The 137,495-nt window shown below is 37.7% G+C and overlaps 18 protein-coding genes and 1 long non-coding RNA gene across 31 annotated transcripts in view; 11 read left to right on the forward strand and 8 right to left on the reverse strand.

Moving 5' to 3' along the window:
* Window positions 1-1,137: 1,137 nt before the first annotated feature.
* Window positions 1,138-2,196, reverse strand: LOC116179119 (farnesol dehydrogenase-like). Its single transcript, XM_031498833.1, has 4 exons — window positions 2,040-2,196; window positions 1,528-1,989; window positions 1,339-1,479; window positions 1,138-1,282 (listed from the first exon to the last, which is right to left on the reverse strand). Exons 1-4 carry the CDS (start codon window positions 2,133-2,135, stop codon window positions 1,241-1,243), a joined length of 741 nt encoding a protein of 246 aa, XP_031354693.1. The 5' UTR covers window positions 2,136-2,196; the 3' UTR covers window positions 1,138-1,240.
* Window positions 2,197-6,283: 4,087 nt separating this feature from the next.
* LOC116179127 (SET domain-containing protein SmydA-8-like) lies at window positions 6,284-20,137 on the forward strand. Of its 2 annotated transcripts, none has more exons than XM_031498842.1 (8): window positions 6,284-6,435; window positions 13,494-13,612; window positions 13,663-13,803; window positions 16,912-17,281; window positions 17,325-17,519; window positions 17,565-17,821; window positions 19,506-19,765; window positions 19,813-20,137. In XM_031498842.1, exons 1-8 carry the CDS (start codon window positions 6,412-6,414, stop codon window positions 20,052-20,054), a joined length of 1,608 nt encoding a protein of 535 aa, XP_031354702.1. In that variant the 5' UTR covers window positions 6,284-6,411; the 3' UTR covers window positions 20,055-20,137. The 2 variants fall into 2 exon arrangements, with proteins under 2 accessions (XP_031354702.1, XP_031354703.1); XM_031498843.1 differs by having other exon boundaries at window positions 6,286-6,435; window positions 13,497-13,612.
* Window positions 20,138-23,150: 3,013 nt separating this feature from the next.
* LOC116179689 lies at window positions 23,151-32,743 on the forward strand. 2 transcript variants are annotated; one of them, XM_031499506.1, is made up of 5 exons: window positions 23,151-23,370; window positions 27,520-27,701; window positions 31,312-31,771; window positions 31,932-32,203; window positions 32,254-32,743. In XM_031499506.1, the coding sequence occupies exons 2-5, from the start codon at window positions 27,524-27,526 to the stop codon at window positions 32,622-32,624; spliced, it is 1,281 nt and encodes a 426-aa protein (XP_031355366.1). In that variant the 5' UTR covers window positions 23,151-23,370; window positions 27,520-27,523; the 3' UTR covers window positions 32,625-32,743. The 2 variants fall into 2 exon arrangements, with proteins under 2 accessions (XP_031355366.1, XP_031355367.1); XM_031499507.1 differs by lacking the exon at window positions 27,520-27,701 and having other exon boundaries at window positions 23,162-23,370.
* Window positions 32,689-33,214, reverse strand: LOC116179691 (protein aveugle). The gene is made up of 2 exons (XM_031499508.1): window positions 33,111-33,214; window positions 32,689-33,060 (listed from the first exon to the last, which is right to left on the reverse strand). Exons 1-2 carry the CDS (start codon window positions 33,147-33,149, stop codon window positions 32,755-32,757), a joined length of 345 nt encoding a protein of 114 aa, XP_031355368.1. The 5' UTR covers window positions 33,150-33,214; the 3' UTR covers window positions 32,689-32,754.
* Window positions 33,215-35,595: 2,381 nt separating this feature from the next.
* On the forward strand, window positions 35,596-45,315 carry LOC116177976 (protein transport protein Sec31A). 3 transcript variants are annotated; one of them, XM_031497177.1, is made up of 16 exons: window positions 35,596-35,734; window positions 35,794-36,290; window positions 38,104-38,316; window positions 38,768-39,246; window positions 39,293-39,452; window positions 39,503-39,714; window positions 39,772-39,828; window positions 39,917-40,007; window positions 40,056-40,166; window positions 40,584-40,778; window positions 40,831-41,403; window positions 41,453-41,769; window positions 41,820-41,891; window positions 44,077-44,505; window positions 44,553-44,624; window positions 44,676-45,315. In XM_031497177.1, exons 2-16 carry the CDS (start codon window positions 35,819-35,821, stop codon window positions 44,862-44,864), a joined length of 3,642 nt encoding a protein of 1,213 aa, XP_031353037.1. In that variant the 5' UTR covers window positions 35,596-35,734; window positions 35,794-35,818; the 3' UTR covers window positions 44,865-45,315. The 3 variants fall into 3 exon arrangements, with proteins under 3 accessions (XP_031353037.1, XP_031353040.1, XP_031353039.1); XM_031497180.1 differs by lacking the exon at window positions 41,820-41,891; XM_031497179.1 differs by lacking the exon at window positions 39,772-39,828.
* Window positions 45,316-47,633: 2,318 nt separating this feature from the next.
* Window positions 47,634-49,452, reverse strand: LOC116179144 (meiotic nuclear division protein 1 homolog). 3 transcript variants are annotated; one of them, XM_031498862.1, is made up of 5 exons: window positions 49,203-49,452; window positions 48,215-48,455; window positions 48,061-48,166; window positions 47,861-48,007; window positions 47,634-47,812 (listed from the first exon to the last, which is right to left on the reverse strand). In XM_031498862.1, the coding sequence occupies exons 2-5, from the start codon at window positions 48,436-48,438 to the stop codon at window positions 47,675-47,677; spliced, it is 615 nt and encodes a 204-aa protein (XP_031354722.1). In that variant the 5' UTR covers window positions 48,439-48,455; window positions 49,203-49,452; the 3' UTR covers window positions 47,634-47,674. The 3 variants fall into 3 exon arrangements, with proteins under 3 accessions (XP_031354722.1, XP_031354721.1, XP_031354720.1); XM_031498861.1 differs by having other exon boundaries at window positions 48,215-48,458; XM_031498860.1 differs by lacking the exon at window positions 49,203-49,452 and having other exon boundaries at window positions 48,215-48,602.
* LOC116179145 (zinc finger HIT domain-containing protein 1) lies at window positions 48,605-49,206 on the forward strand. The gene has a single exon (XM_031498863.1). The coding sequence runs from the start codon at window positions 48,637-48,639 to the stop codon at window positions 49,120-49,122; it is 486 nt and encodes a 161-aa protein (XP_031354723.1). The 5' UTR covers window positions 48,605-48,636; the 3' UTR covers window positions 49,123-49,206.
* Window positions 49,453-54,218: 4,766 nt separating the features above from the next.
* LOC116179189 lies at window positions 54,219-54,560 on the reverse strand. The gene is made up of 2 exons (XR_004146971.1): window positions 54,362-54,560; window positions 54,219-54,314 (listed from the first exon to the last, which is right to left on the reverse strand). It is a non-coding gene; the product is annotated as an uncharacterized LOC116179189 (long non-coding RNA).
* Window positions 54,561-54,585: 25 nt separating this feature from the next.
* Window positions 54,586-55,930, forward strand: LOC116179187 (farnesol dehydrogenase-like). 2 transcript variants are annotated; one of them, XM_031498904.1, is made up of 4 exons: window positions 54,586-54,781; window positions 54,829-55,124; window positions 55,171-55,632; window positions 55,678-55,930. In XM_031498904.1, the coding sequence occupies exons 2-4, from the start codon at window positions 55,029-55,031 to the stop codon at window positions 55,861-55,863; spliced, it is 744 nt and encodes a 247-aa protein (XP_031354764.1). In that variant the 5' UTR covers window positions 54,586-54,781; window positions 54,829-55,028; the 3' UTR covers window positions 55,864-55,930. The 2 variants fall into 2 exon arrangements, with proteins under 2 accessions (XP_031354764.1, XP_031354763.1); XM_031498903.1 differs by having other exon boundaries at window positions 54,586-55,124.
* A 2,194-nt stretch (window positions 55,931-58,124) lies between these two features.
* LOC116178651 (farnesol dehydrogenase-like) lies at window positions 58,125-59,170 on the reverse strand. The gene is made up of 4 exons (XM_031498216.1): window positions 59,004-59,170; window positions 58,494-58,952; window positions 58,301-58,444; window positions 58,125-58,248 (listed from the first exon to the last, which is right to left on the reverse strand). Exons 1-4 carry the CDS (start codon window positions 59,100-59,102, stop codon window positions 58,207-58,209), a joined length of 744 nt encoding a protein of 247 aa, XP_031354076.1. The 5' UTR covers window positions 59,103-59,170; the 3' UTR covers window positions 58,125-58,206.
* A 4,201-nt stretch (window positions 59,171-63,371) lies between these two features.
* On the forward strand, window positions 63,372-64,460 carry LOC116179311 (farnesol dehydrogenase-like). Its single transcript, XM_031499072.1, has 4 exons — window positions 63,372-63,652; window positions 63,699-64,160; window positions 64,210-64,359; window positions 64,408-64,460. Exons 1-4 carry the CDS (start codon window positions 63,557-63,559, stop codon window positions 64,438-64,440), a joined length of 741 nt encoding a protein of 246 aa, XP_031354932.1. The 5' UTR covers window positions 63,372-63,556; the 3' UTR covers window positions 64,441-64,460.
* Window positions 64,461-68,341: 3,881 nt separating this feature from the next.
* LOC116179717 (farnesol dehydrogenase-like) lies at window positions 68,342-69,351 on the reverse strand. Of its 2 annotated transcripts, none has more exons than XM_031499540.1 (3): window positions 69,169-69,351; window positions 68,670-69,125; window positions 68,342-68,617 (listed from the first exon to the last, which is right to left on the reverse strand). In XM_031499540.1, exons 1-3 carry the CDS (start codon window positions 69,274-69,276, stop codon window positions 68,432-68,434), a joined length of 750 nt encoding a protein of 249 aa, XP_031355400.1. In that variant the 5' UTR covers window positions 69,277-69,351; the 3' UTR covers window positions 68,342-68,431. The 2 variants fall into 2 exon arrangements, with proteins under 2 accessions (XP_031355400.1, XP_031355399.1); XM_031499539.1 differs by having other exon boundaries at window positions 68,664-69,125.
* A 3,098-nt stretch (window positions 69,352-72,449) lies between these two features.
* Window positions 72,450-74,156, forward strand: LOC116179248. Of its 2 annotated transcripts, none has more exons than XM_031498989.1 (5): window positions 72,450-72,537; window positions 72,588-72,680; window positions 72,724-72,859; window positions 72,908-73,047; window positions 73,095-74,156. In XM_031498989.1, the coding sequence occupies exons 1-5, from the start codon at window positions 72,477-72,479 to the stop codon at window positions 73,388-73,390; spliced, it is 726 nt and encodes a 241-aa protein (XP_031354849.1). In that variant the 5' UTR covers window positions 72,450-72,476; the 3' UTR covers window positions 73,391-74,156. The 2 variants fall into 2 exon arrangements, with proteins under 2 accessions (XP_031354849.1, XP_031354850.1); XM_031498990.1 differs by having other exon boundaries at window positions 72,463-72,532.
* A 2,907-nt stretch (window positions 74,157-77,063) lies between these two features.
* Window positions 77,064-78,262, reverse strand: LOC116178845 (farnesol dehydrogenase-like). Its single transcript, XM_031498474.1, has 4 exons — window positions 78,005-78,262; window positions 77,497-77,958; window positions 77,313-77,447; window positions 77,064-77,260 (listed from the first exon to the last, which is right to left on the reverse strand). The coding sequence occupies exons 1-4, from the start codon at window positions 78,098-78,100 to the stop codon at window positions 77,228-77,230; spliced, it is 726 nt and encodes a 241-aa protein (XP_031354334.1). The 5' UTR covers window positions 78,101-78,262; the 3' UTR covers window positions 77,064-77,227.
* Window positions 78,263-82,581: 4,319 nt separating this feature from the next.
* On the forward strand, window positions 82,582-83,665 carry LOC116179362 (farnesol dehydrogenase-like). The gene is made up of 3 exons (XM_031499146.1): window positions 82,582-82,879; window positions 82,931-83,386; window positions 83,440-83,665. Exons 1-3 carry the CDS (start codon window positions 82,772-82,774, stop codon window positions 83,617-83,619), a joined length of 744 nt encoding a protein of 247 aa, XP_031355006.1. The 5' UTR covers window positions 82,582-82,771; the 3' UTR covers window positions 83,620-83,665.
* A 10,766-nt stretch (window positions 83,666-94,431) lies between these two features.
* On the reverse strand, window positions 94,432-95,765 carry LOC116179050 (farnesol dehydrogenase-like). Of its 4 annotated transcripts, XM_031498757.1 has the most exons (6): window positions 95,706-95,765; window positions 95,586-95,647; window positions 95,429-95,542; window positions 94,918-95,382; window positions 94,724-94,873; window positions 94,432-94,670 (listed from the first exon to the last, which is right to left on the reverse strand). In XM_031498757.1, exons 3-6 carry the CDS (start codon window positions 95,522-95,524, stop codon window positions 94,629-94,631), a joined length of 753 nt encoding a protein of 250 aa, XP_031354617.1. In that variant the 5' UTR covers window positions 95,525-95,542; window positions 95,586-95,647; window positions 95,706-95,765; the 3' UTR covers window positions 94,432-94,628. The 4 variants fall into 4 exon arrangements, with proteins under 4 accessions (XP_031354617.1, XP_031354616.1, XP_031354618.1 ...); XM_031498756.1 differs by having other exon boundaries at window positions 95,429-95,647; XM_031498758.1 differs by having other exon boundaries at window positions 95,429-95,532; window positions 95,586-95,761.
* A 9,060-nt stretch (window positions 95,766-104,825) lies between these two features.
* Window positions 104,826-118,176, forward strand: LOC116178690. The gene is made up of 2 exons (XM_031498264.1): window positions 104,826-105,274; window positions 116,824-118,176. Exons 1-2 carry the CDS (start codon window positions 104,941-104,943, stop codon window positions 118,044-118,046), a joined length of 1,557 nt encoding a protein of 518 aa, XP_031354124.1. The 5' UTR covers window positions 104,826-104,940; the 3' UTR covers window positions 118,047-118,176.
* Window positions 118,177-121,354: 3,178 nt separating this feature from the next.
* On the forward strand, window positions 121,355-132,311 carry LOC116177817 (BUB3-interacting and GLEBS motif-containing protein ZNF207). Its single transcript, XM_031496938.1, has 7 exons — window positions 121,355-121,542; window positions 121,688-121,896; window positions 121,945-122,194; window positions 122,245-122,381; window positions 125,752-125,984; window positions 126,039-126,273; window positions 132,191-132,311. The coding sequence occupies exons 1-7, from the start codon at window positions 121,502-121,504 to the stop codon at window positions 132,283-132,285; spliced, it is 1,200 nt and encodes a 399-aa protein (XP_031352798.1). The 5' UTR covers window positions 121,355-121,501; the 3' UTR covers window positions 132,286-132,311.
* A 4,691-nt stretch (window positions 132,312-137,002) lies between these two features.
* LOC116178729 overlaps window positions 137,003-137,495 on the forward strand; it is a 2,718-nt gene continuing 2,225 nt past the window's right edge. Inside the window, exon 1 of the mRNA XM_031498310.1 lies at window positions 137,003-137,495. This exon is cut by the window's right edge and continues 1,492 nt beyond it. The gene's annotated coding sequence lies outside the window, so the exon portion shown is untranslated.

Raw genomic sequence — 137,495 nt, forward strand, 5'->3', positions numbered from 1 at the left:
TATCGGAGTAGTATGAACTACTTAAAACCTTCTGCAGAGGCACCTCTAAAAAGCATTATGCGGGTCACTCTGTAATTGGGCGCAAGCCTGTTGAGGGCCCAGAACAAGAGAGGGATAATAAATAAAATAAAATAAAAAATAAATAAAAGTAGCAACACAACGAAATTTTTCGCCATTGCGGTCTAAATATGAAAAATCCCGGTTTTCCACTCCCGGTCATATTTCTGACTCATCCATTGTGTTTCTTGGCCCCACTACGCCAACATAAAAGAAACTTGAATGTAAGTGTATTCTGGAACAAGTTAGAACAATTCAAATATTTGGCGCCGTTTCGCCCGAAATTTGAGAAATCACGTTTCTACCACATCCGATCTCATTTTTGTCCATTCCATTGTGTTCTTTGATCCCAAAAACGTGTGTCCAGGTCCTTGAACTGTAAAAATCAAGTATTTTAAGGAGAAAACGCCAGGGTGGTCCAAAAACCGCCATATTGGACGTCATCTTGGATATCTCCTTTCCATTTTCAGACTTGGGAACAGGCAGCGAGGTTGAAATAGGGGAAAACCACTTGTAACTCAATTGTTGGTGGTGTCCTTGGCGGGCACGGCTACGATTAGAGTCGCATCCCTTACTCCTTAAGTTCCCCTCATATGTGCGTTGGCTTGAGTGACGTTGAGGGCCGTGGGAGGACTCAAGTCAGGGAGGCAGTATAAAGGGCCCGAATTTGAGGCCGAGGTACGCGCGAACCCTGTCGACCCTCCTATCGTACTCCAGAATAGTATCCAGAATCGAATCGGCAAAGAAATTTATGTAGGTAGGTGTTACGACAGTATAAACACGCTCATTAGGTACCATAAAGTTGGGGGAGAGATTCGAAAATTTTATATCTTTCAAAGAATCCATGCCAAAATTACAAAAAAACGTAAAATTTTATTTAACGATGTTGATGTTGCCGTTTTGTTAATTTTTAATGGTGATATTAATAGTAACACTCTGCGAACTAAAAATCAAACAAATTTGCAATAATTATGCGAATCGCGTAATTTTTTACGCCCGCTCTCGTTGATAATAAAATTTGTTTGCCAAAAAATCGGTTAAATTTAACTTTCTAGCGACTATGTATATAATTACGAGACGTATATTGTTACTTTGTATATTTGAAAGCGGAAATAGTAAATACCTTAAACAACGCAAGCAAAACAACAGGCTAAAGTTAGGTGCGTGTGGCAACTTAAGGGTCTTAAGAAAGTTGTCCTTGGGGTCTCACCAGAATGTCATGGATCTGAAAAGGCAGGTTATTAATTAACCATAAATGGTAATATGTTGCTATATCACTACTTGCACATGGAGTGGTGTGGACAGGACATAGACGATAATATTAGCGACGTCTTCTGGTTGAAGCTGTGGAAGGGATTTTATATAGCCATCCATTTTGCTAACCTCAAATATTTCTGTAGCGACAAGCCCTGGGCTTACAGCCTGTATAACGAATAGTAGCAACTAGTGGAAGTATTAATTAGAACATACCGTAACCTTAATCTTGCTACCCATAGCATTTAAATCCTGTCGAAGAGTCTCGGCAATTCCGGTTACCGCGAATTTGGAAGCGGGATAAATGTTGTTATCCAGCAGGGGAGGTACGCGATGACCAGCCATGCTGTTGACAATAACAACGTGTCCATCTATACCGTTTGCGCGCATACTCCTTACAGCCTCCCTAGTGACCAGGCACAGCCCAACCACGTTAACGTCCAAGGTTTCCCTCCACATCTTCGCATCACCGTCCACCAAGCTGGTGGATCTCCTCGTGCCCGCGTTGTTAACCAAAATGCTGACACCGCCCAAATTTTCGCGAATCCATCGAAACGCGCTGGCCACATCCTCCTCTTTGCCTACGTCCGTTGTGAGGTGATGAAACGCGCCCTTTCTTCCCCGAAGACGTGACACGAGCTCGACACCCCTGTCCGTTCTACGTGACAATCCGACCACCTGAAACGTTTACGTTGGCAAACACCTAGCAACTGCAGAAACCGATTTACCACAACGCCCAAATCTACAAGCTGGGTGGCTAACGCCAAACCAATTCCAGAGGTCGTCCCCGTTACAACCGCGACCTTCCCTTGCCATTTGTCCATAACGAATGACAACGCGCCCCAAAAGAATTTGCATTATATACGTTGGGTATTTATAATTAAAATGCGCGTTCCCATTAGCTCTAATCAGAATTTTTAATAATCGCCAAATTAATGAACGCACTATCTTAATTAAAAGGTCATCGTAAATCAGATCCAGGACAATATCGAATTTTTCATACATCATGCTCTTTAATAGTTTCTTGTAAAAGAAATGACCAAATGAGTACGTGCCGATACACTAGAAATTCCCACAAGCTTTTAAAGACCTCAGATGTCTAGGGTTTATAAAAATACAAAAAGATGTTATGTTCTAGCAAATTTGAAAGAAATTTTTTTCTATGCATCTAAATTTCAAAACATTCACATACAGTGTGTCTCCCCGATTGTTTGGTCGTCTCTTGTACAAGACAAAAAATGTTCTTGGGGATCAGCCCTGCTTGGGTGGAAACTAATTTGTGACAATTTCAGTTTTGAAAAATCAAGGGTGCCTTTGAAATTTTCAAAAAAACGTTTTTTGCATACCAGTAAAGTGCTTTGGGGATGAGATACGCACAAATGTTACTAACAAAAGTTGTTCAGAATTCCAAAATTGAGTAAACGTGCAAAATCCTCGGATTTTTTGTTTTTATGTTTTAACTAAATTTTTTGGCACCCGAAAAAATGTTACCAGAAAATACTGTTCAAAATAGAATGTAATTACCGTAACATTTGAAGCAATTGCAATTTGAAATCTTTAATTTATCTACATTAAATATTGAAAAAAAATTAAAAATAAAAACATAAAAAAATCAAAGTAGGCCTAGGATTTTTGCACGTTCACTCAGTTTTGCATTCTGAACAACTTTTCTGAATAACATGTGTAATTTTTCGAAACTTATGCCACAAATTAGTTACAAACCAAGCAGGGTTGATCCCCAGAAATTCTAAATTAAATTCGATAATTTTTCGTCTTTTACAAGAAACACGCTGTATATTAAAGAAATCAAATTTTGCCTTCATTTACAAACCATTGTAACAATAGCAAACAATTATGTTCATTTTATGTCAAATTCTACAAGCGATTTACAATCGTAATAGGAAACTGGACCAAGCTGAAGAATTCTCTAGTAATAAATTCATTGGAAAAATTACACCCTTAAAATAAATGTTTCCTACTGTTTCAATAACAATAAAATCAAAAATGATTACCGTAATTATACAGAGATATTAATGTAGATATTTGTTGCTCATTCAAACTAGAAATACTGATTGATCCAACACCTGAAAAGGGAAATTAATACAAATTCCAAGGTCTCGTATAAAGCCGACGGAAAATGTAGATGTCGTATACAGGGTGATGCACGGTAAGCAGGAACACAATTAACATGGGAAATTAGTTTTATGCAAAATCCTGCTCTCCTGTACATTTTACAGAAAAAATTGTAGAGTTTAAAGTTATTCAGAATTTAAAGATGCATACAAAACTGTTTTTACATGTTTTATTAAACTTTTGGTATACCCGCAAATTTAAAAATAAGTTTCAACATTTCTATTATTAGTAGCAATAGCCATGACCTTTGTTGTTTTATGAATTGCCATTAATAACAGAAATGTTGAAATTTATTTTTAAATTTTCGGGTATACCAAAAGTTTAATAAAACATGTAAAACAGTTTTGTATGCACCTTTTAATTCTGAACAACTTTAAACTCTACAGTTTTTTCTGTAAAATGTACAGGAGGGCAGCATTTTGCATAAAACTAATTTCCCATGTTAAATCCCTATCTTCCTATTTACCGTGCACCACCCTGTATACAATATTATATGCGCTCAATCAATCGTTTCAGACCTGCGACGAATTTCGCTATTGCTCGTGTTTACCGTAATAGTTTCTAATTCGCAAATTAAGGGTCACCAAATTTAAACTTTACAAACTTGACTTACAAGTACCTACCGTCATTAACTTATTAGCATGCAATTTCTCCGAAAATAATTCACGCTTTCGACTAGTAGAATATAACACCAAAATGTAAAACCACCCTGCGCTAATTTACAGGTAGTTCAACGTAACTTCGCCCACGGCTCAACGCGAATGCCCTCACGGTTATCTCAATGCAACCAATTTCACTTTACTTTTTTAAGACTGACACAAATCTTTTCCACCAATCAACTAACTGCACACACCCAATCATTGATGGTTTCCCGTTTACTTTGCAAATCCCATATGAAGCAGCAACTCACATAACGACGACTGCAATATAAACCATTTTTTTCGGTAGCCTGAGACAATAACGCCGTACCCCACGACTCACAGTCGCCTTCAGTTTTCGAACGCATTTAAAAAATCTGGACCGTATTTAAGGACGACTCGCCCACGTAACACAACAAACAATGTAAGAAATCCTCAAAAAAAGTAACCATTGACAAAGATATCGTAATGGTCCTCCAAACCATGGGGTTCTTTCCTTTCCCTGCACAGGTAAATGTATGTTTGCGGCGGCCGGTTTAAAAATTACGATAAAGTCAACTTTGAGAGAGGAGGGGGGGGGGGCAAATTCATAACTGCCCCCCAATTTTCCAACAAATTATTTTTTCCCAGAACGATTGATTGCGCTTGAATTGCGCATGTTCACCCCAAATTGCTTTGTTTGCGCCTCCGCCGTCCGTTTTCCAGTTATTTCAAATACAAATCCCCCCTCAAAAAACGCCAATTTAAAAATGAGGGGGGGGGGGCAATAGAATTTGCATTCCGAATTACTGAAAAACAAGTGAAGCGCATACAAAGGTGTTTGGGGCGCAAACATTGACACACTAACCGCAATCGGTTGCTCAGTGAAAAAATAATTTTTTGGAAACTGGAGGGGGGACGTTTATGAATTATGCCCCTCTAAATTTGACTTTATATATGGGGTTGCGGCTCACCTGTTATTCTTTCCTCTTCTTGCACCGGTAAATGTATGTTTGCGGCGGGCGGTTTGAAAATTACGATCAAATGAACTTTGGGAGGGGGGGGGGGGCAAATCCCCGCTTGAATTGCGCATGTTCACCCCAAATTGCTTTGTTTGCGCCTCCGCTGTCTGTTTTCCAGTTATGCCAATTACAACGGACAACGGATTGTCGGAAGAGGGTACTCACAAAGGGCGATTGAAACGTCTGCAAGAAATATATCCATTGGTGATGTCAAAACAAAAGCTATTTCGGTTAAAAAATGAGCTTTATCTGCACAAGACGTGTGCACAATTTATACTTGTTCAAAATATCTTGGTTTTCGAGGTTTTTATATTCCAATCTGAAATAAGTTATATGTAATTTACATAATAGCGAGGTGGTTATGCAAAAAAAAAATGCAATTTTTATCTGCCACCAACCGTAATTTGTTCGAGCGACTGAGGAAGCAGCCTGACAGTTGCTTGGAATCGTGAGGTATCTATTATTATTTGGATATCGGATATCCGTAAGAACAGCACACTTTAGAAGTGTCTAGTCTATTGCATAAAGGAGCCAAAAACCATGCATAAATCGGTTAAAGTACGCAAATATTTACGGTAACTAAAATTCGAATGTCACTGATTTTTATTTTCAATTGAAATTCAAAGACACCATAGCACGTGTACAGAAAATTTAAAATTAGTTTTCCTTTGACGCCATTTAAGCATGATTTTCCCATGGTACAGTGGAGCACAAAACCTCAACGGAAAACAGACGAGTACTTCAATGAATTATCGAATGTTTATCGTTTAGATGGATTTTCAAATACGTTCCGAGTGCTATAGATGGCATTCCTCATGACTCCATTTCGGGACCACTATTTTTCGCGCGGTGACATTTATTGAGGAAATTTGTCACCTTCGCATCTTCCGCCCGATTATTTTTAACATTTCGTGGATGCGTAAACTTTTCTGGGAAATTCACTTTGAAGATACGTATAAAAGTAAATAAGTCACTCGCGCTGATTGAAAGACGCTTCTCATTGAATTGACAGGTCGATCAATTTGAAATGCATTAAAGTACGAACAGAATTTTAATCTATTTGCCAAAAATATATTCACGTAGTATATCAAGTAGAGGTTTTAAAATAGAATCCGTTTTTAACATATCTTATTCTTCTCCCACATTATAAATATATATATTTAGTGGAAGGGACAATATCATTAGTCTCTAAATCCGCAAATAAACATTTTAGAAACACGCGCGCGTTCTGCCAAGAGTGACACTTGTGAAAATGCACCCACACTAAAACCTCGTACCGATTTACGCTGCATCGAGTTTTTCGGTCATCGGTTGAAAAAGTAAAAAAAATGTTGAAAAGTCAAAAGAAGAAGGTAAGTGACTTTTGTGTTAAATTAAATAGCGGCGAGCTTGGCGGTTTCGTGTAAATAAATTCAAGTGTTTCAACGAGTTTATTTATTATGTCAATTAATCTTAGATTTTTCAAACTTTGGGGGTCATCGAAAGGTATATGCTTCCAACATTTTTCACTTTGCAAGCTTTGCCTGAACACTTATCTGATTATTGGAGATGGTGGAGTTGATGAGTTCGGTGGTGGACCACCCCCACATGCGCTGCTGAGAAAAAAAATTGATGTAGTGCCAACGACAACGACACAGTAACATCATTTTTTCTTCTAGAAACCCGGTTTTTCTGTGTTAGTCACCAGGAAATGGAAGAATACCAAGCATTTTTTTTCGGAACTTTTTTTGGAGTGCCTATTGGTCGAAGTTAATTAAATTAGGGGTAACAGTGTATGAGTGTAACACGTAGATATGTGGTAGAGGGTGTTAAAACAAACAATACATATACCAAAAGGGTACCTACTTGAGTTTCTAACACTTCCCCTCGAGGCGATTGTTACCTCGTCCGGATAAATCGATACAACATTGATGGTTGGGGCCTGGGCAAACCTTTAGTGAAGAAATCCGCAGCTCGCTCCTCCGTAGGGACATAGGCCAAGCTTAGCTCTCGCACAAAGTGATGGTGTATGTCAATGTGCTTACTTCTGGAATGATAGGTTTGATTCTTTGCTAAACTCAAAGAACCACGATCATCACCGTATAAAATCCTAGTTCGGCAAGGAATCTTCTCCAAAATATTGGTTCTGTGGCACCCTTAGTCATTTTCAACTTCAAGCGTCGACAGGGCAATGGTTCCGAGAATTCCAAGTCACCGGCCAGCCGTTCAGCGTGAATAAATAACCAATGTAGGACTTACTATCCTTAGAGCAATTCCCCCAGTCGGAGAGTTGACATTTTTTTAATTTTATTTCATTCTATTTTGCCTTTATTTTTGAGTGGGCGGGGTTTCAGCCAAGGCTGCTCTACCAACCCAACCCACTATACATGTACAAATATACATGCCCGAACCCGGATTCGAACCAGGGACCCTTAGCACCACAGTCCAGTTTCAACTGAACTGTGCCACACGGGCCGGCATGAACGATCCGGGATCAGGTCCGTAGTGTAGCAGCAGGTGATGCCATCAAACGAATGGAACTTCTCCGAGATACTGGTGCAATAAATGTTTGCGTAAAAAAGATGCCGGATGCTGTTCTAAATGGAGACATCAGAACGCAACTTGTTCCTTAGAACCATTCAGCAATCAATAACTCACCCAGGTTTCTTTTTGGAGAATTGGACCATCGACGATGGCATTTCGCCATTCTTTCGCCAATCCCGCTCAAAACTTCTTTCATGGAAATTTCCGAAACATATTCCATTGCATCATTGTCCTCTGGAATAACATGGTACTCCTATCGAGGTCCTCCCATTGAACCATTCTTCACTTCCTTTGGTCGGTCAGGACCTCTGCGTGGGTTCCTCGAGTCACGGGTCGTGCCACTGCATCCCCTCGAACATGTTATCGTTGGTTTCCTGGTACTCAGAGTTGTCCTCTTCGTCATCGTTTACAAAACCTCGGAATCCTTCAGTTAACGTCTGTGTAGCTCAGTGGTAGAGCGTTGGGCTATATAGCCGGAGGTCGGGTGTTCGAACCTGGGCTGAGGTAAGAATTTTTCATCTGTGACAGAGATGGGAATTGCCTTAGATCAGTTTCGAGCATTCTGCAGTTTTCCTAATTCGTAAGGTAAATACCGGGGCACCTCTAAAAAGCATTATGCGGGTCACTCTGCAATTGGGCACAAGCTTGTTGAGGGCCCAGAACAAGAGAGGAATAATAAATGAATAAATAAATAAATAAGTAAATAAATAAATATATAAATACATTTTCCGAATGCGTGTAGGCTCCTCTTCATCAGCTGTGGAATGAGATGGACATACGAATTTTCCATTCCTTCTGAAGCATGGTAGTCAGGAGGCAAGTTGTGGGATTCGAACTCACCACCTGTGAGGTGAGAGTCGGAGGCTTAAACCGTTACGTCAAACTGACTACTATTATCGGATTGCAAGAAATTTACAGTTCTTCCCTTCTGGTTTTCAAAGAGTCGATTGTCGCCTTGAATGCGCCAGCTATCGACTTCAAGAGTTTAACCTCACACCACCTCGAACAATCATCGACCAACTCGATAAAATGTTTTGCTCCTGCCAAGGATGCCGTCTTCATAGGACCGGAGACGTCCGTGTGCACAGAGGACACTGGCTTCAAACAAAACCACTTTTCCGTTTGCTCCATTTTTCTGAAAATGATCTTGGAGGCCTCGATCTGTAATCTTGTCCGCCACCGGTGGTGACAGTCGTGTCACTTGCGAGTTTAAGCATACCGCGTCGCGTGTTCAAAATTTCATCGAAATACTGCGGTACGTTGCATAAGTGAGTGGTTGCACCACTGTCCAGGCACCATTTTCTGCTTGTGTCGTTTATCTTTAGTGTTGAGACAGACATCATCCACGACCGTCGCGCTCTTCTTGTTTTCGGACACGCGTTTGCTGTGTGGCCTGGCTTTTTACATTTCAAACAACGACTTGTTACTTTTTCGTTCCCTTGTTTATCGTCGCAGCTTATCGTCTGCCACCCGTCGCATTGCTTTACAAACATGGCACCCAACGTTGTCATATTTTCAGCGCCATTTTTGGGCGCTTCGCTTTCCTTTTTGATTTTTATACGGGAGCATTTTCCGATTGATGGACAGGGTCGGTGCGGTCACAATCAGTTCATTCGCGTACAAACAAGTTCATACTTGTCCCGGGGGCACCTTCCACCCCCCCCCCTCGTTCCTGCTGTTGATTACCTTTTCACTTGTTGTTGTGTTTATTAAGTACCGAAAATTTTACAGTTCCCAAACTATGAGCAATTATTCTTGATGGAAATTTAAGATTAACTTCAATTGGACATGAAAGGAGCAACGTATTTTAGGGGAATTAGGTGCAAACTTGGAGAACCTGAGAAAAAAGTGATAGCTTAGGGAAACTTAAAGGACTTTGAGGGTAACTCCAGAACAATTTAAAAAGCAACATGAGGAGAATTTGATAGGGACTTAATGGGAAGCTGAAGAATATACATGAGGGGTACCTCGAGGAAAACCCTTAGCCCTGCAAATTAAAAGCTTAGGGGAGTATGGAGGAAATTTAAGGAGAAGGATTCGGTAGGGACTTAAAAGAAACCATTCACTTGAACGAAATTTGACGGAAACTTGAAAGGATTTGGACGATTAAGGGAATTTGAAGCGTTGCGACAAACTTGGTAAAACACCTTCAGAGGAACTAGGGAGTGCTGAGGGAGTAGCTGTCGATGTTGTGGATCGAACTCCCCCAAAGTAGGCAGGAGGAAACACACTGGCCTTCAGGGGTGACGAGAACATGAGAGCCATAGTAGCGAGGCCATTATGTATACCACGCGCGCCTATAATAAGTGGCAGAAAGGTCAGCCTCTTGCCTGGCCGCCTCTCCCCGCTGACTCCTGGAACCTCGGTTGGTCGTATACTGTCCTCGTCAGGTTCCACGATTCGGCAAGTGTACGTGGACCTTCCCAACAGACCTGGACATCTCATACGACCAGTTCGCCAGCGGCTCTATGGTTTCCGAAATCCGGCTTGAACAGCTCAGGGTCTTTGTGGTGGATACCGTAGCGCACGTTTGATGGAAGAGTGCGTTAAGGTGTTGAAGACTTTCCCAAGGTCGTGCGAAACGACGTTGAAGGACTTCCCTTCGCTCGCTCTACCCCACACATAGGCGTCCAACGCGAGTGTGTTGTCTAAGAGTCCCTCCGGGTGGAGAAAGCCGCTGGTGTTGGTTGAAGTCCACCTCCGCGCGATAATGCGGTGGAAGAGACACTGGACGGCGGACCCTATCGTGATGGGCAGCCAATTACCCGGGTCCATCCGGTCCCCGTCCTTCGGAATCATGACCCTGCGTGAGGCGGACCAAGAAGTTGGAGTAAATCGCCGATGAAGGATAGAATTGAATAGCACCTCGAGGGGCATCTGTGTACCTGCGCGATGGTTATGCCGTCCATGGGTGATTCTCTTCAGGCCGCTTCTAAGCCCACAAGATTAGTCCCTTCCGTATGTAGATATGTCATATTAAGGAACACCCTGTATATACAAAATCTAACAAATTTGAGACCATAGGGAAAGTACCGTTACAAGAGCCGACGGTTCCTACTTCTCCAATGATTTTGATCTGGTGGAGCCATGCTGCAACAGATTTTGTAAAAATATTTTTCAAATATCAACCCCCAAAAAAATTAAAGAAGAAACGCTCCTCACTGTATGTTAATTCTTTTATAGTAAATTAGTAGTACTTAGTATACGAGTACTAATACAGGGTGTCTCGCCCTTTCAAAGAGATCTCGGAATATTTTGAAAATGCTACGTACACATTTAATATATTTTGGCATACTTTAATTTTTATGTCAAAAATGACAGCCCAAATAATGACTTAAACCTCTCGTCAGGAAAGATTGCCGGTCACAGAACACTTGATCCCGATCTACAATCTATGTTTTTCTTAAGATGTGACCGACCTCCGGGGTAGTATCGTGTTAATGTTGAACAAAAAGACTTTTCGTTCAACATTAGTACGATCCTATTCCGGAAGTCGCTCGCATCTTAAGAAAAACATAGATTGTAGATCGGGATCAAGTGTTCTGTGACCGCCAATCTTTCCTGGCGAGAGTTATATAATTTTCTGTATATGAGAGCGGTTATGGTAGAGTTTCCGCTGTAGTGTACATTTTGATTAAAAATAAATACAGGGTGTTCAAAAAATGACATTAAAGATTTAATTGAAAAAATCGTTAAAACCAAGTTTTTATAACTGTCTTATTAAGTACCAAAAATGAGGGTTAATTTGTATAAAATAGTGTATTCTTCTTTGTATAAAGTTAGCCTTATGTTTTATGCTTAATAAGACACAAGTCGCTTTTAAGATAATCGAGATCTTGATAATTATACTTACAAATGAATTTTTTATAGGGTGCCCATTTTAGGCCACTTACCATGAGTGTTAAGAGATTAATGCTTGGGCTAATATGGCGCATCCTTTCTCTGAAATATGTTATGCTGATTCGAAGATTCTGTAGAACCTTTTTTTTGCTATGTAAGCACATTGAATTGTATTTCATTTCAGTTCCAATATCGATGACGGGAGTGATAAATACTGAAATCGGGCTCATGTTACAAATGAGTTATAAATTGAAGTACGAGTAAGCCATAAATAATAATAATAAAGTCGGCTTTAAGGAATAAAATTAATGTGGCTGTTGAAGACAAACAGGTCTATGAGTATAACGATCCTTACAACCTATCGTATCAATATCATTAATGTTTATTATTTTCCACTCGAAATGGAAGGTTTCGTCCACAACAGCCGCCTTTGTTTGGGCATAAAGTTGACTTTAGTTAAATGAGACTTGCGTGATAAATCAATCCATCTAAGTGCCGTTATAAATTAATTAATTATTAACTGTGCATAAATAAACACGTATTTAAATTTATTAGCAAGGGTCTTACATTTAGCGCCAACAGTGATTCATTTACTTTCAGCCGTTACGGTAGTAATTCGGTAGCGGAACGGTAGTCCAGGTGCAACAAGACCAGATGTGCTGCTCTCGCGTGCCATACCTGCCTGCACCTTTGGGGGTTACTTATACCTACAGTATAAACACAATAACTAAACCATCTTGGTCGGATTTTAATATACGACAAATCTTTTCAGGAGTTTTAAATGACAACACCTTGACGTGACATATTTCTGAATTTAGCATGTCGCCGTTGTATTAAAAATATATAACTATTAGGCTACGATAAAAAATGGAGAAGCAGAGAGACATTCTTTAATATCCAAATAAGGAGCTTTCGTAAATAAATAGTTTCGGACTAAAAAAGATCTTTGCTATGTATTTTGAAAACTCTAAGTTCTCAATAATTCATTTTCTCGCATTTTCTCTCTTCTTAATACACAAAGGAGGTACCTGTTACTCGTGCACAGCCAAATATTATGTTGATAAATTTTTAAAAAATTTTTTCGGCTCTCAAGGCAGTATATATAATTTCCTCCATGGTTAATCTTTCAACACTATCAATTTACGAAATCTAGCATGCCGTGTGCTGTCAGGATGCGGGGTCACTGATATGTTATACGGAGAGATCGTATCGCTCAAACGTAAATCGGAACATGGAATGAGTTAGGTTTTTCCGCGCATCCCGACAGCACACGGCATGCTAGTTTTCATAAGTTGTTTAAATAGTGAATCACGAATTCCTCCATTTTATTGTACATTACCCATATGCATGTTTTATATTGTCGTAGAGTGATTCTTTTATCTATATACAATTATATACTTACAACCATTTTCTCGAATCTCGCCAAATAAAAGATATATTGGAAGTGGCCCTCTTATCTCGAACACACTGTATAAGGGGACGAAATCAACGAACTTGCCTAAATTTTTGGGTAGGTATACCCTTCTGATTTTGAAAAAAATTCTCAAATTGATATTTATGTGTGTATCTTAAAACGAAACCAAAATTAGCTATAAATTATTAAAATGGCCATCAAAGCGAGTAACATTAAACATTGTTCGATATTCCGATGTATCGGTTAATTGTTTAGGAATCTCTGGTTGAGAAATCTGTTTTTTTAAATCAGACACTTTTAGCTACCATGCTGTTGATTGGTGCAATGTCAATTCGTATCCTCACAATAGAAACTTGCCAATACCGAAGTACAAAAACAAAATTCCTTGAAATATTTACTTCTACTGGGCCCGTGTGGGCAAACCAAAAATATGAGATTACACCAGCTTTAAATTTAGTTATAAAAAAATGCAACACGATCGCTTCTGTCACAGCGAAAAGCTTTAGAAATGAATGTTTATTATTTAATGTAAAAAAACCGGAAACTTTCACGTTTTTGAAACTTTTCCAAGTCGCTTCACTTAAAAAGTGATCGCAACGCGTTTACTTAAACTAAAATATTGTTCTTTTCCAGAAGACTCGATCGTCAAAAAGCAGGTCGCAGTCCATTGTTAGCATCTCGAGCGCCGAAATATGTCAGGAACCTCCATCGGCCAATAACTATCGGATTCGGACCTCGAAGACTATGGGAAGGTAATACGCCCCGACGTTTGGGAAGGTATTGAGTAATGGTGCGGTTGCAGGTACATGGTGGCGGCGAGAGAGTTTAAGCCCGGTGCCATAATTTTGAGCGAGGTCCCGTTGATTGTCGGACCTTTGGCTAATTGTGACGTTCAGTGTTTGGGCTGTTACAAGGTTTTATACGAAAACGGCAAATATTACAGGTGAGCAATAATGTATACGAAAACATTTGGCAACGGGATTGTTTCTAAAATAGAAGGTGCGATTTGAAGAATGTCGTTGGCCTTTACCTTACATTTCTGGCAATGGATTGTGACATGACAATGTATACATCTTTGTCATATGAAAAACTATTGAATGTGAGACTGTAAATTTAAAGGTTTAAGGAGAAATTTCCATTAAATTGTCTAAGCCGGAAGTTTACAGTCTATGGTCCTTTCAAACTGTTTCTTCTTGTCAAGACCTTTACAGGTTTTTGAACCTATATCAAAGGCTGTTAATTAAAACTGAAGAACAAAATACACGATGAGTCTTAGAACTCTGACTTGAAGCAGAGTAGAATAAAAGTGGTACCGTCACTGAAGAACAAAATACACGATGAGTCTTAGAACACTGACTTGAAGCAGAATAGAATAAAAGTGGTATCGTCGTTAATAATTACAGATTATTATTTCTGTAGTGTAACGGTTGAAGACCCTTGTTCGCACTAAATAAAATTGATCCTCTACGGCACTGGTAACATTTTTTTGTCACAATTAAGTTTACTCGCGGCTTGCTCTGTTACAAAATTTAAATACCCCTTACCTTGCGGAAGTTGGGCCTTTTATTTCCTTTTTAAATCTGAAAAACAAAATAACTGCAGACTGCAGGGAAGTTCAAATCATTTAAGTATCCCTCCAAGAAAAATTGAAAACTGGATCGGTTTTGGGGTGATACAGTTGAACCTTTTGTGACGGCCTCGTACAATTGTGTCTCGTTGTATGGAAAGGTATTTATCTCGACAGCATTTAAAAGCAGTGTTGTTAGCCTAATGGCTTCTTAATCCACGAAACTCACCACCTTAGACTAAATTCGTTAATTATTTTGCTTGATATTAGTCTATTTTACGAGGGAGAGTATTTTCATGCCGCCATTTTTTCACTAAACGTTCTTTAATTTGCCTTTTTAGTTTACCCTTATACGTTCGCAATTTAAAAATAGCTCTTTACTTGTAATGGCGAAGTTAGTATTAATTGTAACAGTTGAGTATGCGTATGCGAGGCACTTAAACGGGTCGTTTTCCTCGGAATTTTATTACCTGCGGTACATAATTGACTTCCGACTGTTTATCCGTGCGAGATTAAATACGGGTTTAAAATATGGCCCTACGCCAATTCAGATCCACAAACGCTTTATAATTGTTCCGCAGTTCACAAACATTGGACCGATCCTCCAGCACTCGTCGATTGCGCGATCAAAATTGGGTGATCGTAAACGGAGAACTGACACGCTATTGGGATCGAAGTTTAGATGGAACTCTCTCTAAGTTTCTAGGTGTAGTCGCCCAGTAACAAACCGAAACGGAACCAAAGTAAATGATACGATCGCGTGCCCTGTAATCCAATAATCTTCCCGTATTTCATTTCCCTACATTCGTCGCCAAACAGTTCTATGCAACCTCCCAACTAACCGCGACCGCCGGCAACAGCGCGCGCTTTTCTAAATACTCTCGTTTTATCCCTCACTTGTCGCTATGCCCAACTGGCGGTCACCTTCCGTATGAAGCGGTACATATGCAAATTTCCCTATACTACGCCTTCTGAATTTAAGGCGCGAGGAGACTTTTGAGCAGTCACCGAGACTCTTAAGGGTTGTTAAAGACTCTTAAACCTCTCAGACAATCTTAAATGCTCGTAAATGAATTAAGATTTCAAATAATTTAAAGAGACAGTTCTTAAGTAATCACTAAACCTGAGACCTTAAAGATCAGTAAAGACCTTCAAGGCTCTAAAAGAATCTTAGCACTTGCTATGTCTCAAAAACATTTGGAGACTCTTAAACACTACCAAGGGTGAATAAAGAGTCCATAACCGTTTGGAAACTCTTGAAAACCTTTGGAGACTCATAGTTTTTTAAAAGCAAAAGCCTTTAGGAAACTTTTGTAGAACTTGGGAGCCTTTGGAATCTCTTAAAAACCATTGGAGACTCTTAAAGGTCCTTAAGATCTCTTACAGACAGCGACTTTCGAAATAGGTAAAGATACCGATAGTATAAAAGCCGGTTCTGCCATATTTCATTTCCATGTAGTTTCATATTTCATTTTCAAGATCAACAAATACCAATGACCCCTGAGGTGTCATGTTAGATTTTCAACGTCATCAAAGGTCAATGCCCCCACTTTCTGCTGTGTCATATTTCACTTTCAAGGTCATCAAAGGTCAATGACCCCATTTTTTGTGGTTCTAAATTTAATTTTCAAAGTTTTCATAGGTTATTCCTTGGAAACTCATAGAGGTTTTTAAAGACAAAAGCCTAAACGCCTTTGGAACACTTTTGTAGACCCTTGGGAGCTATTGGAGTATCTTAAAGATCCTCAAGATCTCTTACAGACAGTTATAGGCTCCTAAATACGTAAATAATCTCAAAGACTCTTTAAGATACCGATAGTATAGGAACCTGTTCTGCGATATTTCATTTCCAAGGTCTCTTTTTGTGGTTTCATATTTCATTTTCAAGATCAACAAACGCCAATGACCCCTGAGGTGTCATATTTCATTTTCAAGATCATCAAAGGTCAATGCCCTCACTTTCTGCTGTGTCATATTTCATTTTCAAGGCTATCAAAGGTCAATGACCCCATTTTTTTGTGATATAGAAAACTTTCGTAGCCCCTTGGAAGCCTTTGGAACTATTGAAGACCCTTAACGGTCCTTAAGGTCTTTTACAAACAGTTAGAGGCTTTCTAAGTACGTAAATAAACTCGAAGGCTCTTCAAAATATGTTAAGTTCATTGTAAGAGTCTTAAAAGATTTTGGTGGTTTTTAAGGTCACTTCCAAATACTGGATCATTGAAGTACAACTACTCTACAGATCCTAGAAGAGTTTGCACATTTTGAACTGCCCTTTAAAGAAAATTGAGTGGGACGTAGCTATTAAGTGAATATTGAAATGTTCTTTAGAAGGTACCTCTGGAATTAAAGAAACCTTCAAAAAGATATCTTCTCTTTAAGATCTTGGAATTTAAATAGTAGTTTAAACCAAATTTCTGGAGTTGAAGTGTTGCATGAATGTAACAAAGTAACGTAACGGTTACCTAACTTTGTAACTTTCAGATGTAAGGGTTGCGGTTGGCCCCTATGCAGTCCGAACTGTCGAGGTCTTAAGCAAACCTTCGGCCATACAGAAAAGGAATGTCAAACTTTGTCGAGCACAAAATCCGGTCGATTACTGGACTACGCAAACTTCGCCTCAATGTCGCAGCACTTCAACGCGATCGCTCCACTCAGATGTCTTCTTCTGAAGCAGACGAGTCCGAGTCAGCACGCCATAATCCAGAGTATGGAGCCGCACAATGAGGTGAGGCAGGCGATTCCGGAGGTTTGGGACGTTAACCAGGCGACGGTGGTGGATCGGATAAGGAAGGATTGGGGATTGAGTGCGTACAGTGAAGATGAGATCCACACGATTTGTGGAGTTTTAGAGGTGCGAGTGGAGGTTTTTGGGTTGTTTCTATCGTGAGTTGTAGGTGAACGCTTTCGAAATCGGACAAGGGGGCGCGAGCTTGCGGGGTTTGTATCCGACCGCATTTCTCATGTCGCACGACTGCGTGCCAAACACAAATCACGTGGACGAAGACAAGGAGTACAGGTTAACGGTGAGGGCATCGACTGAAATACACACGGGGCACCCCGTCACGCTTAGCTACGCGCATACCTTGCACGTAAGTACGATTTTGCAACGCGCAGTGGAACATTTGTGACTTTAGGGCACGATGCGAAGAAGGGAGCATCTCATTGATAACAAGTTCTTCGAGTGCAACTGCTCCAAGTGTGTCGATCCCACCGAGCTCGGCACGTACATGTCGGCGCTTCGGTGTCCCAAATGTCAAAACGGGTGGGTCATTTCGAATGGCCCACTTGACCACGAAGCGAGTTGGTCTTGCAATAACACCTCGAAGGACCCATCGCGTAGGTGTCCCGGTTACAAAGTGACAGCGAACTCCATCAGGCTTCTAGTTGAAAGGTAGGTCAACAATACCAAAACAAAAGGTGCAACTATTTTTTGCCCCTTATTAAAAATGTTGTGTTCAATTTATCAAGATGTTTAAAAAAACAGGTGAGTAGAGCCAATTTGACTTTACCCAGTTTTTCAAAAAATCGTTCACTTGAGTAAGATTACAATTAAAAAGGGTTATTAATGTGATATATATTCAATGGGATGCTCCAGCTCAGTTCAGTTTCCACCGTTCAAAACGCCGAAAATTGCATGATGCGCATTTCATGTAAGTAAAGGTTTGCTATATAACATTCGTCCGTACCTATCCGCTGATCGCATTGAATAAGATCTTAACCTGTTCCTCGTAAGTCATAACTCCAAGTAGATCTTTTTTTGAGAAGGATGGTGTAAGGGGTGTGCAACTGGCGGGTTGAAGAAGAGCGACCACAGATATATCACGTGGCGGCGAGGAGGAGATCCAGGAAACGCGGAAATTCGGATACCCTGAGAGAGGAACGCAAGACCATGAAGGTAGTTATCGACTGGAAGAAGAGGGAATGTGGAGGGAAACTGTTTGATGAGCTGGACAAGTGGGGAGAGCGTACCAAATAACCGCACAGAAATTTGGAAGAAGAAAGGTCAATGTCGGAACAGACTTCGAGGTAGTTAACAAAGTCGAAGTTCCCACTGCAATCCCCTATAAAGCGTACCAAGTGGAGGAATGGGGTAACCCTCCAAAGATAACCGTACAAGAAATCGTGCAGGCTGCAAGGAGACCCAAAAAAAAAGCGCCAGGTCCCGATGGACCGCCAGAGTCTGTATAGCAGGTTATGGTATTGTAAAAAGGCGAGTATCCGGCGGCATGGATGAAGCCCAACGTGGTTTGATACCCAAAAAAGAGGTCGGGAAGCTGTACGAAAGAGTCGTAGCTAGAAGGCTGGAGGACCACGTGCAGATATCGGGTCGACAGTATGGGTTCCGGAAAATACGGGGGGCGAGGGAAGCGCTACAATGCATATTTCAAAGACCCACACTGTGAAATCTTGGTAGGGTAGGGTAGGTAGGACAATGCACCGCCATCAGTGCCAATATACAAATATGGCACGAAAGTAATCAATCTGATATGATTTGCTTCTGAAGAAAAGACACTACAGTGCCATTTCAAATTCTTAACCAAGGGAAAGGCCACATTCCCCTGGTGGCGCCCGAGTCTACCAACCCGTTCCGTCAGCTTCCATTTGAGTTGGAGAGTCTACCGCCCCGTTTAAAGCCCACCGTGTAAACTACACATTTTGACATCTGACCTAACAAAATGTGTAGTTTACCACCAGGGGAATGTGGCCTTTCCCCTGGACAAGAATTTGGAACGGCTGCGGAACGGTTGCCACAAATAACAGGTCAGAAGAGCAGTATACAGAGATCTAACGGTCAGCGGCGGTCGGGGAATGATCTAAAAACATAATTACGACGCACGACAACGACAACAAATTTTTTAATCAGAACGGAAGCACACATTTATTAACGGTATCTACTGGGAAACAAAATGCAGGAAAGAAAAACACAGCTTCCCTTATATAATTAGCGGAAGAGAATATCTCGTCTAAGCAATAAGTGGGTATACTTTTTTGTAAGACGCGCGCAACAAAAATAGCACAAAATTATAAATTGAATGCCATTGTTTGTAATAATTCCCTCTTATTCTGCTTGCTAGAATCACTAGAGAAGTGGACTCCATCGACTGTAACGATATTCAAGCTATGGAGACCTTTTTGCAAAAGTACAGGAACGTATTACATCCTAATCACTACCTATGCCTGGGCATAAAGCTGTCTCTCAGCCAGCTCTACGGCAAAGTGACCGGTTACATAATCAACGACCTCCCACCGGAAGCGCTGAACCGAAAGAAAGAAATCTGCAAGGAGATCATGCAAGTTTTCGACGTAATCGAGCCTGGATTCACGCGACTGAGAGGTAAGTCGCTTTCTGGTCGCTCTTACTGTACTGGCCCCAACTTCCAGGTGTCACCCTCTACGAGCTGCACGCGCCCACGATGATGCTCACCACGAAGAATTACGAGGAAGGCAAACTGACAAAGACTGAACTGCGCAAACGTTTGAGGGAAGTTTTGGATTACCTCGAGGAGGCCGCTTTGATTTTAGGCTACGAACCGGAGTCGACCTCCGAGCATATCATGGGGGTGGCGGCCAAGGACGCTTTGGGACGAATACGAAATTGGGAAACGCTGCTTGGAAAACTATAAGTACCTGTCACTTGCAATGTTTTGTTATTGCTTACGTGTAACGTTTTTTTAAGTAAACCAGTTTGAACAACCATTTCCAACGACGTTTTTAAAATTGTTTCGATTTTAAAATATGCCTTTCTATAACAAAAGGTTGCCCTGCCTTTTTTAACCACGACGAGTTCAATCTTTTAATTATTATTATTATCCCTCTCTTGTTTTGGGCCCTCAACAGGCATGCGCCCAATTACAGAGTGGCCTGCATAATGCTATTTAGAGGTGCCTCTGCAGAAGGTCTTAAGTTGGTCTATACTACTCCGGTATTTACCTTACGAATTAGGAAAACTGCAGGAAAACCTAATTCGGAGTAGCCAGTAGAATGCTCGTAGCTGGTCTAAGGTAATTTCCATCTCCGCCACAGATGAAAAATTCACCTCAACCCAGGTTCGAACACCCGACCTTCGGATTCATAACCCAATGCTCTACCACTGAGCCATGAATCCGATTAATACTCGCAGCACTCACCTAACTTTCTTGTAAACTTCACAATTAAACAAGACTGGCCGTCTCTTCAAAATATCAAACTGTCTGTTTTGCACAAAAATACGCTCAAATACGGCTACGTTTTAACGTAAAAAAAAACTCGGTTCTCGTCTTCCATCAAAAAAACCCACTAACAAACAAACGCTTCACCAACAAATGGCGGTTCGCTTATTTAAAACCTCTTTATTTTCCATTTACTTCCTTTTTCCTTCCTTTATAAAATAATACCCGTCTTCGAAAGATCCAGCTGCACTTGTATTAAATACGGCGATTAAATGTCCTTATCTCAGTGGACGGGGTTTTAGCCAAGGCTTCTCTACCAACTCAACCCACTATACATTTACAAATATCCATGCCCGAACCCGGATTCGAACCAGGGACCCTTTAGAACCATAATTCAGCTTTAACTGAACTGCGCCACACGGGCCGTCAAGACGTGGTCACTCGCGACCGACGAAACGCACACACTCAGATAGAATTCGGGGAGGAAGTGACTAATCGAAAAAATCTTTTGTCGTTGTGGTACCGAGGCTGTGCTACAACGTGTAAGCAAGAAACCACAACGAAAAAGCTTAAATTGGAGGACTAGTAGTGGTACAGACGGACAGACAGACAAAGTGCGGACAATAGCGTTCATTTTCATTTTGGAAAATGCGTTAAAAAAACTTCTTATCTACGACCGAAGAAAAACATGAGATAAATTTTTACAAATACTATGCAAATAATTTCCAAATATTTAAATTTTATAACACGTAATTTCTTTACAATTAAATAAACAAGGCAATAAATTATTTAAACAAAATTAACAGCTAATAATTCTTATACAATACAAGATCGGCCTCGAAATCAAACGACAAGAGCGACAATGCGTTCAGACCCAACCCATGACTATATTTGACGTTAACAAAAATTGAAATTAGACCTACCACCATTGCAGATGCCGAAGCCAAATAGGCGAATCATGCGAATTGTGTCCGCCATTTTTCAGATCGCGCGAAAACCAATAATAAAAGTTTTATTGCAACAAGGGAACCGTAAGGGAAACGTAAATTAATGGACGAGGGATTTATGTTCAACCGTAAAATAGAATACGAATACGTTACTTTCCCAATACGTACGCGAATAGTTGCCTGTTATCGCGTTATCGGATTTACGTGCTTGCATTTAAATAAATTTTTACCATGAAAGTGTTATGGTTCAAGGTGCAGAGCGTTCATTGCGGATAATTTGGAGCGGTTAGTTGACAATTAAAAATCAAGTTTATACTTTAAAACGTGTATTTCCGTCACAAAATGGGGGGTCATTCTTTACTCCAATGCAATACTCCTTTTGCTAACGTGCGGGTGGTAAAAATCCAATTTTGTGCTTACTTTGTGCCATTTTTGCCACCCGCACGATGGAAAAGGGAGCTGTATTGCATTGGGGTAAAAAATGACCCCCCCTTTTTTTTGAGAGAAATATACGTTTTGGAGCACCAGGAATACGGCTCAATCAAAATCTCGATGATGTCGTTCTGTCTGTCTGTCTGTACTCTCATTTCCGGCTAAGCGGTTAAACCCATTGGAACCAGATTTGGTAAACGTATTCTTAGACGTAAAAGGAGCTTTTGGGCAGAATCGCGCATGCGCAAGTGTGGCAAGAGAGACAGACAGACCGATAGATAGACCGACATCATCGAGATTCGGATTCCTGGTGCTTCAAACAGACAATCGGTTTTTTCAAAATACCTCCGCAGCGGTTAATGACCAAAAAAATTTAAAAAAATCTATATTTTCCGAGTTACAGCGGCGGAAATATAAACATTTTTCCTCAAAAAATTGTAAAACTCCCGATTTTTTCGAATATTTCTCGCTATTATAGTTATAACAATTTTGTAAATTAAAAAAAGTAAAAGATGTCCCCATTCCAATCAACATCGACGAGTTTTTGCGTTTTTTTCCCAAAAACTATTTTCCTGCGAGTTATTCAGCCTGTTTTGTTTTCGACCCCCCGTAGGTATTAGTCATGGTTTTTTTCATTAACCCAAACTTGATTTTGTGCGCCCTTAAAATGATGCGTCAATCGACTGGAGGAGCATATTATAATTTGAAAGTGGTGGTGGTTTTTCCAAAATTACAAACACGACTTAGCACACGCGATACTATTTGGGGTGATCAACCAATTGCCTTCGCAAATTACTTTCCTGACAACCCCGTTAATGATTTAATTAGATAGCGTTGTAACAAATAAATTAGCATTCATAAACCCCTACGTGCGGGTACAACAAACTCATGTGCAAGCGCGTGTTTTTTTCACGCAATTCACTTGCTGATAAATCTCGGGGTTGTTTTTTCCGCACGAGCTATCGGGATAAAGCACATGTAACGTATTGATCCCACGCGGAATTACTCACTCCTTTCGAAACAGATATTCTTTACGCATTTTCGTATGAAAATTTCAATCGATTTCCCCCGTCTTTTTTTCCGTTCCCGCCGGCTCCCTGTGCCTTTAATACGCAAAGGGGGAACGGGGCGAACACAACAAAACGTGATCAGCAATCATACCTTCGCGAACCTCATCCCTTATTTTCGACTTAAGTGTCTGGTAATGTACGCTTGCGTTTTTCCTATCGATCCCATTTCAGTAGGGTGGTTGAGAACCCCCTTTGAACGGCACACGAGGGCTCAGCTTTTCGCTCGATGCCGCTGCTTACGTCACTCGAGCTTAGCGTTTTATTCAGAGACAACACTTAAAAGAAAAATGCGTCAGTGAACGTTATTTGCGAAACGATTTCATTAGTGACAGTGCGAAGGGGGTGAGTAGCGCAATTTTCTATTTGACTTAAACGCGTAGCACATTAAAATGGCGCCTGTAATTAATTCAAAAGTTGCGAACCCTGTATAAGAGGACTTGGCTTCCCGTAGACGTGATTTTTTTGGCGTATTGATTTGTGCGAATTAAACGGGCGGGAAGTTTTTCCACATTTTTTTCCCTTTTAGTTGGTTAGACGATAGTGCATTTTACTAGGTACGAGCGAGTTGCACGCTCGTTTTGAATTTGTCTGCATCTAATTATCCGCGTAATGAAAATGCCTCGTACAGATGGATTGATCAAGCGTTGCGCGCCGCATTGCATTTACTTAACTGCCGTTTTAATTGGGTCGTCGTTTCCAAATTTGGTTGGAACAATGAGATAGGGTGTACAGCTGAAACTAGGATAAATGACACAACCCATTCAAATGACGCATACGTCAAAATGAGCGCGTTGACAATTTTCCCACGAATACAGAGTGTTCTAATATAGCTACCATTGGATGCTTAATAAAAGAAAAAGCTTTTTAAACGCATTTTGAAAATTTGGTTAGTGACGCCGTAAATCGAATAACGTGTTGTATTTTTAGTAACTTCGGATAAGTAGAAAGGGGTTGTTTTGTAGAAAATGAATTTTGATCGCCCCATACATAATTCTTTTACTCTCTAGCTTATCGCAAACAATTTTTAGCGAAAATTAAGCTTGAAAAAATGCGTGTTTGCATTTTGTCTGATCGTGCGCACCCCAATTGCAAATTAACCATAAAGCACACTAGGATATAGCGTAGGGGACAATTGGAAGGGCCAAGTTTTACCTAATATGATCGTTACAGTTAGACATTTTCGCAGCCCGTGAGTAGGATGTAAATTTTAACTTTCTCCAACGCTTCGGTGGATTTAGTTCCAGTCCTTCATGTTACCGTTAAATCTAACAGTTAATTTCCATGGAAACAAATGCACAAGAGGTTATCTATCAAACAAGTTTCACTGAAACATGAAATACCGGCCCTAAATCTCATTTAAGTAAGATATCTTGTTCTAAAACCATTTCTAAGGGGCCTATTCTCAAACGATTAACGATGTCGTTATACAGCGGTTATCGTTCGGTAACGACTTTCTCTATTCTATATCACATATAACAGACGGAATATAGCTGTCGTTCAAGATCAAATCGTTACCATTACAATATCGTTTGTTAACGGCAAATCGACAATATATATAATAGACCCCTAAATGTGCAGACAGACCAACGTATTGAGGCTTGGGGGGTGCTCGTGCCCCCCTCCTAAATCTAAATGCGTGAATTTTGATATATGAAGGTATGATAAGATTACGTTTAGCTATTAATTGTTAAATTTAAAGCAAATAAATGACAAATCTGAACTTAGTAATTTGACAGAATCTCATGGAAGTAATAATAATAATAATAATTCAGTATTATTAAATACAAAAAAGGAAAAAAAGTGAGTAAGAAGTAATGCTCAAAGAGCGATTACGAAGAAATTAAATTTCGGTACCTACGTAACAGCTTTATGGATTTTTTAAATTTTTACTCGAATTTTTATATTCAGTAAAAAAGAATTAGGGTTATGTAAAGTGTCATTGGATTTGTAAAAGGCGAAAAAGAGGCTTGATTCGGCCCAAAAAAGCACCAACATACCGCGAGTCTGTTCTTTAATCAATCTCATCGTATAGGTTGGTAAAAACTCCGCTAGAGTGCGTACATTTCGCAGTTCGCAAAAATACCTGTTTTTTTTACGTTTTCGTTGTCAGTGTTGGGGTGTAATCTATAGTGGACGCAATAGGATATTTTGTTTGCGTTAATTAGAGTAACCTACCATAAAAATTTCATTCAAATTGCTCCGCAAATAAGAAGGTTGGCCAATGTGCACGTGTGTGTAATCTCATTTCGTTTCATGCTATGGATTGCATACGACGATTATTGTCTCAATTTTACACAAACTCTTTAATCATTTATTATGTTTAAATTTGTTTGTTATTATATGGAGCGCATATAACTTATTAGTGTTGGTTGAATTTAGTAAGCTACTACTGCAGAGATTATAACAATTTTGAAAAGATTTTTTAATTTTTAGAACACTTTTTGATAAGACATACGCTCGGCTCCGGCGGCTGCGCCGCCTCACCTCACTCTGGTTTGTAACGGTCCATAGCTCGGCTTCGCCTCGCTCTATTCCTTATACTGCATTTTTAAAAGTAATAATCGAAAATGATTAATTGATTAATGTTTTCCTTTGTTGGACGCACTATAAGATCCGAATAAAGACAAATACTCAGTTTCAGTTTTATTGTGGTAAGAAAATGCTATTGAACCGACCGAATTGGCAATTTTTCTGAATTTGTGAGGTATAGTTTTGATTTTTGGAAATATCGCCTATACAATGTGACTTTTTTGAAAATTTCAATTCGAATCGTCGTCCCCAAAAAGTCACTTAGAGACCTAAATCACCAAACTGTTGCACTCACTTAATCTCGTCGATTTTTAGTACAAAACAGAATTATTACATTCTTCATGAAAATTTTTGAAAAATCAAGTGCCCATTTCGAATAGTTTTTAAATTGTCACTTTGGCATAGTAGTGCTTGGACGTTTTTGAATTTTTTTATGGCGTTCAAATGGGATACGATAGCTCCATCCTTCCTCTTTCTATCGCCGTGCCAACCGTTCGAATACCTTGAATATTAGGGAAATTATTAGTTTTTTTTGTAAAGGTATGCAAAATTCAAAAAATGAAAATTTGCCACCACGATCAAAACCGTTCATTTTGTACAAAGAGATTTTATTATTTTTGCAATCCGCATGGCCAAATGTATAAAGTTACATTGAATAAGCGACGATTTTTGAGATTTTTTTTTCATCTCTATATGGGAATTTTTTGTATATCTTTTTTAGTCGGCTTTGAATTTTGACGGAACGTGTTCTTCGTGATAAATTGCTATATAAAGAGACTTTTTTTGAAAATTTCCATTTAAATCGTCATTTGCGAATGTGCACATAATGGAGTTAGACATTTGACGATTGATTATTCCCATTGGACTACCTTCTATCATCGCGATTGTTAGACAATATTAACATCTAATCTAACCCAGAAAAAGTGCAGTGCATTTTGAAAAAATAATCGGAAAAATGCAAAAAACTCCATACAATACCCGGAAAATAATTCATCAAAGTCGGAAAAATCGCCAAACGTCTGTCCGTCAGTCCACACTTTGCCCAGTTTAGTCTGTGGACATTGTACAGATTTTCAAATTTCTCTATTGAGAGGGTCAGCTGTATGTACGATCTCACCAATATCTGTATACAGGGTGTTAATTATTAATGGCATGCAAATATTAGAGGGAGTGATAGTACTCGTCAAAATAAGAAAGACGTGCAAATGCATGGTCTAAAAGCTTCGTTTTCGTTATACAGGGTGGCAAAGTTTCCATTTTTTCTTGTATTTTGCGTCTTCTCACTTATGTTCTGTAATAACTGTTGTAAATTTGATACATCAATTATTCTATACAAATCTCTACAATAAAGTATCAAAATAGTTGGTCGCATTATACAGGGTGTTACATTTTTATTGTCACTCTGTATAACGAAAACGACGCCGTTTGCACACCATTTAGCATTTTTTCTTATTTTGACGAGTACTATAACCAAGACTATAACCCACTGAAAAATCTGCATGACATTAATTAACACCCTGTGTATAAAATTCTCCTGTATGTATGCTTGTGACTGAACTCTTTCTAAGCAGCTGGGCGGATTTTTATGAAATTTTTTTATGTGCCTCAATGTCCCCCGGATGGTTTAGGTTTGGGCCCGATCGGCTTATAGTATTTTTTTTAACTTCTTTTTTCGTTGATGTCGCACTCTGCCTATTTCGCGTACCGATCGATACATGCGACACTTGCGTCGTACGGTGCCGATGTGTTTACATTTTCACATTCTGTACGCTGGGTTTTCGTTACCATATACCTATACGTCAATATCGAAGGTCTTTTTCTTACAATTCTGCCATATGTAACTTTTGTATTGATACAGTGTTAAAGAAGAGATGGCTTATTGTTAAATCACTTAATTATAATATTTGCGATAATATTCAAATACAAGTTAAGTACTTATATTAATCTGTTGGATGGATGAAGAACAATGCCACGTCTTCGAAGACGAGGAGGAAATATTGGTCGACGTACAAGACATTCACAAATAGTTCGCACCCGTCGCTTAAACAGAACCGTAGAAGATGCAAATATAAGACACCAGCTTGGAAAAACACGTGGCAATGCAAGTGGACCCGTCAGATGTGGTCCAGCCAGAATAGTACAGCGTAAGTAATGAACGACGCACATATCGAGCCATACACTTCAATCCCCAACTTTTTGGGCGCCGTCCCATACTTCCAGAAAAAAACATTACAATTCCACGATTATTGTACTTAAATAACATCCATTGTTTTAGTCCAAAGAATTAATTAACATCTAATGTAGTTATGGGTACGAAATAGACAAATTTAACTTGAGAACTCATATCTGGGTAGTAATTTGGGCTCGATTAATCACAAAACCAACCATTTACAGATAAACAAAAATTAAATATGTAAGCTGAAAGAAAAACAAGACCAGAACAACATACACCACCCAACAAACGATCGATGGAATAATCTTAATCTTAATTACCTTAAAGTGTCAATAACCCCCGACCGTAACTGCAGTTTACAGTAAATGACAAACACAAAACACCGGGTGGTATTGCTACGAAACTACGTTTCTCGACTTCAATTATAACGCGAATTAAACCACGCCACTGACTTCGTTGAAATTACAATTATAGTACTTGCCCCTGTGATGGTGGAGAACGCGCTCTTTAATGGGTACTAGGAAACCTATTTGTAAACGTAAAACACACTTGTGCTTAACCCAACTTATAACGGCGTATTTAGATAAATCTCTTCTTCGAAAACTTCAAGACTGTCTCTTCAAAAAGACTCGATAATTATAACTACCACTAAAACATATACGTTTCAACGTCCAGAAAAACTCGATTCACGATTTAAAACCCTTTCTATTTACTTCCTTCCTCCTTTCTTTACAAAAATATAGCGCCGTCGTACGTAGAATAATCTGCACCACGTCCTTATCTTGAAACTAACGCAGATATAAGATAACTTCTTATCTACGACCGGAAAAAAACATGAGATAAATTTTTACAAATATTACGCAAATAATTCCTAGCTGAATAAATCTAGTCATTTAACATGAAATTTAAATTTACAATTACCAAAACAAGATAAATGTGAAGTATGGGTTTCTGACCGTTCCTCGCAATGTATCGAGTTACGAGGCGGCAAACCATATGTTTTAAATAGAATGTATCAAGTTACGTAAGGGCGGTAAACCTTCTGTAAGTTACCGAAAGGTCCTTAGAAAATTCGGCATTCTTATACAGCATCTTGTATCACAAGCATCACGATAATAAACTAAAATTCCATCTGAGTTTTATTCTTATTCGGTCCGGATCAAAGATTAATACATAACATTGGCGACGAGGATGGGATCCGAACCCACGCGGGCACTCGGTCACCGATTCGTCAGTTTTTTGAGTTGCAGAATAAAACCCTGCGCGTTCCCGAAAAACTGAAATCTTCGGACTAAACTTATTTAAGCAATAATTAAATAATTTTGATACAACAATAATATGGTCCTCAAATTCAAATAATATGATCGAGATTTGCGCTCAATCTCCAATAAACAACCACATTTTTAACTTAACTTAATTCGAAAACCTTTCGGGTTTCTATAGTTTTTCTTTTTTTTTTAATTGGATTTCATCTTTCGTACTTCCCATTTGGGAAAACTTTGACACAAAGATTCTCTAGAGAAATTTGATCTATTGGCGAGCTTGGTCTACTGAGTTAAATGCTCGGATACGGCCAAAAGGTCCCATATTCAAGTCTGATTTTGAGCATGAAAAGTTTCTATTGGCTTGGAAAGGCAGCCTCAACCAAATTTTGTCTACTTAAAAATGAAGGAAAAAAGAAGTGCTCTGCCCTGTGTTTAGTGTATTTTTCAGAGGTTCGTGATTAATTAAAAGGTTTCATATTTAGGTATCTCGCTCTTTTCGAGAATCTTATAGATCCTTCTAACATTTTTGAGATTATTTTTAAGTAGAAGCTTTTAATCATGCTTTTTTAAGGACATATGAGTAATTTTGTAGATATTTCCTACGAAGAATGTATCCGCAGTAAAGATTTTCTTCAGTCTGTAGAGGTTCTGAGATTTAAAGAAATTAAAGATTCTTATAGTAAAATGTTTCCGATCATTTAGGACCTTTTCTTCACCCTTTCGTTGAATGGGTGCTTTAGAGGCTCTTGGAAGGTTTATAAAGCTCTTCTGTGATTATTAAGAAAATCTTCAGTATCGATTCAGGGCTTTATATATTTTAGATATTCTGTGGGAAGAGAGTGCTAGACATTCTGAAGTGATTTTTTGAAATTACAATGTATAGTTTCAAAAAAGTTTAATCCATAAAGACTATTCTATTCTAAGAGTATTATTCGGGTATTTTTTGATCGTCTGAGGCACTGGCTGAAGATCTGTAAAGGCTCGCTTCAGAGAGTCTTTGTCAATTCAAAACAATTGATGTTTCACACCGAAAAAAAATCAAAAATACCTTTTATTTAAATCTTGCGATCTCTCCCCTGCGACTGAGAAACTCCATATCTATCTGTTAATTCTAAATCCAAATGATCCTTTACTGAGTAATTTTTCACACGCAACTTCTCTGGCGGTTCGACGCGAATTCTAACACAAACATAAAAAGAAGCACCCTGCGACGATTCACAGGTGAGTGACCTAACTTCGCCTACGGTTCAACGCGTATTTTGGCACATTAATACAAAACACCCGCGCTTCTGAATTGCCTGACGGCTCACTCCCAGCAACTAAACTCCCACTACCTTCCTTTTTGATTGACACCTATCCTGGGACGCACAACTTTGTCCACCAAATAAGACTACTTTTTCCGTCCAATGACTACCCAACTCCACATGAAGTTAAATCCCGTTGAATCGGCAATTCACATTCACATCTTGTCTGCGGTAGGGATATTGTTCCCCGCTCCTACAGGGGCAAATGTTAAAAACATACTACCAAATATCAATATATTGCAATCTCAAAAAATGTCTAAATAAAGTAAAAATCCGGCAACGGGTTCCCGTTACAATATTCTTCATGAATTTTCTTGACCTATAAAATGATGTATCACTGGATGTGAGTACATATCATAATTTTAAAGTGAGGGTAGCTGCGGGGGCGCGGGGGTAAATACTAAAAGTAAAGTAAACCTTCGTAAAAACCGTGTCCCTTATGTAAATCTAAGTATGGCTATGAAGAATAAGGTGTAAATTTCAAATTTTTTCGTGGTATTCACTCCATGTAGGAATCATTACTTGTAATAAATCATGCACGTACGTGTAATAGTGCCAACATTGGCAGCTTGATTTCGTTTGAAATCCTCAGACGTCTTGAGATCTTGGGTACCTACACCGAAATCTCCCACAATAAGGAAAAGCAGTTTTATCATAAAAAAACAATACTTGTCACTCGTCCCAGTTTTCACGGGTGGGACAATGAATTTGAACGCTCCTCTTCCAGAGGCAGGAAGGTATAAATGCCAAAATAATGCGCAAAAACGCTTGCAATCTTCAGATTTAATGATGGGATAGGGTTTATCTGCCAATTTTTGAATTCATTTAGCTCAAATCAATTTAAAATTCTGTGGCCTGCCGAGTGCCGATCCACGTACCTAAAACAAATTGCAAATGACCAACCAATCGGAAAAAAATGTGGGAAAATCAAATCTTGTTTCAATATTTTTAATTCAAAAAAAAAAAAGAAAATACTACTGAGCCAACATTTCAAAAGTGCCATTTTATTTAGAGATGGAATCGCAATCAATTCGAACGCTACAAAAGAAACGCACTTCAAATTTTCGCGAGGATGAAACAAAAATATTGATTCAACTTTGGGGCAGTCCTTATATACAGAACAAACTCTACCTAACTCATAGAAAAGCCCCAGTTATGCGTATTTTGGCAGCGAACATGCAGCAGCGTGGTTTTTACAGGACACCCGACGAGATTAAAACACGCATTCGCAATTTGAAGTGTTTGTACCATCGAATTAAGCGTTCGACATCTTGCGGAACGGGGGTGGGTACCGTCGACCCCGATTGGCCGCATTTTAAAGCGATGGACGCAATTTTGAGCAAAGAGGGCCAGAAGAGAGTCGAACACATCGCTGATGGAGTACTCGAAGGTCCCAGATGCGAAGATATCAAGCAAGAAGTCGAAATTGACATCAACGATGACATGGAGTCTTGGGCAAATGACAGCATGTGGTTAGTACCATTTTGAATATTTTGCTTTTTCGCGCGCTCACAAAACAATAGCGGCAACGGCCATTTTACTTTTTGGTTTGAAGATTTGCTCGCTTCTCCCGTCAAAATTAATTATTGAAAGGTTTCGCGTCAGCAAAACTGATCAAAATTCTACTTTCAGTTCAGAAAACAGCATGGAACCGCCGCCTCCACTACCCACACTGAAACCAGCCCCCGCATTAAAGCCCAAAATAAAAGAGGTGGAGAGTCTAGCTCAAAAACCGGTTCCGGCCGTCCTGCCCAGCTTCACTCTACCACAGCAAAACCAGAAACCAGGAAGTGTGCCTTCAATTCCATTACCATTGTTAATACTCAATAGTTTACAACCACAAGCAAACCAAGATAAAAATAAGGGAACCTCCTCCACTGGAACCGGAGATAGCTACTCCAACGGTAAGTAAGTCCCACCACAAATCTTACAAACTCATTCGTTGGGTTTCCAGAGTTGCACAGCGTGCTCAAAGAAATTTTGGAAGTACAAAAGGAAAACCTAAGCGTGGAAAAGGAGAAGTTAGAGTTGGAAAAGCAAAGATTGGAATTCGACCGACTGGTTGGTTCCCAGCTGCTCTCCCTAGTGCCGATGATCGGAACTATCCTACAACGGGTCACTGCTAACAGCCCATCCGAAGACTCCAAGAGTAAGAAGCGGAAAGCCGAGGATATCGACATTTTAAAGGACAGTAAAATATTGCGGTCCGTTCTCGAACAGGGTATCAGAAAGTATATGCTAGGAGAAGACAATGACGACATCGACGACGAAAAGGAGAGCGACAACGAAGAGGAGGAGACCAGCCGTTCGAGTTCCAAGAAATAATCTTTTATTTATGTTTAACGCAAAGTGATAGTCATTTTAATTTAGTACAAACGGAAGCATTCCATTTCAGTATTACTTTAATTTATTTCGTTGTTTGTAATTAAAACATTAAAAATCGACTAGTAGTTTATTAAGCTATGTAGAAGTCATATGACATATTGTAAACATCCCTAATTTGTAGGTCGCGAATCTCCATAATGTCCGTTTTCAGTCTTAATTTTAAAATTTCCCGCCAGATTGCCTCTCGGTGCTTAGCATCGATTATGCCAAGACGAAGCAGAGAATTGTCATTTAGGCGTAGCAGAGCCCTGCCTGAAATTTCGTGCCCTTGGAAGAGATTGCCGTACGTTTGATAGTAGTCGCTGCAGTGCCTCCTTAACCACTTTTGTACGTCGAATACTGTCCAGGAGTAGACCGACTTTGGACGTTCTTTTGCCTTAAGGGTTAATTTTCCTTGAACTTTCATTGGCGTAATGCAATACTTACTTTGGGTTTATTGCTGCTGTTTGAGGTATCTTCTACCATTTTTTAAATCAATTGACAACAAACATAACCCTACTGTTTGTTTATTGACATTTGAAGTGTGGAAGTGTCTACTAAACTACATGCAATGTTGTCCGCTTGCACACAGGGATGGGTACAATGTTGGGGCCGACTAATGTCAACAGAGTACAATTTATTGTCGAGGTGGCAACAACAATAGGTTTCAATTTCATTTTTCCAATATTTACACAGTTTATCTTCTTGTTAACACCGAATTCATTTCTACTCCAATGAGTAAAAATAAGAAGAGAGTGGGAGATAGCATATAGTACGCGACGGAAGTCGCCATCATTTTACCTCCTTTGCGCTGGTCAGTTATTATGTTGAACTGACTTATGATAAAACAGAAGAGAAGGTGTCTGTTTTGTTTTATTAGGCCACTGCCAATGATGACGCGTTTCTCCCCACTCTTATAACCTCATTTTTATTCATTTTCGTTGCGTGGCCTTTTAATGCAAGGTTTTATCGTCTTGTTTTTTACTCGTAGGGATACTCGGACATTATTGAAACGATCGAACTGGTCCTATAGTTAAGGACTAGGTGAATAAAAGAGGGAAGTGTACGTAAAGGAGTGTAGTGGAAAAGTGTTTGGAATTATTGCCATGCTACAAAGGAAAGTAAAAAGAGATATTTGGCTAAAAAGAGACCAACATGCGAATTACATAAACTTTTTTACAGGAGCTAGTAGTAAGAGTACAAAAAGGTAAGTTCCAAAAGTACTTCAACTTATCAAGAAGCGGAAATTACAAGATGAATTTACACACCGAACCTGAGAAAGTATTCAACCCTTTACAAGGTACCAATACAACTTGGCAACCCTTCTCCATGGAAAAATTACCGAACCACCTTTTAATTTGTAAGTGAGATTCAGGGAAAGCATTGGAAATTTTAGGTCACGTCTAATATTAATTTTAAGTAGTTAAGTATTAGCTCTATAGTCTTTCTCACTTTGACTTTACAGTGCAGGCTCTTATGCTTAATGATGCCAAATGATTTGTAAAAAATGTGCGGCCCGGGTTCGATTCCCGCCCGATGCAGATTTTTTTCATTTTGCATTTCTACATTTCGTCAGACTAAATGATGATCGTTGATGTAGGATGTCACACAGGCTCGCAGGACCTGCTATTTCTATATGGTTGGTAGTCTATATAAATAAAAATTAATGTTCGTCTGTCTGTATATCTCGTAGCTATTGGGAATGGTTGTACGTATGCTCGCGACGGTTTCTAATTTAGTAAATAACTTCTCGAAATTCCCACGGGAACGGAAAAAACGGGATTTTGCCTTTTACAGTCGAAACTGCGGTAGATAGACTTGACATTTAAAACGTAGTAGGTGTACTCCGAAAGCGCTTCTTGAAAACTTATGTCTTTTTCGTCGCATCTAGGTACGCCTATAACCGCTTTAAAAATTGCCGCTCTACTAACGTGCGGTTATGATCAGTTGTGGTCTACTGTATATCAGGTTCTAGCGCCTGAGCACTGAGACAATTACACTTAAAGCCGCTTTACATTAGGCAATTTTAGTGCAATGCAAGGCTTGTGCTATGCAATCTAAAATTGCCTTGCATTGCTTATTACGGTTTTACATTTATGCAATTGTGTTGCAACTTTTGTGCAAGTTCAGAAAAGTGTTGCAGTACTGACAACATATTTTTCAAAAATTGAAACTTTTCCACCATCAAATAGATATAAATACATATACCTGTTGTTATTAGCCATTGTAACAAAATTACAAGTTACATATTTGTTACTTAACGAATAAATAAAGTTTTTAGGTTATTAAAAATAACACACGCGAAACCAAATAAATTGTGGTATTGACAAAATTACTAGAAAAGTTACTAGAACTTGCGCCAAACTTGCAAGTGAAATAGAACTTTCTCTATTTATTTTTCTTGCACCTGAATTGCGTATGAACATGCGCAGTAACGTATCTCTAACTTGCATTGCTCTTGCATTGCACGAAAATTGCCTAATGTAAAGCGGCTTTTACACATTGCCGATAAGTCTATCCCTCTCTCTCTGTCAGGACCAACGCCCAATTAAAATTTGGTTGCTCACGTGTTATTATTGTGTTCGATGTTAATTATAATAATTTTTGAATTACCTACATAGAATATTGTTTTTTATTAATATGGGATCCGCATTAATAAATACACATAGAAGAGACAAATATAATGGAGTTTCAATTTCAATTTACTACCGCTCGTAAAACATGTTTGTTAAATTGATCATTACGCCACTATCTATTACCTATTTTTATCGTCTAAAAATAGAACTAAAAAAAACGAATAAATTGACAGCCTTGAATTCCCACATTGAATTACATGCGAATTGTAAATATATGTCAGTTTTTTGGTGTAAGCTAAAAATAACACATCAAACGAACTAAAAAATACGGTCCTTCGCTCCATAAAATTCTTATCTTACATTCGGTCCCGTTAGCCGGTACTTTAGTGACAGCCGGTTTTGACAAGAGCCACGTTGGAAGTGTTGAATGGTCCAAACCCGACTGATTATACAAATTTCCTGAGAACCAAATGAGTTAATTTTATAATTATCTAGGTAAGATTGTCCCTTAATTAAGACACCAATTATGTAATTTGAGCACCTTTCCGTTGCAGTGCATTTAAGCCAATTGTAGTCAAAATGAAGGTAAAAGACTTGGAGCGGACCGCCAACATAGCCTGGTCACCATCGAATGAGCATCCCATTTTTCTGGCGGCGGGAACGGCCGGACAACAGCTGGATGCATCGTTTAATACCAATGCTGTGATCGAGATTTACTCGCTGAACCTCTCGGAGCCGGGCCTTGATATGGAACCGAAAGTGTCTGTACCCGCGGAGCATCGCTTTCATAAGCTAATATGGGGATCGTATGATAAGTCGAGTGAGCACGGGACAATTGTGGGTGGCTGTGATCGCGGTCTTATTGAGATTTACAACGTCTCCAAGTTGCTAAACAAGGAAAGGGGGCTTGTGGCCTGTCCTTCCAAACACACTGGTCCGGTTAGCGCTTTGGATTTTAATCCTTTCCAATCGAATTTGTTGGCATCGGGTGCGGGCGAAAGCGAAATATACATTTGGGATCTAAACAACACTACCACACCGATGACGCCGGGTAAGGTTACTATGTGGTTTAATTTCGTGTAGTAATTACCAATTTAAAACTAACTTTGTACTGGGTTTGTGCGGAGTTGTGTGCCATAATGAATCTTATACTTTTCCAGAAAGTAACTGTTTATGGTAAAAAAAATTGAGTTTATGTTTCTTATAGAATTCGAGATAGAATTGTATAGGTACGCTTGTAGACTTTTTTGTTATTTATAGTAAAATGGTAGTATTGGAAAGTACGAGGGACACTAAAAAATAAATCTACCTCGGCATGAAACAGGACATACCTCGAGACATACGATTGTTTTTATTATTTTATTTTTATACTTAAAAACGTCAAATTATTCAACATCATTATAAAGAAACTTGAAATTAACAATTTTAACTATCTACCGTGTATATTATTTAATTTTGGCATTTTTAAATACATTTTAGGCATTTTATCTACAGGGTGTCTCCGTAATTTTTAGTGCTATCATGAAACAAATTCAAAAAAATTCAATATTGATTCAAAAAATATTAAAAACAAATTAAAGAAAATTTGATTCACATGAATCTTTTGGTGATATTTATTATAATAATTTATTTACAGTCTTCAAAATTAGTATATGGGGTCAGGTAAAAAGTTGGACCTAATTGCATTTTTTAAATGGAAAACTTTGTATAGTTTAATCTACACAGACAGTATATTCTCTCTTTTCAGAAATATAACACTAACAAAATTAAAAAAATTCAATATTGATTCAAAAAAATTTGAAATTTTGACGGGTTTTTAAATTTTTTTAAATCAGTTTTGTAACGTTTTTGAATTCTTTCGAATCACATGAATCTTTTTTGATGATATTTATTATGATAATTTGCCGTTTTCAAAATAAGTATATGGTATACAGGTGAAAAAGTTATGGACCTAACCTCATTTTTTTAATGGAATACCCTGTATAAACGGATTTATGGCTCAGTGGTAGAGCATTGGGTTATAAATCCGGAGGTCGGGTGTTCGAACCTGGGTTGAGGTGAATTTTTCATCTGTGGCAGAGATGGGAATTACCTTAGACCAGTTTCGAGCATTCTGCCGGCTACTCCGAATTAGGTTTTCCTGCAGTTTTCCTAATTCGTGAGGTAAATACTGGAGTAGTATAGACCAACTTAAGACCTTCTGCAGAGGCACCTCTAAATAGCATTATGCGGGTCACTCTGTAATTGGGCGCATGCCTGTTGAGGGCCCAAAACAAGAGAGGGATAATAATAATAATATTTTAATCTACACAGACGGTAACTTAAATTTTCTTCAGAAATATAACACTAACAAATTCAAAAAAATTCAATATGATTCAAAAAAATTTAAAAATCTGTTTTTCAATCTTTCTGATTTTTTTTGAATCGGATCGGATGAAATTTGATGGTATTGATTATTATAATTTGCCATTTTCAAAATAAGTACAGTCAGGGTCAGGTAAAAAGTTATGGACCGAACCTCATTTTTTTAAATGGAACGCCCTGTGCGTTTTAATCTACACAGACAGCATATTAAATTCTCTTTTCAAAAATATAACGCTAACAAATTCAATACTGGATTAAAAAAAGATTTAAAAAGCTGTTTTTTAATCTTTTTGAAATATCCCCGTTGTGTTAAATTTTTGAAAAGAGAAGTTAATATGATTTCTAGATTTTTTAGATTAAAATATACAGGGTGTTTCATTTAGAAGTGTTAAACGTTTTTTTTTTCAAAATATACTGTAGCGAGAGCGATATCATGGCGCCATCAAGTCATTAAAGAATGAAACAATGGTTGTCGGGGTACTAATTCGACACACTTGCAGGAGTCAAATCGCAACCGTTCGAGGACGTGCAGTGTGTGGCGTGGAATCGGCAAGTCCAACACATTTTGGCCTCGACCTTCCCATCGAAATGTGTGGTATGGGATTTGAGGAAGAATGAACCGATTATTAAATTGACCGATACGGTTTCAAGGATTCGTTGGAAGGTGATCGCGTGGCATCCGGAAGTGGCAACTCAACTGTGCTTGGCTTCAGGTTTGCTATTTTCATTTTTCGCTTTCTCTTCATTCCGTATAAATGTAGTATACAGGGTGTACATCATTATTAATTGTTAAAAAATGGCCAGAAACATCAATTTGTAACATTCAGAAAAAAATTAAGCAAAAAATGTAAATACGAAATGAAAATTCAGAGAGATTTGTTAAAGCGAAGTCTATAAAAATTCGACTCCATGTGCACAAAAATTCAAATTCAAAATTTTGGAGGAGGAAAATTCACAAAAATTGAAAAAAAAATTTGTAAATGCGAAATTAACATTTTTACCTACTTATTCAGAAAAATTCAAAAAATTTCAGCTGGTGTACACAAAATGTAAAGTGCAAATTTTTTTTAAAACGGCATATTAAAACGATATGGGTAGTTTTAAAAATGGGGGGGGGGGGGGGGTGAATATACTATTAATTGTGGCCTAACGTAAAATTGTTAGAGGAGGACCAAGCGCCAGTCATCCAACTTTGGGATCTTCGATTCGCGACTTCGCCCTTAAAAACGCTCGAAAATCATCAGCGCGGTATCCTCTCGATCGCCTGGTGCCAGCAGGACGTGAATCTGTTGGTGAGTTGCGGCAAAGACAACCGTATCCTATGCTGGAATCCGAACTCGAACACTCCCGGCGGCGAAGTATTATCCGAAGTCGCCAAGACCAACCAGTGGAACTTCGACGTGACCTGGTGCCCGAAGAATCCCGCGCTGATCGCGTGCCCGAGCTTCGACGGTCACGTTTCGGTCTACTCGGTGATGGGCGGCAAAATTCAGCAGGTGCAAACGACGAATAAGATCGCGGATAGTTTTCCCGGAATGGACGGGTACGCGCAGGCGCCGGAACCGCAGCAGAGCACACCGGCGAGCGTCGATCTTAGTAAACCGCCCAAGTGGTTAAAGCGACCGATTGGGGCAAGATTTGGGGTAAGACAAAAGAGATTGATTCCGACGCTTAACGCTTTTCAATTAGTTCGGAGGGAAACTAATCACGTTCGAAAACGAGGGTCAACCCACACAGAACCAAAGCCCGGTTGCACGAACAGTATTTGTAAGTCAAGTCATTACGGAATCGGAACTAGTCGAGCAATCAGCTCAGCTCGAACAGGCCTTGGAGTACGGAAATTTCACCGGTCTGCTACCATAACGCCCTAGAAATCCAAGCTGACCGATATACTTGTAGAGTACTGTCGGAATAAAGCCGATTCGCTGAGCGACCAACACAAACGCAACATCTGGTACTTCCTCAAAGCAAACTTTGAAGCCGATCCACGTGGAGAACTTCTGAATCTGTTAGGCTATAAGAAGGACGAAATTAACAACAAGCTGAACGAAATCGTCGGCGTGCAGGCCAATGTGGACGGACTGACGGATCAGTTTAGCAATTTAAATCAGGTAAGATCAGGTGAGAGTTGTCAGTTTATTAAATGCGCTTTTTCAACAATTTCTCAGTGCGATTATTCCGACGGGGAGAATAACTTCTCTTCGAAGGGAAGCCCCGATTATTCGGTAAGAGTTTATGTTGTGACAGTACGCACTGACTCTGTTCTACCTATGCTGTCTTTAGTCCGAGTCTAACTTTTCGTTAATCTTACAGCCTGGAAGTTACGAAAATTCGTTCGGATTAGATCAGTTCGGTAGTCAAGAGGCCCGAGAAAAAGTACCTTACCGGATTAAGACGGGGGACGGTAAGGTGACAAGTTGCGCGTGGTGAGAGATTAAGTGTTGTTGTTTAGATGTGGAGGGTTTGATAACGCAGGCGCTTCTTTTGGGGAATTTGGAGGCGGCCGTCGAGTTGTGTTTAAAGGCGCAACGTTTTGCTGATGCGATTATTATAGCTATGTCCGGTAGGTTGAGCTAAGCATGTTTGAACTCTCCCACTTTTTTTGTGTTTGAATAACATTCAAAAAATAGGAAAAAAATTCCGCAGGTGTAGATCCCCCAAGAGATCGTGACAACCAGACATACCTTTGTTCATGTTCTCTATGAAGCGGTGCATATATAAATTTCCCTATGTTTAATAAAATACAAATTCGAAAAAATACTTTGGTAATTCTAAAGCGACCTCCTGTTACATGCAGTGAGAAGAAGTGAAAATCCACTTACCTTACCGTTGTTCATCCCAGCATGGTCTTCCGTATACGTCGGCATTCTGAAACAAATTTTCAAATTAGATTTTTGGATTGGTAGTTTGATGTAGAACTTGAGTTTAGACATGCTTATATATTAACACCCAGTATATAGCTCATTTTTTTAATTATCAGGTGGTTCCGAATTACTGGCAAGAACTCAATATAAATATTTACAACAGAGCGAAGGGTACGTGTCTTCGCTTATCTCCGCTTTAGTATTAGAAGACTGGAGTTCTGTCATAAACAATTGTGATATTAGTAGTTGGAAGGAGGCTTTAGCAGCAACTTTAACTCATTCGTCGAGTGACGATTTACCAAAGTTATGTGGTATGCTCGAAACTCGATTTGAGTGGTGTCCAGTCTCAATTTTTCCTTGTAGAATTATTAGGTAATCGCCTTGAAGCCGAGGGAAAAGCTCAAGACGCACAATTATGTTATATTTGCGCTGGTAATTTCGAAAAACTGGTCAATTCGTGGAGTAAAACGATTAAGAAGTCTTCGAGTGAACTTCAGGAGCTCGTGGAGTTGGTGACCTTCCTCCAAAAGTCGATCGAACGACAAGGCAGAAGGGTGGAAATCACTGGCAGTTTGGCGGACCTCCTCGCGTACTACGCCTCAATCTTAGCATCCCAGGGCAATCTTACAGTAGCTCTATCATATCTGGGAAGTTCGCAGGATCAGAAAATCGCGGATTTGAGAGACAGACTGAGTGTCAGTTTGGGTTATAAGTCTGCATATCCGCAAGTTGCGCAACGAAGCAGGCACAGCTCGAGACAGTCATTTTCTAACTACCTAAATCCTGTCACTCCTCCCGTTCCAAGTTATAATTTTAATACGGCCTTACCTACCCAACCTTGGCAGACTCAAAACCAAGCACCGCTCCCCGCGCAACCTTTCTCCCCTCCACCTGTCTCACAACCCCCGCGGCCCACAAGCGTCGGCTCAGCTCACGGTAAGCTACCCACCGTCGCATGCAAATGACTCATTTTTGTAAACAACAGGCGGCATATCATCCAGGGCAAAGTATGTGGTGGACCCATCCGTCCATTCTAACAACCCGTACGGCGCGAGAAATCAGTTCAACACCAACCCCTACTCGGCACCGAACCCCGCTCCCGTCGCAAATACTCAGCAACTAATCCCCAACCTACCGCCGATGCCGCAGAGTCCGGCCAATTTCCACAACCCCCCTCCGCCGAATCCGGCCGCTTTCCACAATCAACCGCCCGAACCCGCACTGGCCGCGTTCGCGCCGCCGCCGCCCCAATCCGGCTGGAACGACCCGCCCGCCCTGCGGCGATCCACGCCGCGTCTACCGGTAAGTACTCGACGACTAACCAATTCGCAGCTCACGACTTCAATTCTAAGCCCGAAGGTTACAATATGTCAGCCGTACACGCCGGCACGCGACGGTGGAAAAATAAGTCGAACAAAGTCGAGGTATTTTCGTATTTCGTTGGTTTAGTGCTTGTTTTTACAAAAAAAAACGTTATGCGGAGAGCGAGCTAATGTGACTAATTTTGGGGTTATGTGTGGTAAAAAAAAGACGCAAAAGACCGTTGAATTAATGTGACTGGGAGTTCTTTTAAAATCGCATTGCGAAACTTAACTCGTTGCATTGCCACTAACAAGCAGTTCTGGTCAACTTGCATGTTTAAGAATTGTATGATTTATACATGGAAGGTGATAATTTTCAAAAATGTTACGACTTTTGTAAGCGTAGCTCTCTAGCGACATTTTGGCCCCATTTTAACACAAGATACGAAGAATCGCATATGATTTTCAGTAGGGGAATTTTTTGCAACTCGGCTCGTATTCGGAAGCCAGACTTTTGATCCGGCTCATATTCAATAGCACTGATCCTTGAACTCGTAAAATCGATTGGCGAAGGTGTAACATCGCTATCAATTTTCGTGCTAGAGTTAGAAGAGAAACAGAAGTCCATTATACCCATGCGAAATCATGAAATTTTGTACAGGGTGTTCCATATTCCACACTTACTGGGTGCCCCCGTTATTGTTAGTGCTATCACTAGTTATGTGGCGCACCATATACTCTTTTTGATCAAAGTTAAAAGGGTAAAATAACATTTGAAAATGGTCGCTCGTTTAAGAGATGCGGGGGGGGGGGGGGGGATAAAAATTGTCAATTTAAAAAGGACTATATATTTTCTTATACACACAAAAATTATTACAAAAGTACTAATTGATGAATAATCTGCAATTTTCAAAGTCAGTATACAACGTTAGGTACAAAAGTTTTGGACCTAATCTCATTTTCTTAAATGGAACACCCTGTATATTCTAATTAACTAAGATAGTATATTAAATTCTCTTTCCAAAAATACCCAAATACTCTCAAAAACCTTTTTGAGATTTGTTTAAATTATTTACATCGTTTTTTAATTTTTTTTAATATTTTTGAATTTTGTTGAATCATTTGAACCTTTTTTCATATTATCTCTGTTTTTCATTTTTAAAAAGAGATACAAGGGGAAATAAAAAAATTGTCAATTTCAAAACGCCTTATATTTTCTTCGTGACAAGAGATACACAAAAATATTTTATACAAAAGTTTGTTGAATAATCTACCTTTTTCAAAATAAATCAGGTAAACAAGCAATCGGACCTCATCTAATACTTTATTGGCACACCCAGTATATTTTAACCTAAATAGATAGCATATACAATTTATTCACAAAAATATAACACATCAGGGATGATATTCAAAAAAGATTCAAGAGATTAAAAAAAAATTCAGAAAAGATTCAAAAAAATTGAAACAAATTAAAAAAAAAAGGTTGAAATGGTTCAAGTTAAATTTAAAAAAATCTTTTGTGGATCTTTTTGAATCAATAGTGAATTTTTTGAAAGTTTAGTAGCATACTTTTCAGAAGAGAATGTATAATATCTAACTTTTTTGTTAAAATATACAGGGTGTTCCAGTCGCATAGTTTTTTGCCTGGCCCCCGTATTCTTATTTTGAAACGACAGATTATAACAATCATTATAAAGTAAATTTTGCAATTTTCTGTATCTCTTAACTAAGAAAATATAGGGTAATCTGAAATTGACAGTAAACATTTTCAACTTTTAATTTTATCATTTTAAGTTTGTACAAAAAGAACACGATGCCTATATTACTTTTTTGGTAGCACCAACAATTACAGAGATACACTATAACAGTATCGAAAATGGGGCAGCCTGTACATTCCTTCCCCGATCCATTTAATCTATGATAAAACTGAACGGTTTTTCAATTAAGTTTTTTAGAGTGCCGTTTCAAAAACAATTTCCATTTGAAATTTTCAATTATTTTTGGTAAAAATTATTTTTAAATGATTCGTAAATCGAAGATTCGGTTCGGAAATCGTCGGCCGTAAGTTTAGTCTTAGTCTATTATCCACTAGCGGAATCTTATGGTGGTTTATTACGAAAATTACGATCGCGCGCGCTGTTACCTGTATTTTAAAACGCAAACAGAAAAAAATTAATGAAGATAAACTGCAGAGGACAACATCTAAGCACCTGTTCTAACACGTCATATCGCAAGTGCACCAGAACTGGTTAATTAGTGCCCTTAATATGCACATGGACTGATACAAAATTACACTTAACATTTACAGGCGAAGCAGTCTGATTACGTGCAACAGGATCCCATAACTCACCCACTTTATGGCGTCGCACCATCACAAACCCTACCATCGAGCAATGGCTTTGTGGAACCCATTCAAAGTCAACCGTTTGTACCGAACGCGCAACCGTTCGCACCGAACGCGCAGCCTTTCGCACCAAACGCATTATATAATCCAAATTTCGAACCGCCACCGATGCAGCCACCTTTAGTGCCGACCGGATTTATGCCGCCGTCCCCAAATCCCGACGTTTACCACCAGAACGCGATTCCTAACGTTCAACCTCCCGTCGTCCCAGCGGCCGCCGTCGAGGCTCCGGCGCCTATCATACAAAAGGCCCCACTATCGGGCGAGCAGAAGTTAATGCAGATTGTTTTTGACGACCTGCGCGGTAGGTGCTCAGCAAACGCCAACAACCCCGTAAGTTAATTCATACTTTCTTCCCCATTTGCATGTTACTCTTCCAGCAAACCAAGCGGAAATTGGAGGACGTCGGTAAAAAATTGGAATTCCTCTACGACCTCCTACGAGAAGACAAGGTAAGTCAGTCTGAGACCGAACGCCACCTTCTCACGGCGCGTCATTTGCAGCTATCCCCGAACACGTTAAGCGGCCTCCACCAGTTAGTGCAACTAGTGCAATCGGGCGACTATTCGAACTCACTCAGTTTGCATACACAGCTAGTGTCCGGACCGGATTTCGCACAAATCGCCAGTTTTATGCCCGGATTGAAAGTTTTAATTCAGTGCGCTTTGCAGTTGCAAGTTTATTTGAGATAAAAAAAGGTTTTCATTCATCTTCCAGGACAATTGATTGAAAAGTATATTTTTTGAAATAGGCTTATAACATGGTGCTTTTTTAGCGGATGAGTTGTTTTAGGAGAAAGGTTATAATTGTAGCAGTTAAGTACGAAAATGTAAAGGGGCCATAGGACATTTTTTTCTAATTAAACCATCTATCTCGACTAATTTTCTGTCTGTCAATCGACCCACATTTACTTGCCATGTAGAATGAGCTGTAATACTAATTAGTAATTATCATACATTAATTGGACACTAGGGTTTGTCAAATATAATGCAAAATTTGTCTGTGGCTCTTCTACACTTTCGCAGTTTTAAGCATTTGTAATATATTAATAATTGATGAGCTGTTAAAAGTATTCGTATTTGTTTAATATCTACAGAAATATTGTCATTTTAAACTGCAAATAAACTATTGTATACATTGTAACTGTAACTTTGCCAAACAACACCGGTTTCGTGGGCGAAAAATGGTTCTATGAAGACACGAGAATGTATTTCGTTATCCATCACTTCAATATCTATGTATGGTGCCTTGACATAGCTCTAGAAAATTCACTACACTGCCCCCCTCTTAAAACTATGGTTTGGAACCCACGATACTATATAATCTAGTAAGATGTGCTAAGAGTATCAGATCATGCTTGGAACCCATATGAAATACAAGCTGAAGAGTAATTTGTTAGGAGAGTCACACTCTTGGAACTGAAAACTGGTTCCTCGTTCGGGGAATTGCAGATGAGATTCGAGATCAGCCACAATCTTAGATACGTACAACTTCGGGCCAAAACCATTTAATAGAAAGAAACATGAATTCATAAATTTATAAAAGCATTTACACCAAAAAGCCTAACCCCTAACGATTCAAATAAAAGTTAACGGCATTTTTCATACGCGCGATGCATAATTGAGGTTAGGTAAATAATATCTACTTCAAAAACATGAAAATTATAAAAACTGTACCTGTACCTAATACAAAACACAAATAAGTTATAAAGAAATGCAAAGATTAGTACTTGCCTGCATTTTATGACCCATAGAAAACCAACAAACTTAAATACCACGATTCAAATTAACAGTAAGACCTCTGACGGCAGCACATTGCATTTACTCTTGGCGGTATAATACCGCCATTTTGTTTATTTACAATCGCGAAAAGTAATATTGTACTTTTTACGGCTGTAAAAGGAAATCCACTTGCAAAAATTTCATTTGCAAACAATGTAATTACACTTTAAAGACCGCAGTATAGTTTAAAATGTCATATTTTATCACGTTACTTTCAAGAACTTTAAATGTGATCAGTGTAATTATGCAATCAACAATAATAGAGATAATTGAAGAAATCGTCACCCAACGCATAATATTTCTAGTCTTTAATTGTGAACAGTGCAATTACACAGCCAACAATAAATAAGGCTAAGTTTAAAGAATCATCGTCGAACGCGTAACATTTCCAAAGTCTTTAATATTGTGAACAGTGCAATTAATTACACAACAAAAAATGGGAGATATATACGTCATTCTTTGGGGCATTCCGCTTTGAATAACTTTCTATCACTGTTATACTGATAATTACACTGGTAATTTAATTACCCTACTACAATTAAGTGTTCGCTTAAAGTAACACACAACCTTATTCTCAACATTTAATTTGTGAACAGTGTAATTGCGTTATACCTACACACGATAAGCAGAGGGATGTTACGTACGTGCACTCTGCGCGATTAGGTATACGTATACCACAATCGAAAAATTTAAATTGTAATTGTGCCACGAATAGTAAGGCTGTTTTAAAGCATAATCAACGTAAGGGAATGTCGGCGAGTTGTACGAATGCACTATAAATTGAATGATAAATTTTGATCTTTATTTGTAATTAGAAAATTAAGTTAATTGCGTGTTCATAAGCTAGTTCAAGACACCCTCGAGTTTTTAAGAAAAAGGCCCTTCAGGTACCTATAGGTTAGAATTAATTAAGGCGAGTTATATTTTCAAGTCTCAAAAACGGCAGGATACATTCAATTTACTTTGAAATTAGTACATTTCCACTTAAAAACCCGCTACAATAATCCAATGTTTACAAACCGCTCCCACCAATATACGCCATTTCTAAATTACATCAGTGCGTCTATTTTAGTGTTAATCTGAATCGTGAATATGATCCAAACCATAAGATGTATGAAGCGTTTTTGGTCTCGAGATGGTAGTGCAGACAGCTTTCACCTTCTTCTAAAAAGTCACGTGGTTGCCAGCTCTCAAAAATGTGTGCATTAGGGGCTGCAACCGGAACCGAAAAGAACCGGTACTGGAACCGGAACCCATTATTAGTGCCATAGAACTGGTATTTTTCGGTTCTCTCTCTCTCTCTTGTAGGCATTATATTCGTACTATCGTGTTATTGCTGCATCGTCTAAATAATGCTAAAGCCATTTTGTTCTAGTTTCAAGAATAAATTTCAGTTTTTCTCTCTAGTGAAAAAACAAAAGACGGCAGCATATTGCTGCCAACGGTAATGGAATAAGCATGAAAAAAGAGCTCACGAGTACCTAAGCCATTTTCGTTTATCTGCGCTAATAAGAAAGTTACCCATTTAATTCTATCGAAATTGGACCACACTGTACATCAATCATGGTTTAAAAATTTAACACTGCATTGCCAACACAACAACGTAAAATTCCCTAGTAACTAGTAACAAATGTCAAAATCCGGAAAATGGTTAATGTTATGAAAGGAATTTTGGTGAAATGGTGAGTGTTTTCCTTTATTTTATTCTCATTAGTAAACATTTAATCCACATAATCAAAATCGGCTGGTATCCCGAACTGTTTGTCTAACTCCTGGTCTTCCATGTTGAATTTCCTTTTGCACCAGGACTTTACATTAAAGACATTATCAGTCCAGCGATTCGCCGCTTCTTTTAATTTCTGCAATTACAACTCATGTGTAAGTTGTACAAGGTGTAAATAGCCTACCGTTGTTTGCTCTTGCATTCTCCTTAAAGTAATTGGATTGCAGTCGGCATACTTCTCCATATCCTTATCGAGAACCTTTTTCTGTATTTCCAACTCCATAATTTCGTCGAGGTACCCATTTCTTTCGCGACTATTGTCACATCCTGACTAAAAGTACAACATGTCGTATACAGTTTTGTGTTGTGCTGCTTTTGTTTTACCTTTAATTCCGTGATGGAGTCTACCGTTAGCTTTAGTTTCTTATTAGCTTCCGCTAACTGATCCTCTAATTCGTTTGCTTTGCGTTTCTTGGAGTTGAGGGCCTTGCTGTAGGAGACACATTCAATTTCGCAAACATTACAAGCACTTATTCACCTCGGAAACGCCCAGAAATAAATGGACGTGCCTATTTTGTCAGTATCGACAGCCCCATCATCGACCAAACTCTGCAAGACGTCCTTGACCGAATTGACAATTATACCCTTCTCCTTCGGCGCGATCTTTTCCAAATCCTTCAGCTGAAAGAACTCCTTCCTCTCGTAAAACAGCTGCAGCATTCTCGCTTTCTTCTCCTCAGTCGAAATTCCCTTACGCGACATTTTTATTTCCAGTGATCCTGCTATGAAACAGTTTTTACTACACCTGGACGAAACGTTAAAATTGGGAAGGAAGTTTATAATACAAGATCTCGACGAGTTCCACCTGTTCATTTCGGCAGACATTTTGGACGTTCTCCAGGCGAAAATCGACGATCTCATGGATCAGATTAGTTTCCCAGTCACCGAGAAGGCCTAAACATGACGATATCGAAACTGACATTGCGCGGCTCTACCCGCCTGAAGGAGAATGAAAAGCGACGTATTGTGGACGAGACCTCGCGCAAACGTCGGCATAGAAAAATGATCGAAAGTCTCGACGCCGATAATTATCATGAAGATCCGCACGCCGACCTGGTTATGAGCAAGAAGATACCGAAGTTTGAAGACAACTTGGAGACGCGCACGCGCAGTAAGAAGAAGGAGAAAAGTCCCGAGTATTACCAGATGAAGTTTCGTAAGCATATCTTGCAGTTGCTCGAGGAGGATCGTGTCGAGGCGGAAAGTACGGGTAGGTTTTCGTATATGGATATGGCGAGTGAGGACACTAATATGCCCTACAGACATTTTTGTGCTGTGTGTGGCTTTTTCAGTCAGTATGTTTGTTTGACGTGCGGTATGAGGTATTGTACGATTAAGTGTATGGACACTCATATGGATACTCGGTGTCTTAAGTGGGCAGGTTAGTTTTTTTGTACATAAAGCTTTACTTGCAAATAAACTTCTATTTTGTGTGATTATTTGTAAAGAATTACACAATTTCTTACCTGATTTTGTAGTCACAATTTGAAATAGAAAGTGAGGTTATGATTAACAAACAACAGGTTGGTAGGACTATGTTAAAGAAATTCGTGCTTATGAAAACGCGATCCAGTTGCATAAAGTAGTGGGACAAATCCCAAACATTTGTGCATGGAATCAACAACGCCCAAACTGATAAAATAAAATTTAAAAATGTACTTCTGACCAACTTAATAAAGAGGACATTTAACTTAAGAAGTATCAGAGGAAGGTGAAATACATTTAAAAATGTTTTTAACAGGGAATAGAAAATGGACAGAAAACATTCTAAATAATGTGAAGCAACCACTTTGTTTAATTAGGTACCTAAAATGCAGTATTTTAAATAAATTTTCGAATATAAGTGATGCAATTTATTTATCTGCGTATGCGGTAAATTTGCCCCTAGAAAATTCGCGCGCGGAGGATTTGGTTCCAAAATTACCCGGCACCAAGAAACTTCGCCCTCGGAGTATTCGCTCCCAGAAGATTCGCCCTCTGAAAATGATTCACTATTCACTCGCCGAACCCAAATTACTAGGCCTAGACCAAAGTTACTGGGAAAGTAGGCAAACCTTGTCCAGTAAACAATTTAAAGAATTTTTTAAGAGACCATGCAATGATGTTTGCCCTTGCGCTTTGAACGACACGTAGTTTCATGAAGAATATTTTAAGGGTTTTTCACGAAATAATGCCAGGTAGTTTCAGTAATGAGTTGTCGCCTCAGGAGTTGTAGTGCAATTTGAGTTGCCTATCGTTACGTTAGCGTTTTGATTTTTTTCTGAAGATCGCGATACATATTTTTAAAAATATATGCATTATCATAATAGGTGGAAATAATATCTTTAAGTACCGCCGTGGGAAATACTGTCGGATTTCCAAATTGGTGCTGTACGTTTTTCTACTCCCATTACAACGGCTGTTATTTACGAAAAAGGATTTTTCTATTCATCGATCTTCCTAAAAAACTAAAACCGATATTTCAATTTTTTTTAAGTACTGCCGTTCTTTTCATCATTGCAAAGAATATCCACTATCGAGAATTTGTTAGTCTGCAACTACATTCATAAGAACGTTTAGCTATTTTTTCCAATATGGCGGATTGACTACAGAGGAGCCTTAAGGGATACCTATATATATACAGGGTGTTTTTCGGAAGCTTTAGTTAAATGTTCTGGGAAAGTGAAATAGGTATATGGGTGGCGTTAAGTGGACCATTAGAAGTATTTCAGGAACGGTTTGGAATTTCGAATCGGGACCCATTACCTTTATTGAATTATCGATCGAAAGGAATTATTGAAAAATATTTTCAAGATGGCCGCTTTTCCAGTTGTGTCAGACCGGTACCGGAACTTTCTTATTTCAAATAGCACTATCTTTTCTGATACCATGTTTGAATTCCTCATAAAAAATCAGTATGATTTTGTCAAATGATGCTATGTCTAACTGCCATGGTTTCAAAGTTATTTGACATTTTTTCACATTTTCAGAGGTACAGCCCTATCACTGTTGTCTGACAACTTAGCAGTTTTCAGCTTTCAGACTTAGCGATGCAGGAATAACGACAGTATGAAACTAATGCTGAAATCCCGAAGGCTCTTAGGTATTCCTTTTTTAGCGCATTTCCACAAAAATAAAAAAAGCGTCTGTGCGTCCGCCCGTCCGCTCGTGCGTTGAGACGCTACTAGTTCTTAAGAGCTATTGTTCTACTTTTTTCGCTATTTGGTGCGTGATGGTGTCGAGGCATTTTTTGTGCGTTTATTTCTAAAAAAGTTATTGTAAAAAAACCAAAAAAATAGTTTTTTACATGTTCCATAATTTTACACTTTTACCGTTTATTAACAATCCTAAAGATCGTTTATAATTTTGTTTTGCTGTCTGTTGTCTGTCTGTTGGTGTGTCCGTCTGTTCCTTTGTCTGTCTGTCCCTCTATCTGTCCGTGTGAACTGAATTGCATGAAATTCAATATGGGCATAGCTTTAGCCATATAATAATACGCAATGCCAAAAGTTGAGTCGAATGGATTCAAAATTCACAGTGTCCTTTTCGCATCTCGACCATTTATAAACCGAATTGCAAACTTTTTATTTTTAAAAGTATTTAAATGAAATTTCATACATAGGCACTTGGAAAATAGGGGGAAATCAAACGCCAGTTTCAAAATTTGGTTTTGCGATGCACAGTGCCAAATTTTTTAGTTATGGAAGCATTTAAACGAAATTTGATACATAGGCGCTTGGAACAAAGGAAAATCTAACGTTAGTTTCAAAATTTAGGTTTGCACATGCGCAGTTCCAACTTTCTTATTTAGAGAAGCATTGAAATGAAATTCTTCCTGTAAACTGAAATTGAAGTAGCACGTCAATAATGGATTGCCCATGTGCAACGCTATCTTTCATATTTGTGGCCGGATTTTTACGATTTTAACAGAAGTTGCATCTTACAAATGGGAAATGAATGCAAGTGGAAATGCGCTTTATGTAAATCGTTTACGATTACTTTTTAACTTGTTTAGATATCAGCCAATGTATAAAAGGCGCCCAAACGTACGAAGCGATGCAGGAATAACACGATAGTACGAATATAATGTCGAAAGTTCTACAATATTCCATTGCCAAGATCTCGACCGATTTATATAAACATTAAAGGGCGCCCGAACGGCCGTCAGTTAGTGAAACTATAATAAGCTCCTTTTTGGGAATCAAAAAATGCGCTAAAACGGTACTCTTATATTTATTACATAAATATGAAATGACCCATTCTTGCGATGCCTATGCTACTGACGCTACTGTGCATGTGCGGTGTTCTACTTTACAGTTCAAAATATATCTGTCTTAGGTATATGTTGGCACAGTTGCTTCTTATTGAAAGTAAATGGAAGCCTATATCTATTTATGTATATATAATTGTTTTAAGAATAAATCCAAGTTGGTTGCAATCATAAAGTCAAAAACAAGTGTAGGATACCTAAGCAGGTAGCAAAAATTCTAAGGATGAAAGGCACATGAAGTCTTTGGTGCAATAAAATCCTTCTGTTAAAAGAAAGATGGCTAATTACATGGCCTTGCAGGGCAAATACAATGTTACAACAAAAGTAAGGAAATCATGAATCTAAAATCATATATCTGATATCACACATAGATTCTAAACCGAAGAATTTTTATTAGCAGAATCCCGCCCCCGAGATAGATAACTTGCCCCTCGTTCCAAGCTTATACTGTTGAGACTTATTTTTGACGCCTTTTAGCTGCATCTAACTACCATTGTGCCCCTTTTTAGCGCATTTTTGCAAAATTTTTTTGTTGTAAAAAGTAGCTTTTAATCTCGCTGGCTGGCTGGCTGGCTGGCCGGCTGGCTGGCAGTAAATGCGCGCCCGTAGAAAAACGCTTGTAAAAAGACAAGGAGTGTACATGTAACTATCGGGGCCGTGTAATTAAGAACGTTAGGGATGGGGCTACAAGATTTGGAGTCGACGACATCTGGACGCCATCCCCGAGCGTATTATACTAACCTGGAGATATTTCAGTTTTTATCTATCTTCTTCTACAGTTTTTCTCCGATTGTTTTCAAATTGGTGTCGTACGGGAAGATCTTGCCAACGCGCACAACTCCTGCGTGGCGGAATTTTGTTTTTTTTCCTAGGGGCGAAATAAACCACCTTTTGCGCGGCGCGCTTCGAGGGGTAGTCGACTTTGGGCGCCCAAAAGTTTCTTACAGCGCGAATCGCGGTCTCTCTTTCTCGTGTCACTAATAGAAGGTCGAGCTATGTGAAGTACCCAAAAGTTGAATACGATTTTATGCCGGAATTTTAGCGAAATCTACCAAAATGTGAATTACGAATGAACGGGACGTCGGAACTGTGTATCGACAAAGGGAATGTGGTAACCCCCGACGAGATCTTACTGATGGTGGAGTCGAAACTTCAAATCCGAATTGTTGCGGGTGATCAGAAGTGGGTGTCGACAAAGGGAATATGGTAACCCCCAAAGGATTTTACTGATGGTGGAGTCAAAACTTCAAACGCGAATTGCGAGTGCACGGTAAGTGAGAAAATGGTACCGACAAAGTGAACGTGGTAGCTTTCGGCAAGATCTTATTGATGGTGGAGTCAATATTGGCTAATAAAACACTGATCTGCCACACAAAAATGCGCTGAAGTCCCTTCGATCTCACACGAGGACTTTGATCATTTTCTTTTTATAATATGCGACGAGGGGATCTCCCAAGATGAATTGGGTTTTGCGAATGGCTAATGTTAAGAGATCAGCGGAAGACGATAGTGTTTTGGGGAACATTATTTGGTCAGACGAGGCCAAATTGAGTAGAAACATCATGTTTAATCGCCATAACTCGATCATTACTGGTGCGATCAAAATCCTGTTTTTATCGATAAGTGTGTTCGAAAGAGTGCTTGAGTTTTAACGTGTTTTGTGCGTTGAAAATAGTTATTTACCTAACAAGTTCGGTAAGTTAATTTTTCCGCATGAGCACTTTGTTTGCAGCACGACCGTAGGGAGTGCTGCATTTTGTGCGAATGCGGGAAAATTCTTTCCGAAAGAGTTAGGTACAATATTTTTTGTAACGAATTGCGTAAAAAAGGTCAAAATTAATAAAATTTTGTAAATTAGTTTTTTTTTAATCATGAGTTGGTAACACAATAATATGTTTGGTTGGTAACATAGTTTTGTAACTACCCACTTTTCATCGCACTGGTCACATTTAAAACTTTCAGACCTTTGGTTAATACATATTTTGCCTTTGCAATGAGTGCTACACTGGTCACGGAATTGCATCGTTTGCACTGCATATCCTTGGAAGTCTTCAGTGTTAACAAATATGCTTTGAAAAGAGTGCTTTTATTGGTCGCGTAAGTGTACTGATCGTATTTAATATTCCCAGAAGACGTGTGAACAAATGTGATCTCAAATTTGATTTATCTTGAGTTGCGTAAATACACTCGTTACATTTATAATCCTTGGAAGCTTTGTGTGTGTTAATATGTGCTTTCTTAACCTGCATATGCCAATAGTTGCGGAATATCACTGGTCACATTTTAAGACGTTTTAACAATAAATTTTACTTTTTCTTGAGTTCCAATTCTGAAAAATAATTTGATTGCGTTATAAGTTCTTGTTTATATATTTACGTAAAACTTAGTGTACGTCTGTTTCCGATTAATCGCACTAAATACCCTCAACCAACGGTTTAATTGATTTTACAGCAGATGACAGTTATGACATGACGTTCGTTGACTTCAATAAGTACTACCAACTGAAGAATGCGCATAACCCCTTATCTCCAGCGGAAACTAAAAAACACCGCGATGCGGGAAAGTCGTTTTCCCGTGCATCGAGGATGCTTGGAAACATTATCTTTCCATTCAATGAGTACAAAAATAATATTTTGTGTTGCCATGTGTATCAAGAAAATTTGAATGCAAAACATTATTTTGGAAGTTTTACGTAATGTTGTTCCTGCAAACTCACTATACGGACTAGTTTTCGAAACTACAGAAATGGATAGCAACAGAGAACTATCAAACTTGACGTTATCTTCCAAGTTTAATGTACTAAAAGATAACAAACGAACACATCGTAACATTATGTTTTAAAGAAAATGGTGTCATGGTTCAATGTAATCAAATTAAATTCTGCCACCCTAAACGACTAGTCAGCCTTGGGAAATATTGACTACTCAAATCACACAGTCACGCTAAATAGGACACGCGCATTTGTGATAATTGTGGGATAACGCCGTTGTTTATCGCAAGTCTCGCACTGTGTACCTACAGTCAAGTTTCATTTCAGGTAAACATGGAAAAATGGGAAGGAAAGGTTGCAATTGTGACAGGTACAAGTTCCGGGATCGGTCGGGCGATTGCAACGCAATTGGTTGAGGCGGGGGTGGACGTAAGCGACTTGTATGAACTGACGTTATTCCCTTGTGAGTTTTTAGGTCGTTGGTATTGCCAGACGCGAGGATCGCGGAAGGGAACTTGAGTCGGTTTTGGCGGGGAAAAAAGGCAGATACTACCATATTACCGGCGATGTCTCTAAGGAGGAAGACGTGCTGAAATCGTTCGGGTGGGTTACAGAAAATTTGGGACCGGTTCACATTTTGGTTAATAACGCCGGTATTACGCGAGAGAGTAGCTTGTATGATGGAGAAACGAGCATGTGGAGGGAGGTTTTTGACACCAACGTTATGGGTCTCTGCATGATGACCAGGGAAGCTATAAAAGTGATGCGAGCCAATGATATAGCGGGTCAGATAGTTCACATAGGCAGTTTAGGGAGTCACATAGTACTTCCCATCAAAAATTCAAACGTGTACTTCGGCAGCAAATTTGCTGTAAAGGCTCTGGCAGAGACGCTACGGCAAGAGCTGAACACAATCGGAAGCCAAATTAAGATATCGGTGAGTATTATGATGACGTCTTCGTTGTGTAAAGTCAGTTTGCAGAGTATCAGTCCTGGCGTGGTCCATACAGAATTGTGTGACTACAATCAAGACTTCAAGAACATTACACAATCAATGGATCCATTAAAATCGGAAGACATTGCAGATATGGTCTTGTTTGTACTTTCGAGGCCGCCGCATGTTCAGATTCAAGACATTTTAGTTAGACCAATAACTCAACCAATCTAGGATATTCACGAACCGTTTCTCAAACTGATCGAAATATTCTTTATGTAAAATAAACGTTTTTAGAGTCTTTTACAAAATGATGTACATACCTAGTTAAAAAAAATGGCGGTTACCTACCACTTTACCTATCAGAATCGTCTACTTACACAAGACCGATTGTAATTTGTAATTGCAAGCAGAACTGGGCAGTATTCGGTTTTGTAAATACTTTTTAGTATTCAAATCCTTTAAAGTATTCAAATACATTGTCATTAAATATTTTTATGGAAGCAGAATTTGTATTTGTAACTCAAATACTTTCACAAATATTTAGTATTCGAATACTTCGCAAAGTATTTGGATACTTACTTCGGAAAGTATTCGAATACTTGGCAAGGTATTTGAATACTTTGAGAAGTATTCAAATACTTCGCATAGTATTTGAATACTTAACCTTCCTTTTTTACCAAAAATCGACTGCACCAAAATTTCTCGGGAAAACACTTTTTCTTATTAATTTTGGTGCGTAGAATCAAAAACAATTCGTACTTTTTCGATCAGACTTCTCAATCAAAAGTTATAGACTAGAAACCAATTTCGAAAGAAAATTCAAAGGGCTGTAACTTTTGAACTAGTAGCCCAATCTTGGAACTGTTTGAAATTATGGATTCTACAGGCCACATTCTATAAGAAAATTTTTTTTCCGGGTCGATCTGAGACAATTTTTTTTTCGGGGCTCAAAAAAAGGCAGTGTATAACCTTCCTTTTTTACCAAAAATCGACTACACCAAAATTTCTCGGGAAAACACTTTTTCTTATTAATTTTGGTGCGTAGAATCCAAAACAATTCGTACTTTTTCGATCAGACTTCTCAATCAAAAGTTATAGACTAGAAACCAATTTCGAAAGAAAATTCAAAGGGCTGTAACTTTTGAACTAGTAGCCCAATCTTGGAACTGTTTGAAATTATGGATTCTACAGGCCACATTCTATAAGAAAATTTTTTTCCGGGTCGATCCGAGACAATTTTTTTTTCGGGGCTCAAAAAAAGGCAGTGTATAACCTTCCTTTTTTACCAAAAATCGACTGCACCAAAATTTCTCAGGAAAACACTTTTTCTTATTAATTTTGGTGCGTAGAATCCAAAACAATTCGTACTTTTTCGATCAGACTTCTAAAAAAAAAGTTATAGACTAGAAACCAATTTCGAAAGAAAATTCAAAGGGCTGTAACTTTTGAACTAGTAGCCCAATCATGGAACTGTTTGAAATTATGGATTCTACAGGCCAGATTCTGTAAGAAAATTTTCTTTCCGGGTCCATCTGAGAATTTTTTTTTCGGGCCTCAAAAAAAGACAGTGTATAACCTTCCTTTTTTACCAAAAATCGACTGCACCAAAATTTCTCGGGAAAACACTTTTTCTTATTAATTTTGGTGCGTAGAATCCAATACAATTCGTACTATTTCGATTAGACTTCTCAATCAGAAGTTATGGACTAGAAACCAGTTTCGAAATAAAATTCAAAGGGCTGTAACTTTTGAACTAGAAGCCCAATCTTGGAACTGTTTGAAATTATGGATTCTACAGGCCACATTCTATAAGAAAATTTTTTTTCCGGGTCGATCTGGGACAATTTTTTTTCGGGGCTCAAAAAAGGGCAGTGTATAACCTTCCTCTTTTACCAAAAATTGACTGCACCAAAATTTCTCGGGAAAACACTTTTTCTTATTAATTTTGGTGCGTAGAAATTGCCAGTAGTGGGATAACAAAATCGTCACTATTGTTTCGAGATTTTTCTCATTGGGGACATTATTTAAAACTGTGTAGTGTATTGTATAAGACCCCATCTTGACTACATTCAAGAGCTAAGATAGAATAACACATGAATGCAGACACATGACTTTTGTTGATGTCCTTGCAGCAATTCAACGTAGTAGGTACTGGTGTTCAATCTCGGAAGGAGAGATTGAGGAGGTTTTGGATGTGAGGGATAGACCGTCACTCGTACCAATTGTAGACAGTTCTTCCTTTTACCAAAATTCTAGAAAAAAGGCGATCAATCGGTATAAAAGGGTGTTGAATTTCCTCTTTATCTTATACTTCAGTTTTTCTTCATGAACATCTTCTTCTTCCACACTCAACGCTGGCAATAGCATGAGAATACGTTTAATGAGGAACCCCAATTGGCCAATTTATACCTTACCGCACAGAAGTAGTAGTCCTGAAATTCTACGTGATATTTAAACATTTTTGTTATTGGTGTGGATCATACTGGACATTCTGGTGAGTTACTTTTGTTTAATTATGTGATTGTAACAACAGTTACAGACAGTAATTATTAATAATTTGTATGCGGGTGGCGGTTAGAAGGGCTGGTTTACTGGTCGGACGAAAATGTCGTGAATCTAAAAGTTTTCAGATGCAATCAACTTAGAAACAATTTCCATACGTAGGTACCTGCACGTGGGGAGGTCGAGACAGAATAAAAATTACCGTGTCGACGACGTCTTCAGCTTTTAACGTCGTCATTTTCTCGACCATACCCTTCAGTTCGACGGTGTTGTCATAGACCTCTGTATCGACCACTCCAGGGCTGACGCTCTGAAACGTTTTATTGAGCTTCGGGCGGTTAATTCTAGATTAAACTTACGGAGATTTTGATTTGGCTCCCCATGGCGTTCAGTTCCCGTCGCAGCGTTTCGGTCAATACCGTTACGGCATGTTTGCTTGCGGAGTAAACGTTTACATTGTTCAAAATTACGTGGCCCCCCACGCTATTTATATGGACTATATGGCCATCGTCAATGCCATGCGCTCTCATCATTTTTACGGCATCCTTGGTCATCATGCATACACTGAGAGTGTTAAGCTCGAACACCTCGCGAAGTACGCTCGAGTCTGTGTCGATCAACCCTCCCTCCTTTACATTGCCCGCATTGTTAACCAAAATATGGACCGGCCCTAAATTTGCTTCAATCCAGCGGTAGGCATTCAGCACATCTTCCTCTTTGGTGACGTCCGCAGTGATATGGTGAAATTCGCCCTTTTTCCCGTTCAAATACGCGGCAAGTTCCCGCCCTCGTTCTTCGCGTCTTGCAAGCCCAACGACCTTGTAAACCAAAACCACCATAACTAGAAAAACCTTAGCGCATCTACTTACTTTAACACCAGCCTCTACAAGCCGAACTGCAATTGCTCTCCCGATACCCGACGACGTTCCAGTTACAATCGCTATTTTTCCTTCCCACTTTTCCATCATGAAGCATTGGCAGAGTAACCGTGACTAGAATCATTTGCTACATCGAGGTCATAACATTGGTATTTGTTGTTTTACTATTGTTTTATGTATGTCCGATTCCGTTCGCATAGCTGTGAATGGATCCAGTGGCGTAACTTTATTTTAAGAGACCGGTTCACTAGAAATACACCCCAGAAGACTCGAATTTTTTTAACAATGATAGAACCCTCGATAGAACCCCATATAGAACTTCTGACCTTGTAAAAAAACTGGTCATTTTACCACAGGGTAACAATTCTCTCTTGAATTTGTTTGTTATTTGCTTTTTCACTTTAAATGTTGTCTTCATTTTGATTTGTTTAAGATTGGCAGGTTGTTAATGTTCCTTCAATCTTTTCGTTTCATTACAGCAACTTCAATTCTTTGTGCATGAACCTGCCTTTTTTGAATGTCTTTAACTGTTTCGTCCGTGTAGAGGTGCTGGGGTGTTAAAATTATTTAGTGGCATTCATCTCGAAATACAACTTCAGTCTTAAGGTACGGTTTCTTCTTTTTCTGGTTTTCTTGGCGACCGTCACCGGCGGCCGCCGACGGCTCCATCGAAATCGTACCTTAAAATTACCGTATCCAGGACCTTCAGATGCCTTCTAGACTGGAGAAGGTCCCGTTAATTAACAAAGTATTTCATGTACTTTATATAAGAGACTTCGGAATATTATTTTTCGCAAATGAAAAAGGAGCGGAGTTGCTTTTAAATTTATTTGAACTGGTTACTTTTGAGTGTATTAGATTAAAGTCAGATGAACAGTTAACTGTGGTTAAATCGAACGAAATGCGTGTTCATTATTCACTAATGGAGTATGTATACACAAAATAGACAATCTGTAAATGTCCAAATTTGGTCTGTATTAACGTCAGTAATAAGTGAATACAATAAAAATAACTTTTTAAAATACTAAATAATCGGAAAAAAATTGTGCACTGTGCAGTACGTATATACCTAGGTACATAGTAAGGTACACTGTAAAAGAAAGCATATGCCTTCCCCTTCGTAAATAAAACATTAGTCAGAGTTTGCATTACGCCTTTTCCCGAACGTTTTATCTCTTCCTTTAGTAACGCAAAATATGTAAATAATTCAATTTTTTAAAGAATTCTTTATATACCAATTAAATTTTTTGTACATTTTTGCCGGGACACTTTTAAGTCGGGTCCCTTTGAGGCATTGTAGTTACGCCACTGACTGGATGCTACCTACGTCGGTTTTGCAATGCATAATGTGGAATATTAAATGGGATTCATAGTGCGGTCTAAGTTTAAACTTATTGGTGACACAGATTTCTCTTTTAGAAAGTAGAATTTACACTCAATATCAAAAATTAAACAAAGGCCGAGTAACTTTGTCGCATTTTCCATGAATTAATCAGAACTTCCCGAAAGGTCATGTGTATAAAGAAAATAAGATATGGAATAAATATTCTTATACACAAGAAATTCACCATTGCCCAGTCTGATGTTTAAAATATGCGATATGTTAGTCTTTACTACACGAATCTTTGGTTAACATTTCAAAAACATATCTGTATAAATAAGATAGTCGACATTGCGCAGTACGCACGTCACATTTTTACAATATGCGATATACTTGTTTAGACTAGAAGGTTACAATATCAAAGAAATATCTCCATAAATAAGCAAGTTAATAGGTATTGCGTAGTTTGCGCATGCGCACATCTGATTTTTGCAATATACAATATGTTTGTTTTTACTACAAGCATATGTTTCGAAGAAATATCTCCATGAATTAGAAAATTAACATTGCGCAGACTGAGCATGCGCACATTAATCGTTAAGATTTGTTTGGTTGAGATGCCAGACCTATTATAGCTACCGAATGTAAATACTTAGAACGAACTAAACATCTTGAAAACTGTAGAAATAGTTACGGCCTCGGACGAACGGACGGAGAAACTGGCCATAGCGCCTTCCTGCATGAGTTGGAAAATGCGCTAAAAATGAGGCAAGAGTTTGGAACAGGAAGAGTTGAAAAAATTTACACAAAATGAATAGGATCGAACCCATGCTCTAACGTACTGAAATTCCGACGACCAACGTTTTAATGAAATTAAACTGTCTCTTCGTATTTCATTTTGAAAGAAGCACCCGATTTTTGAAGAATATGAAAATATTGAAAAATTAATTTCGGTTATAGTAAACAAAATGCGCAAAAAGGCAATGTGCACGTAACTACTCGTCCCCCACTAAAAAAAATTGATTAGAACATACACCCCCACCCCCCGGCCCCTGTACGAAACACCAATTAACCACCAACCCCCTCAAATCTCCAGGCACATAACAATCATCAACATTCATCCTGATTTTTTCAATTGCTTCACTGTAAATACAAAACCAAGTACCTATAGCTCAACCCTACTCGTACATACCATGGCTGTTCTGCGGAAGATGAAAATCCCCATGAAAAGAAAAAGCCCACCCCGAAGCTGATAGACAAAAGACTGCTTCTGAAACCCACCCCATAGTAAAGAAAGTAAGAAAAGAAAGAGGGCGAAGAGCTCGGATGGCGGAGAGCGAAACGTACGCCCGAAATGAAAATAAAGAAGTAGATTTAAGTTCCTAATACCCTATCAGTTTCAGTCAACCTCCTTAAAAAAATACTAACTAAAAAAATACCATAAACGATTATCGTCCTTAGGTGCCAAAACAGAATATGGTTTTCAATCTTTTTCACGCCAAGTAGCCTTCAAAACGGTACCATTGGGAACCTAGAAAATTTTCTAATGATAATAAAAGGTCTGATGAATTTGGGAGCAAGTTTGGCTGCGAAGTACCTGGCTGCATCAGATAAAACATAATTCTTCTTATATATGTGATCGTATTCGCGTTATTTTCATCAGACTTTCTTTGTAAGCTTTTTGAAGATTCAGTTTGAGCTGGTCGTAGACTTCGTATAATATAATCTTTGACCTTTTACCAGTGACTGACAGATAATAAAATTATGATAAAATTAATAATGTTGCATTTTTTTTGTAAATTGCCACACAATGTTACCAAGGCATATGTGATTAAAAAACAACCTAATGAAAAATTGCATCAGAATTCAAACCAGCCCAGTCCAGGAATATACAGGGTGCCCATTATCCATGGAATATAGTTAATATCTCTGTAAATATCGAATATATTCAAATTTTTTTATATAAAAGTTGTTTAACATTTTATTTCCCATAATAAGCCAACATTCAGTTGTTTTTATTTCAGAAAACAAATGAGTAACGAAAAACAATTGAAATTTTTTAAATTGCAGCGCACCCTAAAACCCAATATACCGCCCTTAGTACGTAGAAGATAGTTTGTACAGCAGAAAGTAATAATAATAACAATTTATTAATGAATAAAATCCCTAAAACACACCCCGAAGCTGATAGGCGATAGAGTTTTGAAAACTACTCCATAGTAAAGAAAGTAAAAAAAGAAGGAAAGTGAAGAGCTCAGATGGAGGAGCTAAACGTACGTCCGAACTGAAAATAAAGAAGTGGATTTAAGTTCCCAATGTAGACCTGTCCTATTAATTCCAACCAACCACCCTAAAAACAAGAAAGTCTGAACTCAAATCAGAATATGGTTTCAAATATTTTGCATGCTAAGTACCATTTAAAACGGTACCATTGCGATCCTTAAGTTCATAAACCCACCTAGAAAATTCCTCATTTATAATAAAAGGTCCGATAAATTTGGGTGCAAGTTTGGCTGTGAAGTACCTAGCTGCATCAGATAAAAAATAATTCCTCTTGCACACCGGATCGTTCGCTTTATATTCATCAGACCTTCTTCGTAAGTGGTGTAATCTTTTTGAAGTTTTAGTTTGAGCTGATTAATGAAATAAGGCGTCATCCCTCCGAATAGCACGTGACATTAGCTAGATATTGCGTTGGTTATCGTGTACGTAATATCTGAGCAAGTTCTTGAGTACTCGGTTGACTCGTTTCGTAGGATTAGCCTGTGGATAATAGAAGTATAGGATATAATCTGGAGGGGTGTTCCAAAAAATAAGAAAATGTCTCGCTCTACATGCTCCAGTATTTCCACCTGCAATCATAATTTGACAACCCTTTTAATCTTTAATGACTCAAGCATTTGATACTCAATATAGTAACTTAGGTATATTAATCATAGAGTATTGTTTTCTTAGTTTTACAAAAAGCAAGTGGCGCCCTATTTAAATTACATTATTCAGGTTTCACCTATTTTCCACAGCCGATTGTAATTTCCCACGCCCTGTGTAGCCGCAAATAAAAGCTACCAGTAGTCAAAGGTTAATCAGGTTTTAGTTGATTGACAACTAGGAAAGTACAACGTGTAGGCGTGTCAAAGAGGTCCTTGAGGCATATCTATCACCTGATAATATGTAATCGCCTCCAACATGCACATGAGTATTCATTACATATCGGCTTAGCAACATGAACAGGTGGGAAGGTAAGGTGGCCATCGTGACCGGTACCACTTCGGGAATCGGATCCGTAATTGCTGAACAATTGGTGGATGCTGGGCTGATAGTAGGTGCCTTCTTATGGTATACAATAAGCTCATTAAGCTTTTCAGGTTGTAGGGCTTGCCAGGCGTAAAGATAGAGGAGAGGAATTGGCCCGGGCTCTAGAAGGAAGAAAGGGAAGGTACTACCATTTAACAGCCGACGTTGCCAAGGAGGAGGATGTACTAAACGCTTATAAATGGATTGGGGAGAATTTGGGTCCCGTCCATGTTCTGGTGAATAATGCGGGAGTATTGAGGAATACAAGTCTGTGTGACGGAAACACGACCGATTGGAAGGCTATGCTCGATCTCAACGTTGTGGGACTATGCATGATGACCAGGGAAGCAGTGAGATGTATGAAGGCTAACAACGTCGATGGTCACATAGTGCATGTTAATAGCCTCGCCGGCCACATGGTTCCAGTACCGACAGCGGCCCACGTATACACAGCCAGCAAGCACGGCGTAACTGCGCTGACAGAGGCTTTAAGGCAGGAACTGATCGCATGTGGAAGCCGGATAAAAATTTCGGTAAAGTTTTCGAATAGTTTTGACTGAAATTTCGCTATTCTTACTGTAGAGCGTTAGCCCTGGGCTTGTCGAATCTGAGATATTTACACAAGGAGAAAATCCGGCGCCTTTAGAAGCCCTGGAAAACAGACCGATGTTAAAGGCGAAAGATGTTGCAGATGTGGTTTGTTACATCATTTCGACACCGCCACACGTTCAGGTAACCGATTTAAAGGTACTTTTATCCATGAAATCGTTCTAATTTTAGGTTCACGATATCCTGTTGAGAGCATGTTATTAAAGTTAACTGCAATACATAAACTGTACTTTTAATTAACTTACCTTGGCGAAGAATTATATTTCTTTTAAAAAGAGCAGCCCTCCTTTTTGCGAATACAAAATTTGGAAGCTTCAGTACACGACCAACTGTAGAAGTCATTTCCGGTTGTGATTTTATCGTTTCCGACTTTATGCATTTCATTATGGGTGAAAGATGCATCTGATACCCCACTAGAAATTTTACCGCGAGTTTTACCAATCCAATTGCACAAGGACTAGGGTTCATAAGTGATTGAGCGCCATTTTTTTCACTGGTAGCGAAAAAGAGAAAGCAGTGTCGAGTGCGGCAGAATAATTGTGGCAGGCAGTGCACGTATTCGCATATATAGGTAAATGTATCATTTATTTCCCTTTGTAATTACTGTAATTAGCTTAGGATGTAGGGCAATTGTTTTGTATTACTTGCTTGCCGATTTAGTAGTGTGTTTGTTTCCCTTCTAAATTTGAATTTGCAAGGCCTTAGAAAACATTGCGCAAAATTTATAAAATAAGTAAACGACCATACGTAATGCTTTCTCACGTACCGAGTTTATTGAGAGTATCGCTTCAAGTACGTTTATAAAAATCGTGAGGCAGGAAAATTTTTTTAGATTAATTAATTTGTATCCTGTGTTGCCGTCTGGCTTAGACTTATCATGTGTTAGCGGAAGGTTGAAGATCAGTACAATCAATGTAGGGCATATTCAGATAGTTTAAAGTGGAATGTTCAATAGGCGTGGGTGGCTTGCGTTCGAGATTAATATACAGGGTGTTTACATAATTTAAGGTATCTGGGAGAGTTTGTGCACGTAGTTAGAGCAGCTATGTAACTTTTCACACTTTTTAATTCAATTATTATTTTTGTGATCAGCTTGTGTGATGAGTATATTTTAACAATTCGCAGGAAGGTGACTTTTTAATTCAATTATGATTTTTGTTATCAGCTTGTGCGATGGGTCGGTGATTTTTGTTTGTTTTATGTCGGGGCGCAAAATATTTATTGAGTTTGTTCTTGTATTGCCATAAGCTTTTATAAATTAGTAATTACTGATGAATTTGTTGAAAGATAGCATAATTTTAGAGTTTTAGAACACAAAATAGAAGAGGTAAACCGCAGGCCTCCTGGATATGGATGCCCTAAAGCGATTTCAGAACTCACTGAGCAAGCGAATAAGAATTATTCCCCCAAATTAGGTAGGGAACTAAGTGCCTTCGCTTGGGACGAAATTTTAATGTTATATAACCTTCCCTCTCCTCCTTCCTCTACAGACTATGCTAATAAAGTGCGGTTAAACAAATTGAGCGTCATAGTTGGCGGTGATAAGGTGTTTATCGTTAACGAACCTCAATACACTTGTGTCACTTGTCAGACGAACTTGTCAATTTATTAACGAGCTCCTAGCGAATTTATAATTTTGCAGTGTCTGCCCGTCTGTCTGTCTGTCTGTCCGTCTGTCCGTCCGTTAGCACGATATCTCGATATCGAATGTACCGATTACGATAAAATTTTGCATGTGGATTCTTTATCAAATTTCTAGATCGGAGTTCGTGAATTGGCAATGTAGCCCAAAAAATAAGGAAGGCCCTTTTGACATCTCCGTGAATTATGAACCGAATTGCATGAAATTCAATATGCGTATAGCTTTCGCCATATAAAACGCAATTCCAAAAATTGAGCCTAATCAATCAACATTCACAGTGCCCTTTTCGCATTCGACCATTTATAAACCGAATTGCAAACTTTTTTATTTATGATGGTATTTAAGTGAAATTTGATACATAGCCACTTGGCATAAAAGCAAATTTAAAGCCAGTTTCAAAATTATGTTTTGCGCATGCGCAGTGCCAACGTTCTTATTTATGAAGGGATTTAAATGAAATTTCATACATATACACTTTAAATAAAAGCAAAACTAGCATCAGGTTTAAAATTTGGTTTTGCACATGCTATAGCCATACCCAGGAGCTCGTTTTCTGTATTTGTTTAGATTATTTATTTATCTCTAACTAAAGGTAAGTACACACCTACAGTAATACTGTAATACATATTATTTATAAAGCACTTAATGTGCATCCACAAATAAACGCTTACAAAATGTCTCAAATTTGTGTCGATTTCGCCCTCATTTGCTTTTCACGCACTTTTCTATTTCAGGTTACTACTTCGCCACTCCGTATAGTACCTATCGATTCTTTAACATTAAAATTTGTCCTTTTCATACCTTCGACTATCACATCGTTTTCTGTAGAGCTTTTATATTGCCACCCAAAGACACCTGTTTAACTAGCTCAATTAAATAGAGGCGCTCACAAAAAACAATTAACGTAACTTGGGTTTATCCAAATACAAAACTTTTTAACAAACACACAAATTTATTCAAAAACCACATTTTCCACGCGACTGCGTACGCTCGATATTGAAAGATATATGATAGCAGAGTGCGACATGAATGAAAAAAGAAGTTAAGAAAATCCTTTAATCCCATCGGACCCAGTTATGAATTTAAACAATCCGGAGACACACAGAGGCACGTACTAATAATTTCATCCAAATCCATTCAGCCGTTTAAGAGTTCAATCACAAACACACGTCAGAAGAATTGTATATAGGGAGATCGCTGTAAGAATAATTGGCAGTCATCAGGGCCAGAAACAAATACCACGCGATGAGCGCTCGATCCAAACAAGTTAAATAAAGTCTTAATTACCATACAAAAATTCAGTCTTTTACTGCAATTCCCAGGCCAAATGTGTACAAAAAACACAAACACTAAACTGAAACTTCACTTCGTTATTAGGTAACATACTTTTTCCCGAATAAGTGCCAAAAAACTTCTCAACTCGGACTCGATTATTCAATTCTACAGGACGTAGATAGGTACTTAAAATTCACTAATTAACTTTCTTCAATATCCGGAAACTAATTGACTTCATGGCACTTCAGACAAAACGTCCAAAACAAAGCGGCAACGGCGAAAGAGCGAAATGCCAAAGGCGACAGGCCACGTTACACCTCTTCCTCTTCCATTTTACATATTTCCCTCTATTTTCCACTTCTTTATTTTCTTGTTAAAGTACGCGACACTCGCGCACCTACGACAATATCTGTTTACAAAATTAATTAATTGCGGAAACGATTCTTACACCCCTTTCGCGTTTTTTTGCGAATCCCTCATACCTCTTCCACACTTTCCTTAAACCCTTTCTTTACGCTTTTGTCATTGCGCGTCTGCTTCATGTCTACGTCATGACTCTTCTACGCTTCTCTATTTTACGCTCTATTCTTTGAACCAATCTCCCTCCTCACTTTTTTAAAAATAAAAATAATTTTTTCTAATCAGTTATTGTCTCTTCTGACAAAACTTCTTCGACTAATTATGTTTAATGGGATCCATTAGCAACCCTGTATACATTAATACAAAGATTCAACTTCTGTATGTTTTGATACTACGTATTTTGGAATGAAAATTATTTTTTACTGAACGCTTACCACCTCCAAGAGGCGTCTTCTGTGGGCGCACAGAAATTTTCATTTCTTTAGTTTCAAGCGACCCATATAACAGGTGGTCGCTTAGCGGTGTTATTTTCAAAATTAATTTTGTTCAACATAGGAAAATATACACATATACCGCTTCATAGCGAACGTGAACATAAGTATGTCGGGAAATACTGTTAATTTACCTAAGATTTTACCTGCGTTATTTTATGTGAAAATTCTAGTAAGAAGCCTCGCGTCGTTAAGAAGCGGTAATTGAAATGAGATAGGTGACAAAGTGTGAGTTACCTGCATGCTATAATTTTATAAAACGAAAGTGGCATAACTCATTGTACAGCGCCTTGTGCGATAAATAAAATGTTGTAAGTATACAGCGGAAATTGGCATTTTATTTCTGTGCATAATCACGATCTCGAATTACTTTCGCGAAAGTTATTCAGTGAAATACCGTGTTTCGAACGTAGACGATGTACAACGTTTATTTAAATAGGGGATGAATTATAATATCGTGAACCTGCACATGAGGAGGGGTGGGCAGAATGTACATAACTGCGTCGGCTATATCCGTAGAGTCCAAGTACGGCATTTTGCTCAACACTTTCTCATCTTCGACCAAATTGGATGCTTTTCTAAACTCTGTTAGGACAGTCGATGGGCTTACGCTCTGAAACATGTTATTGTGCCAAGGGAAAGCCGCCGAAAGTACTCACAGAAACTTTTATTTTGCTTCCAATGGCGTTCAATTCCAATCTAAGGGTCTCGGTGAGCGCCGTAACAGCAAACTTTGAAGCGGGGTAGACGTTCGTCACGACCACGGTTGGAATTTGGTGCCCAGCAATGCTGTTCAGATGAACAATATGGCCGTCAATTTTGCATTCCCTCATATTCTTAATTGCCTCCCTCGTAGCGATGCACAACCCCATGACGTTTGTGTCGAAGGTTTCTCTCCAGAGCTTCGTGTTACCATCGGTCAGATTCGTATTCCTTTTGAAACCGGCGTTATTGATGAGTATGCTTATGGGACCGATTTTTTTCTTAATACACTCGAAACTGCTCAAAATATCCTCCTCCTTACTAACGTCTGCCTTCATCGCGTAAACGTTGCAGCCTTTTTTGCCTAGGCTCTTGGTGAGCTCGTCGATTTTCTCCTTACGCCGAGCCAAACCGACGACCTAATGATTAATATAAAGTGCTCGATTGTCAGAAACGTCATACTTTGACTCCCTTTCCGGCAAGTGCCTTGACAATCGCCGCGCCAATTCCGGCACTCGCCCCCGTTACAACGGCAACCTTTCCAATCCACCGGTCCATGGATAAGACCATCTTTCTACGTGGTTGCTTAAAGAGTGAGATGAACAACTAATTGTAAAGGGCAAGTCCGTACGTAACGTTATTGATTTTTTGATGACACTATTCAGATTATTAACTGTCATCATGGGAGATGAAGTGAAAAGCGAGTATTGCAGGCTATTTCCCCAAGAGGGTGGAGCATATCTTAGGATTTTTGGGGTTGTCCAAACTTCCATGTTCATATTCCGTTATTTTTACCCTGCGGTGCTACGCTCTCCACCATAAAGCGCGCATCCCTCAGAGGATTACCACATCCTCTTCTACTAAGAAGTACGACAACGAACGCAGTACCGAGGGGCCTGGGGAATATGGAATATCTACCCTCCACCTACACAGCAGTACCCTCAACAAAGAAGGACTCGATAATTTCTTCTCTATCTCCCTTAGCACCCTCATGGTAACCTTTGTAAAAAGGTAATGCTGCACTCCCCACCATAAAGCGTTCTTCTCTTAAAGCTCATAATAGTTTTTGGGGAGATTGCCAAATCTTCTACTGAGAAGTACGACAGGAACGAAGTACCGGGTATGGAATACCCCAGCCACACAGCAGCACCCTCAACAAAGAAATACTCGAACATTTCTTCTCCATTTTCTTCATGATGACATTTTGAAAAGGAAATCAAGTCTTAATGTGCCGAATAGCACATAAAAACGGAATGATTACCATATTGTTAGTTGAAATGCTCCACCCTGTATATATACCCTGTATATAATTTTTGAGATCTGGCAACCTGCGCGACTTTTAGAAGGGGAAAGTTACCTGCGCCGGTCGTCTCGAAATAACGAAAACTTCTTACGTTGCGGCCATCTTTGTTTAAGATGTCGTCGAGAGACCATCGTGTAGTTTTTTTTTTTGGGGTTATTTAATGTAGGTTTGCATTTCTGTATAATTTGTTTGTGTTTTGTATACAAAGATTTATGTTTTCTATTATTTTCAATCCTTGCTTTTGAAATTGACATGCTTTAACCTCAATACTGGATCGCGTGTATGAAAAACGTTAACTTCTACTGTTTGCCCAATTTATGGTTTGGGTCCGAATATTTAATTATGTTTTTGGCCCTTCGTCTAAATTCGTGTAAATTATCGAATTTCAGATTGTGTGTACTGACTTGTTGCTTGTAAACTAACACTTTTCGCCTTGAAGAGACAGTTCCAATGGAAAATACTGTACCAAACAAACGACATCTAAGTCTGTGATCCGGAATCTCTGAGAGACTTGAATATCCTACCAAGTTCTACAAAATCTCTTTGGTTAGCCTATATACGAATTATAGAGTAGAAGCAAGAGGTTAAGTACACGTACATGACGAAGTTCTTCCCATTAGATCTTTAAAGTTCATTTGATTCTTTTGTTTCTCAAATTCCTCAAGTAGGGACATCAAACTCTTTGTATCTGTCTGTTTTGTCAAATACTTGAGATACCTGAGATTGCTTAGACTTTTTAGCTTCTCTAGTTATCCGATTGTAAAGATTCTTCCATTTTATGGTTTTCTCCGTTTCCTCTGACCCAAACAATTTTTACACGAATCTGGAGAATTAAAGAAACTTAGGAATCCAAAAAATGATTTGGATTAAAGCGTTTTGAACAATTTGAAGAGTCGGAACAATTAGAAGAACCGGAAGACTGACAAAAATAAAATGTTGAATGGATTTGGAAAAATTAAAAGAATCTGTAGAATCCCACGAATGTGACAGATCTAATGGATCAGAGTAATTCTACCAATTCTACAATGAAGGTATATACCGAGAATAAGCTATACCTATAATAAATGTCGACGGTTGCGTTGGTTACCATTGTGTCAACCAATGGCATACATGTTGCTATGGCAGTTATTCCAGGAATATCTTATTCTCCGTAAAAGTGTAATTGTAAAGCCGGCCCTAGAGATCGCGTAAAACGAAGGCAAATCATATGACTTGTGTACACTTTTCAACCGGAAACGAACTCTCGTAGTGTTATCGGATTAGCGTGCTCTCATTAAACTAAATTTTTACCACGAAAGCGTTGAGTTCTAAGGTACAAAGCATTTCATTGCGCAATATTTTAAGTGGCTAGTTACGTTTAAAAAACAAGTTCATCAATTAAAACTGTGCACTTCTATTGTATATACGGGGTGTTATTAGATCTACATTAACCGACAACCGGTGAAAAGTACAAAGACAATTAGTTCGTGCTTTTGTTGGCTGTCAAAACCTTAAGTAATAAAGGGCACGTTTCCACACCGCGAAACATTGCCAACTATTCTAGTAAATAAATCAAATTTCAACTAATAAATTGTGACAAACTGAAGCACGGTTAGTTCTGGATAATAATGCCTGTAAACTCTTCTAAAAACATTGAAGACGAAAGTGACGAAGCATATGAAGGCGCTTCTGTCATCCCCTAAGATGTCACTTGCTGATAAAGGTTAGTTTGTGTAAAACATTGCATGCTCATGCTCCCAAAGTTTATGGTTGTGACAATTATGGATATTGGGGGAAGTTGCAGCTTGCAGATCAGAGGAATTGTTAAAAATTAACGTAGACTACATGGAAGATGGAGAATCGATGCTGGTAGTTAGAATTCCAGATACAAAAACTAAAAGTCAAGAGCTTTTACCATTGTTGAGGCGGAGAAGAACTCAGTTATTTGGCATTATATAGGAAGAGCTGGATGTACACCAAGGCCCTTTATAAATTGTACTTTTCATATTACCTGTTCTGAAAATAAAGAAAATGAATAGGTACTTTCTGAACGTTTTACAAGAAATCAAAAATGAGGGATTAAATTTTTTTTAATCCCTAGGGATTAAAATTACCTATTAATGCACAAAAATTAGGGATTAAATTCAATAAAAACGTGTCGGCATTGGAAAAAAATATTTCTGTTTAAAGTCACACGATCATGTGCTTTGTGCACCAGGACACCCTTGATAAGGGTTTTCTAAAAATTAAAACGTAGTACCTACTAGTGATTTTTGAAATAAATTTTTTAAAATTTACAATCTTTGATCCTTTGTGTGATGTGTTAGATGTTATATTTATCAAAATTTTCCCATGATTTTGAATTTTCAAGATCAACAATGTTAACAACAACATAATGAATAAAAATACCCATAGCCTTCCTCTACATAGAAATGGAGATTGAAATTATTCCACCATAGAATCGTACCCCACGCAAACCTGTTTTACGATGAAGATCCGCGTAGTGGTACTTTCCATTTTAATTTTTCTGACCTCATGTAAAAAGTTACGTGAGTACCTACCTTGTCCCTAACTCACCACTCAATTAATAATATTTTAGCATCCAATTTTAAGTTATGCGATCACTTTGGTCCCAATCTCAACGAATGCCTAACCGACGCCGTTACGAGTGCAGTGCATCAGATGAAGAACGGTTCGTGTGCAAACCGTTTCGATTTACTAAATCTTCGTTCTAGGGCTTCCTGAAATTGACGCGCCGCCTCTGGACCCTTTGCAAATTTCAAGTGCTGCCGTGGAGAAGGGGGGCCTCCACATCCACTTTTTCGACATTCACGTTTACAATATCACTGACTCACTTGTGCACCATGTCAAGTACTGAAACCCTTCATAGCACTTTGTTACATAATGGCCGTGTTTTAGCGCAACTATAACATCGAGTCGGATACACATGACGATGTTGGCGAGTGCAGAAGAAATACTCACGACTATGGACTACAATATTAAGGGAAGCTTGCTAGTATTCACTTTAAACGGTGGAGACAAGGCTGTTATCAGATTCAGTAAGTGCCCAAAATGAATCGCAATGCTAACCACGAGTTTTTGACAGAGAACGTTACGTTTGATCTAGAACTAGATGGAGACGTTGTCGAAAAAAATGGAGAGCAGCGTTTCAGGATCAATACGTTCACAGCAAAATTAGATCCAGCTCTGGTCACGTACGATATGCAAGACATCTTTCAAGGCCAAAAAGAACTGACCGACGTGTTCAATAGGGCTCTAAACGAAAATTGGCACGTGTTCTTTTACGAAACTCAGCCTGAATTTGAAGAAATTCTAAGTCAATTTCTTGTACAGTACGCGAATAACGTTTTTAAGTATGTGCCGATAGAAAAACCTAACTAATAATAGGCATCGTTCATTTTGTTATGCGGTCTCGAAAATCGAAAAGTGCATACCCAATATAGGTACCCTATTCAAAAACACGGTGCACTGTATGGTTCTCGAAAAGGATTCAATTTTAAGAACTTTTTAAGGGTAGCTTCCAAACGACACATGCGATTCCCTGTTTATTTAAGTAACATTATTGTTTTGGAACAACTCAAATGTAACACCTTGTGTGCTAGTATAAAGTATATATACTGTGAATGTAGGTAAAGTTTTATTTGAAAATAAAAATCGGTAGATTGAAAACCCTAAGCAATCTACTGTGAAAACAACGTCAGGTGGCCGTGATATAATACCGAAGATAATACCGGGTCACCCTGTATATGCGAATGCTTTAATATAATTTAAATATGCAGGATTTCATTACGAATAAGCACAGAATTGGTTTATTTCATTGGAATTTGTTACTTTATTGTCTATTTTACAATTGTTTTTAATTGCACAATTAAAATGTAAATTTTTTATTTAAATTGTAAATGTGTAAATTGGTGCATTTAATAGCTACCAGTTTGTGTACGATAAGGACGTTGTTATTACGAAAATTAATGGACGCATGTGTGTTTGGCACCTATAACAAAGGATGTGGTACGATTTCTTTTGAAGGTAATTTTGTTATGGAAGAGGGGACATAGCAAGCGTTCTGTATTGGTGTTACATTTGAAATTGGCGGAAGTAGGGGTATGATGGTATAGTGGAAGTGGCGTTTTTTTTAAATAGGAAAAATAAGGAAAAGACGGAGCTGTTCACCACAAAAGTTTAAAGTGTTATGCGTCTGTATAACCATAAGAAAGAGATTCAACACAACAGATCGGGTGATTGAATTCAGTGTAATAGCAAAGAAATGAAGTTTCCTGAAGCTGTCAACGAGTGTTTTTGTTAGTGCATACAGATCGCATTTTGACCAGATTATAGATTATTAAAAAAACTGTAAGTAATTTTAAGTTTTTTTTTATTTAGTTGTAATCGAACACTTGCGTGTGGGGTAAATGTAAATACGGGCTTGTGCCCCTCCTTATTTCAATTTTTTTCTTGATGATTTTCTGCGTAAGTGTTTTGGAATAATTTTTTTTGTCATGGCGTGTTTATTTGAATCCATTGTACGGCCCAGATAGAGTTTTCATGTTCATATTTTTCGATTTGTTCACAGTGTAAATCAAAGTTTCTTTCTAATTAATTCTTTGGGATTTACGGAAGTATTTCAAATTATCAATTCAGGTTAATATTAGGACTTGGCTTTGTAGCGAATGCTGGAGATGTAGGAGGAGAAATGAAAATAATTCCACGTTTCAGCTAGCGGGACGGGTGTTTTGTGCACCATAAACAAATAAAATAAATGAAAAGGAGAAAAGTGCAAAGTAGGGAATGCAATGCCGGGATCGCAGGCTTTAAATGTAACGGAACCCCGCAGCGTCCTTTGCTGATTTGATCTGGTAGGTAATTCAATCGGTATGGTACGGGCTTTCGGAAGCGGTATAAAAGCGGAACAAAATACAGTGTGGTAGTCGAAGGAATCATGAAGAAGGTATACGTTAGTTTGCTTTTTTTTCCGAAATTTTCTTAGGGTTTTGTTTGTATCAGTCGAAATGCATAAAAATAGGGGGTGTTCTATTAAAAAAACTCAAGTTTGATACACCACTGGAATACAGTACGCCCCTGGCGATAAAAAATATTTATATTTATATTAAATATTTTAGAAACACAGAAATACATATATTGTGTACAATTTTTCTCTAAGACTTTTTTCGGTATCTTTCATGGCAAAATTATTATGATCCAAGGGGTCTTAGATGGGCACGGTGGTATACTGGAAATGTTATTCCGGACAATGAGTAATCTCGATAGCTTTATTCGTCAACCGGAAATGATTTCTAAAGTTTCTAAAGTCTTCGGAAAAACAACGGAGGATATAGTAACCCGCTTTTAGACCATACTAGTAAACCCGGCGAATTTCGTACCTCCTATCACCAGTGCCGGCCCGTGTGGCGCAGTTCAATTAAAGCTGGACTGTGGTGCTAAGGGTCTCTGGTTCGAATCCGGGTTCGGGCATGGATATTTGTAAATGTATAGTGGGTTGGGCAGCCTTGACTGAAATCCCGCCGACTCAAAAATAAATGCAAAATAAAAATAATGTCCCACTCCAGGTTTTGGCCGATCTCGCGCAGGTTTATTAGATCAGAAACCTTCGCTCCTCCAGTCGACTGTATGGATTCTTCTAGAGCCGTAGTAGATCTCGCTTTAGCGCCAAAATATTTTATTTAGGTACATCTTTCCTACAATTTTTTGGAAATTATATTTTATACAAACGTCATGATGAAAATCCGATACAACTGAATACCGAACGATCCTCGAGATCTTCACACATACATCATTTTTACAATACCACCGACTGCGCATGCGCAAAACAAATTTTTTGATTCGGCAGACGAACAGCAATACAAAATTATAAACGACCTCAAGGATCTTTAATAATATATTATATAATACATACATAAATGTATAAAACTATCTATGTAGCTCAGTGATATAAGAGTGTTCGGCTACATAGCCGGAGGTCGGGTGTTCGAACCTGGGCTGAGGTAAGAATTTTTCGTATGTGGCAGAGATGGGAATTTTCCTCAGTGTCGAGCATTCTGCTATTAGCAATGCTCAATAAACCTTTGTTTCTATTGGATATTTTTTAATGACCTAATCATAGTGAACTAATGATAAACCCACCATATATGAATAATCTGAATTTAACGAAACTGAATAAGCTTAGAAAACTGTACAATCCAAAGAATTTGAAAAATTTTAAAAAACTAAAACATTGATAGATCTCTAAGCAACAAAATGATTTAAAAGCTGAAGGATTAGGAAATAAATAAATAGATTCTGGGGATGTCGATGAACCAACAATATAATTGAAGAATTTAAAAATCCCTTTCGGCTCGGCCGATCAGGTGAAGGTATATTTTTTAAATGTGCGCCATTTTGATCCAATATGGCGGAATTGGCCGATTTACGAGCTTGACCGAGATACGAGTATGTATGAGTTACACCAACCCTTAAAGTTTGGTCGAAATCGGTCATAACAAAATTAGAGTGTTTCTTGGAAATGACATACAGAGTGTCTTCAATTGAGTAGGATAACATGGCTATCTTTGTTATTATTATCTATACTTAAAGATTCGGTTAAATCGGCAAAGTTGTGTAGTTTTTTATGCTTATGGATATTCCGATGGCATATTTCGAAAAAATTAATCGTTTCGTAGATAATTAGAAAAAAGTGAAAATCGACATTTTTAAAAAGTTCAGTTATTTTAGTAACAAAGAGAGCTATTGAAAAAAGTTTCAAATAAAAGTTGCAAAATTCAACGGGATAAATTCAACAAGTGTAAGAAAAAATTTTTCAAAATGGCGATTTTCACCATCAACTTTCTTATTTTAAATGGGCGCTATACTGGATTTTTCCGTCACTCGATAGAGAACAATTTCAAAACCAGCGATACCAAACATTTAGTGTTTGGGAATAAACCTTGTATTTTTGCTTTGAAGTTAACAATGTATTTCTTATGGAAATAATTCCATGGCCGTGTCGATGGTGACTATGAGAGACAATAAACAAACGAATTTGGTTTCAATCATAATCAGCCATGGAATTATTACCATAAGAAATACCCTACCTACCAACAGGCACTTACAGACCACAACAATTGAAAAGAGATGCAACTAGGTTGGACCTTTTGAACCAATAAAACTACATCTTCTGCATTGCAGTTAACTTTAATTTCTATCTAAAAATCTTGGCGGCGACCGTTAAAAAATGGCCCTCAACACGATATCATGAACCTAAAATTCAAACGACTTTTACGCTTAAAAGTACTTAAAATCGGTTAAATACCTGGACGTGTGGCGGTGTCGAAATGATGTAAGAAATCGCATCTGCAACATCCTTCCCCTTCAACATCGGTATGTTTGCCAGTACTTCGCGAGGCAGCGGATTTCCCTCCGATTCGGTAAGCCCAGGGCTAACGCTCTACTGAAAAAATGGCGATTTTTCTGTGGAAACTATTCGAAAACCCTACCGAAATTTTTATCCGGCTTCCACCTGCCACCAGTTCCTGCCTTAAAGCCTCTGTTAGGGCAGTTACACCAAACTTGCTGGCTGCGTAAACGTGGGCTGCTACCGGTACTGGAACCGTGTGACCGCTGGTACTGTTGATATGCACTATGTGACCATCGACTTTGTTAGCCTTCATACATCTCACTGCTTCCCTGGTCATCATGCATAGTCCCACAACGTTGAGATCGAGCATACTCTTCCAATCGGTCGTGTTTCCGTCACACAGACTTGTAGGCCTCAACACTCCCGCATTATTCACCAGAACATGGACGGGACCCAAATTCTCCCCAATCCATTTATAAGCGTTTAGTACATCCTCCTCCTTGGCAACGTCGGCTGTTAAATGGTAGTACCTTCCCTTTCTTCCTTCGAGAGTCCGAGCCAATTCCTCTCCTAGTTCTTTACGCCTGGCAAGTCCTACAACCTGAAAATCCTAATGAAGTCATTGTTTGCCGTAAGAGAGTACCTACTGTCAACCCAACATCCACCAATTGTTCGGCAATTACGGATCCAATCCCCGAAGTGGTGCCGGTCACGATAGCCACCTTACCTTCCCATCTGTTCATGTTGTTAAACTGATATACGGGACCATGTGCACGTTGGAGGAGATTATATATCAGAGATTAGAACAAACACATATTTGATAACGGATATCAATGATCGTTGTACTTTGCGCTGAATTAAAGTTATTCACTTTATAGGTTGACCCATGAAAGCGTTTCTAGTAACTACATAGCTGTCGCTACTCTCAGACGTTGGGATACAATATAATTGTGCTATTACAATGTTTCTTATGACATTTTCTGCAACTCACAACTGTCACGTGACACGCGCAATATGCCTTGTGCATAAAAGTAACCACAGAGGTAAAGTTTCCCTCAAGGTTTTGATTGCGCAGTCCAATCCCTGAGATTTTCTTCACCGTATCTGCTGTAAACCTTGAGGCTGCCGATTGACTGTACTAGACTCCTAAAAAAACACCCTGTAGATTCTCATTATTATTAATATGACCAGTGATGTAAGCCTTTCAGCGTAATTTCAAAATTTAACGAAATATCTCAAAAACTGCACCCTGTAAATCGGTAACGAATCGTTTGCAGACCTATTCGTTTATATAACTGTCACATCATATTTAGGAATAGCCTGTATACGAGTCAGGAATTGACGTATGCCTAATATCAGTCCGTGTGTGGTGCACCCTTATTTAAAGGACATGCTGAAGATCTCGATTGAACAGCTTTGTCTTGACGAAAAACTGTACGTCTGTGGCTACCTTTAATGACAACACGCTGTACTCATGCTGTAGTATGTTGGTAGCTTCCGCTATCTCTCGGTAACTTTAGAGCATAATCCATGTAAGGGAATGTCGGCGAGTTGTTAGTGCGTTAGAAATTGAATTATAAATTGGTGATCTTTATTTGTAATTAGAAAATTAAGTTAATAATTGCGTAATTCAAGACCGCCTCGGGTTCTTACGAAAACCTCTTTTCAGTTAGGATAGGATAAAGGGGTTATATTTTCACGTCTCAAAAACGACATGATGAATTCAATTCACTGTCAATGTTTACAAACCGCTCACAACAATACACGCCATTTGCAAATTACATCAGCGGCTCTAGGGTTAATCTGAATCGCGAATATAAAATTTAAAAAATCTGCATCTGCGGGGAATTGAACCCAGGCTATCTAATGCTGACTCTAGAATTCTCTAGATGCTTTTCGTTTGCTACATATATTAGCAAATTGAATTAATAAGCGGAACGTGTCTACTCTACCTAAAAATACCGGTCCTTTGTCCTTTACCGGTACCGGTGTCGGTTCCGGTTATCATAACTTCTTAAATAACGGTTCTGGGTCCAAGTGAAGGGTCTATAAATGCAATCGGTTGCGGTACCGGTTCCAACCCCCGGTTGAAAGCACAACGGTTTGACCTGAAGTACGGTAATGAAAAATCGTAAAATATTATAAAACAATGAAATTGTGAATTATTTGTTTAATAATGACCGTTATTATTATTCAGATTGTGAAAGATCGAAATAAATTACATTGCAAGAATAAACTATGAAAATGGTAGTTCACAGAGTAAAAACAGGAATAGACTGAGGAAAAAAAGGCCTGCCAAGAAAAAAAACCAGTCGACAAATTAATATTCAATTGTGTAGTTTGTAATAACGCATAACATATAATTATAACGACAATATAAAGAATAGCATAAAAGCTTCGAGCGAGGTGAAAAAACCGACTTTGGAAAAGTTTGACACAAAGCCAATATTCAGTTATCACATGTCAAGGGTTACAAGAATCGATTAGCAATTGGGTTTGGGTATCAGCAAGGTGGCTCTTTTCTAAGGACTTTCTAAGAACATAAAAACAAAAATATACCTGCACTTTTACCTGCAACGCACATGTGATTTCAAAACGAGGAGGTATACTACATATTCAAGTCAAGTGCAAATATTCAACAATCTTGACATTTGATTAATAAATCCAAATTGGTCACAGTCAAAGTTAAACACAAGGATCTGTAAGACAAATTCAAATTTACGATAAAATATGTGGTAATCAGTGAATTGCAACTCATATATCACACATAGTTTCTAAGCCGAAGAGTTTTTTTATTACCAGAATCTCGTCCTCGAGATAGGTAGTAAATTATGGACCCTCGTTCGGGTTTTCCAAGTCTATAGTTGAGAATCGAGGGCAGTCCCAGCATTGAGTGCCGTAACTAATTCGGTTACAATTCTTATCACTTTTGTGATCCGTCTCTTCATGGCGAAAATGTTAGTTTAGAAACAACAAGTCAGTACACATACACACAAAGAATAATCAAAAATACATGTAACAAAAGGTTAACGGTATCAAACACATGAATTTGCATTGAGGTTAAATCAAGTCGTCCTCAAAATCAAGGATTAAAACTCACAAAAAATATGAAATTTTGCATACAACGGCAAAACACAAATACATTATAAATAAATTCAAAGATTACTACCTACCTCCATTAAATAACACATAAAAACAACAAACATTTACGGAACGATGCTTTCGTGATCGCCATTAAAAAAAAGATGCAACTTACCCCTCCTAATAATTGAGTGGTTGTCAGCTCTCAAAAATGTGATCCTCAACCATAAAAACCCTGTACTGTAAATTCAAGGTGACATGTACTATAGACAGTTGTGGCCTTAGAGAAGGAACTCGGGGAAGGAATCGTTCACTCAATGATTAACATTTGAACTTTTTTTAAGGGGAAGGGGCACCTAAGTAAATGACGCATGCTTTATGGCCAAGTGAACGTTCACTTGGGCATAAGACTCTGTAAGCGCTCGTGACACAAAGGCGGGAAAACCTAATTTTTAGGTTAAAATTAAAATGACTACGTGGTCACTCTCATGAGATGGAATGTTTGGATGGAGTCATGGAGTTAGCTCCTTTTCTCTCTTTTTTGTAATAAAAAAACTACGATGTCAATACTTTTTCTGGTCCACCAATAAAGATAAAAGAATGCTTTAGAGCAAAATGGGTGATCATAACCCATAAACGAACGCACCTCACAAAGTTGCTTGTGTGGGTGCGTGCTCGTAAGTGACACGATGGGCGCTGTCAGCGGACAACAGCGACAAATCAGAAGTAAGCGTATAAGAAACTCCCGCTGACTAAATAGTGCACAGCCAGCACAGCTGCTGATAAAAAGCTGATTCTTAGCGTAGCCGTTCAGCGAATTTACTGTGTGAACCCCCGCCTCATGTGGCGCAGTTGAGTTGAACCTCGGCTACGGTACTAAGGGTCCCTGGTTCGAATCCAGGTTCGGGCATGGGTATTTATAGTGGGTTGGTAGAGCAGCCTTGGCTGAAACTAGGATTGCCAACTGTCCCGCTTTTTATACGAAGAGTTCCGCGTCTTGCTTAAATGTTTGGCGGGACGTCGAACAAAAGCGTCGCGTCGCCGGCAACCGCCGCTTGAAAGATATTTTTATTGTTTTCCAATTTTTGGCATCAATGCCTCCTTCCAATGCTGCAACGGAAAGGATTTTTTCTCTATCTGAAAATGCTTGGACAGAAAATAGAAATAGACTCACAGTAGACAGTAGACTTCCATGTTCAGAATTTTTTGACTATTGCCTGAAGAACAAAGCTTTATTACATGCTGCTAAAACTAAAAACAAATACAGCTTTAAGTAAAAAAAATAACTACTTACCTAAAGTTCCTTCTTATGTGGAAAAATGAAGTGAATTGGGACTCAAGTTTTTATTATTTTAAGTGTAAAATTCAGCTAGTAGAGTTTTCCGAAGAGATCCGAGTTTGAAACTTTGTCGATGAAGGACTCCATAAATGTTTGAGTGATTGTTTTTGTTTTTTATTTATTTTTTTTATTTTTATTTTTTTTTGTTTTTTTATTTTATTTTATTATTTTATAAAAAATAATAAAAACTGTGAGTGTCAATTCACTTCATTGTTCCAATAAGCAATATTTATGGAGTCCTTCATCAATAAAGTTCCTTCTTATGTCTTTAATGCGTATAAGTAAGTACCTACACATTTTGTAATTTTCGAGTTGTTGTTAAAGTAAAGAAATAGAAAAAAGTTTTACTTTATGTTTTTTTACTTCAAATAGCATATTTATATTATTTTTACCAGATTTTTTTGTTTTGTATCGGAAGAAAATATATTGTTTATTTTTAAAATTTGTTTCACTTACGTTTTCTCCAAACGGAATTCAGCGTCCCGCTTTTTTGTCCAAAATCCCGCTCTTTTTAGTCTGCCAACCCGACAGTTCTCATACTTAAAACAGTTGGCGAACCTAGCTGAAACCCCGCCCCATTGATTATGTAATAATCAATGCCCGCCCGCTCAAAAATAATATTAAAAATTAGCCGCTGCTGTCCGCTGATTGCGCCCAATTTTCTCGCTTGCATATTATGTCAACTGATGTCAATCCTCCTAGATGGTACGTCAACCATACGTACAAGAAAGTAATGGTTGTAGTCGTCGAGTAGGAACACAATTAATATTTTATTATTATTTTGTTATAGCTGGTACACAGCTCACTTACTATCGTAAGCTGTGGCTGGTATTTGTGTAATAAGAATAGCATCACACAGATTACAATATGCACTATGGCCTTGGTGGTTGACGACACCTTATCAATTAGTAGGGTCATACTGTTATCGTCTCGAACGTATTTTTAGAACACTTCTAGTTGTTAGTTGTTACCCCACAAGGAACATTCCTCAAAAATGGTGCTCTCAATGGAACGTTGGGTTGGAAAAGTTGCCGTAGTAACGGGGGCGAGTGCCGGAATCGGCGCGGCGATTGTAAAAGAGCTGGCCGAAAAAGGAGTGAAGGTAAATGGCATAAATTAAGATACAATCACGAGCAACTTTTTCTGATTACAGGTGGTCGGCTTGGCGAGGCGCAAGGAAAAGATCGACGAAATTGCGAAGTCTGTAAAAACTGGCAAGATTTATGCGGTTAAAGCCGACATCAGTAAGGAAGAGGATATTTTAAGCAGCTTCGAATGGATCAAGAAAAACGTGGGCCCGATCAGCATACTCATTAATAATGCCGGGATTAAACGTAACACCAACCTCACCGATGGTAACACCGAGCAGTGGAGGGAAACCTTCGACACGAACGTCTTGGGATTGTGCATCGCCACACGGGAGGCTGTTAAGGATATGAGAGCTAACAAGATCGATGGCCATATTATTCATATAAACAGCTTGGCAGGTCACCGAGTATCCACCAGAGTTGTTACCAACGTCTACCCGGCCACCAAGTTCGCGGTAACAGCCCTCACTGAGACCCTAAGACAGGAATTAAATTCTATCGGAAGTAAAATTAAAATTTCTGTATGTGTACTAAATGTAACGGTCAAGTAACTAACCCAAAAACATTATTTTAGAGTATAAGTCCGGGAGCTGTTCGAACTGACTTCAGAACGGCATCTAATCTTGTTGAAGATGAGAAGGTATTAAGCAAGTCGCCTTATTTGGAACCAAAGGATGTAGCTGATGCAGTTGTTTATGTTCTATCTACTCCTCCACATGTTCAAATTCATGACCTACTAATGCACCCAGTGTAAATTGAGTTGTTTTGGTTACTTTCAAATTAAATTGTGGTTGCAGTGCTTTGTTATTTTTTTTTTGTTGATTTTGCGGTTTGCGTTTGGAACACAACACTATTATGAAGGCAATTATTCATAATTAAGATTAACAGTATAGGTACGACCTCTGGTGGCAGCACATTATAATTAGTATTGGTGGGATAAGGCTGCCATTTTGTTTATTTACAATGACCCGATGTACAATATTGTAGTTTTTACGTCTGTACGAGTACATATATCTTCATGTGCAATAATTGTAATTACACTTCAAAGAGCAAGGATAATTTGAAACGTCACAATTACACTACCTTAAAGAATTTTACATTTAAATGTGGTCAGTGTAATTACACAACCAACAATAATGATAAGTTTAAGTATCATCGTCTAAGTTAAGTTCGTACACCGGATCCGGATCAATAGGTCAAACCATTGCGTAACTAGTCATAGGCAATACATTTTGTGATATCTTGCACACCAAAAGCAATAAAAGGTCACTTGTCAAAATATGTCGACTGATAAAGACGATATAGGCGATGCTTGTGACCTTATTTATTGTTATACCTACAACATACCATCAAGCAGGAGTTGTGCGCGTTTACAAGATCTTTCCGACGACACCAGTTTGTAAATAGGTAATCGGGCCAAAAACCGTAGTAGTAGTAGATAGATAGGAAAAAAAGTGAAAAATCACCACTTTATTAAACTACGCTCGGTGATGGCACCCAGATGTCGCCGACCCGATATAATATAATTATGTAGTTTGTTAAATTAAATTTGCAGCTTTCATTATTTCCCCCACCTATCTTGTACTTCTATACCTAACTAGCGTTTTCCATTGGGAAACCTAGAGCACTCTGAAAGCGAATGATGCATTCCATTGGCAATCTATAGCAGTCAGAATCGCTCTGCGTACCATGCGCTTGTTCTGTTTTCGCTGCTACAGTCAACCTACAATGTACTAATAAAGTACTGCTCTTTTTGTTATCACGCTGCCTTTATTCACAACCCCAAATGTAACATAGTTGCGTCCCTAAAGTTGTTGATTATACACGAGTCCGATATATACCGTAAAACGGCGTGACTTGAAAAAATTTGGTAGATTTTTCTGTGTAGAAAAATTAACCAACGGCATTACAATCAAATAGGTGTGTGGTAAATGTGCGTGCCCATCTTTTTTTATCAAACCTGCTACTACACCTTTTCCACTTTTATTCGAGAAACTATCAAGTTAATTTGAGAAAGTATCAATTGTATTTGAGAATAGTAAAATGTATTTGAGAAAACAACAAATGTAGTTCAGAATAGTGATTTGTATTTGAGAAGGCATCAAATGAATTTGAGAGTAGTAAATTGTATTCAAGAAATGGTAAAATTAAGCATTTGAGAATCAATAACAAAATCACATGTACAACATAGCCTGATGCTGCTGCTGCTGCTGTTGCGGGACTACATACAGTAGCGGAATTATAAAATTTGATTCTTAATTATAATTCATTAGGAATAATATTACATTCTAAAATACAATAAAATTAAATGATACTTTCTCAAATACAATTGACTATTCTCAAATACATTTGATGTTTTCTCAAATCCAACTGACTATTCTCATCTACTTTGACGTTTTCTCAAATACAAGTAACGATTCTCAAATACAATTTACAACTTCTCGAATAAAAGTGGAAAAGGTGTAGATTCTATTTTCAGGATAAAAATAAAAAATATATTCTATTAACGAATTGGCAAAACAAAATAAATATAAATTCTTGTAAAATAAATAAGTACCTAACAAAAACTAGAATGAATTCTAATAAGTTACAAAATTTATGTGGTTCAGTTCATTTCTGGGAATTTATATTCCCCCCTCCTCAATGTCAAAACCTCACGGAAACATTGCTCAATCTTATCGCTGTTAACCAATGAGATGTCTTGAGCAATTGTAAAAATGAAACTGTTTTTTATTTTGCTGATTTCTATAAGGAACGTGCACATGCAGGATGTACCCCCTTCTTCCACTGACAGAACCTTGCCAACATATTTTTTTAAGGTTCCTTTTGCGGAATGTGTTTTACCACCCCTTCAGTAGGCCGCGACTGCAATCTGTAATTGCACCTTACTGTAGTTTTGATAGGGGCGTACACCCGGCTTTCGCTCATATTTTCGCGGCATTTTTCATTTAACATCACGGAAATTCAGTAAAAATAAATTCTACTGGTAAATGGAATTTTGTGAGGAATAATTTGAGGATATTTTATAATAATGAATAATTTGGACTTTACAAAAAAAATGTACGTAGCTCTCAGTTGTGTATAGTAATCTCGTGACAGATGAATGTATACGACTTATAAAAAACGTACGTTTTTTGCGTTTTTTACCTTGTTTTGATGATTTCTTTTAAATTGGAAGTTGGTGTTTCTGGAAACCGTGTATATTGGTAGGTATGCACAGAATCAGTAGGAACTCAATCAATATTTTTAGTTGCCACTAGATGGGGCGATTTTTTAACTAAAGCTCTGCAGAAATTTTCAAGTCACCCCTTCATTTCAAGTCACACTCACACCGTTTTACAAAATTTGCAAAAATGTGCATACACTCTAAATACCTATAAATATGTACCTACACTTTCTCAAAAAACTTAAATAACAGCTTACTCTGTTATGAGTGACATTATAATATGTGATTTGAATTTGTTTTATGGTAATTATTTCCAAAGCATAATATGGTTCTTTTTAGATAAAATAAAGTTAAACAATGTAGTCAAAATACTATTAACATTGCCAAAAGATACAGGTTGCCATTTAACACTTTTTCCGATGACATCATCATTCTGAAACTATGACGTTAGAAAAAAATTGAAATCCGCCCGTCCGTTCAGCTTTTATTAAGAACTTTTTTTGATATGACCAACAGTAACGGCTGCAGCATCAATGTTCCTTACTTTTTATTCACCCTGTATAACAATATGTGCAGGGTCACAATTAAAGATGGAAAATTCCGATTACTTCCGAAGGAGAAATTTTTCATTTTCCAGGAAATTTGTCCGATAGGTATTCTCGCACGATTAGGGCGTTATGCGCGGGTGCCCATTCTGTTGAAATCAACAGTTTTCCACTTTTGTTTTGTTTTATCTACCCTACATCATTGTATTCGTAATAAAAAAATGCTACTCAATACAGCATGGACTTTTTTACGGACCATACATATATAAACGAAACGAAACATTACGAAAATACCTCAACGGTGTCTTATAGAGCTCAAGTTGAGGCAATGAGAAAGTATTTTTCTGTATCTGTTCAAGTAAAATCAGAAAAAAAGAAAACCGACTTCGGAAAATTTCGGGTTTTCTGGAATATCTTCGGAAGTAATCGGAATTTTCAGGTTTTCTTTAAAGCATGAGATAATAACTTATTAACTGCGAAACTATTATCTAATTTATTTGACCATGGTTGTATCGATTTCGGAGATCCCCATGATAGACATCCTTATCTTTGACACAGTATATGTATGTACACTAAGAAGATACCTCAGGTCTGTATACATTATAAAGTGATGTTTTGTTGTGCTTGTCAAATGTCAATACAAGAAAAAGCGCACTTGTGTCTTGTGTATTTTGTTTTTATGAACTTCTTTAATTGCATTTGATTTGATTATCTGATTTTTATCATACAATTTGAGATGATTTATTTATGTGTATTTTGTTTTGCCGGGGGTTTTTGTCCCGTAGAATGTTTCCCTGGTATAGTCTTGTGGTGTGCGTAATATATTTATTTGTTCTTGTCATTTCTTATGCACAAAAGTTCTGTCTTTTATTTAATTGCCTTCCCGATTATGTCTCACGTCCCAACACGTACAAGAACCGATTACACAACATAGGAGTTCATTCGTACCACCCAGGGTTTTCTGAAATATCTTCGGAAGTAATCGGAATTTTCTGGTTTTCTTTAAAGCATGCGATAGTAACTTATTAACTGCGCATCTATTATCTAATTTATTTGACCATCGTTGTATCGATTTCGGAGATCCCCATGATAGACATCTTTATCTTTGACACAGTATATGTGTACACTAAGAAGATACCTACCTAAGGTCTGTATACATTACAAAGTGATGTTTTGTTGTGCTTGTCAAATGTCAATACAAGAAAAAGCGCACTTCTTGCTTCTTCAAAGTTACACTCCAAAACTCGTCCAATAAATAACTAACTCATTTAATTAAGATCTAGACACGATTGCGAACCAAATTATTATTTCGATTCGACTGTCAGAGTATCGATTGGTAAACAAATTACTTGCAATTTTCCAATTACACAAATTATAATGTATATATCTCTAATGATAAAAAACGGCTACTACCGCAAATTACGTTCCGTTCGTTTTGCATAGGGAAAACGTGAACGCTAAGTCGAAGAGAAAAAAAAAAGTTAAATGGCCACGAGAAGCATAAATCCATGCATGTCGCATCGCGAAACTATTATATTCAGACACAATCACGACTTACGTTTATGTTAGAAGGTAATTATATACTTTAGCGAAATAAAAGGCTTAAAACATGCGCATAAATCGTGCGAATGTGTTTGCAAAATACAAGTTTATATCTGCATAGCAATCTAAGTGGAACGAGTTTTCGAATAATCGCACATCTTTGTTCGGTATTTGGCGATCTTCACTACTTAACAATTTGTTCTGTAAATGTAATCTCATTTAAAGATCTTTAACGTCACGTTTCATTTATCAGTTCTTCATTAACATAGAAACCGATGACCTTATTTTTGTACCTACCCCTTTATTACTCCACAGTAAGAAGCTGCCGAAGATGAAGACCCAAAAACAAACTGGCAATCTAAAATGACCTCCGGCAAAATCAATATTTTTTAGAGAATATGGGGCTCACTCGAATACGGAGAAAATCGAATGTGAAACTGTTGTGGGACCATTCTGAGCAAACTGTTTTACCGTATGAAAATGTTGACTTAAGAGAGTTGTCGTTACTCACGCCGGCTGTTAGGTTTGTGTTTTTATCTGATTGCAAAATATTGACAGCGAGCGCCCTTCTGAATTCAGACGGCCGTTTTGTGATTGAATAACATTGCCACCGATTGAAGTTTATTAAAGAAACCACAACGAGAAAGTTTAAATTGGAGGATTAGTAGTGGTACGGACGGACAGACAGGCGAAGTGCGAACACCGTCCATTTTTCTTTTGGAAAATGCGTTAAAAATAAACAGGTACACAACATTTTTTTTTAATAGCCCGTCTCCTACACGATTATGCAAGTGCATTTTCAAGAACGCATTCTCAAGTAGGATTTTTAAACACACGATCGGTGTCATGGTATGTACATAAATTGAGTTGCCAAACAGAACCTGAAAAAGAACTCGCATATTATAATTTTAAAACCACTTGGCCGAATGATTTTCTTGCACCTGCAAAGTAAGTGGAAGTGAATCGTCAACAATGCAGATGCAAATGACAGGTCGATTTACAATCCACTACCTTTTGATTTAACGATGGGAATCTTACCAGTCTCCATTGTTCTCGGAAACTTTTGTTTTTATTTTTTGAACGAGACAAAAGCAGGACGCTTCTTATTCATATACTTAATTGTTGCATTGTTCGAGATATCAATTATGGAAATGACGCTTTTTAACTCTTTATATGGCGATGTACACCAGTTACTTGCGTTACTCATCGTCTTCGAATGGGAGATCATCACCGTTTTACTACAAAGAATACTTTTAATGAATGCACAATACAGACAACGAAGTTACCGCGTCTGTTTTCGGCCAGACAGTGTCTGGTGCATACAACAGAATCTTTCATTGAAATTGGCAAATGAAATCATTAACAGAATGCAACCTTAGGGTAGGACACGTCCATTTTGGTAGCATTCGTGACTGTTACGTCAGTCAACTTCGACTTTGATCTACCTCCCTTGGTCGTATAATAAGTATCCTTCGTGCTTAGATCTGGTGGTGGTACATCTTTGTGCAACAACGAATCCGGATGTTCTGGCAAGAGGGCCATTGTGGGTGGGTGGTACGACCAACACGGCCTCAAGTGGCTTATGTTTGTATGTAGCTCAATTCTGTTTTATGCAAGTACTTTTCACGGGTCGATTTCTTTAGGAATATTAAAATTACTTCGAACAAAATTCTTTATGCAAATTCCTAAAAATAACCGACCACTACTTAATACAAATCAAAGAATGTAAATTAACTTACAGTTATTGCCGTGGGGAATACTCTCTTCTGATAAGAAATTGATCTTATCTCTCCTTGGAAAATGCCGCCTTTTTTAGAAATATGAAATTGTTTATTCGTCGATACACTTGACTTTTTTTTAAACACCACCCTGTTAACGTTATTTTCGTGATGACTACCTACTAAGTTTGGCAGAAAAAAGTTCGCTAATTGCCAATCCAAGCAGACCGGCGTCAATTTCGCGAAAGTAATACTGGAGATCGTGCAAAGGAATAAAATGTCAATGCTCCGCTGTGTTGATATTAATTTTTCCCAATTTACTTTAATTTAACTAGATTTTGTTGCGGATATATAAACCATTAATTGTTTTTAAATTTCCTTCCACATGCTCGGTTGTATACAAAATTTTATTTATGAAAAAATTTGCGACATTGGTCGTGTGGAACATAATTTTTGAAATTAAAACAGCCCAAAACGGTGGTGGTTCCTGATCAATTTTCTTTGAAACGGTTTCTAATGGGATTTTCAGGATCAAGATTCCTGAACAGATGTTTAGGAAAATTATTAGAAGGATATAACGAGGTAGTCGCTGTAGAAGTAGAAAAGTTCGTTTATAGTTTGTTTTTTGGGGTAAAAATAAGGAGCATTTGTTCAGAATTGATTTGTGAACTAATTATAAGAACTCAAAAATTACAAACGATAGGTACTTACCGGCGAACAGCTAAAAAAACAGCTCAAAATAATAAAACATTGAGCAATTTTGTGGGCTCATACTTGTCTTGTCCGCTTCAGAGACGTTACAAATATACCGCTTTATAGCGAACATGGACAAAAGTACGTTTGGAAATATAAAGTGATACCGTGTACACATGGTTTCGAAGAAACGTTCAAAGGGTAAACACGTACTCCTTGATTGCGGAAAAGTGGGTAAAAATTCAAGTGCCGCCGGGCAGACGATCTAATTTCGCGAACAGTTACATAATATCTTAGGCGCGCCAAGTGGCTGTCGGAGAAAGCCTAATCAAGTCCCGGCAAAGTGATACCGGTTTTTGTTTTGAGTGGAAATACATTGGTGACATTCGTCTACGAGTGATAAAAGTTACGCGAGGTAATATTTTTTAATTGGGGACGCGCTCTCCGTATAGAAACGGAATTAATTGTACTGTATTAAAAACTCGTTGTCATAACGACGGATGTTTAGCGCTATGTCCTCAAACATTCACCATTAATTAGTATGTTGCGCACATATAATGAATTACCACCACAGTTGGATATATTTGGAGACTGCCTTCACGAATTTAAAAAGAAATGCTATCTGCACGTATTGTAGAGAATCTTATAACATCATTCTTGTAACTCGTCTGATTCGTGATTTCCCTGCTCCAATCATGTAACTCGTTAGTTTTGGCAAAAGTACAGAATGCTTTTTTGTTTAAGTTTTTGTTTAAGTTTCAAATATTGTTAGCCGTGATCGTTATAATTATAAGGGCATCTAATTTATATTTTATTCCTAGTGCCTTTTTGTTTTTTTGTGTCCTCTGTAGCTAGTAACTACTAGTTAGTTCGGCAACTACTTAATTACTAATTATTATTTTATTTCTTGTGTACTTTGTTATATTTGAGTTATATTTCATTTACTCACTTAAATGTAAATGTATGTAAGTACTGCTCAACTGTAATTGGGGTAAAACCTGTAGTTGAGCAAGCAAATTTCATCAATAAATCAATAAATTACGGCCACCTCCGTCCGTCCATCCGAAGCCGCAACTACTCCTACAGTTTTTAACGCATTTTTTAAGAATTACAAAAAAAATGTGCTATTGCTTGCGTTTTGTCCGTCCAGACACAATTGGTCTTACACTCCTGGATTTTTAGCACATTTTTTAAGAATTAAAAAAATGCGCTATTGTTTGCGCTCTGTCCTTCCGTCCGTCCCACTTCTACCGTTTTGAACTACTTCTAGGGGCCCTGGAATTTTTTTCACTGCCTTTTTTTGAGGCCCGAAAAAATTAGTTCCAAGATTGGGCTACTGGATCAAAAGTTACAGCCCTTTAAATAAGAAAAAGTGTTTTCTGGAGAAATTTTGGTGTAGTCGATTTTTGGTAAAAAAGGAAGGTTATACACTGCCTTTTTTTGAGGCCCGAAAAAAAAATTGTCTCAGATCGCCCGGGAAAAAACATTTTCTTATAGAATGTGGTTTGTAGAATCCATAATTCCAAACAGACCCAAGATTTGGCTACTGGATCAAATGTTACAGCCCTTTGAATTTTCTTTCGAAATTGGTTGCTAGTCCATAACTTTTAATTGTGAAGTCTAATCGAAAAAGTACGAATCGTTTTGGATTCTACGCACCAAAGTTAATAAGAAAAAGTGTTTTCCCGAGAAATTTTCATGTAGTCGATTTTTGGTAAAAAGGAAGGTTATACACTGCCTTTTTTTAAGGCTGGAAAAGAAAATTGTCTCAGATCGACCGAGAAAAAACATTTTCTTACAGAATGTGGCCTGTAGAATCCATAATTTCAAAGAATTCCAAGATTGGGCTACTAGATCAAAAGTTACAGCCCTTTGAATTTTCTTTCGAAATTGGTTTCTAGTCCATACTTTTGATTGGGAAGTCTAATCGAAAAAGTACGAATCGTACTTAAATCGAATCGTACGTAAAACGTGCATAAATTTATAAAAATTTATATAAAGCGCGACAGAGATTGAACTGAGAATATAATGGGAACACTGTCAATAGTGTCGATTCTTGAACTGAGAAGAATGAGAATTTGCTTTCCTCCTATTTACCGCAAAGAGAGTTCGCTGGTCACAACCAATGCGGGTGCAAGGGGATTTGTCGCGCTTTCTTCCATAAGCGTTAGGCTTCTTATAGTGTTTTTATTCAATGGTGGTGCCAAGTTAAACTTTAGAAAATGGGGGGGGTTAAACACATGGTCTGCCCTTCATGGTATAAAAGGTCTCATAGAAATAAATTGGTTTGTACAAACTATAACTTTCTCGATCGACTCTTTTACGAGATCAGTGAGCGACGGGGCCTGAGGGGGGGGGGGTTAAATTAATTTTATCTCTCATTGTATTTTAATTAAAGGTCTCAACGAAAGGAACAGTTTTCTACAAACTACTGCTCTTCTTTTTGCACTCTTATCAAAGTACGGGGGTGGGGAAAGGGGGGGAGACTGGAAATAGTTTTATCCTTCATGGTACTCTAATGAAAGATCTCAACGAAAGGAATTAATTTATACTAACTATACTCTTCCTCCTCGATCCCTTGTCGTGATCGGTTATAATTCCTTATATCTTAAGAGTGAATTGTCAAAGGAAAGAATCTACAAAGCGCAATTGAGACGTTTGGAAGAAATATAACCATTGGACATTTAATTAGAATTTGATACATATGTACGCCACTTGGAATAAAACCAAATTTAACGCCAGTTTCAAAATTTCATTTTGCGCATGAGCAGTGCTAACTTTCTTATCTATGGAGGCATTTAAATGAAATGTGATACATAGCCACTTGGAATAAAGCCAAATGTAGCGCCATTTTACAAATTTGGTTTTGTGTAGGATGTGCAGTGCCAACTTTCTTATTTATGGAAGCAATTAAATGAAAACTAACAACAGGTGTAAAAATTGGTTTTGCACATGCTATAGCCATACCCAGGAGCTCGTTTTCCATATTTGTTTAGTTTATTATTTAAGGTATTTAGTTCGTTTTTGCAATCGAAGGCTTATAGCTCTGGAACCTGAACCAAAAAAATTTTTACGATCAATGTAAAGGCAAATGGAAAGATGGAAGATCGACCACGTCGAATTCTTGCCTTTTGTATGTTTGTTTTACATTTACGCAATAAATATATTATTATTATTATTATATTGTAAAAATCAGAGATGCCCATGCGCGGACTGCGCGATTCAAATGTTGTTATTTGTGTTTTTAGTAAAAAAAAACATAGCTATGGCTTTTTGGAAAATACTGAACAATGCGTGAGAAGTGCGCCAAGGTTACTGGCTTTAGGGCGAAAACCTATTCTTCGTTTCTATAGGTTTTAGAAGGATTTTTATAGGTTTTTAAGAAGCTGCTTAAGAATACCTCCTCAGGGTTTCACATTGATATCTGAAAGCCAGTCCTGAGGATTTTAAAGGTATCAGAAAAGCAATGTCGTGTAGTGGCGCATTGTAATAGAAGAGATTACCATCAGGTCAACGAAAAGGACTACAGTTTCGCAAAAATGCTGATCAGTGATTGTTATAAGGCGCGAATTTTAAATCTTTTTTTGAAAAGATAGAAAGATCGGGGTGTAAAGTTTGTGTTGAAGTCACAAAGAACTTTGGCGCTTTTAAAGTTGTAGCAACCCCGAACATGGAGCGTATGAAGACATTAAAATTATGGACACGTACCTATTGATTGGTAATTTACAACAAAGTCCCGTTAATGAATCGGCGCTCGAATTTCAATCACAATTACCATCTTTGATTTGTGTAACGGTAAATCGTGTCCATTGCTTCGCGTACGTAATGATGTATGAGAGCTTGGTTAATAGAAAATTGGCAGCTCTTAATTTAAAGACTTGACGGCTATTCATATTTTTTTTCTATTTACTCAAAGACCACATACTGCGTCATGCACGCACGAAGAACGTGATTACTTCACATTATTAATACACCATTGGGAATATTTCGCCTTTCTTTCTTTTTCAAAGACGCTGCACGGTGCAAATTGGATGGAACTAAAGGTACATCTAGTATGAGGTGCTTATTTATTGACAGAATTTAATTGAAGTGGACTTCTTTAAAGCGGTTCACCGATTGGTCTAACCAGAACATCGTGAATCTATGGGTAGACAACGTTATTGCGTTGGTTATACATATAGGTATAAAAGGTACCTGAACGTGAGGTGGTCTCGAAAGTACAAACAAAACCATATCTCCGATGTCTTCAGGTTTCAATACATATTCGAGTAAGGGAAACAACCCCTTTACCGCTGCATTGTACTCACCAATTTCGGTATCTTCGACCAATCCAGGATGGATGCACTGAAAGGTGATCTTACTCGAAGAGAGTCACTTGTAATTCTTACCGAGACTTTAATTTCGCTACCTACTTCGAGCAGTTCCGCTCGCAACCCTTCTGTCAAGTTTCGTACCGCATGCTTGCTGGCACAATACATTCGTAATCCCTTCACAGGGGATGATGTTATGCAACCTCCCAAGCTTCCTATATGTATGATTTCGCCAGTTATATTGTTCGCTCGCATCGATTTTACAGCTTCTCTTGTCATCATGGATAAACCCATAATATTAAGGTCCAGAACCTCTTTCCAGGACGTCGTCGTCCCATCGACAAGTGTAGTTTCACGCGTCGTACCCGCGTTATTTACCAAAATGTGAACCGCTCCCAAATTTTCTTCGACCCATTCAAACGCCTTGAGCACATCCTCCTCCTTGGTAATATCGGCGGTTAGATGATAGAATCTACCCTTTTCTCCAGCCAAAGCCAGTTCTAGTTCGCGACCGAGATTCTCGCGTCTTGCAATACCCACAACCTGAAAATGCGTTACGGTCCCAGCAAAATCAATGGGAAGCACTCACGCGCAGTCCAGCCTCCACCAATTTGATTGCAATTCCTCGGCCGATGCCGGAGGAAGTTCCTGTGACTATTGCAAGTTTCCCTTCCCATTTCTCCATGGCCGCTACTGTGAAATACTTGGATCAGAGTAAGCGGCAAGCTGTTATACAGATATCTTACGATAAGAACGTGTTTATTTTAGTTAATTACGCATTATCGACTATTAACTTCCTGATGAAAACCTAAAAGATTAATCTAAAGTAAGCGGGTTACGCTGTGTTCCAAAAAAATAAATTTCACAATGAGGCTTTTTGTGGATGTTATTAAGAGTAAATTAAGGATGTGGTTTTGATTAGTGAAACTTAAAACAAGTGGAAGCACAATACTTGAATTTTCCAAGGTTGAATTCACCCATTGTGTTTGCATTGTATGTATGCTAATTAATATGCCAATCGAAGTATCATCTTCCTGTAACCTTAAGTATAAAAATATGTTTGAAATGTAAAGTGTTTGAAAATGCCAATTAATTAGGTGGCGGTGAGCTCTCCGGGACCTTAATTACTGAATTTTTACAAATAAATAGATGTTTCGAACACAAATGCATACACATATGGCCAAATACAAGTAAAACGTAAGAAACGCAACGCTTACCTTTATTTAAATGGATATGTCATCCAGAGAAGTGAGCTCAGTTCCCGGATTTCCATACAATCTGCAAACAAAAGAATCCCAAGCCGCAGAGCTCGGAATGAAAAGAACTGAACAATGCCTGAAGGGCCTCGCCTTCCTCGTAGTAATCTTCTATAAGATACGGTTACCTAGCTAACGCTTCGGAAGGAAGTGCCCGTCCGAAACCGAAAACTCTGTCATAACTTTACAGAGGTCGCAAGATAATAAATACAACTACTGAAGGTAACAAGTTAATTAAATTTGAAAGCATATATTGAGAGGTTCCACCCTGTATATACAACTTACGACGATACATACATTTTTGAGAGTTGGCAATCATGCAATTTCTAGGTGGGGAAAAGCTGTCTGCGCCATCTAAAAAAGCACGGACGGGTGTTACGTTGGGCATCTTGTCTTGAACGGCCGTCGTGAACGCGTCGCTCCATAAATGTTTGTTGTTATTTTGTGTTATTTAATGCAGGTAGTAATTTTTGCATTTCTTTACATCGTATTTGTGTTTTGTATGCCGCATTTTATATTTTTTGTGTGTTTCAATCTTTGATTTTGAAATTTACTTGATTTAACCGCAATGCAGAATGACATGTTAAACACCGTTTTGCTATTGTTTGTAATTGTTTACGTTTTTGGTGTAATGCTTGCTTAATTTATGTTTATTGATGTAGATTACTTGGCCTTGTCCGTGAAGTAACATTCATATAAGTTTTAATCATTTTATTTTAATATGTGGAAATTACCGATTCGTTTGATGTATGTATTGACTTGTTGTTTGTAACTAACAATTTTCTCCGTGACTGAAGGAGTCACGGGGGTGGTAAAAACTGCAGTCAAAATTGAGCTACGACAACTAATTCCATGATTGTCTTCGACACTATAGGCTCGAAACCCCGAACGAGGGGCGACGCTACCTATCTTGCGGGGGCGAGATTACGCTAATCAAAGTTCTTCAGTTTAGAATCTATGTGCGATGAATGGGTGGCGATTCAATAATTTCCACATATCTTGTTTTAGTTAAATTTGCCTACAAGGCCATGTAATTTTCCATTTTGCTTTTAACAAAAGGACTTTATTGCACCAAAGATGAGTCACATCCTTGTGTATTTCACCCCTTCTTAGAATCTTGGTACCTGCTTACCTGACCCATAATTCCCAAAACTTGTTTTTAACCTATTTGTTACCTCTTGAAGTTTACATGCTACTTTTTGTGATGTTATAATTTTAAGTTACGCATTTACATCATTACAAACAATTAATTTTACTACACAATTTAATATTAATTTGACAGCTGGTTTTTTTATTGGTAAGTTCTTTTTTTCCCAGCCTATTTCTATTTTTATTCGGTGAACTACCATTTTCAAAGTTTATTTTGCAATTTAATCTATTTCGACTTAAATTTCCGAGTTTTCACAATCTTAATAATTGCAATCATTATTAAACAAACTTTTCACAATTTGAGTGTTTTATTTTAAGTTCCTTCCCTACTGTCCTTCAGGTCAAAGCGTTGTCTACAACTAACGTAAGGGGACCCTGCCTTAGATGTTTGATCACGTGCCACTTTTCAAATTTAAGCGGGATCTTGTTTAGTTTTGGAGGGAATAGTCATTCGGGTGGCCATTTTTAAACGTTGCCGGGTTGACTTTATTTCCGTGTTCTTGTAGTGTGAAGTTAGCGTAGAACCTGGGGGATAAGTACACTACAATATATATATTTTTAGCGCATTTTTAGAACGAAAAAAAATGTGTTATTGCTTGCGTTTTGTCCCTGGTTTTGTCCGTCCGTCCGTCCGGACCCACTTCTACCGTTTTGAACTACTCCTAGGAGAATGGCCCTAGAGTCCTGGAATTGTTTGCAAAAAGTAGCCTATACCTTAACTTAATTCCGGAGAAGCTGTTTTTGATAGTAAAACGTGCGTAATAGTAATAGTATGTATGTGTATATTAGGGCTCCCGCGCACGAGCCGCTTGGTAACAGTAGGTCTATTGTTTTATTGTCGAAAAATGGCTTGGCGGATATGATTTCTCGCTTTAGGTTAGAATCCACCTAGGAGAGGACGGTTTGACTTGAAAGTGCACGACGCGCTATGCGATGATGACTGACCCAGATTTGGCGCCAACTACGGTCGTTTAACGAATGCTGCTTTCCCACTATTTGCACTCATATTTATAGGTACCGCGTTTTTAAGCTTTTACCCAATAAGCGCTTTATCTTACAATGTTTAACGGTATAATATAAATACTTAACTCCACGCGAGTATGCCTTATGTCGGTGAAATACAAATTGAAATAATTAATTTCCTTTTCATGCTCGCACACACCTTCACACACACACGAGGTTATCGTTACGTATCTATTTCTCGACCATGCATTTTTACTACGCTACAATGTTTTCTGCATACGGAATCCTGTTGGAACCACCACTAGGAGTAGGGCCGGACAAATTTGTACTGTAGGACTAAACCATCGTGTTCAGAGAGCGATATATGTAACATACTGTAATTTTTCTTGATTTGTATAAAAATAACGATCGGTTCACCTTAAGAAATTGTATAAAAAATATTTTATTGAATCTTTACAACTTGGCTGATTGAAACTCAACAGTAATAATGATAACATCGCTTTGTTAATTAATTAATGAGCATTAGCAGAGTACGCAACTCAATACGATGCCTTAAAATCTTTGCATGTTTACATTTTACTTTGAAATATTTAATATTTCATCCATCGGTAAGGCTAGCGAAAAGCTGTTAATCAAATTGGAATAATTTAATATCCAGCATTGCGTTTATGGCGCCAATAAATTTTATAGGTAGACCAAATTTGCGGGAGCTCGCGGCTTATTTTGCTTTTAGGCGCACGTAAATCATTTTTTTTCCTTTTTAAAACTTATGGATATGGTCAATTAACTTCTAAAATTACATCTTCAATTACGTTCAGTATCTAATACGTTCCTGGGAATAAAGCGGCCAATTAATGGATAACTATAATTCGAAAAGAGAATGATAACGAAGCGTACCGGTATCAATTTTCATCGGTTTAATTTCGCGGTCGGCCGCAGATGATCGCATACGAGATAATGGAATAATTATAATTAGCATTGAGAATAATTGCGCTGTCAGTATGGAGAATTTCATTTATTTCATGCACGATTAACCATTTTCTTTCAACGTTATGCGAAATTATAGGCCTTTATTGAGAGCCAGTTGTTTCGTGCCCATTTTTCTGCAACTTTAACGAGTCGCTAATAAGCGCAAGCGATCCTGATTCACGCAAGAGTACAGTTACAATTGCAGTCGGCGACCAAATTTGGCACTGCAACCCATCGGTGTCCCTCAGGGTTCATTGCTAGGGCCTGTCTCTGACTAGTTTACATCGGTACCTTTTAGATGTTGGACTAGAGTTTTGGACACTAAAGCTTTGGTATAAGAGAAACAATCTCTGCCTCGTTTGGCTAACACAAAAGAAATATAAACGGTACTATCATACTTTTTGAGTTCCCGTACCATTGTATTCTTATTCAAACCCTACAAAGATACAACAGCTATAATTTTTACATTTTATTGCATAATAGAAAACGGGATTCATCAAAATATGAATGTTTAAAAATACAGTTGGTGATAATTAATTCAATTACACAGTTAAAGTAACCATTAACAAATCACACAATTAATGTTTTTAAACCTGTTCCCAACAGCATTTTAAATATTTGTTTCTGGTAATAAAACGAAATTTATTTTCTTGCACATACCTATTCATGCGGATGGCCATTTATGAACCGGGAATATTAAGTGTAAAATTTGTTTACTGATTTCTAATGGTCGGTATTTATACTTTGTTAATAGAGACACTAATTTTCGTGCGTGAAATAGCGAAGAAAAATCGTTGTCAATCTAAATCACTGCAATTAACTTGTGGTATGTGACTTTTTCTTCTTATAAAATACCCACACTTGTAACAGTCATAGGAAGTTGGAAATTACTAAATAACATGCGTGTCATGGATAAATGCGTAAATTGCAAAGCAGGTAATGATATAATCAGCTTGTGTATATTTAGGTAATAAGACAGGACCTAATATGGAACCTTGCGGTATGTCTAGAAGCTCACACAGAGAGGTGTTGCAACCGGAACCTGAACAATTCAAAAAATTAAAAGAAAAAAGAAAACTGGAAAATTGAAAAATTAAAGAGTTGTAAAAATGAGAGTGCGACGTATTTGGAACTATTGAATGAAATCAACGATTTTGGATACTACCAATCTAACACCTGTTGAATTTAAAGACACCGAAAAATCGGAAGAATCCACAAATCTGACGATGGGAAAATTTGAGAATTGAGAATCACAATAAACTTAAAAATTGTAAAGAAGAAAATCGAGAATTCTGAAGATTCAAAACTTCAAAGGTACTCCAGAAAGGAAAACGGAAGAGCCGAACAAGACACATCTGTCGGTAAGGTCAAAAGTTCAAATCCCAATAGCTCAAAAATTCGGTCGCGGAGGAGGGTACCCACAATGGGAAAATGGAAAGGTTTGGATAAGAGGTATCGGTCGGGGGGTCAAAGACTCCAGTATATTTTGGAGAAATTTGGTGTGTCTTTAAAACAGAACTCTTTTTACTCCCTTCGTGAAAGAGCAATAATTTTCATGTAAATTCCAAAAGATTATTTCTAACAAAATACATTTACTATAAGTAAACACTGAAATCAAAAGAATTCCTTCGGGCCTCCAGAAAAGAGCGAAAAGCCTAATCCTAAATTAAATAAAAAATACTCCTGCTCGCCAGATAATTAAATCTTAGTAAACAATATATCGGTTATTTCTAAGCAAACAAATTTGAGTAATTAAACGTTCATTATTACGCACATAATGTGAAATTTATAACATTATTTGTTTTAAAATGTTTATAATAATAGAAATTTCTACCAAAACGTTAACGGAAGGTGGGCAACCTAATCTACACCAAGTTTTCGCAAAACATAAATGGGGTGCGGCGTAAACAGGATTGGAGGATGCCAAAAGGCGACTCAAGGGGAAATTTTTGGATTCATTCGGATTTTGGACTTAAGGGGTCATGAATGTGTAGTCTGAAAATTAGAGTTGCTAATTAATTCGCGCCTCGATCGCAGTAGAGTCAATAGATCCGCGTTTGGTGAGAGTGCAGGCTACTTTGAACTAGATTCGATTTTTTGGGACAATCGCCAAAACCCGGTGTTTGTGTTTGGAAGTTTAAGACGAAGTAGAGCGCGCTGTTGGTTATTATCCAGGGGGAGGGGAGTGCTCTATAACGGGCTAGTTAGATTGACAAGGATTAAGACCCCAATTGCATTAATTAATAAATTGAACTTTTATGGCACTGGGAAAAAATTTACTGCAGCAATTAATTTTTAACCAACGGCTAGCTAGTACAAATTTTAATACGTCGATTCCTCTAGGAATATCAAAATTACTTGAAGTAGAATTACTATGAAAATCACCAAAAATAATCGACCACAACTTTTCCACAAATCAAATAATTGAAGGTAACTTACAGTTATTCGCGTAGGCGTGTGGCGCAATTCAGTTGAAGCTGGACTGCGGTGCCCAGGGTCCCTGGTTCAAATCCGTGTTTGGGCATTATAAATGTATAGTGGGTCGGGATGGTAGAGCAGCATTGGCTGAAACGCCGCTCACTTAAAAATAAAGGCAAAGTAAATAAATAAATATTTTTATGTTTTTAGAAATATGGAAACAGATTTGATGGTACAACTGACTTTTTGCACTAGTATGGTAACGTTATCTGCGGATGAATGCACCGATTAACTGTCTTTAAATTCCCTGCCGTTGTAGACCAAATTAGCGATCTGGAAATTTATTACAATGTATTTTAGAGTTGGTATATTATTTTAATACAGTCTTTATTTGAAAGGCGCTCATCCGATTCGATATTGTTCCTTCACGTAAACTTTATCACTTGTAAATAAACGGCCTTGGTACGAATCAGGCGACCAGTCCGTTTGATTTTTCTCCTTTTTGCGTTAAATTCGTGGTAACTAGTACTTTACCACACATTCGTTTAGATGTTTCCCAAGAACGTAATCGTATTTTAATAATAATACACGAATAAACGCAAAAAAATAAAAAAAACTATATTTATACATAAAAATCTTGCACGAGTTTAGTGGTGCGTGCTCACTCTCTCCACAAAATATTAGCAATTATTCGAAATAAAATTATTCACACATAAATTGTACATGCTAACTCTTCGAGAGTCTGCCAAAAAAACCATTTAGAAGTCGGTCTCAGTAGATTTTTATCTCAAAAATGCACACTTTGTTATCGCCCTTATTCGAGATATGCCTTTCTATGAAGCGGTATACCTTTGTGTAAATTGTTCATAAAACTTTTGAAATTATAAAGCAACCAATTGCAGTGCGCTTTCAGATAGACAGAGACGCGTCGAGGGACACAAGACGAGCTTGGCGTATTTTTACGTGCCGTAAATTACTAATATTTAGTGGAAAACGTGCTGGATATTGTTTCACAAGTAGTTTTCTATACAGATCAACAATAGATCAACGTGTAGAATCGAGCAGTTTTAAAAGAGGTAAATGCGTTGACCTATTTACTCTTCAAATCACGTTGTGCGACGAAAGCTGCCATTACATATACAGTTTTCATGGTTTATAACGCTGCTATTTTATAAAGCATTTGCCGCTAGATCAAAGATTGCTATGAAATGGCTGAAGATTGGAAGGAAACTCTACCTTTTCGTAATTATTGAACACTTGGGTCGTATTAAATACCTGGATGTTTCATGATTTATGGTAACCTATAACGTTTGCATCATAAATACGCAGTCGATGTGTTTCGTGCATTTGACAGTATTTATTAATTTCAATGTATGATCCAGATAACGTATCGATTTTGATTTTGATGGGGACCCAATTTTTCTTGTCATAAATTTAGCCAAATTATGTTTTGGATGTATCAATACTCCATTATTTCCTGTATCAAACCACATAATCCACAAAGGGTACTTATATATAAGTAAAGCAAGTAAAATCATCAAGGCCATTGGCGTGCCGACTTGGAGGATAAGTCTTCAACTTTTTATGGAAGCCTAGGAAGCCTTTAAAATACAATTTTTTCTACCTTTTCTACATTTCTTGTGGGATGTGAAAGTCGTCGGAAAGATAAAATTTTAATTGCAACCTAGGATGTCCTCATAAAAGCATTTCTTTTAGAATCCTTTCGAAAGTAAAAATTCTGTAGCTTTAGCATTCCATTTTATCCTTTTATCATTATTCTGAACAAATGATCACAAAAGTAAGACTAGTTGCAAAATAGTATATTACGTCATAAGGTTGTAATAGTGGGTCATAAGGTTGTAATAGTGGGTATTACGTCATACTTTTTCTATGATCTCCGTGCAGTTGAAAATGAAAATAAGGCAAAACCCAAAACGACATCTGTCGAAAGTTTTGACATTTGTAGATAATTCTCACATTCAAACGCACATGAACAATTCTAATATTTTTCATTACTCACGGGTGTACGTAATGGGTACATTACGCACGAGTGTAGGTAATGGGTACTATATCATGCATCTAAATTTTACGTTATGATCTGATTTTCAGAGAGGTCATAAAAAAATAAAATTTATGTTGCAACATCCCTGATGTCGTTAATGTCATCAATTGTTCATAGAGGTCTAGGTAATCAACCTTGCACCCGTCGGAATTCCTCTTTCTCCCATTAGGTAACTACTCCGAATAGTAAGCCCAGTCGCGTAAATAAAATTGATGGTGTAGTCGAGGATGTTTTCATAAATCTTATTTTTATGGAGGCCCATGGACGGAGGTGTCTTAAATCATTTTTATGGAGGATTACAACAAAAAATTGCCCATCAGTTAGAATACGAGGGAAATCAAAAAAGTGGTACCTAGAAAAAAGCGGAAGGAAAAATAGCTGTAACAAATTCGGTAGCTTTAATTAGAGTCCACTTGATAATTAATTAATATAAGCTCAATTTGCTCCAAAACAGCCAATAAACATTTTTAAATTTTAGGTTTGAAGTAGTTAGCGCATAATTAATTAGTTGCTTCCAAGGAATTATTGTTTCAAACTAAATTGTGAAATTTGAAAGAATTTGCTGTCAGTCCGCTTTCGCCTAATTACGTGCCTTAGGTGAAAAATGTAATTTTCATCGAGGATGACCTTCGCGTACATGCAACTTGGTCATTTTTGTCGCTCATTTTATTGCCTCGTTGATGATTCTAGGTTCGATTGACGTCCGCCTTAAGCAATAAAACAAATTGTGATAATTAGATTAGTTGCAGCTTTGCATCGAGATAATGGGATTAGTTTCAGGCTTTCAGGGATGGAAATGGGCCGTTTCACGCGCAGCTGGGGATTTGTAAAAAAGTATTCGAGAGCAAATTGGTCGCCCTCGAGGCCGCGCACTTACTTTTTTTTGTGCAAGGAACCGTTATGAGGACAATTAATTCTTGCAGGTACTTTGGCGACTACTGAAAACAAGTAAATAACGAAGATAATTAATTTTTGTCGTGTGGTAATTAACTTTTTCAATTAGCAGCATCTCTGCCAGTGGCGTATTTGAAATTCAAATGAAAAAAATCGAAACCTACATTTGAGAAAACAAGTTCATAATATGACGTAATGCTCGTGGGAGATTTTAACGACCGTCGTATTACAGAAATCCAATTTTCTCATATTTACTTACAGATATGACTAAGTCACCTTTCTAATGGTCGTTACCGCTACTCCACCACTACCACCTTCAAGTATTCTTATGGACGAAGCCCACTTCATTGACGGTAAACGCGCCATCGAAGACGCTGTGACACGGTGGTAATGCAACCGCGTCTCCACTACGTAACCCTAGTCATACTTCTTAGTGTGTTTTTAACATTCTACGTCAGCTTCCTTCTAACCCTTCCCGTAAGTCCCATCCCTGCAACCCCCAAAACGAACCTGAAAGAAATTATCGGTTACTCTCTGCTGAAGAAGATCGAAATCGAAAGTGAACGGGCGAGCTGCGCCGAGCTGATTCGACCCAAAAAAGTGCGTTTTCAAAGATCGGAAATGTGGACCTTGGTGCCCGGGACCAATTTGCACGTTTTCAACGTCTACTACGACGACAGACTGAAACCCTACCGCTACCTGAGATTAATTGGAATGATGAAAGGTAATCCTTTGCAGTACGCTATTAAAATCTCCCACATAAATTATCCGTAATTTTCCTCATTTAACCGCGGATAAATGCAAATTGTCTGGTGGTAAAAAATGCAGTAGGAAGTCGCATTTACATTTACATACGAAAGTACTGTTAATTTTTAACAAAAACCAAAATGTGGGACTCGATCGAGGGAAATAAACCGTTCACCAAAATCGACAAATTTATTGACGATGGGAACCAATTTCAATTTAAAATTTACATCGCATCGCCATATAGCAGGAGGAGTGTGCCGTAAAGTTTTACACATAATTTATTGCCAATCTTCTCGAGCACTTAATTAAGTTTAGCCTTGTTGAGCAGAAAAAGCTCGCACTTAAAATCGTATTTATTAGAGATGTCAATAACAAGCGCGTCTTAAGTACAAATACCACACATCCCAAAACAAGTTATAATTGATCAAAGTGCAACTTAAGACGTCGCCATGACAGGGATACAAGCCATTTTTCACAAACAACACGTTTGGCACTCAAATTTAATGAAACGAAATTCGTGTACAAGCGAATAAGACATTCGAGCAATGTGACCTGCGACTTCTCGTAATCGTACATTCAAAATTTATTTACTTCACGAATACTTTTGGAATCAAGCGGGTTTGCCGTACAAGTGGACCACAGTGGTCATTAATTTGAGTTCATCGCGCGCGTAATACAAGATGAGAAATTAATCCTGGATGAACCGGGAGTAAATTGACGTGAATATTGGGCACTTGTGGTTGACTTATGGAAATGGCCAGCGGCACACTCTGTATTTAACATTATTCAAAGTTTTATCAGGAAATCTAGTGGAATTTTGTTGACAAGGGGACTTTATTATTGATGAATTTGTAGCTGTAAAGATTGTTCAATAATTTAGTAGGTTTTAATTGATTTGTGTTATCGAAGTTTGGTAAGGGAACTTTATCAAAGTAAAATTTAATTGATTTTGATAAACAATGGCACATGAGATAGTGGAACGCCTTGAGCAATACGATCGCACCTCTTGTATGAATTTGGTTACTGGAATTTCTAGATATGGCTGACGCAATCTGATTCAAGAAAACACTGTGCTTCAGCTTTTTCGTAATTTAATTAGTTGAAAGTTGGAGTATTCATGGTAATAAATCACCGACGTTTCGTAGCGTGGAAATGTCACAGTCTACCCTTAGAACTTATGGTTTTGGCTGCGGCCAAAGGGAAGAATTAGTTGTCTTTAACCATTTTACCGGTTGCCGTTTTATTTATAATATACCTATGTGTATAATGTATAAACAAATTAGGTGCACAACTGGTGTTTAACGTAATCAGCCACTCCAGATATAACGCAATGAAGCGTTCTGTAATTTAATCTTTGTAGTAACAATTTATCTATTTAAATACGCGCAGTTTAATCCGATCATTCAATGACCCGCCATATATTCACGTATATACTAAGAAAGTAACTTATGCGCATCGTATTTTCAGTTGAACATAATACCGCCTACTACACGACGAAGTTCCCTTGTTGCCTTTTATTATTGGTTTTGTTAAACAGAGCAGAAAAGCACAATTTTCCGGTTGCGCGCTTATACTTACTACGGTTATTTTACTTTCGGTTCGAAATTTTAATTAACAATGAAATTTCTCAAAAATGCGTACACAACTCACATGTTCCACCTTGAAAGCTTGACGAAAAGTTTCGTGTTACCTGGCCTACAAATCTTTGCATTTAGGTTACGTAGTTTTGCCTCTACCCTCTGGCTAAGAATTCAATACGCGGTCGAAAAAGATGCAGCGCTCGACCTGCATAGATTGGTGCTCCCCCACCAAATTTGTCATAGTCCATTCACCGATCTGAAAAACCGAAACGGTCCCCCAGAGAACCCGGATTCAGCTGCGTTTTTTCTACATGGGCAGGTGTAGTCAATCTCATGACCCGTAGCGACGGTTTCTAGAACCGGCAGCTCTGTGACGTTTCGACTCTTATCTTTTTGAACACTCGCGTTTATCCTAACGCGCTTTATTTTCTCGTTCCTTATGCACGTATGGAATTTGTCATACTGGTAAATGTGTAAATCTAAAAAAAAGTGCTTAGAAGACTTTCAGAGTTTTAGATTTCTCTGGAATCTTTTTAGAAGGTAGATGTTTAAAAATTTCCAAATGGTCTGTGCGTTTCTGGAACACATTCATTGCCCTCTAGAGATCGTCTGTGCTCTATGTACATTTGGAAAGAGTATGGCAAACTTTGACGCGGCATATGATACTTTTGAAAAGCTTTGGGAATGACGTAGTAAACTAAAGGATGATATAAATTCTATGTATCGAAGGAATTTTTACAAATCTGATTTATTAATTTTTAAACATAAATGGGGAATTCAAAGGATTTGATGGATTTCAAAAGATTCGAACATCCGAAACCCCCAAAGCAACGAATTGAAAATATGGAAACCCTGGTAGGTTTGAAAAAAAAACCATAGGTGTTGAAGATCCCAAGAGGATTAAAAAAAACAAGAAGAAATTTTCGCAGTAACTTTAACGAATTTTCCATACAAAGATTAGTACTTTCCGAAAGACTAAAGGGACACAAGTATTTTGATAAAGCGAAGAAAAGGATATATTCATAAATAGGAAAGTTAACGCTGCCAATCTACGTATATTACAATGATGTGTCGTTAAAAAGAAGACATCTCTACATAAAGGAAGTTACGATTGTCTAGTCTGCGCATGCGCATATCGTTAAGATTTTTCTTGGATCAGGTGCCGGAGCTATAATAAACTACCGACTACAGAAAGAACGAACTAAATGTATTGAAAACTGTAGGAGTAGGTAATGAAGGTTTCGGACAGATGGACAGACGGGCGGTCAGAGAAAGTGGAGTACGTAACTTCGTTGGAAAATCCGCTTAAAAACAAAATAAAGAATTTGGTATATTTGAAGAAGTTAAAGATGGATTCTAACATGGGAATAAGCACCCAAGCCGAAGAATGGATAGATGGAAAGATAGTTGAAAAGCTCTAAAGATAATTGGAAGAATTCGAAGGAAATTGGTTTGAAGAACTCGGAAAATCGAACGAATTGGAATTGAAAATTCGAAAAACTGAAGGACCACAAATTGAAAGAATTGAAAAAGGATTTAAGAAACTTGAAAGATACTTTGAACAGGAAGAGTTCGGAGCATGATAAATATGCAGATTGTGAAGTCTCTTCAAAATCTGCACGATTTGATCAATCAGAAAATCCTGCAGGATCTATAAAGAAACAGAAATAAATGGAAGAATTAGTCATTATTAAAGAAAGTAGCGGATTGCGAGGAAGTAGCTGAATGTGTGATAGATTGATAATTCGGTTAGAGGTGAATTTGATTAGGGGTTGAATGAAAGGGCCCAGATTTATTCCGACACGGTAGCTGAGACACAGAGATTTTAAAACGTTTAGGGAAAATTTTAGGAGAATGGGAACCAAATTAAACACGAGCCAACTTCATGTAAGGAAACAGGAGCATCGGTAGCGGGGAACAATATTTGATTGAGCGGTACCTACGCATCAGGAACGCAGAAATAGGGGACAATAGTGCGGAATATGCAGGACAGCTAATCAAATTATTAAAAGATTTTGAAAACTGATAAATGAAGAAGTAAGAATTTCGGTTGGATATGAGTATAAATCATGTATAGATGAAAGGACTCTTAAAACACAAGCTTATTCAGTATAAGGAAAATGCGAAAAATGCAATTGGTAATTTAGCGAATTTTTAGAGCGATATCAAGGCGCCATCAAGTCACCACCAAGTCAGGAAAGGATCAATCAACGGCGATCAGGAATGAAAGACATACACGCAAACTTAATCAAAGGATTTTAACTGAATTAAGATCACTACAAGGAAATCTCTTAGGCAAGCCTGGAAAGAACCATTATTTAGTTACTGTCGCTGGGATAACTTTGGTATGCCATTCTAGACCGTAGAGTCCATTTATGGTTAATAGGTTTCTTTGTGTTTGGTCGATTGAATTGAGTTGGTTGGTTTTCACCTAAGACGTAATTTTGGTTTCAAACAATCAAGACGACTTTTTTAATTGCTTTCATATTGCCTTACCCAAAATACCATTTTGGTTTTTACCAAACAAAGACGTAAATTTTTGTTTGTTTAACTGGTTCTGTGATCATTTTTAGACACCTTCACAAGTTTTAAAGGCTCTTAGGAGGCTATTTATTCGATTTCAGTTGTTTGAATTATGTGTCCAACTTTTTGGTAAGATTCATGATTAGAATATCTGGAGTGGAACAGGTTTTATCCTTCATGTTACTCTAATGGAAGGTTTCAACGAAAGGAATCAATCTCTACCAACCATAATCCTCCTCCTCGACCCCTTATCTTGATCGGATATATTTCCTTATATCTCCATAACGGATTTTCGGAAGAGCGTACTCACAAAGGGCGATTAGGACGTCTGGAAAAAATATCTCCAGCGTTTCCATGTACTCATGAACGTACCAAGTAGAAGTGCTTTACTTTGTGAATTATTAATTGGTATGGCGTGTTTAGTGGACCACTTTTCAGATTTCCTCTTCTGCACACAGGTTAGAAAAATCACAAACCGCTCGTTCCCACCTTTCTCCCTAATTTATTCTCAATTCCAGAAATCCGCCATAAACATCGCAGCGCCTATAGACAAAAAAAAGTGGAGATGCGAGAATTTTAATCGGCGTTATTTTTATAACCCTTATAAGAGCATTTTATTGCTACTTGAAATAGAGGAATTAGAACCTCATAAACGTGTGTGATTGAACTGAGATGCTTTAAAAAAAGTCCTATCGTCACAAAAAAATGATTTAACAAATACATTAACACCTCACCGTGACATTGCGGTAATGTTAAATAACATTTCATTTTAATAGCAACTGACATCCGAGGTACTAATTATAATGGCGGTAGCACACAGCTCTTCTTCTTGTTCCTCGTCATTTACAGCTTATCTCGATGTAATGGCTCATATTTTAAATTTAATTATTCATAGTAATCAGATTAGAATGTCCAGTTTTATGATCCAGTTTAACGCATCAATAGGTACCCCTTCATTTGAATACGCTTGGAATTCGAAGTTTTGACCTCTTCAACGGCGAAGATAAATGGGCAGAGAAGATAAATTACCTACGTACAAAGTAAATATTTTCGACGCAAAATCGTACAAGAGAGCTGATGGACATGATTTATTGGTTTCCGTTGGATTGGAGCGTTCGCACAAAGTACTTTTATTCAACTCCAACTAAATTAATTCGTTCTGGATCGTGAGGTGCAATTTTGAGATTCATTAATAAATAATGTGTTATTATCAACTGTGTCGGCCATGATTCTATAATTTATAGGTCCCAAACTATACTGTCCCTATAATTTCCGTCTTATAAATATATTTGCGCCGATCACAGCAACGCTCAAATTAAAGGCAAACAAATTGAAGATCACCTTCCGATAGCATCTCGCGGGCACTGCAGGAAGTGATGTAATTGATTGCAACTGCCATTTCGCCTGTCAGTCCTTTTTTGGATATTTGATTTATTGTTGTTTGCCGTATGTAGCTAATGGGTGTTTTAAATGGGGTCTGCTCGAGTTCCAGATTGATTAACTAATTCGCGCACGGATTATGCTAATGCGTATACCATTTTCGCCAAGATTAATAGCGCTACGAAGCGAGATATCTTCACGGGTTACCGATATCTCGATCCTGCTAGATGGACGTTAAGCGCTTAAGAAGTATGTCGGCAGAAGTGCCATTTTTTTTGAGTCGGGGATGGCCTATCACAGCTATATCTGTTTTACTGCGGTAAAACAAGCTTTGTTCTCTAATACAGGTACTGGTTACGCCCTGAGCGCCTTTCATCTTGACGTAGTTGCTAGGATTGATAGGTTTTTTAGCACTTTCTTTATAGTTGCAAGATATACAATAATTAGCTGCTCAGAAAGTTGGCAAACCCACAATAATTATTATCATAGGACGAAAATTTCGATGATGTTGGTCGGTGTGTCGGTTTGTCGGTCTGTCGGTATGTCGATCTGTCGGGTCGGCCTGTCGGTCTGTCGAGTGTTCTTATTTGAAAAGCGGTTCTCCCACTCGAAGATGTTCCTTCACATATATTTTACCACTCGTAAATAAAAGGCCTTGTTACGAATCAAGTTTTTAAAAAGATTTCCCTCGGATGGGAATTTATTGGAATTAGTTCGTTTAGTGGGACACATAAAATTGTAGGTAACTCGCTATTTCTCACAAATTCGAATTTGTCTAATGTTTCTCCACGACGGTGATTAATATGTTTTTACTCGAAGTTAAACTGCCAATTCTTTGCTACCACTCGGATCGATTTCATTCATTTAATGCACGTTTCGGTTCCCGAATTTCAACCGCAAATCTTCACACATACGCAAAGATGTTTTTCGCTCACCGGTGTATGCACGTGATCGCTCGTGAAAATCAGATTAGAATCCTCGTTACTTAAATCTCTCCCGTTAGAAATTAAGAAATGGGACGAAACGCAACGACCTCGAGTAAATAACCCTTTTAAACGAATAGTAAACCTCCTCCTTCCACGTGCTCGGCTATAAACAGACTGGAATGAAACTTTTAGGATCGAAGAGATCAATGTAACCGCTTTCATTTTCTCCAATGCGTATATTGTTATCGGTTTTATCGTCAAAACATACTTTTCTTCATGTTCGCTATGAAGCGGTAGGTATATGTGTACATTTTTCTGTTGAACAAAATACAATTTCGAAACCTAATTTTTTTACCTCTACTAGTTCTCGAAAGAATGTGGTTTTTTACCTGATAGATTGCTCCACTTAACCTTCTTACATAGTGAGCTACTGCCGGTTACCAATAATAAAAAATCCAATCAAAGTATTTAACCTACATTAATTAAAGTAAAAGATTTACCATATTTACCAAAAGTGCACAGCGCTTTCTACCATCCGCACGTTAGTAAGGGAGGTACTGTATTGGGGTAAAAAAGACCCCCGACTTTTATACAAGAGAGACAATAAATAAAAAAAAATAAAAAATAAATATACGGAAATACACGTTTTGAAGCACCGATGATGTCGATCGGTCTGTTGGTTTGTCGATCTGTCGGTCTGTTGATCTGTCAGTTTTCTTGTCGGTTTGTCTGTCGGTTTGTCCGTCGGTCTGTCTGTCGGTTTTCCTGTCGGTTTGCCTGTCGGTTTGTCTGTCGGTTTGTCTGCCCGTTTGTCTGTCGGTTTGTCGGTTTTCCTGTCGGTTTGTCCTAGGGTTTGTCTGTCGGTTTTTCTGTCTGTTTGTCTGTCGGTTTGTCTGTCTGTTTGTCTGTCGGTTTGTCCGTCGATTTGTTTGTCGGTTTGTCTGTCGGTTTTTCTATCGGTTTGTCTGTCGGTTTGTCTGTCAGTTTGTCTGCTCGTTTGTCCGTCGGTTTGTCTGTCGATTTGTCTGTCGGTCTCTCTGTCGATCTCTCTGTCGGCCTGTCGATCTGTCGCTCTGTCTACCTGTCTGTCTGTAGGTACTCTCATTTCCTGCTAAATGGCTAGACCGATTGGAACCAAATTTGGTACACATAATCTTAAACATAAAAGGAAGAGCTGAAATGTTTTTCGGTAGAATCGCGGATGCGCAGATGAGCGGGTGGTATCTATTGCAATTTTTAAATTTTAATGTTTATTTCTTTTAGTTAAAATTTAGCTTGAACTATTTCCACTAATAGTAGGGAAAACAATTCGCTTTGGCTAGCACCCGCACACCTGCCTATGCACGATTCTGCCCTTTTATGTCTAATAATGTGTGTACCAAATTTGGTTCCGATCGGATCAGCCTTTTAACGGCTTGAAAAGAGAACCTCAGAAAAAGAAATTCAGAAGCAATTGAATACAGTTTGAAGAGAACATGAAGGGAATCCTGTCCCGTCCTGATTTCGCCCCTTCCTTATTTTCAGACCTCTGTTAATCCATACTTTTTAAAGGGTCGTTTCCTCAAGTCCAAAATTGTCCTAAAACCACTAACTTGAGATAACACGAAAGAAACTATTAATTGGTGTACTAGACAAGTACGAAAGCGAGACAAACGGTTGAAAATCTAACATAATAGCCTCATAAAGATGATAGACCAATATACTTGACCGCTTGAATTGATCCAAAAGCGATTCAAAACAGATCCCCCACTTAACCCCAGCGACGAACCGGTCCGCCGACATGTATCATTTTCCCTTTGTAAGTACCTCTCCGACCCTGTTTTCTAGATATTCGCACCCCGCACATTTTCATGATTTTTTTTGTGCACACCTAATTTTAGTTGTCTCAACGAAAATTTGTACTCCCCAAAACTCGGAAAAAAGCTTTAAACTAACGAATGTATTGTTCGTAATGTCTTCCACTAACTTCCATACCATAATACAATGTTTATTCAAACCCAGGTCCTCTTTTTAAAAACTCGGGAGCTGTTCTCCGGCATTCGGTGACACTTTTTGTGTTAGTTCTACAAATTTTCGTTGTATTTAAGACTATTTTTTGGTGGGGCCTCGCTAGCAGAGAATGAATGAAAACTCTCATAATAACATTAAGGGGTGAAAAAACGGAAAACTTACTTTTACAGGTCAAGAAGATAGAAGAATCAAAGAAAATTCTTTCCTAGTCATTTTTAACAGAATCTGAAATAGAAGAAATTTGAAGAAAATTTGAAATAAACTTGAATCGAACCTGAGAGAAATGTAATGGGAATGGGAAAGATTCAAAGAAACTTAGGAGTAAGTTGAGAGCAGAGAGGAACATAAAGGTGATTTGAAAAGAGCTTGAGTAGAATTTGATGCGAATGTAGAACATGTCAACAAAACCTTGAGAGAAACAATGAACATAAGAGTACATTACTGGAACGTTGAGAGCAATTTTAGACGATATAAATGGAGGTACTTGAATTGAACTTAAGGGGGCGAAAAAGAGAAAAGCTGGAAGAGAACATGACTTACATTTGAAGAACACTTGAGGACAAGTAAGCGTGGGAGAGATTAGATGAAGAAATTGAGTAATGGGAGTCCGAAGTTTAGAAGTAGCTTGAAAGAACCTTAATGTGAACTTTAAAGTAACTCAAACAAAATTGAGAAGTATTGGAGGAACTTATGATAAACCTTACGAGAACTTTTTTTTTTATCTTTATTGCAAATTTACAATCTACTTCATTTAGAGTATTAAGTAAATGTGATATATGACTTTGACTTGGAAGGGGAAGTGTCCACTGACAATTCACCTTATAGTTCACTATCACTTAGTGTTAGGGGGGTAGGTCAGCAGGCCAGGTTTTGTTTAATCTTCTGATGGGTGGTCCATCCCTGTAGAGGATTTCTATGAGGACGTTTGGATTACCTGTAATTCGTTGTTGGTACGCGGCAGAGAGTGGTGATTACGTCCGTGACATATGGAATTTGGAGGTCTTGATGGAGTATGAAGTTGCTAACGTACCATGGAGCGTTAACGATTGGTCGGAGTGTTTTGTTTTGGAACGCTTGGATTGGTTTTAAACGAGTGGGTTTGGCACAGCCCCAAAGCTGGATACCGTAAGACCAGATGGGTTTCACCATGGTTTTGTACAGCATCAGGAGTTTATTTCTGAGAGAAAGTTTAGATTTACGTCCCATGAGCCAGTACATTTGTTTGACTTTGTGATCCAATTGCTTCCTTTTCGTTTGGATGTGTTTCTGCCACGTCAGTCGTTGGTCTAAATGGAGTCCTAAGTATTTTACTACAGTGTTTACAGGTATGGGAGCACCGTTGATTGATACGGCCGGAGAGATTTCTCTGCGTTGGGTAAAAGTGACTTGAACTGATTTGGCTTGATTAATCTTGATTCGCCATTTGGAATACCATTCACTGAGCATGTCGAGTTGGGATTGCATGTTTACGGAGGAGGTAACCGGATCGTGGTCACTGGTTAGAGGAGAGAATAGCAACGTTATCCGCAAATGCCGCAACGGTTACGTTATGCAAGACGGGTAAGTCGGCAGTATATAATAGGTAAAGGAGCGGGCCGAGCACACTTCCCTGAGGGACCCCAGAATGTATAGGATAGTGGGGAGAGACAGAGCCATTGAGTTTAACAGAGAAGTTCCTATATCAGTGAGGTAAGATTTCAGGAGAAGGTAATAGTTGCTACTAACCACATTTTTGAGCTTGTGCTATGTGCCAAACTTTATCAAATGCTTGAGAGACATCCAAAAAGACCCCATTGCAGTATAGTTTTTCTTCTAAACTCTTGGAGATCTGATTCACTATGCGGTGGACTTTTTGGAGTGTTGACATACTTTCTCGAAAACCAAACTGATAATCAGGCAGTAAGGTTGTTAGGTCTTGGTCTGATTGAATTCGTTTAAGTATTAGTTTCTCAATTAGCTTAGACGGGATAGGCAGCAGGCTAATAGGTCTGAATGAAGATGTTTCATGTGGAGGTTTACCGGGTTTGTGCACCATGATGATTTCAGCGTATTTCCATGCAGTAGGAAAGTAGCAGAGGCTTAGTATTCGATTGAAGATAGTCGTTAGGAGAACAAGAGCTTTGTGTGGCAGCTTTTTTAAGATTTGGTTGGTGATTAGATCGTATCCCGGGGCTTTATGATGTTTTAGTTTCGATATTTCTGTTTTAACTTCAGAAAGGTTGATTGGTTTTATTGGCAGCGACAACTGGCATGGGATGTCAATGAATGCTTCAATATCGGAGAACTTAAAGAGGAAAATGATTTTACAGAAACTCTTTTGAAATTCTTTGTAAACTTCTCTCAAATTCACCTAAAGGTTTCCATGTTTATCTTAAGCTCCTCTAAAGTTCTTACTCAAATTCCCTTAAAGTAGGCACTTAGGCAGTTGCCCTGAAGTTCCCTTCAAACGCTACAGTGTTTTTCTAACATTTACTACTGAAATTAAGTTCTCTCGTGTTTATTTCTCCTCAACTTGCAATTAAATCCTTTAATCCAAGTGCATTTACCCTTTTACGTTTACTACTCAATATTCCTTGTTCCTATCGAGTTTATTTTAAACTTTTCTTCGAGTTGCTCCTCGTATTTCCCTTCTCTTAATTTTCTTATAAGCCACTATAAGTTAAAGCGAAGTACTCCTTAATTTGCTTTGAAACTTCCCTCAAGTTTCCTTCAGCTTCCATATTTATCTGTAGGGTTTATCAAGTTTTAAGAGAATGTATTATTTTTCCCAGGTCCCTCTTCCCCTCATGTATCTTTCAATGTTCCTGAAATTATCCTGAAATCCCCATGAAACTACCATCAAAGATGCTCTTCACGTTCTTCAAATTACCCCCACCGTTACATTACATCCTCCTCACGTTATTCAAGTTCCTTTCAATTTCAAGATATCCATAAATTCTTTTTAAGGCCCATGTCCGATACATACGAACCCTACAATTTCATTGTTGGAAAATATTTTGTAAACTAAGCCAGTCCCAAACCATGGTTTTGTTGTTAAGAGAGCTATATGGGACGTTAGCGCTAACATTAAGAGAAACCCTCATGCTAATACGAAAATTTTGTTTCAGGCACAACCAACCAAACCCTCTACTGCCAAACCGAAATGAAAGACAAGATCTACCACATCACCAGGGCGATCATACACGAAATATGGCTAAAGGAGTGGAATGAGGGCGACGAACAGACCTTCAACCCAGTTTTGATATCGTGCTCCCTACCAACGGGTTACATCCCTCAGACACTCTCAATCAACTCAGATCAGTGCACCCTAAGCTCACAGACTTTCAACATAATCGTCCCACGCGTACAAGAAACCAAAGACAATTACACAACGACAGTTTGCGTCAAATCCTTAAATTTCGTCGAAGACATCTCGGTGCGTTTAATGCAGTGGATCGAGATGAATCGATTATTGGGCGCGGACCGTTTCCATTTTTTCGTAGGTAAAATTCACAAAAACGTCCACGAGCTGCTAAGGTTCTACTCGCGTAAGCTCAAAGACCGGTTCGTCGTTAGGCGCTACCGAAATGTCGAAAGTGTTCACGGAAATGAGGACGATTTGGCGGAACAAAAAAGAAGATCTCGTCACTTGGGCACGTTAAACAATAAAAACGTGTCGCGAATGAGCTCGAGCGTCAACAATAAAAGGCCATTAAGAGATAATGATACATTTGAAACCGTTAACTACACCGAAGTATTTTATAGGGAAGTGTGGCAAAAAAGAAGAAATGAGGTAATAACATACAATGACTGCATGTACCGCAATTTACGTTCGTCACACTTTGTTATCCCGCTCGACATTGACGAGGTGATCATTCCAAGGGTATTTTACACGTGGAGAACTGCCTTGCGGCACATATTCGAAGATCACCCAACGCTTCACGAAAGATACGCATCGTTTTCGGTGCGAAACGCTTATTTCCTGGAGGAGTACGCCAGGAGTGCCAGTACGAACGTCTTCTTCTTCGACTACATCAAACGTAGCCAGTTCAGTGACGAGGGCGAATCTGGGAAAAGTTTCGTGTACGTCAAAAACACCCTCAGTGTCTTCAATCACTACTCGCTCGAAGCGCTCAAGCCCGGTATAAGAAGAACGTTTTTCCTCCCCGAAGATCTCCTACAAAAAAACCACTACAAACCGACCTGCTTGGTTGCACTGTTACCACAATGTACTAAATACACGTCTAGTCAAATTAGAATAGAAGACGCGCTTATTAATAAATATAGGACAGATTTCTTCAAAAATTACCGGGATGTTTATAGAATGTTTACTAATAAAAGTGATATATGAGTGTGCAATTAGTAACCACCTCATTAGAGAAAGAACTTGTTTGTGACTCGCTGCAAAAACGCACAACTGAACTTGTTTGGTCGTTTAGTGCGGAATTTACTTTATCAATTGGCATTAAAAAAAAGCTGAATGGGAGATGCCCGTCTTCTCATTAAAATAAAATGGCACGAATCTTTCATTTTCATTCGCAATTCAGGAGCTTTTCAATTAGTTTGAATAAAGCTTTAGTAATATCAGGCGGTAGTGTTTGACTAAAAATTCTGTCTTTTTTTCCTGAATGAGATCGTCTGACTGGTCTGTGGGGGGTTCACAAATAGTTTTGGACCATCCTCCAGATTTGCTAGTAAACAACTAAATCGTCTTGGTTAGGCCACCGGCCTAGTTTCTCCATTATTGGAAATTCCTATGGTTTCCGAAACACTTTGCATTTTTCGATCTCCGTTTAAATTCTAATGAAGCTTATAGCACCCTCCTTTTTTTCTTTTTTTTCCGTTCCAAGGATCGCCATCTCCATTTCGACCGTCTGTACACGGCAATGTCAATGTGTAATGCCTCACCGTATACGTTGGGACGCATTTTTCAAAATGCTCGCCGCTTTCCTAACGTGGACGTTTTTCTTTTCGGCCGCTCTTTAACCCATAATGAGGAAGAGGTGCACTTTCTAAAACTAGTCTTTTAAGAAGATTTGGTAAGACTCCGCTATCCGCTCCGCCCACTTTAAAATAAAGGGAATAATATATATAGGGGTATATATAGAGAGCAATTTTGGTTTTGGTTAAAGTCTAAAGTCACTAAAATCTAAATGTTCTGTTGTATTCAGTATTCACTATTCAGTGAGTGATCAGTGTTGGCAGTCAACGATTTGGCTATTCGGCATCGATCTGCAATTCGCTACATTGATGCCCAAAATAACAAATAGGTATCAGGTACTTAGTACTGCTACTGAGGTGAGGTACCTGCGTCCTGCCTTTCACGAAATGACGAAAATAAGAATTTTAAATTTTAAAAACAGGAATTTTTTTTGCCCATAACTTTTGATTGAGACGTCTAATCGAAAAAGTACGAATCGTTTTGGATTCTACGCACCCAAATTAATAAGAAAAAGTTTTTTCCCGAGAAATTTTGGTGCAGTCGATTTTTGGGAAAAAAGGAAGGTAACACTGCCTTTTTTTTTGCCCAAAAAAAAATTGTCTCAGATCGACCGGGAAAAATATATTTTTTCTCCAACCACCTGAATAAGACGCTATTTTGTGACAGTGTTCGGTACCTAAAATTGACGTTTTGCGGATTAATTGCTTTCACCATGGCAACTGTACAAAAAGTGGATACTTTTGGTCCTAGTACCAAAAAGAAATTGACCAATTAAAAAATTACAATCACGGAGATATGTCACATTGACATCGTTTTACATTGCAGGTTGTAAGATATTACTACCAGCATCAGCATCAGCAACCTGCAACCCAATTTCTATTTCTTACCCCCCCCCTTCTAGTACGCACTGGGTGACTGTATGTGCCACGAACTTGTTTAATCCCCCCCCCCCCCCCCCCCCGAATACATTTCTACGTACGCCACGGATTCTCACATAACGCAGCAACTCAGATAACAATCACTGCAAAATGAACAAAATCTTTCCTGTAACCTGAACCAATAACGCCGCATCCCACGGCTCAGTGGCACCATAAGTTTTCAAACGCATTTACAAATTCAGGACCGTATTTAAGGATAACAGAAAAAGATTAGAATGTACTCTAAAATTGTTACAAGCGATAAATAAGTCATCGGTAAAAAAGATCAAAAAGAGAAAAAAAATCTCTCAAATGAGCCTATAATGAAAACGTGCACTGCCATTTAAAAAAATTCAATTGTTTTTCGTTACTCATTTGTTTTCTGAAATAAAAACAACTGAATGCTGCTTTATGATGGAAAATAAATAATAATGTAATAATTTCATACAGAAAAATGTTGTATACATCCGATATTTGCCGAGATATATAGGTACTATAGTCTATACATAATGGGCACCCTATATAATAAGTAATATTCGACCGTTTATTTGTTTCTACAAAACCCTTGTTCTGCAAACATCACAGCATTAAATGTATTAATAACAAATTGATGGTTAGTACCAGAAAGAATAAATAAATAAATATACACTGCAAAACGCCGTACGTAGTATGCCATTTTCGCGCACAGTCTGTAAGCTTCCTACCCCAAAATCCCTGTTCAAGATCTGCATCTGCGCAGAATTGTCGAAGTTAGACTCTGGCCATAACGGCGCATCACACCTGGCACGGCACTTAGCCTCGCGCATTGCCGCTGTTTACTCTATACGGGTCCTCAGCAAAAGATTAGTTTCTCCTTGTTCATTGCGCCATCTACTGTGCATCTAAGGCTTCAAGAATACTGCGATCAATTTCAGGGTGCGAGGCGAAGGGCGAGGTGTCCTTGAGGCCACGCATATTTGAAACTATGGCTTGTTTTAATTAGACATACATAGAGCGTTTCGTATTTTTTCCATATTGCTCGCAGATGTAAGCCATGTTGCCGAACCTAACTATTCTTATCTCCTTTCATTTGTTTTGGTATTATATCCATCCCGTATATTATATTCTCACAAGCCATTGAAGGCGGGCTATTATTAGGCATATATATATATATGTTATTAGGTCGTCCGGGCGTGGCGCCTTAAATGGTGGGGACGACTTCACGCGTAACGTCCATTATCCTGACAGTATTCTTCTCCCAGTAAGTTATGACTTACGGCGTAGTGATATCCCTGGAAAGTATCTCAGTATTCTACTGTGTTTAATAATAGTATAATTTTTATTCAGCTGCAGAGTAAAGCGATGAACGTTTTATAGAGGGGTGTCGATGGTGTCCTTCTGTCCATCTGTCCGTCCGTGAACACGATAACTGCTAAACGCTTGGGGCGATTCGTTTCAAACTTTACACAGTTGACCTATGTGTCACATGTAACATAAACTTATTAAAAATGGGTCGGTCGCGACACAGGCATTTGTTTTTGGAACTTGGAGGATGTATTTTTCCCATTTTTTTGGTTTTTTAAGATTTGTGGGTGCCTACAGACACTTTTTTTGTGCTTAAATTAAAGCCAAGTATTTTCCTCGATATTGGGGTCGAAAATTATTCAGATCTTAACTTCCACAAACCGCTTGTAGTGTGCGTATATCGTTAGTTCAAATTTCGAAATACTCTGTATATAAAACTAGGCGTTTTGTCCTAAACAAAAGAAACGAAACCTTATGTGGCGCCATCTATTAATTAGAGAGCGCACGTCTTACAGGTACTTACAATTGCATGCAATTTTTGCTGCCATTTTGTGCTATTGTGTTTCGTGTGATAATAATTGTCGTCCAGTGTTTTAGGTAAATTAAACAAAGTGTAAATACTCTGTGATTTTATTGTGTAGTTATATATTTAATCGCAATTAAATGGGACGTAAGAAGAAGAAGCAATCGAAGCCCTGGTGTTGGTATCCTTTTTGCATAAAAGAAAACATGTAGCAGCAGCCGCGGCAGCAGTTGTACCCGTGTGACGCACACACTACCGCAATATGCTATATTTAACAAGTTGATCGATTTTATTTTTAGCATCTTGTTTTCCTTAACCAGATTTAGGTACTGCAACCGGGAATTTGAGGATGAAAAGATACTAATACAGCATCAGAAAGCCAAACATTTCAAGTGTCACATTTGTCATAAAAAATTGTATACCGGTCCTGGCCTCTCGATCCATTGCATGCAGGTACACAAAGAGGCGATCGACAAGGTGCCGAACTCTATGCCAAATAGGTCCAATATTGAAATCGAAATTTATGGAATGGAAGGTGAGTGTTGTCGAGGAGTTATACTCGCGAGTGATTGGTGCATTTTAGGTATACCGGCGGGTGATTTGAAGGAGCACGAAAGGCAGAAGCAAGGCGGCCCTGATTCGGACGACGACGAGCCCCTGCCTAAACGGCTCAAACCCGAAGGTTTACTCGGCACAGCGCCCGGTACTATACCGAGTCCGGGGTTAGTTCCCGGTCTCATGCCACCCACACTCCATCCAGGAATGGCCGGTATGCAGATGGGACATATATTAAGCCATATGGGTCCTCTGGGGCATCATTTTCTTCCACACGGGTAACTATCCAGCTAACTAACTTTGGTCGCAATACCTTCCGTAATTTTAGCGTACCGATGCTACCTCCGCATCTCGCAATGATGCAAGCGCAAGCGAGTCCGGCCAAACCTTTATTTCCGAGCGCCATCCCTGTATCGTCGCCGGGGGCGCCTGTTGTAGGAGCTGATTTTAAACCAATCAGCGCAGGTGAGCTTTATCAAAATTGAGTAGGTGATGTATAGCAATTGTGCGTGTTTGGTTAATTTCCATCATCTGCCAACACATTTTGTGTTATTTGTAACATGGAAAACATGGAAAGAATAACAAATCTGAAAGTGCCAAGAAATTTGGGCTGTTGCCAAACAAGTCATTAGCGCATATCTTAAAAAATGAGATAATTTGTACCAGTAGCCTTTTTGATTTTGGAGGAATGTGCACCTTCCTACTTTTGTCTCGCTTTTCAATTTGTCTACAATATTACAGCATGTAGCAGTCTGAAGAAAAGAAGGTTTCTTTTCAAATGTGGCTTATAATGTACTGAAATTAATGCCAATTTGCTCAATTCCAAGTTTCCTATTAGTTCTGCAGTATATACAGTATGTCACAGGCGAGGTCACAGGTAAGTATATCAGAAAAGTAAACTGGTAGAGAGGTAAAAACCAGCTTTTATTTAATAACACATGGAGTACCTCAGGAATACATAATGTTACTATAATTATACAGGGTATAGTAACTAAGTATTTAAAAAAAATGGATGGTAGAGAGAACCAAAATAGTTTTCCAAACGAATCCAGATTCCAGAATGGATTTTTTAAAAATCTTTTTCTTAGCAACCCTAACACAAAAATTTGAAATTAAAGGTGGATGTAGGTTTTTGGTATGCTCTTTCTGATTTTGTAAACATTTCATTAAAAATTCTACTTCACCTAACAAGGTTGTCCTCGAGTTTCTCATTATTTTTGTTGCCTGGTTAAGAATTGGAGTCAGGTGTTTTTTTTCAGATTTTAAAAAACTTTTGAATCTATTTTCATGGTGAACTCTAGATAGGTACTAAGTTTTTTTGGTAATTTTTTGGCATTGCTGGAGTAGGAATTTTGAAAAAAAATCGGAAGGGGCATACCTACCCAAAAACCTATGTAAGACCACTATGTGTCTTATCTATGGTTGTGAAATCAAGTGAAGAGGACACAAATTTTTAGGAAAATTATTTTGTTTCCTAATTATTTCAAAATAGTTAATTGTTACACTATGTATGTAAATTTAAATATAAAATTTGACTTTTTGCTTTTTTATTTTTTTTATTATTCTCTTTTTATAACTGTTTACAATGTTTTAATAAGAGAACATTCTTTGTGTCTGAAAGGGAAATTTTCATAAACTTCCTAAATTAATCCAGATATTTCCTTAAGATTTTCTGTATTTTACTTCCATTTTTTCAATAATTCAGTAGATAGTATTAAGGTAGGTAGAAATTATAACGATTTTGATTTTTGAAAAAGCTTTTTTGATTTTGATATTGATAAGAGTGGGTCCGTGAAGTTGTAGTGTCGACTTGAAATGAATTAAGTTTTAAGTATCTCATAATTTTGTGCTAATTTGTGGTGGTAATTTAAAATTTGGTGCTCATATTAGTGAGTGATTCAATTTTTTTCCCATGACACTCCCACTTAACACTATAGTGTTAACATAGACGTTTTCAATATTTTCTTTTGCTTTAATTTTGTGCTAATTTGTGCTGCCAATTTAAAATTTTGTGCTCATCACGTTAATGAGTAATTCATTTTTTTCTGATCACACTCCCAACTTCCCTCCCTGACGGTAACGGAATCAGTAAGTAACGACCTCGTGAATAACTTCCCCTACAGGTTCAAAAACGTGTTGAAGTTTTAACCACAGATGCTTCTAATAAAGGTATTTTGAAAAATTTTTTTGACTTCAATTGAATTTATCCCATCGAATCTTCCAACTTTTATTTGAAACTTTTCGTTAGCTCTGTTTGTTACTAAAATATTTGAACTTTTTAAAAATGGCGATTTTTACTTTTTCCAATTTTGCCAATTTAGTGGAATCTGTAAGTATAATAATAACAAAGTTATCTTTGATATCCTACTCAATTTAAGACACCCTGTATATTGCATTACATTTTTCAAATTTTTTAAATGATCGTCAGCCATTTTTATTGAATGGTATGGTATAGAGTTACCATGGATACAATACAATAAACAAAACAAAATCTCCACGAATCCATGCCTGCTATTTAAAAACCGTAAAAAATGTTTTTATTTTTGGTTCATGGCTAAAATGTAAAAAAATGTATGTTGTGATACATCAATGTAATCAGCAAAAAGAATACAAAAAATTGATGTTAATACAGGGTGTTGCATTTAAAAAATACCAACTTTGGGTTAAATCTCAGAAAATCAAGGCAAAATAGAACAAGTATAAATTGTGCACAACTCTTGTGCAGATAAAGCGCACTTTGTTAATTGAAATAGCTTTTGTTTTGACACGTTTTACTTTCAAAAACAGCATCTCAGGAAATAATTCGTGGGGGGGGGGGTCCCTCTTTTAGACAGCCAAATTTAATGACCGTCTGGCACACCTTCAAGGTATGGGCTACCTACTGCAAAAAATCCAGGACTCTAGGACCATTCCCCTAGAAGTAGTTCAAAACGGGAGAAGTGGGTCCGGACGGACGGACGGACAAAACGCAAACAATAGCACATTTTTTTAATTCTTAAAAAATGCGCTAAAAAAGGTGGTCCAAAAATTTGTTTGATGACGCCACTGTTCTACGTAAAATATCTAAAATAGGCAGTTTTTATCTTACTGAAAACCCCTCATAAAATCGTCTAAACCTGGGATACACTCTCGCAATCTCGATATCCTGAAACAACTAGGAAAACGGCAATTCAAAACAAACTACGCAAAAATAAATGTATGGTTTCTTTAAACTGCAATCAACCAGTCCGTTCCTTTATGTCAATAAAGTGTAATTTAGAACCATGATATTTGCTGCTTTACTTTTTTTTTGGTTGACCAGAAAGTCAAGAGTTTGGAAGGCTGAATCTTTCCTTGTACTACAGACTATAGTGAGGATATCGTATACAGGGTGTTCCATTAGAAAAAATTGGGATATTTTGAGAATGCGATTGTCAATTGTTTTCACCATTGTATTCAGCTTAAAAAACGCACTAGGTCTCTAATTTAACTGACCTTGCATTGGAAGCGTTACTGAATAATTTTATTTTTGGTGTGTATATCGGAAAAGCGTGGTCAGTCTTCTCTTAACAATAAAATTGTCTTATATTGTTATTCATTTTATGCTAATTTGAACTGAAATTATTCTCCATTGTATTGTTTTAATTTTCTTTGTTGGAACAAGGTTGCGTACTTGTTAAGAGTTGCGATTTATTATATATTAAAGTGAAGAATATTTTTTAATTGCATTTGGAAGAGCAGAATTGGCCCTGATATAGCTCCTTGAGGCACCCCATTCAAAATTGATTCAATTGCTATACTGTCGCCTTAATTTTACATATGGTTTAGATTCGTATCTAATCTGATTTGAGTGTAGGTGCGACAATTAGCGCTCCACCTACGACAAACAGCACGCCCAGCGGCAGTAACAGTAACACAGGTGATAGTAGCAAAGTAGGTACGATAGCGACGACGGGTGCTGCTAGCAAAATTATTCACCCCAGCGAGGATATATCGCTGGAGGAAATACGCGCGAGGCAGTCTAGGTATCAAAAGACAATACCCGACAAGGAAGACACAAGCGCCAGCATGAGTAGTAGTGCTAGTGAGGTGAGTTTCTGGTTACGCTCCGCATTGGCGGGCTAATCGTTGCAACTTTTACAGCAGTTAGCATTGGCTGTATCAGCCGCGCAACAGGCAGCCGTAAATCAGGCGAAGCAGGACGTCTTAAACCACGCGGCGATGCTGCAGAGATTTCAAAGGCCGATGGGTCCGCCCATGATGGCGATGCACGGTACGCCTACCACAATGCCGCTGGTAATGAGACCGATGCTACCCGGCCCGCCAACATTTGTAGGCGCCAATCTTATGAGACCGCCACCGCTTGGTATGCCACCAGGTATGTGAAATATTTTATAAGTGACCACAGATAAAACAGATCGAACGGACCATTTATTAAGAATGTTAGAAGTTTACGTTAGGGCTTGTGTGCGGAAAAAGCGTACAGTGTTTTGCATTTTTGAAAGGGAGGAGAATCGTTAGTGACGTAAATATAATCTTAAGACTAATTAGGAAGTAATTTTTTATGTAACTTGCGTGTTATTTCCGTTTTTAGACCGCTAGTTTTGTTTCGGCGCGCGCTCGCGCGATTTGTATTTTCCAGCAGATCTGTCGACGCTTAGAGCGGTAAGTCGGGCGATTGACTTCTAACTTAGTAGGAGCAGTTTTGTAGGTTATCGGATTCAGTTGTGCTCTAGAAATGGAAGTAACATTGAATTAGTTTATTTTTTTACGATAAGAATTAGAAATCAGGCCATACATTTTTGTAGAGCGAACGTAGAATTGTAATCCTAGCAATATGTTAAATACACTATAATTTTTCTAGTATTGTGACTGTTTTTATAATAATAAATCGAAGCAAAATTTGTCTGCCTTCGCAATTCGTGACGTACTCGAGCTGCCGACAGGGGAACTTTTACAATTAACAGCTTTGTGAGAACTGTAAGCGATAATTTAGTTCTTTTACAGTTAAAATTACATTTTATTTACAGTTCCACTTACTTAAAGTTTAACTGTAAGCTATTAAATTATGACAAAGGTTCTCGATGGTAGCCTGTATACCACGAATAGTACCGACAACCATTGGAGCATAACGTTGGTTGGTGATAAAATAAATGCACTAAATGACTTTTTGATCTTTTGAAAATAATTGCATTTCAATATCAAGTGTGAAGAACGCGAGGTGGGTACAAACGCAAATCAGCTAGGGACTTTTCATTCTCAGGTTTGCTCCACAATGTCACTACTATTCGTCGTAAACGGGCTACATAGATAGGACAATAACGATTGCTTGAAGCATGTCTGGTTCTAACAAAGCTGGGGGGGGTTTTGCTTTCATTACGTTGGTAACCGGCGTAGATTTAAGACGTTTGTGTGTTGTTTTTTTTTCTAACCTTTTTACTAAGTGAATAAACACATGTGCAAAAATGCGCCAACCTATTGACTTTTCTTGTGTTTGAAGATGGGACACGGTGGGGCGGTGTGGCCTCGGCCCAGGTACTCACGCACTCTGTGTTCGCATGCTGCATCATCTCTGTCACTTGCTTAGTTTGCCAATGGTTTTACTGTCATTGATTGCATTATGATACATCTGACTGCGTTTATTACTTAGATGTTAGAATATTGTCATTGATCCGAAAACCGAACGTCACGGGACTACGGGCGGGCTTAGAAGATTTTTGCCAAAGATACCGGCGCACAATTTTGGTTACGTTATTCGCTCTCCGTTTGTAGCCAATGAAAGTTTGATTATTCAAAATGGCTTCCTTTCTTTGATCAGTATTGACCTGCGCAACTCTTCTCTTCTTTGAAAACTGATTTGTGCTACAAATTTAATGCTGTTATTTTCTATGCAACAAAAATTAAATCAAGTTGAAGAGGTGAGCCCCTCGAATGTTGCTTTTTGTTTTTTATTCTAGGGAAGTTTTGTGCTTGTTTGTGCCACAAGATAAAAATATGCCTCCTCCATTTTCCAATATTAATAAATTGTAACGAATTAATTTTTTTAAATTAAATTATGAAACTACGTGCACCTTAAAAATCAATTTCAGAAAAATTCAATAACTCCCGAAAAACTGGAAACGTAAACAATAGTTGCGGTCACAATTCTAAATTAGTTAATAAAATGTAGGAAAATTTAAAAAAAAGTAGCTCGCGAAACAAATGCGGAATTTTGGCATATAAAAGCATAAATAAAATTTTAATTCCGAAAGGTTTAGATACTAGAAAAAATTCTAAAAATGCGGTTAAGTGTACACAAACATTTGAAGGTGTTTTCTGTAAGGGCGAAGTAACATTTTACTGAGAAAAAATCGAAAAGGAAAAATTCAAAAAATCATGTATCCAAAAAATTCAAAGTTGTTTTTTCTAACAACGAACAAAAAAAATCAGGTAGATTCAACATAGAAATTTAAAAAAAATTCGCAAAAAATTTTAGTCTGTATACAAAAAATTTCAAGTTGTTTTCTGGTTATTCTCTGAGGAAAAAGGAATTGGAAAGTTAGGAGTATAAAAAACATTGAGGTTTTTTTGCCATAATTTTTCCCAAAGAATTTAAATTTGGAACTATTCAAAGAAATAAAAAAATTCAAACAATTTGAAAAATAAAAAAGTAGAAAAATATTACAAAAATTTAAAGATTTTCCTGCTTGAAAAAAACATTAGTAAGTATTCGAAAATCGTATTGAGATTTGGGATATTCAGAATAATAAAAAATTACAGTGTGTGGTGTGGAAAAAAAAATAAAAAAATCGTTTACTGTCGGGCATGCTTTGGTTTTTTATTATCGCGGCCTATCTGTTTATAAACATTAATTAATTAATGTGAATTAATTTTGTGAAAAAAATTGAATAACCTAAAAACTAAGGGGTTTAGGCACAGGGCAACCCTTATAAAAATTGCAGGGCACACAAAAGACTATCTAATAGCGAAATAAAATAGTGGTAATTCCATTTGAAAAAAAAATAGTTATGTATCATTAAATTCAACTTTTTCATTACCAGAGTATTGCCTTTTATTCAGATGAACATGAATGATCAAATGTATTTCTTAACTTTAAAATCAAGGTCGCTATGATTTATCAAAGTGGGGCTGGCTTATAGAGAATTATTCAGAAAAAAATTAATAATTTGGCAACATTGACAAAAAACTAAATAGTGAATAAGTTTCTATTCAGAGGTTAAAAAATGACATCGAATCAGTTAAAAATATACAGGGTGTTCCATTTAAAAAATCAGCTATGTATTGACTGTAAACATGAGACACCCTGTAAATTCAAAAATTATTTTTGTAGATGCGCAACCATTTATAGTTGGCATTTGCACAAAGGGTTTTTTGATATTGTTTTACCAGGTACGAGTTAGGAAAGACCTACTGTTAGTGATAACCAAGAATATGTTGGTTTAAACAATCAAGGGCCAAACGATTAAAGATAGCTGACTTCTGTTTGCATCAGTGATTTTCTCTGTCAAATTGAGCTGTAGATGCTTAGGTCCATTTTTTTCTCTTAAAATAAAAAGGGGTGCTTCCATAAGAAAGTCACCAATTTGGACCATCCTGTACACAAAAAATTCATTTGGGAAAGGTACAGGAAGCAGCGATTTACGCACTTACAATGGAATTAAAGAGAATTCAGGAAAATTAAAAAAGTAGAAATAGCTAATTCAAAATCTTTAAAAAATTTTAAAAAAACTCGCAAAATTGGAAAATGTTTTACAATTGTTACACTTAATTTTACACAATTCAAATTCGGAAGTATTCTGAATAATGAAAAGTTTGCAGAATTCAAAAAACAAATTACAACATAATTGTTATTAAGAAGTAAAAGATTCAATGTAATTAAGTATAAATTACAAGAAATTACACAAGAATCCATGTGTGGAAAAATTCAGGGGAAATTGTTTAAAAGTTGTTTTTTCGCAAAGAGAGAAACAATGATCTAATCGAGTGCACATGGAAATTTAAATAATGAAAAAGTTTGGAATAATTCGAGTAAGTGTATACAAATCTGTTAGCGCTGTTTCTCTTGGAGGGGGGGGGGGGGGGCATAAGAAAAATTAAAAACACGAAAATGCATTTCAGAAACAGTAAATAGAAAAACGCAGATGGAAAATCCTAAAAATTGAACAATTTAGAAAAATAAACAAACAAGAAACCTGACTGTTTATACAGCAATTTAAATTTGGAAAAATTCAGAGAAATAAAAAATGTAAAAAAATTGTAGGGTGAAAATCTGAAATTGCTTTCCCATGAGGAGGTAATAAAATGTCTATAAAATTACATGAGCACAGAAATGTATATCATAAAACTTGGAAAATTGAAAAAATAAACTAGCAAAAAAGAAAAATTCAGAAAAATATAAAAATTAAAAATTGAAGGTAACAAATATAAAGTTTAAAAAATTACAGTGTACACACAATTTCAGAAAAGTCCACGAATTCCAGAAGTGAACACAAATATCAATTCACTGAACTCGAAAAAAAAGGAAAAATTCAAGAGATCCACTGTAACCAACAAATACACCAAAAGTTATTTTTCCTCATTGGAGAAGCAGTTAAAAAATCACGAAGAACTTTAAAAAAATTGTTCGAAAATTTTGATAAAAAAAATAAACTGGCAGAAATAAAAGATCTCAAAAATTGAACAATTCTGGAAAATGTTACAATGTTAGAACAAACTACACAAAATTTGAAAATTGGAAAAATTCACGCGAAAGGAATTGGGAAAATTCAAAATTATCAAAAAATTGATAGTGTATGCAAATATAAAAATTCTATTTCATAAAGGTCCAGGTATTAAGAAATTCGAAAATTAATAAAATAACTCGACAAAAAAATCCTAGAAATGCGCGTCAGTACACACAAAAATTTCTCCCGTGATGGTGAAACAAATAATTATTCAATGAACTTTGCAGAAAATAAAATTTAAAAAAATAAACTAAAAAATTGTGAATTGTGAAGTTGGCTTTTTCTAAAGGGAGAAAAAATTGTAAAAATAGGTGTACAAACATTAGAAAATACTAGCAAAATAGAAAAAATTCAGGTAAATAAAAATTAAAATAATGCAGAAAGTGAAAAACCAAACAACCATGTAAGTGCACAAAAAAGTGTAGGTTCATAAACTGAAAAAATTAAATTTAAAATAATGCTGAAAGTTTTGAAGTGGTAATATGTGAAAATTTAATATTTGGGGGCTTAGTTTTAGTTTTTTTTGTTGCCCAAATTCCTACTCAAAATAATTTATGTGTGGCACGAACAAATGTACAACGCTTTCATAAAAGGGGGGGGGGGAAGGGGGAGGCTGTATTTATGATTTTCTACAACACCAAGACTGACTGTACAGGTTGTAACAATCAAGTATATAAAAAAATGTAAATATAAAAGATATTTTTATCTAAATAAACTGAAAGTCCAATTTAAGAAATTTGCGTAGATTTTTGGGTATACTCAAAATCCCAACTTCTAGTAACTAAAAAATCGCTTCATTTCTAATTATTTCGAGAGGTGAAGGAGAAATACTTCGTTTCGGTATTAAACTGAATTGCTTTAGGCCCATTATACTAAAAAAAAACTGCAAATTTGAAATGTGATTCATTTTTCCATTTTGAAAAATCCACGAAGAGCTCATGCGCCCCATTTAGGAGTGGAATTTTGGATATATATATTTACAAATTTTGAAAGGGTACATCCAAAAACCTAGGTAACTCGGCAAATTCCATTTTTACTTGTTATGGTTCCTGAGAAAAAGGTCTGGAAGAAATGTACAGTTAAATTTTATCGAATTTTGTTTTCAGTAGAACACTAAAGAAGGGACAAGGAATTTCGTTATTGCGTGAACAGTTGCTCACTCATCCAGAAACATTTTGTTTCCCAAGTATCTCGATCGTATCTTCTTCCGTTTGAAGCATTATGAAATAATCAAACTGAATCTTCGCATATAAACTGTACAAAATCACCCGAACTTTTTAACTGTGTGAATTTTGTAGATCTCTCATTTAGCTATGTGTTTTTTATCAATGTTAGGCTTACACCTTAATTTTCCTTTTCTTTTTTTTCGGAGGTAAGTATTTTGTATTAGTTTTTTTTATTTCTTACTATTATTTAATGCAAGATTGATATTACCTTAGTAACATTATGCAGGTAGAGAATTGCTTCTGAAATATCTGCCTGTCTTATTATTAAACAAGTGACAATATTCGAACATCTGCTTTAGAGTAGTTACTAAACTTTCTCAATGTGATTGATTGTCTTTTGTCTCAGGATTGATTGGAATGCCACCCGGAGTTATGTACGGAGCGCCAGTTCTGCCGGGAGGTCATATGTTGACGCCTATGATGCAACCTCGGTTTAGATGATCTCCAGTCTACCTGATTTACCATCCGCAAGTTTGAATTAGCTTTATGTTCTTAGATATTTATTACTAAGCAAACTTGACACTTTTGTGACAAGTGGCCCCCCTAGAGATTGTTCTAAATTTTTGAGTCATTCAAATGGGGCCACATTTTTTCTATTCAAATGTGCATGCTTTTCAATCAAAACCTTGCAATGTATGCATATTGACACTGTTTATTTTTGGCAGGTTACTCAGTAACTTATTATCGCCAAACGGTATGTAATTCACTGTTTATTATTACTCGATCATTGTTAATTCGGCATATTCAAGGTTAGTGTTTTTATTTTACTTATACTTTCTAGGTGCAATGCAAAAAACCTGTGCTTAGATTTTCGACACGCGCACACACGTGTTTTACGAGTTGGGCTCAACCGTTATTCCTTTTCTTCTCTTTCGAACGATTTAGTTTCTTTTGTTATAAATTAGTAGTAATCGTTAGCGAAGGAATAATAAATTTTGCCCACGGAGTCAGGTTTGTACCACTTTTATTTTTATTTTTGTCGTTAAAATTGAACAAAATTTTCAAGGTAAGCCTTTTTTAGTTGTTTCTACTAAACCATCGCTTAGAGTCAGCACAAAATTAAAAAAAATTCGCATTCATTTGTACAGTGGCCTCGAGCTTCTTTTTTTGGTTATGTAAAGGTACTCGCATGAAAGCCCAAATGCCACTGTCGTCCATTTTTCGTTTCATATTAGTAATGCACTTAAAAGCAACGATTTACTGCTTTAAATTTCTGCGACATTTCTTAAAGGTAGGTTTTTTGTAGAATGTGCTATAAATACAATCAAAACTTTTATAATAGAACAGTTGAGTATAAGCAATTTACTGCAATATATTTATTATATTTAGCTGCAACATCCACACTGCCGTTTAGTTAGATTCTGTGAAGGTACGACGGCTTTTATTATACTACTTTTACTCTGGTGCAAGGTGTAACAAATCAAAATTTTCATACAGTTTATGTAACAAAAATTAGTCGTAATAACGAAATGTATGAAAATTTTCTACATATCTATTAATGGGTTGTTAATGTAGAGGCAGGCGACTTTCCTGTCACAGCAAAGCTGCTGTTGGATTGTTGACCCCCTGTTTTTAGTGTTTTTGGATTGTTTTGCACTCAAATCGCTAACGGAAGTAACAATCTCAAGGCACTGCAAAACAGGTGATGCGAATGTCACAGTGCAGGCATGTAACGTGATAGGATTGCCGAGCTGTTGGGTCCCCAATCCCCTGCTGATGAGATTGTGGCTTGAAAGACAAGTAAGGACAGGCGATTGACTGCTTCGTTTTTTCGAAGTGATCAATCACAGCGTTTGCCTGTTGGACCAATAGAAAATGCATCGAGATTATTTATTTATTAATTTAAATTAAGAAATATTATTGCATGTATCTACTGGTCCCCTGTTAACACTGCTGTAAATGTATTTGTTTTAATTAGTAAATGTTTATCACGATCTTGTAAAATCTGTTTTTCCATAGCGAACAATAAAGACTTTCCTGTATAATGACGTATTTCATTATTTCTGTGCAGATGTAGAGAGTTGTATATTTCCGTGTGCACTTAGCACTGACCTTTTTGTTGATAGCTTAAAACATTGCTCGGTGCACACAATGTCTTCGTTCCATCTGCTTGTAGTGGTAAAACCTGGGACTTTCGCTCTGTGATTCGTCTGTATGTTCCGCACATTGGATTGTTAACACTGCTTTACATGTGAATGGTAATTGCATCACATTTTTACTCTGATAGTCGATGGAACCGTTGGACAATCGCGTAAAAAAGTGCTTCGACGCCTGTCTAAGAAGACTTATTTTGTAACAAGTTGTAATAAAGATTTATTTGAGCTTTGAACTTTGTTTTTTTATTAAATCTCCCTTACAGGATAAAATTCGTTGCTACTCTGTTGTGAGGCGAGTCCGCTAAAACCGAACTTATGTCCCATCCAAGAAACATTTGATGACATGATTAACTTTTTTCACTGAAAAAGGATAAAAAACCTTGATGCCGAAAAATTTCCCAACATTATTAAAGTGCCCTCTATCATTTCTGAAAAATTAGGGGTACAGTTATTCTGGGACATCCTGTATATTTACAGTGGTGTATCTAAGGCCTCTCTGTGCACTGCAACTGCGGTCCAGAGGTGCCTAAATCTCATTTAAATTTAAAAGCGATAGGCTTGAAACGAAAACAACGGAATTACAAACAGTTCCATAAAGAAAAATAAATACCGGAAAACAACTTCAAATGAAACAAACTGATTTGGTGTTAATTTGGTAAATAATCCCACAGATTTATTTATAAATTGAACTATTCTCATATACATGATGCCCCTTTATTTTATGTGGTTAGGCCGGTTACATCTAAATAATGACGTGTTACAACATGGCTCTCTCAATGTTGGAAGAGTATACAGAGTGCTATTCAGTTAGAAGTAGACAGGGATTTCCTATGTCTACTTTTAAATGACAAAAACACTTCTGTAACACGCCTAATTTTATGCAGCCGAAATAACATGCACACGCATTTTGCATTCTCAATTTTAATTAAAAAAAACGACAGTAAATAGTTTGCTTTTAGGTTATGATGAAGAGGTATTAAATTCGGCCGTTATTTCCCTTAAGTCTCTTACGCCCCTTAAACTATTACTGGCACTATACCAATTGATAATATTAACTTTTTTTTCAGTTGAATATATCGTACACGAACAAAAATAAAAATAGTGAAGCCAAAGCGATATAATAGTAGGAAATCCCTATGTCTACTTTTAAGTCAATATCACTATAAATTCAGTCAATATGATGACCAAAAGTGCTGACGTCTAGATGAGGTAAAAGGGGGAGGACGTGAAGTCGCAAAAAAGGACATTCTGTCTCGAAAACTATGTCGTGTAGAGAAAATTATATGACGTAGGTATTGAAATTGTTAACGAATTCCACTTTTCCATATATTATATTCCCTGATAGCCGCTAGCCTACAACTGCATATAAACGAAAATAATTTGACATTCCACACTATTTAATTATACCTACAGGGTTGCTGATTAAGTAGTCTGGAAACGGTCGATTATCGGAGAAAATATGTACAAGGAAAAAAAGTGTTATACAAAAGATTTGAGGTTCTTTAATGGCTACTAGGCAGTAGTAATTTTAATTATGGTCATAAAGGCGTGGCACACTAATATTGCATTTTTTAAATAGGAAACCCTGTACGTTACTTTCAAAAATGTTAAATGTAATCAGTGTAATAATGCAACCAACAATAAAAATATTTTAAGAAATCGACCTCTAACACATAATATTTCCAAAGTGCAATTATAGACAACCAACCATAAGGATAAGTTACAGAATCATCGTCTAACACTAACGCATAAACATTTCCAAAGTCTTTAATTGTGAACAGTGCAATTACACAATAAAAAATGTATAGGTACGCCATTCTTTGACCCACTCCATATTGAATAACTAACCCTGCTATCAGTGGTAATTGGGCTACAATTCATCGTTCGCCTAAAGCACACAACCTTCCCAAACATTTGATTTGCGAACAGTTTCATTGCGCTACTCGCGGTATATTTACATTGACGGCTATTAAGTGTGCTATTATAGGTAAATAGTAAGAAAAATTAAAATCGTCATTTTTATTAAAACACGACATATGGAAAAGTACAGATTGTGTAATTTGTGGCCAGTGTAATTATCCCACGAATAGTAAGGTCGTTTTAAAGCATAATCAACGTAAGGGAATGTCGGCGAGTTGTACACGCCATTTGTAAATTATACCTACCATCGCCTCTATAGTGTTAGATATTCTGAATCGCCTGTAGTTGTGGTTCTTTCAAGCAGAGACCATGTGAAACTGCCCTGTTAGCACCACTAGGGTTATTTAGATGCAACTCTGAGCGTGTCATCAAGAGATTTGTTACAAACTACCTACTCTGTTCTTCTTGCACGATAGAATGCTTTTAGCCCTCGCGACCTCCATTATGCCATCAGAGCTCTAGGCGCTCCCGCGATACATTATCAATGCTTTTGTTTCCTTCGGCCTTCCTTGCGCTATGTACTCGCAAAGGGAGAGATGTTCGCTCTTTTTGGGTCGGTCGTTCTTCCGCTCTACCTCCACCGTGCGCGATTTTACGTCTCTTGTCAACCGTACCTACTCCAGTGCTCGCGCACTAATTTCAATTATCAAATTACTAATTACATCCCCCTGGCACGGATAACTTGTCCCTTGTTCCTGATATCTAAGATTACAGTTGATATTCGAAACTACTCACGGCATTAGATGCGTTTATTGAATCGGATAAGGAGAATAATTCGAGGCAAATTTCTTCATTCATTTTGGCGTATTGTACACCATGTACTTTTTTCAGACGTAGATGTGTCTCCTCGTGTGTCTCGGTATAGTTATTTAGATAAAAGTGTGGAAAATGTCACATTGCAATATTGCATTGAAATATTGATAATTTCCGAGTCAGGTAATGTCATTTTACTGACGAGTTTTGTATTAAATTTTACCCGAAATCATATAAAATTTCATGTTTCATATAGAACTTTTGATTAATGTCAATCTGTCAGTGATGACAGGAGTCATTATAGACATTTAGAAATGTCACAAATGCGACCGGTAAAGTGACGGTGCGGCCGGTAAAGTGACAGATGCGGCCAGTAAAGTGACAAGCGGCAGGAAACGTAGTCTGCTCTGCCTCTGTCATGGAATCTCAAATTTCCTGACAGAAAGTAAGCATGAAGATGAAGGTTTCAAGACAATTTTGGGTAAAATGTTTTATTGGACGTGCGTCTATGACATTTGAAATGAATTGTTCCAATGCGATCGTATTTCTGTTTCACATGAAACGTTACATTTGAAACAGTCATGAGGCAAATGGTAACGTTTCATAGATAAGAAGTGACAATACATATAAAAGAACACAAGATGACATAATTCAGTAGACTCGTAAAATGATAAATTGCATGTAGCTAAAAAACATAAAATGAACATTACTCTGTTCCGGCATCGCATACCATTAATTTTTCACGAAAAATGCAGTGTTTAAGTTATAAAGACGTGTGTCACACAAACAGACGCACAGACTGAACTATACGCACGAGTCGAGAAAGGAACAAATACAGCAAAGAATGTGTATTATGTGTTCATTCCAGATAATCGCTTCTTT

Source organism: Photinus pyralis, unplaced genomic scaffold (genome assembly GCF_008802855.1).
Source record: "Photinus pyralis isolate 1611_PpyrPB1 unplaced genomic scaffold, Ppyr1.3 Ppyr1.4_LG8, whole genome shotgun sequence".
Classification (NCBI taxonomy): domain Eukaryota; kingdom Metazoa; phylum Arthropoda; class Insecta; order Coleoptera; family Lampyridae; genus Photinus; species Photinus pyralis.

What these genes read in the sequence shown, in the direction of transcription:
- LOC116179119 (XM_031498833.1), bottom strand. Translation starts at nt 2,135, where the DNA reads ATGGACAAATGGCAAGGGAAGGTCGCGGTTGTAACGGGGACGACCTCT. An exon ending in GTAGCAAGATTAAGGTTACG is followed by an intron (nt 1,480 to 1,527) that starts GTATGTTCTAAT and finishes TTCGTTATACAG; the next exon opens with GCTGTAAGCCCAGGGCTTGT. An exon ending in CCACACCACTCCATGTGCAA is followed by an intron (nt 1,283 to 1,338) that starts GTAGTGATATAG and finishes CTGCCTTTTCAG; the next exon opens with ATCCATGACATTCTGGTGAG.
- LOC116179127 (XM_031498842.1), top strand. Translation starts at nt 6,412, where the DNA reads ATGTTGAAAAGTCAAAAGAAGAAG. An exon ending in CGATTTGTGGAGTTTTAGAG is followed by an intron (nt 17,282 to 17,324) that starts GTGCGAGTGGAG and finishes CGTGAGTTGTAG; the next exon opens with GTGAACGCTTTCGAAATCGG. An exon ending in TGGATTCACGCGACTGAGAG is followed by an intron (nt 19,766 to 19,812) that starts GTAAGTCGCTTT and finishes CCCAACTTCCAG; the next exon opens with GTGTCACCCTCTACGAGCTG.
- LOC116179689 (XM_031499506.1), top strand. Translation starts at nt 27,524, where the DNA reads ATGCCACGTCTTCGAAGACGAGGAGGAAATATTGGTCGACGTACAAGA. An exon ending in TGGGCAAATGACAGCATGTG is followed by an intron (nt 31,772 to 31,931) that starts GTTAGTACCATT and finishes TTCTACTTTCAG; the next exon opens with TTCAGAAAACAGCATGGAAC. An exon ending in CGGAGATAGCTACTCCAACG is followed by an intron (nt 32,204 to 32,253) that starts GTAAGTAAGTCC and finishes TTGGGTTTCCAG; the next exon opens with AGTTGCACAGCGTGCTCAAA.
- LOC116179691 (XM_031499508.1), bottom strand. Translation starts at nt 33,149, where the DNA reads ATGGTAGAAGATACCTCAAACAGCAGCAATAAACCCAAA. An exon ending in ACAGCAGCAATAAACCCAAA is followed by an intron (nt 33,061 to 33,110) that starts GTAAGTATTGCA and finishes TTAACCCTTAAG; the next exon opens with GCAAAAGAACGTCCAAAGTC.
- LOC116177976 (XM_031497177.1), top strand. Translation starts at nt 35,819, where the DNA reads ATGAAGGTAAAAGACTTGGAGCGGACCGCCAACATAGCCTGGTCACCA. An exon ending in AGGGAAGCCCCGATTATTCG is followed by an intron (nt 39,829 to 39,916) that starts GTAAGAGTTTAT and finishes TTAATCTTACAG; the next exon opens with CCTGGAAGTTACGAAAATTC. An exon ending in GATTATTATAGCTATGTCCG is followed by an intron (nt 40,167 to 40,583) that starts GTAGGTTGAGCT and finishes TTTAATTATCAG; the next exon opens with GTGGTTCCGAATTACTGGCA.
- LOC116179144 (XM_031498860.1), bottom strand. Translation starts at nt 48,597, where the DNA reads ATGAGATCGTCGATTTTCGCCTGGAGAACGTCCAAAATGTCTGCCGAA. An exon ending in ACTCCATCACGGAATTAAAG is followed by an intron (nt 48,008 to 48,060) that starts GTAAAACAAAAG and finishes TTGTACTTTTAG; the next exon opens with TCAGGATGTGACAATAGTCG. An exon ending in GAATGCAAGAGCAAACAACG is followed by an intron (nt 47,813 to 47,860) that starts GTAGGCTATTTA and finishes TTGTAATTGCAG; the next exon opens with AAATTAAAAGAAGCGGCGAA.
- LOC116179145 (XM_031498863.1), top strand. Translation starts at nt 48,637, where the DNA reads ATGACGATATCGAAACTGACATTGCGCGGCTCTACCCGCCTGAAGGAG.
- LOC116179187 (XM_031498903.1), top strand. Translation starts at nt 55,029, where the DNA reads ATGGAAAAATGGGAAGGAAAGGTTGCAATTGTGACAGGTACAAGTTCC. An exon ending in TGGTTGAGGCGGGGGTGGAC is followed by an intron (nt 55,125 to 55,170) that starts GTAAGCGACTTG and finishes GTGAGTTTTTAG; the next exon opens with GTCGTTGGTATTGCCAGACG. An exon ending in GAAGCCAAATTAAGATATCG is followed by an intron (nt 55,633 to 55,677) that starts GTGAGTATTATG and finishes GTCAGTTTGCAG; the next exon opens with AGTATCAGTCCTGGCGTGGT.
- LOC116178651 (XM_031498216.1), bottom strand. Translation starts at nt 59,102, where the DNA reads ATGATGGAAAAGTGGGAAGGAAAAATAGCGATTGTAACTGGAACGTCG. An exon ending in GGAGCCAAATCAAAATCTCC is followed by an intron (nt 58,445 to 58,493) that starts GTAAGTTTAATC and finishes AAAACGTTTCAG; the next exon opens with AGCGTCAGCCCTGGAGTGGT. An exon ending in CTCGACCTCCCCACGTGCAG is followed by an intron (nt 58,249 to 58,300) that starts GTACCTACGTAT and finishes GAAAACTTTTAG; the next exon opens with ATTCACGACATTTTCGTCCG.
- LOC116179311 (XM_031499072.1), top strand. Translation starts at nt 63,557, where the DNA reads ATGAACAGGTGGGAAGGTAAGGTGGCCATCGTGACCGGTACCACTTCG. An exon ending in TGGTGGATGCTGGGCTGATA is followed by an intron (nt 63,653 to 63,698) that starts GTAGGTGCCTTC and finishes TAAGCTTTTCAG; the next exon opens with GTTGTAGGGCTTGCCAGGCG. An exon ending in GAAGCCGGATAAAAATTTCG is followed by an intron (nt 64,161 to 64,209) that starts GTAAAGTTTTCG and finishes TTCTTACTGTAG; the next exon opens with AGCGTTAGCCCTGGGCTTGT.
- LOC116179717 (XM_031499539.1), bottom strand. Translation starts at nt 69,276, where the DNA reads ATGGTCTTATCCATGGACCGGTGGATTGGAAAGGTTGCCGTTGTAACG. An exon ending in TTGCCGGAAAGGGAGTCAAA is followed by an intron (nt 69,126 to 69,168) that starts GTATGACGTTTC and finishes ATTAATCATTAG; the next exon opens with GTCGTCGGTTTGGCTCGGCG. An exon ending in GAAGCAAAATAAAAGTTTCT is followed by an intron (nt 68,618 to 68,663) that starts GTGAGTACTTTC and finishes AACATGTTTCAG; the next exon opens with AGCGTAAGCCCATCGACTGT.
- LOC116179248 (XM_031498989.1), top strand. Translation starts at nt 72,477, where the DNA reads ATGAAGATCCGCGTAGTGGTACTTTCCATTTTAATTTTTCTGACCTCA. An exon ending in GACCTCATGTAAAAAGTTAC is followed by an intron (nt 72,538 to 72,587) that starts GTGAGTACCTAC and finishes ATAATATTTTAG; the next exon opens with CATCCAATTTTAAGTTATGC. An exon ending in CAAGGCTGTTATCAGATTCA is followed by an intron (nt 73,048 to 73,094) that starts GTAAGTGCCCAA and finishes AGTTTTTGACAG; the next exon opens with AGAACGTTACGTTTGATCTA.
- LOC116178845 (XM_031498474.1), bottom strand. Translation starts at nt 78,100, where the DNA reads ATGAACAGATGGGAAGGTAAGGTGGCTATCGTGACCGGCACCACTTCG. An exon ending in GAAGCCGGATAAAAATTTCG is followed by an intron (nt 77,448 to 77,496) that starts GTAGGGTTTTCG and finishes TTTTTTCAGTAG; the next exon opens with AGCGTTAGCCCTGGGCTTAC. An exon ending in CGACACCGCCACACGTCCAG is followed by an intron (nt 77,261 to 77,312) that starts GTATTTAACCGA and finishes TTTGAATTTTAG; the next exon opens with GTTCATGATATCGTGTTGAG.
- LOC116179362 (XM_031499146.1), top strand. Translation starts at nt 82,772, where the DNA reads ATGGTGCTCTCAATGGAACGTTGGGTTGGAAAAGTTGCCGTAGTAACG. An exon ending in TGGCCGAAAAAGGAGTGAAG is followed by an intron (nt 82,880 to 82,930) that starts GTAAATGGCATA and finishes TTCTGATTACAG; the next exon opens with GTGGTCGGCTTGGCGAGGCG. An exon ending in GAAGTAAAATTAAAATTTCT is followed by an intron (nt 83,387 to 83,439) that starts GTATGTGTACTA and finishes ACATTATTTTAG; the next exon opens with AGTATAAGTCCGGGAGCTGT.
- LOC116179050 (XM_031498757.1), bottom strand. Translation starts at nt 95,524, where the DNA reads ATGGAGAAATGGGAAGGGAAACTTGCAATAGTCACAGGAACTTCCTCC. An exon ending in TGGTGGAGGCTGGACTGCGC is followed by an intron (nt 95,383 to 95,428) that starts GTGAGTGCTTCC and finishes ACGCATTTTCAG; the next exon opens with GTTGTGGGTATTGCAAGACG. An exon ending in CGAGACCACCTCACGTTCAG is followed by an intron (nt 94,671 to 94,723) that starts GTACCTTTTATA and finishes GTCTACCCATAG; the next exon opens with ATTCACGATGTTCTGGTTAG.
- LOC116178690 (XM_031498264.1), top strand. Translation starts at nt 104,941, where the DNA reads ATGCAACCGCGTCTCCACTACGTAACCCTAGTCATACTTCTTAGTGTG. An exon ending in ATTAATTGGAATGATGAAAG is followed by an intron (nt 105,275 to 116,823) that starts GTAATCCTTTGC and finishes ATTTTGTTTCAG; the next exon opens with GCACAACCAACCAAACCCTC.
- LOC116177817 (XM_031496938.1), top strand. Translation starts at nt 121,502, where the DNA reads ATGGGACGTAAGAAGAAGAAGCAATCGAAGCCCTGGTGTTG. An exon ending in TTTTAAACCAATCAGCGCAG is followed by an intron (nt 122,382 to 125,751) that starts GTGAGCTTTATC and finishes ATTTGAGTGTAG; the next exon opens with GTGCGACAATTAGCGCTCCA. An exon ending in TGAGTAGTAGTGCTAGTGAG is followed by an intron (nt 125,985 to 126,038) that starts GTGAGTTTCTGG and finishes CAACTTTTACAG; the next exon opens with CAGTTAGCATTGGCTGTATC.